This window comes from Haliotis asinina, chromosome 3, assembly GCF_037392515.1.
Source record: "Haliotis asinina isolate JCU_RB_2024 chromosome 3, JCU_Hal_asi_v2, whole genome shotgun sequence".
Classification (NCBI taxonomy): Eukaryota; Metazoa; Mollusca; class Gastropoda; order Lepetellida; family Haliotidae; genus Haliotis; species Haliotis asinina.
The window spans coordinates 86949666-87071561 of NC_090282.1; the positions used below are offsets into that span (position 1 = coordinate 86949666).

General features: G+C 41.4%; 5 protein-coding genes across 8 annotated transcripts in view; 1 reads left to right on the top strand and 4 right to left on the bottom strand.

Annotated features, from left to right (window-relative positions):
* LOC137278684 (uncharacterized) overlaps nucleotides 1–7308 on the bottom strand; it is an 8863-nt gene extending 1555 nt beyond the window's left edge. The window contains exons 1-3 of the mRNA XM_067811192.1: nucleotides 7204–7308; nucleotides 4256–4667; nucleotides 422–526 (exon numbers count right to left, since the gene is read on the bottom strand). Coding sequence (XP_067667293.1) covers nucleotides 422–526; nucleotides 4256–4667; nucleotides 7204–7216 — 530 coding nt within the window. The 5' untranslated portion in view covers nucleotides 7217–7308. The remainder of the gene's footprint in view (nucleotides 1–421; nucleotides 527–4255; nucleotides 4668–7203) is intronic.
* A 4772-nt stretch (nucleotides 7309–12080) lies between these two features.
* Nucleotides 12081–40465, bottom strand: LOC137278683 (arrestin domain-containing protein 2-like). 2 transcript variants are annotated; one of them, XM_067811190.1, is made up of 7 exons: nucleotides 39844–40465; nucleotides 34492–34626; nucleotides 25934–26175; nucleotides 25026–25214; nucleotides 18402–18578; nucleotides 15653–15755; nucleotides 12081–14956 (listed from the first exon to the last, which is right to left on the bottom strand). In XM_067811190.1, exons 1-7 carry the CDS (start codon nucleotides 39965–39967, stop codon nucleotides 14718–14720), a joined length of 1209 nt encoding a protein of 402 aa, XP_067667291.1. In that variant the 5' UTR covers nucleotides 39968–40465; the 3' UTR covers nucleotides 12081–14717. The 2 variants fall into 2 exon arrangements, with proteins under 2 accessions (XP_067667291.1, XP_067667292.1); XM_067811191.1 differs by having other exon boundaries at nucleotides 25934–26169; nucleotides 39844–40220.
* LOC137278682 (protein disulfide-isomerase A3-like) lies at nucleotides 30569–61019 on the bottom strand. 2 transcript variants are annotated; one of them, XM_067811189.1, is made up of 13 exons: nucleotides 60713–60948; nucleotides 59192–59279; nucleotides 58848–58965; nucleotides 58188–58295; nucleotides 57055–57181; nucleotides 56303–56416; nucleotides 55911–56033; nucleotides 55315–55497; nucleotides 54525–54627; nucleotides 53719–53847; nucleotides 51363–51442; nucleotides 50419–50511; nucleotides 30569–30583 (listed from the first exon to the last, which is right to left on the bottom strand). In XM_067811189.1, exons 1-12 carry the CDS (start codon nucleotides 60844–60846, stop codon nucleotides 50433–50435), a joined length of 1386 nt encoding a protein of 461 aa, XP_067667290.1. In that variant the 5' UTR covers nucleotides 60847–60948; the 3' UTR covers nucleotides 30569–30583; nucleotides 50419–50432. The 2 variants fall into 2 exon arrangements, with proteins under 2 accessions (XP_067667290.1, XP_067667289.1); XM_067811188.1 differs by lacking the exon at nucleotides 30569–30583 and adding an exon at nucleotides 48624–49391 and having other exon boundaries at nucleotides 50454–50511; nucleotides 60713–61019.
* Nucleotides 61020–64672: 3653 nt separating this feature from the next.
* On the top strand, nucleotides 64673–70259 carry LOC137277178 (uncharacterized). Its single transcript, XM_067808852.1, has 2 exons — nucleotides 64673–64795; nucleotides 68579–70259. Exon 2 carries the CDS (start codon nucleotides 68615–68617, stop codon nucleotides 69605–69607), a length of 993 nt encoding a protein of 330 aa, XP_067664953.1. The 5' UTR covers nucleotides 64673–64795; nucleotides 68579–68614; the 3' UTR covers nucleotides 69608–70259.
* A 21947-nt stretch (nucleotides 70260–92206) lies between these two features.
* Nucleotides 92207–117568, bottom strand: LOC137277179 (uncharacterized). 2 transcript variants are annotated; one of them, XM_067808854.1, is made up of 12 exons: nucleotides 117068–117568; nucleotides 116908–116977; nucleotides 115665–116451; nucleotides 114279–114376; nucleotides 113318–113533; nucleotides 112847–112934; nucleotides 112032–112153; nucleotides 110782–110887; nucleotides 102344–102525; nucleotides 99440–101869; nucleotides 93005–93104; nucleotides 92404–92629 (listed from the first exon to the last, which is right to left on the bottom strand). In XM_067808854.1, exons 3-12 carry the CDS (start codon nucleotides 116427–116429, stop codon nucleotides 92465–92467), a joined length of 4272 nt encoding a protein of 1423 aa, XP_067664955.1. In that variant the 5' UTR covers nucleotides 116430–116451; nucleotides 116908–116977; nucleotides 117068–117568; the 3' UTR covers nucleotides 92404–92464. The 2 variants fall into 2 exon arrangements, with proteins under 2 accessions (XP_067664956.1, XP_067664955.1); XM_067808855.1 differs by lacking the exon at nucleotides 116908–116977 and having other exon boundaries at nucleotides 92207–92629; nucleotides 117068–117445.
* Between the last annotated feature and the right edge of the window lie 4328 nt (nucleotides 117569–121896).

The window sequence follows — 121896 nt, forward strand, 5'->3', positions numbered from 1 at the left end:
ATGAAACGTCCAGATTTTGATCCAGGGCCAGATCAGGATGGGCGGCTGTGTATGAGCGTGTTGTTGCTATTGCATGAAGTCGCTGCTCCACATTATCAGCGAGTGTAAAGTGTATTGACAGGAGGCGTCTGGGGGGTTTTAAGGTAGACCAGGGAACCAGTGCTGAGCTCCCACTGAGAGCCGACCTCCGACATATGGTTTATCTCGTCTGAATGATCAAACTTTAACTTGCCTGGGCATGTGTTTGTGACAAGTGTCACGGGTAGGGAAGCTGACGTCGTTTCCCCTAGAAACATCACTATTGTACAGTGACGGCATGCTACATGTGTAGTCGATGTCGCACAGCGAATAATCATATGGTGGAGACTTTGTGTGATTAGACGTTTGGATAGTGTGTTTGGACAGATTATACGTGACTGACCGGCATCTCCCGACGGGGATAAACTGGTATTCCTGCTTCAGATGCACCACTGTGTATTTCCGTCCCCCGAACTCTGTGTTGTTGGGGGCCCAATGGCCAAACTCCCTGAAACAACATCAGTATTTACATTACATCCACCATAATACAGGAGTCTACTATGGGCATCCTCGGGGTTGGATTACCGAATACTTATGAATAGTTTTACACTTTGCTCGTTTTTTATTTATATCGCACATAGTGACTACTTTTGGCACACAGTGCTCCAAAATAAGTAAGGAAACACGCCCGAGATAGGATTAACGAATTGTTGTGGATAATCTAACAAAATACCTTGATAATGGTATTGTGTTTCAGTAATGGTGATGCACAACGTTGGGTTTTTTTTTCAGTAATGGTGATTAAGGTAATGGTGATGAATGATTTTGGTTTCAATAATGGTGATACAAAATGCTGATTAAAATGCAGTAAATATGTTGTGCATGAGTCAGGGGTCAGATCATTTTGCTAAAACGCATGAGCACGTGTTTTTACAGTACACACTGTGTGAGGATGGCATGGCAAGGGGCGTAACTCTGACAAGTATACAGACAAGGGCGCAACATTCGTAGCATGTTTTTGACAGCATCAAGGCATCAGACACACATTGTCATGTATGTATAGTTTGTTTGCTGTGAAAACGTGCCGAAGAATTTCACTTTAGAGGAAAATGTAAATCGAATAAAGTGAAAATAACATGGCAAATCATCATATTTTATTTTTTTACCTTACCAATTGAACATTTAAATCTCAGAATTTTATTCAACTTACCATCAAAGTAAGTTCCGCACGTGCATGTGTTTCACAGTTCCAACTACTCGGAATTTTAATTTCACTTTATTTGATTTACTTTATTTAAAGTGAAATTATTATTTATACGTGTTATATTTGGGATAATATGATATGACTCAACCCAAACAAGTATAGCACAAGGCAATGTAACACACGTCACAAAGCTGAAGGCGTTCACCCATGTATAAATGGCTCTTGTATATTTTGTGCACAGTTGAAATGAATCTGAAAGACGAATGCCAGATATGTACATATAACCCCAAACTTAGGACATCATATAGCTTGTGTCTTATTCAGGCGGACATTTTGGGATATGTTACAATTTGTATGGCAATTTTGATCTTATATGTTAGGTAAACTCTGTGATGCACTTATATGTACACGCTTGTTCCCGTCGATTGATTGCTGTAATAACGCCGATGAGACACGGACTGTCTCACTCACTAGGTCATCTTAAGAAATGCAAGGCAAAGATCATACCAGCTGATCTAAGCGAAATATTTACGGTAAAGTTTCGTCTAGTGGATCAATGCGAAACATGTAAACTATATCTAATGTGGATCAATGCGAGACATGTAAACTATATCTAATGTGGATCAATGCGAGACATGTAAACCAACGCTGCCGCTGCTGTGTTTGGGGACGTCCAGATCCGTGGATGTTTCTTCCACTACCCCCAGGCTCTGTGGAGGAAGATACAGCACCTTGGACTCACCACCCGGTACAAGGAAGATGCTGAATTCAGACAGCTTGCCCAGAGAGCGAAAACCCTACCACTGACACCACTGGACCAAGTGGACAACGTCTGGCTGGACTCCATGGCTGCACCCCTCGACGATAACACCACCTCTTCCATGGACTTCGTCACCACCACCTGGTTAGAAGGCTGCTGGAACAAGTTCACTTGGAATCACTTCGCCAATGACGGACACAGAACAAACAACCATCTCGAAGGCTGGCATTTCAAGTTGAACTCTCTGACATCTTGCCACCCCAACATCTTGGGCTTTGATCAATCGCGAGCAATCCAAGACTGAGGTTCGACTTGCACAACAACAAGGTCATCAGCGTGAACCCAAAAGGAAGAAGAAGTATGTGGTTGTAGACAACAAGATCCGAAGGGCGAGGGACAAGCTGATCAGCCAAGAGTTGGGTGTGATGGAATTTGTGGACAATGTGACTCACCTTCTAGGTGTCCTGAAGTGATCGTGTTTCTGAATGTGAAAGACTGATATCTTCTTATGTTGCTGGAAATGTATCTGAACTATTAAACTGTTGACAGATTATTACAGATAATTTATTATCAAAATTGTTGATATATATTTAATTTGCCTTGTGTTATTTATTATTTGACATGTCATACACCCCTCTCATGTCTGAAGTTGGACTCTTCCATCCCCATACTGCCTAAAATCTGTTAATCAAGCAACCGTGGAAATCCCATACCACCTAAGTACTTACCTGTACCTTATCTAAACATTTAGACAGTATGGGAGGACACCTGTGGATCAATGCGAGACATGTAAGGTATGTGTAATGTCAAACAGTGTGAGATATGTAAGGTATATCTAACCAGGATAGGTGTGAGACATATAAGGTATATGTAATGTCAAGCAGTGTGAGATGTGTAAGGTATATCTAATATGGATAGGTGCGAGACATGTAAGGTATATGTAATGTCAGGCAGTGTGAGATATGTAAGGTATATCTAATATGGATAGGTGCGAGACATGTAAGGTATATGTAATGTCAAGCAGTGTGAAATATGTAAGATATATCTAATATGGATCAGTGTGAGATGTGTAAGCTATATCTAAAGTGCATCAGTGACAAATGCAAGTACATATGAATGCATGTTACATCAAAGATATCTAGAGCCATAATGAAGCTAGAGATCAGTATGATAGTAAAGTGTGGGAGATCATGGTGGAACTGTGCTGTATAGTACTGGGTTTAGTCAATATGATTGTAGGGTAAGGATTAGGTGGATCAATGAGACATCAGTAAAGTAAATCTAGTGGATCGGCGCTAAATGATTGGGATGAATCTAGTGCAGATGGACGCCAGGTGATGTAGTGAAACGCATGATGACGACAACGCTATTACACTTGTGCGCCGCCTATGACGACACTTAGATTTCATTGTACACCCGAAGATCCGTTGAACAGCGAAATATTTTGGGCAGGTGTACAGGAGCTTTTTGCGAGAAGAAATATCTGGACTCATCTTAATATATTTATATATTCATTAATGAAATCAACAGTACGATATAGTGTTTCATGTAGTTCAAATTATCTCACTTTACATTTCGTGTTAACACATGTGTTTGAACAGCATGTGAGATTTTTCTTAATATCCAGTCTCTGGGTTATGATAAAGTATTTCACGCATAAAATATAAAAATGTTTGTGAAAATGAAAACATGCCTTTTATAGATCATTTCTCGCATTACACACAGTTACATTCTTGCATATGCACATGCTGAATGTACTCACATAACACCATAAACGCATACTGAATGTACGTTTATAGTGCCATCTACACATACTGAATGTAGGGCACATGACGAAATTACCACATGCTGAATGTACACACATGACGCAATCACCACATGCTGAATGTACACACTTGACGCAACCAACACATACTGAATGTACACACATGACGAAATTACCACATGCTGAATGTACACACATGACGAAATTACCACATGCTGAATGTACACACATGACGCAATCACCAAATGCTGAATGTACACACTTGACGCAACCAACACATACTGAATGTACACACATGACGAAATTACCACATACTGAATGTACACACATGACGAAATTACCACATGCTGAATGTACACACTTGACGAAATTACCACATGCTGAATGTACACACTTGACGCAATCAACACATGCTGAATGTACGCACATGACGCCATCACGACACACTAAATGGTACACACATGACGCCACCAACACATGTTGAATGTGCACAATGACAAATACTTACGTTTCACAGCAACCGTACTGGTGTGAATTTGGGTTTCCGGGATTTCCAGGGTTTCCGGAGTTCCCGGGATTCAGTGGCACTCCGGTGTTACTGGGATTTCCTGGATTTCCTGGATTTCCTGGGTTTCCTTGGTTACCCTGGTTACCGGTAACCTGTGGAAGTCCTGGATTATCTGGATTGCCTGTACTTTTTATTTTGTCCGGATTTACAGGATTTGCTTGAGTCGAGTCATAAAATGCTACAGGCGGTTCCCGACTGAACAACCCGGAGTAATATTCAGATATCCACTTCTCTAACGGTGTTGTCCGTCTAATGCATCGTCTGCATTCAGTACTGCATGTCCACCACTGGTAATGATTTCCATGGCTTACAGGTACGTGTAGGAGGATCAATGCCCAGCTGATGACGTTGGCTGAAAGACACACCAGATCATTTAGGCTAACAATGACATAATGGTATGAATACAGCCACTAACATTAGAACAAAGAAGTTATGTTCATATCAATGTATAACCGTCCGTGCCTTTGGTGCTGATGTTAAAGCGTCGGAAGGCTTTCTTTCCTGTCACTGAACGTCAGCCGTTCACTGTCCTGGCAAAAAGTGTGCGTGGCGAGTACATTTCTCTAGAAAAACCTGGTGTCGTCCCTAATTTTCTTATATTTCGTTCATATGATTTACATCACTATCGTTTGATATCACGTACATTGGGATGAGTTTTGGTGGAAAATGGAGATTGCTACTTTGCCTGGTGTTGACGTTTTGTGCTTAAAGAAAGAGACAGGAAATATGCTCTCAGGACCAGTCAGTTCTTCTACGTCTTGTCAACTGTGACTGTTTATATCATGTAATCATTGTTTCCTTCAAAATGTAAACACAAACAAACACGCACAAACACAAGAGAGACACGAAAGGCATACGCATATAAATTCAAGTACACATATACTCACCCACAAGTACTCACTAACATACACTCTCACATTTACACTAATTGTATCCACCCACATACGCACCCACAAATATACCCCCACATACACATCCACAAATACACCTACATACACACACACGCACGCACGCACGCACACACACACATACACACACGTGCACATCCACATATACACCGACATACACACCCACATATACACCCACATACACACTCAAAAATACACCCACACATACACCCACAAATACACCCATAAATACCTCCAGCATTAACACCCACATATTGACTCACAAATACACCCACATCAAAACCTACATATACAGTCCAAAATACACCCACAAATACACCACAAATGCACTCACACATACACCCACACATACACCCACATATTCACACACATACAACCACATATACACACAAATAAACCCACGAATACATACACATTATATGATGTTACAGTAGACATTATATGATGTTACAGTAGACATTATATGATGTTACAGTAGACATTATATGATGTTACAGTAGACATTATATGATACTGCAGTAGATAATGGTTACAGCAAACATTATATGGTGATTACAGTAGACATTATGTGATGTAAACTATTCTAAATATTCTATGAAAGTAACAGTTGACATTTTATGATAGTGACAGTGGACATTCTATGATGTTAAAGTGGACATTACACGATGGTTACAGTGGACATTATATCATAGTTCAGTTACAGTGGAGCCTCCCACAAGGCCTCCCACCAGACCCATCTCCCTGCTGCTGACGTCAGCTTCCTCTGCAGCTCGGTGTTTATGTCCCGACAGTTGTCATGCACGGGAATGTTTACGTCAATCATCATACGTAAATTACAATTTCATTGGAATAAACTTAACAAACATTCTGTCATGACAAAATGACAAATGTAAGCATATTATTCATATATTTCTTAGGGATTACGGAAAACTGAGCAATAATATTTATAGAAATAAATCCAACTCCCTGTTACTTTTCATATATGGTCGTTATTTTCGATTGAATGAAACTCTTGCCATTGTCTTACAGTGACCAAACTTACATGTGACTGAGCAATGCTAGATATACCCCCCGAGTATTCCAATTCTCATGCCTGACGTCTTATGACATGTGAAGTTCGTCAATGTATTCTTCTTGTGTGAACATAGCTATCTAGCCTGCGATAACAGTTTTAACATAGCTATCTAGCCTGCGTTAACAGTTTTAAATGCTGATGTAAGACGACATAATTTCCTTTACCTTCTAACAGATGACATACATAGGATTAAAAATGACTGTTAATATGATTCAGTTGTTAATTGTTAAATATGACTGTGTATCACAAAGTGATCATTAAGTATACATGTTTGTCGACCTTGTTAAATACAGTAATCAAGTTAAGCTTATGAATAATGTGCATCACCAATGCGTACATGAAACACCCTTCGTTAAAATGTTCATTTTGTATTTTATTCAATCCGTTCTTGTTCAGGTTTGGACAAATTTGGGTTAATATTGGTAGTGCAAGTCTACCTTCACATTTCGTAAGCCCATGTTTATTGAAGGAGGCCACATATATCCAACACCACTTTATGTAATGTACATAATCTATATATTATACTGACAGTCAAACCGTTAATACCTTCACATAAGAATGGTTATAAAATATTGCTTTGCATCTCTTTCGACACTTTTCACAAGTAAAGAATATCAGGTAACATGACTGTACCAACAGAAAGTTAACTGACTAATGGTTTAGTGTAGTTGGTTAAGTTTGCGGTAAGCCTCTGGAAGTCGGGTTGTCTAACTAAATGACCTTGAAAATGAAGGCCGAAATAAATGTGGGTACACATATATGATCGCCGAGTTCTCTTGAAGCTCTACTTCCCTGAAAGGCTAAACACAAAATGGGTTGCAACAGAATCAAACGCATGCATTTAACGTGACAGGCTGTTTTCTCTGTGTTTTGATACATCTGTAGGAAGTGACCCGGGTACTCACCTGCTAGATTCATGGTCCTCCCTGCTATGCTACAGACGGCCGACACTACTGTTTTATCTGCCTCTACACACTAGCATGCATCCCGGAACCATCGCAGAAACCAATCGCTCGTAACTAGGAGACAGATAAAATGAGCAATTACGTAAGTTGGTCAACCAGTTGTAACTCCCACCTTCCGCATGCCAGCTAACCTTGTGAGCCAAGAGCACCAATTCGCCAGCTTTATGACAACCACTAAACGTGTAAAAACTGGGGTGTTCTATGATTAGTTAACAGATAGCTTTCAATCATTTGAAGTTGCGCTGTCATACTTGCCTGTGACAGCCGGTGCGCCCTAGCAAAGAGTGGAAAGAGACAGGGTTCCTCTCTGAGAGCCATCCTCTTAGTTCATTACCATCGCCTGAGGGGTGAGAGGAGACGAGAGTGTCACACTCGGCCCGGGATAACTGGCTTCACCTCCAAACCACACAATGCCATGTAGGAAACGTAAAAGTCAACAGACACAGATAGTTTTTCAACACAAAGCATGACAAGGGACCCAGCATGGTAATCACCGAGGCCCTCTATGTGTGGGTTATTCTCAGGACATCTCTGTAACTGCAATGTATATGGATGTGGTGTATGGACCAGTATACGGCAAGGTGTGATGCTTTTCTTCGTCATTTGTTTACCGTGGTTTTGTTTACTGACATGACGTGGTATTCAACACTATGTTCACGTTGGAGTGAGTTAGCTCACATAGTAAACACTCTGAGTTTTACTTCCATGGTACTTCCAAACAATTCCTATTCCTTCAAGCACCACATGACATAATGTTATATACAACTATAACGTAACATATTCACAAGAAAGGTATGAAGACAGGTCGTCATTGCTATATAATAAATGGATATTGGTAGAACATTAGAGTCAAATCAATAGGTTAACCTCGAGGACGATCTGCTGTATCAGTACGTCATCGAGTAGTCATTGCTGTTGAGTTGGTATATCCGATTTAATATTTATACACGGTGGCGTTCAACCCAGTTTACTTACCCAGGTCACGTGGACAGACACACCAGTGCACAGTGCAGTGACCTGTAGCTTATGTAGTTGTATATCAGCCCACTTAACAACCTTTAACTATCCCAGAACGATATGTAGGACTTAGAAACGTGGGTCGCTCAGGACAGTGACATAGCACCGTGTTCCAATGTCCATCATATCACTCAATATTAGAAGCGCGTGCTCTCCTGCCTTTCATGTGTATTTCACCTGACAAGGGATCATTGTTAAATCAGTGACACTAGTTAACCTGTTAATCGTTACATTGTGTTTGGTGTGTTTCCTTGTTCCGGGACACCCCGTGTCACAAGCCTGAAACATGTTGCTTAGTTCAGCATCTCGCCGGTCCATTTATCACACACAACACTGCGCAATAATGAATGAAAAGGCTGTTAAAAATCCGTCGTATTTTTGTCGGACGGCAATGTCGTATATTTCTACTTCTTTCATTAAAGTGCCACGTGTGACATTAGATTCATCACAATGGAGATACGAAAATAGAGTTACATTGTTCTTCCTTACTTATTACAAATAACTACTACTGCTAACAATAACAATAACAATATTAAAAGGGATTTTTTTCCCGAAGGAAAATATTAAAGCACAGCAATACTGGTGAGAAATGTGGGACTATCTAATGTCAACAGTAGGGTGGAACTGTATTATTTCGTACTTTGTTGCCAACTTCTATAGACGTCCAGTTTGACCTAGAACGCCCAAGATGTTTATTATAAAACGTCAGTGGTCACCCGTGTATCTCCCCACACTACATAAACTATGTAAAGTACAGTGTGTGCGCTCGTGCGTGTGTGTGTGTGTGCTCATACTAAAGCTTTTACTTGTGAGATCATTATCTACTGTAGTAGGCTGTTTACTGGTGACTTTTTGAATTCATTTAAGGATAATGTTATGTCGTTATATTCATGTGTGCATAATGATTCAGATTGACAAAATGTCCACCGTTGTCAGCAGTAGTTCGATCGGATTTCAAACATTCAATCATTCAATACGTAAAGCATTCAAACTATTATAGACACCACGTGGAGAACAATGCCCACATTTCAGTGACACAAGAAATGTGGGACGCCACTGAGGCCTCGGTCTACATTTTCGAAGCTCTCTTACCGCTAAGATACTCGTGCCATACATTAACATTAACTAACAACTATCTTAGCACTAAAAGAGCTAAGCCCAGAACTGTAAATGCCAGTGAACCAGCCACCTGAACGAATGATCAAGAAACATGGTCAAGGATATAGAAACGACGAAACATTTTAAACGTTCGTAAATAGACTCAACAAAACACTTTGAGAAACATCAAGCAGAGTCAAATGTTTGTTTGGCATTTCATTGAGCAGTCTTACAGCTGTAAGACGTTGTCTGTTTTGAATCACACCAAATAGTCATGATATGATGTGTTCACGAAAAGGTAGACATGCTACTAGTCAAACCAGGGGACTGCATCTGACATCATTTTTGTCACTGATCTGTAGAATTGGGAAGATCTGAGTGTCTTAACATTGATCAAACACCCTCTGAGCAAGCGACGCTCTTTGACCTCTCAAAAGTTGTGAAATGAAAACACCGAAGGTGCTGGAATATTGCTGGACAAAAAAGGAAAGTTGATGACACCATACCGTCTTGTCATTACATCCAGTTGGAAATGCGCCGCACGGGATGTTTTATGCACAGATCTAAATTTCACTTGTATCGTAAGTTTCAGCTTCATACTTTCAAATATGTGGAAGAGAATTGGCTTGTTAATGTTACTGAACGTCATCCAATCATCGATATACCTGACGTTTATGTTAAACGTCTTGGCGTAACTACTTAATTTGGATTTTGCCAACTCGAGCAGAAATTCTGAACAATAAAACCGTCTGCAAGGAGGGAAGCTCAACAGGGATGTCTGCTTCTTGTCTGTATGTTTTACCCCAATATTCTACACGGATTATATGAATGAGGAGGTCAGGAATTTCACATATTGTTTCTCAGTATAATTCACACAGTGCCTGGCAAATTGTCCTGAACATCTGAAGGTAGGTATGTAAGTATATCTCTGTTCATATATATGTCCTGTGGATGAAGGAATGACGTTTTACAAGTTTCTCATGTTGGATAGTGTTGTACAAGGTTGAAAAAATACATATTATGACAGAACTGAAATCAGTACGTTTCTGAGGTTGTAAAACTTCAAACAAATCCTTTTAACTTTTGATGAACCAAATGCTTGTCCCAAATGCAATATGTGAATATTGAGAACGACCTTCCTTGGAAGTAGGAAGTATTAAAGTCAATGTTTAATACAGTTACATTTGATGGACCCAGTAATATATCTCATTTGGTACCGATTTGTATGATATTTTGGATAATCCATAAGATACAGGAATGTCTTCAGGCAACGCAATTACTTTCAACTCTTTGTGGGACGAGCACATGGAAAATGTTAGTATTGCAGAGGTTAGATATGTTGTCTTTGCCACAATGGTGGTGAGAAAATTGGCATTACGGTGGCGCTGTTATGTATCTGTTTAACCACATCCCAAATGTATTTTCCGAATGGTCTGGATGTCCCAAATATACAAATACATATGTGAAAACATTACCTTGCACCTCGTGCCTGTCAAACGTCCAAGGTTATATCCCCTGCAGTCCCAAATGAAACTTTTGTACGTCAGCTGATGAAACCATGGCAACCAAGGAGCTGCAAGTGAGCATACGTCTCTATGGTAACATGCATGTAACCCTTTGCCAGGGGTCCCCATGGTGACGCAATACGGTTTAATACTTACATTTTGCTTCCCTCAAAACTGTTTTCTGAAAGGATGAACAAATATCCCTCCACTGAGATAGCATTACACGGCAATACAATGGACAGGAACCAAACCCTCCAATTGCTCACCTGTCCTGTCTATATTTACACGCGTGTTAACGTTGTCAACAGCGCCCAAGGATTCACTATCAGTCTTTGGCATTAAACACTTTGCATCCCAAAACCATGATTACCAGGTATCGTTTAAGGTGCAGAATGTGAAAATACGCAACATCACATTAGACCATGTTGAAATGCAAAACAAAAACGTTGCAAGTGCATAATGCTTATGCAATAAATGTTCAGTGAGGAGAAAATTATGGGGGAACATGCCAAGGAGGCAACACAATAGACTATCTGCCAGTGCTGACCCTGAGACTAGGCCCCGCCCTCCCTGTAGCGTATGTCAGGAATGAAGACTTGGCTGTGTCAGAGACATCCACAATGGATTGCCTTTGTTGGTGCTATTATTTGCCCGTTTCCTGTATGTACGAAACTCACGAATAATTTCAAGGACACCCACATATTTCATGCATTAGATGTTACCCAATCGAGAGAATAATTACTACAATCTGCTGAAACTAAAGCAGATAAGGTGAAACAGGGATAACTTTCAGGTGTGTGGACTTATAAAAGAATATTTGTAAGCACCTCTGGACCTTTAACAAGACCTTAACAAGTCTTTAATATGATGGTACCCAGTGTGTTAAGAATGGACGTAAGATGGTGTTTACAAGCGATAAAGGCCGTCGTAAGTGGCGACTAACGGGATCGAAGGATCAGGTCGATTGCTTCATACACGGGGTTCATGATGTCAATCACTGAAGTGCTTGGCGCAGACTGGTTACTTACAGACCGTCCTAATTCAGTGGGAACGTATTAAAACAGGTAAGTGGTGATAAGTAAAACCACATAACAACCGTAAAAGGCTATTATTTCTCAAAGGATTAAGACGTCATGATCCAGCCGCAGTCATCCTCAATATATCGCCAGTAGTTAAAGAAGCACAGAACGACAACCATCCAGTAGGTAGGTGTGTTTATTCCCCATATCTCCCATACTCTTTACACTGAATCACCTGAGATCTGTGTCATTGAAAACAACAACATAAAAAGTAAGATAATCACGTCTGAAAACTCTAACATTTGTTATAACTTCATATCAGTGATGAGTCTGCTTCCTCTGTAACATGTAGGTATGTGTCTGGCTTCATAATGGTGTATTGTGTAAACGCAAAGCCGTCTTATTCATACGTCTTATGTTGTGACGACACATGAGGATGTAGGCTAGTGATAAACATCAGATGAGGACGTTGGTTAACCAGCAGTCTCAGTAACTTTAGGCTCATCACATTGTTTGTTCTACTGAGTCGAACAACCCAAGTAGAAGGTCGCGTCAGCTAACCTTTCGAAATGACCAAACCGAACACAGTTTACAAAGCAAACTCGTTGTACTTGAATGATTCGCGAATGCTATTTGCATAATGATCGCTTCCGAGTGATGCACATAGGGGACGCCATTATTCACAAGAATGAGGAAACAGTCGCTAAAAAAAGCGTTTGTTTTTGTTAATATTCCAAGATGTCATCTTGCGGAAATATAAGTTTGTGGCAACCATCTCATCAGAACCCCCTCTGTATATACAGTAGGACAAATATCTGTGTTGTGCAGATTTTCGTTATTTGAGAGATCAATGACAGCGGCCTGAGAAGAGAAAAAGTTGTAAGCCCCGCCGAACCCTACACATTTGCCGCTGTCTGACTGGTTAAATCCGTTCGGTCCTCTCGCGTTTGAATGGCCGCTCATAGGCCGCTCAAAGATTAGTTGACACGACCTTCCGCTAGGGTCTGTCAGTGTTGCAGTGTAACCATTAATATTGACCCTAAGTTACTTAAACTGGGTTATTCAGACACCACACACAGTCGCTGAGAATTATAACCAGACTTGAAGCTAGAAGGAATTATACGTCTCTCGGGTTTGCATTTTCTGTATTGCACACAAATCATGAATCGGTGTAGCTATCCTAACCTGTGTGTTTGTATCGGATAACCTGAAAAATAGACACAACACTGGTGTGGATGTTTTTACATTCGGAATGAAGGTAGTCACAAGGCCGTACGTACTAGGTGACCGTATGCAGATAGAGAACAGTGAGACAGAAATAAGTTGTTGCAGATAGTTGCCGGCGTTGGACTGACCTAACGTGACAACAGAAGAAAACGTACATGGGAATGAGACAGTTTACGGTAAATATGAAAATGTTGACCAATCAAACAAAACATATGCCTTGCTTCACAGTTGGCGCAATGAGTCAGAAACTGGGAAGCCTCCATTAAAATTGATTTTAATGAAGTTCTGCTTACATCACACCTGTTAGCGCTATTCACTTCGTTTCCCGTTCTGTGGAGATGTGGCTAACATTACCATGACAACAAATTCTTACAACAATGGTCTTTTGAGCAAAAAGTATCAAATAAAGAGTGTCAAAAAGTTTGTGTCTTTCCTTAAAATCAATAAATTGTATCACCCAATATTTGACAAAACATGCTGTGACAAAGGTAGAGGACTGAGACAGCGGTATGCACCCATATGTTCTTCAATTGTCTTCCAGCCGCTACACGCGGCTGATACGTATTGAGCACGACAGTCGTGAGAAACAGCAAAAAGCCCTCAGGAAATATATGAAATGAAAGTCGCCTGACTCATCACGGCACACAGTCAATCCCTAATCAATTAACAGACAATCAAAGGAACGTGACTTCATATAGAACATCATGACAACGTTTGTAGTTGACGTACATAGAGTGCCATTGTACGAAATAGGCTCAGAGACCCGCCTGTTGTAAGTCTGTGTTGAGATTACGGTCATTTAGGTCGCTTTATACATCGGTACCTAAATAGTCTTTGTGAATCAAAAATGTGTTCAGGAAATACTTATTGGTCTCAAAGATAATAAAACATTGATCAAACAGCTTTTTCAAAATGTCAATCTCCACACAGTAGGTCTCATGCTCAACAGAGTTAAAAACAGAATTCCACCGACAAATATTATGTTTAAATCCAAATGACATAAACAGAGTGTGGACATGTCAGACTGAAGTCCTGTCCCTAGTTGCTCAGCTGTAGATCACAGTGCACTATACAACTAAACAGGCAGAATGACAAGATGAGGAATGTTTTGAATGTCCTAACTGATGTTAACAGGGAGACAACTCTCATTTGCAAATGATGGATATACGGTAATGGTGAATCGGTGGAAGTGGGTATTATTGACGTCGTCACAGGATTGTTCTCGTGCAGATGATATGTTAGTGTTTTTTTATTTTTATCATGCATCTATCCAGGACTCGCATCTCACAAACTTGCCTGTAAAGACATCCTGTGTCTTGTCAGTTGTGGGCGAAAAGATTCTTTTAGAACACGAACAACTTTCGTCTATGAACGAATTCAAAATATGAATCTGACACACTGCCCCCCAACCCTTCACTGACCCCCAACAAGGCCCGAACTTTCATTTGTTAACTTGAACACAAGCTCCAGACGACGCTAGCATTCATCATAGATTGACGTAACACGGCGATCAATCATCTGGCGTGGCGGAATCTGCCGATGACGCCCGGAGTAACATTTTCCAGTTCCACGCGCTGCAGTAAGGTGATCATGCGTGAGACTCGCTGATCAGGTCCACGTTGTCGGGTCTGATACCTGCGCTCAGTTCTGCTTTAGCCACTAACTGGCGTCTCCGAATACCGGGACTCTGCCTCAGTTTTAGCAAGTAATACCGATCCTTCCTTGCATCCCTAATCTCTTCGTAGTACTTATACTTAGGTCGGTAATCCTTAGTGGACTCCATGGCCCCCTCCTCCTCCTGATCCTCACCGCTGGACAGTGGACACTCTGAAATGTCGAAGTAGAGTGAGTGAGGGACCTAGTAACTAGTACCACAGCTGTGTATTGGAAATTAAAGGCACATTATCTTTCCTGGAACACCTGAAGGGTATGCCGTATGTTGTGACATACAATTTATCATATGGGCTTCCCTCGTGTAATACACAGTGAGGAAATGTACTAATTACTGGCCTCCACCAACGTCTACGGAGTCGTCCACGCGGGTTACAGCCAAGTCACACATGAAAATGGTACCTGTTGATGCTCTGTCTGCAGCTCGGTATTCAGAGTATAATACAAAATGAGAGTCTGTGTTAACCTGCCATATCATGCCTCAATATTAGACCTAACCTCCAGTAGTTAGATTTAGCACACACAGCCACACAAAGACCAACGCTTGTGTAGGTGTATGCACATTGTATTCAGGGGTAATAATGCAGTGTTGTATAAACATGGGGTGTGGTACAATGTTGTGGTGCAATCATGTGATGTTATACAGCGATGTGGCGTGGTACAATCATGTGGCACAATCATGTGGTGTGATACAGCGATGTGATGGGGTACAATGATGTGGTACAATCATGTGGCGTGGTAAAATTATGTGGTGGCGTGGTACAATAATGTGGTACAATCAGGTGGTGTGATATAGCGATGGGACGTGGTACAAAGATACACTTGTTGATCAAATACATGTATACACCTTACCTCTATACATCCACTTTATTGGAATAAGTCCTTTTTCTGGAATGGTTACCACGGTAACTGGGACTGCAGCATATAAGACAGAATCGGAAAAGTGTGCTTCGACCTGAAATGATATTTGACAGTTACAGTCATTCGCTGTGACTCCTCTTTTCAACAGTATGACCAGGCTGTTTAATCTACTCAGTGATTCTCAATTAAAATGAACATTTGCAGTCGTCCAGATTGCAAGATGAGATTCATGAATCCAAAAGCATCTTTAAATACATTACTAAAACAAGTAATAAAATGTTAATAAATGTGTTATTTAGAGCATGAAATGACAGTTTAGATAGCAAGCATTCTATGTCTACGAAAGGTACAGGTTAGTGGAACACAGACCAGTAATGTTCGTTTTAAAGATCGATTTTGTAATCATGCACGACGGTGATTTTATTGTAACGTTGCTGCGGAAGCGTTAAGGAGCAACCATCGGTCACTTTGAAAACCATTTTGTTCTATAGTTCAACGTAGAAACTTGGATGGTCACTTCAGCCTTACGTTTAAATAGCAGTTAGAATTATCCATGGCAATAAATAGGAATACAAAGACATAAAAAAACACGTGTTAGTACATGTTTGGACAAAGCGATGCTATGGATTCTAGTGTCGATTACACCACTTTCGGACCTTAATGACTAAAGGTTTTACGTAAATTTCATACGTATATGTCTTACGGAATCATTAATAATCAGGAAAAACCGATATAGTATGTTCATAATTATTTGGGTTTTTTCTATTTAATAAGAACGTAAGATACAACGTAACATATGTCACGCTGTAGAACTGTAAGATGGAAAAGGTGTTTAACAGTTAAAGCCAAATATTCATTCATTCCTATTTGTGTCATTAACTTGCGTTTTCGTGAAAGGGAACGTTTTATTTTCAAGTTTCTTGTTTTAGTGTTTGATACACGATAAATGTGGCTTGAGTGATTCCGTCAATTCTGGGGGTCAGGTCAGGTGACGTCAACAGTTTGAAATATGCTATACTGAGAACAGATATTTTTTCTACTTTCAGATGAATGAATTGTTCCCTTATTCGATGTTTGAATCAAAACAAAAACGAAAGAGTTCATTTTTCTCGCGGTTTATGTTGATACTACTAGTTGTCTATGAACGTAAATTACTTGGACGTTTACGGATAAGTTTAGAACTGTTTGCTTAGTGCTGAACAAGCAAGATCTGTTCATTCAGATGTTGTAGTTTTGGAAAAAAAATACATTATTCATGGACTGACGAGATTTTGTTTTTCTGCACTGTATTGTACAGTTTCGCTGAGAATGGCCGACTGGTGGTACAGTCTGAGATGTAACGGCACAACTTACATATTGCAGTCCAAACATCAGGCATTTTTAAGTAGTATAATAAAATAAACTTCTAAATCGCTGACTTCCGTCAACGGTGCTGTCGCCACCACCGATGCAGGATGCTTCTCCTGGTGGTGTAAATGTCATCCATTGTCATGGTTTCTCGAGTGGGGTGTCCACTACGTCTAACTTTGATATAGTCTCACAGGTACCACATTACACGAGCATAACTACTGATAGTTCCGGCTGTAGGCAGGGAGACCATCCGCACGTAGTCCATCCGTAGGGACCCGTGAAGGTCCCGGGATAGAATAGGTCTTCAGCAGCCCATGCTTGCCATAAAAGGCGACTATGCTTGTCGTAAGAGGCGACTAACGGGATCAGGTGGTCACACTCGCTGACTTAGTTGACACATGTCATCGGTTCCCAATTGCGCAGATCGATACTCATGTTGTTGATCACTGGATTGTCTGGTCCAGATTCGATTATTTACAGACCGCCGCCATATAGCTGGAATATTGCGGAGTGCGACGTAAAACTAAACTCACTCACTCACTCACCATCCGTATGATTCATGTGGACTCGCCGAAAGCCATAATCGTCGTCTTGCCTACTGTTGAAACAGACGGAAGAATGGATGGTAGTGATAAACTCACACGCAGGTTATTGATCGCCAACACGTGTAAATGGAACTGCTTCGAAACGACGTGATCGAGAGGGTAGTGAACATGGAGGATTTCTGGTCACTAGGCTGAAACTATTGTCCTGCCCAACTCTTTCAGCCGAATGGTCTCCATTAGTGTCGGTGATCTACACAACTTAGTTTTTGTTATAGTTTGGGTCCTGAATCTGCTGAAAGTGGTGAATCTAGGCTTTATCCATCGTCCCACATCAGTTGACGAACCTTTCCGGATCAGCTTCACACAGCTTCGTCATCACGTGACACGCTTTGCTTGGCTTTATGTCAATATTTTCTCTATATCAAACTTTATTAGGGTGACGAAATGCGTTTTCTCCCTGGATAATCCACTTGAGCAAACACCATGGATCGCTTGGAGTTAGGCTTCTCTGGTCCTTCCTCATGTTTGTCGATATCCAAAGGTCACAATTCATTGACACAATCCTGTTTACTTTACTCATGTTAATGTACACCTACCCGTTTGACATCATATAATGACTACAGGAGACAGTTCAGTGATAAGCCATTCCTTCTGCGGGAGACTGAAAAACTTATCATTGAAAACATATCAATCAACCCTATACAGTATGATATTCCCCAGGTTCCAAAACTACCATTTGCTAATGCTGTCTCATATACCAAGAGAAACATGAACATTTAAATCTAGAATTATGCCGTTTCCGACTTGCCTCAAATTTGCATCACGTCTGGTAAAGACGTACTCACCGCTACGCAATATCTGACGTCGATCACGCGACATTTGCTAAGCCTTGACGGGCACGTTGGGGGCACGAGCAGTGGGAAGTCCTTCCAGTGCCGACGTTGCCCAGGACGAATGCCGTCGAAGAGACGGGCCTCCGCTAGCACCAGAGACTTGCTGTGGACATCCCCGTAGATGAGCAGCTGGAGCACAAACACAACACTCAGTGAAGGGCACGTGTTGGAAACAATTCTTCCATTTGCATTCTCAGTGCGTCTCTGTGTTAGTGTGACTGACGTCAGGTTGACGTCGGCGGACATGGTGTTTCGGGCACAGTGGTAGAAGGCAGAGTACATGAATACGATCACTTCAAATACGTTGCTGTTAAGTATTGGTTCCAAGATTGAGGATGAGGGTATGTGGAGATTCGAACGACGTGTTGCGTTCTGACTTTGTAGGAGGGAAATATTTCATGGTTAATGTACGTTACCGAGAATATTGAGAGAAAGACATGTTGTATGAGTAACGGCTTTGTCTGGGTTACTACTTGGATACTTTGTACACGCGTTTGCAGTATAGAATATTTGGTGTGTCAGAAGTGGTAAGTGGTATGTACGATCTGAATATGTAAACATTCATGGTGGTCGGGTAAGTTAATGAGTGAGTTGTAACACAGTGTTTACCTCTAATCCTGAGTCTACACCTGCATCCCAAGCACCTATATCACCTACACCTGCTCCTATATCACCTACACCTGCTCCTATATCACCTACACCTGCTCCTATATCACCTACACCTGCTCCTTTACCACCTATACCACCTACATCTGCATCACCTGCGCCTATACCAGCTACACCTGCACCTATACCACCTACACCTGCTCCTATACCACCTACACCTGCTCCTATATCACCTACACATGCTCCTATACCACCTACACCTGCTCCTATACCACCTACACCTGCTCCGATACCACCTACACCTGCTCCTATACCACCTACACCTGCTCCTATATCACCTACACCTGCTCCTATATCACCTACATCTGCTCCTATACCACCTACACCTCCTCCTATATCACCTACACCTGCTCCTATATCACCTACACCTGCTCCTATATCACCTACACCTGCTCCTATATCACCTACACCTGCTCCTATATCACCTATACCACCTACATCTGCATCACCTGCGCCTATACCAGCTACACCTGCACCTCTACCAGCCACACCTGCTCCTATACCAGCTACACCTGCTCCTATACCACCTACACCTGCTTCTATATCACCTACATCTGCTCCTATACCACCTACACCTGCTCCTATATCACCTACACCTGTTCCTATATCACCTACACCTGCTCCTATATCACCTACACCTGCTCCTATATCACCTACACCTGCTCCTTTACCACCTATACCACCTACATCTGCATCACCTGCGCCTATACCAGCTACACCTGCTCCTATATCACCTACACCTGCTCCTATACCACCTACACCTGCTCCTTTACCACCTATACCACCTACATCTGCATCACCTGCACCTATACCAACTACACCTGCACCTATACCAACTACACCTGCACCTATAATATCTACACCTGCATCTATATCACCTACACCTACACCTGCACCCATACCTGCACCCATACCACCTACACCTGCACCTATACAAACTACGCCTGCACCTGGTTTAACTACATCTGCACCTATACCACCTATAACTTCACCTATAGTACCCAAACCTGCATGACCAGCATTTATACCATCTACACCTGCACCTATACCACCAACACTTGTTTCACCTACACCTGTTCCGCTTACACCTGTACTGGTATACATGCAGCACCTTCACCGTTTACAGCTGTACCACGAGCATACCACTCTAGAGCTCTACATCATACATCTGTTTGCCTACTTCTACGACAGCAACACCTGTACAGCAGCACCACCTACATATACTAAGTGGTTACTGATCGGTTTTCTTTACAAACCACTACTCGTCACTCGAGTGTTAGCACAACCCAGTCAACCAGTGTGACAATTTTCCATCATAAATTACTCATCACATCATTACAATTTACCGCCTTACAGAAAATTACTTTCGTCATAAATATCCCATAAAACATGTAACACTTCACCTGATGTACATGGAGAGGACAATAAAACCCAGACAGATAGCACCCATGTCAAGGCACATTGTTCGGTGACGTCAGATGTCATGTACAATGCAGGATTGCTTGCAGACCTTCAGAAGTTAAGCAAAAATCAGCCGAATCTGAGCCATGACTCAAACGGTTTTTCCAGATGACCTTCATGGGGAACATGCCCAACTACATCCTGGGCGTGTTGTAAAAGACGTTTCGGGGCTTCTCCAAGAGAGACTTGTTTTTTAAAAAGAATGAATCAGTGCCAACAGAGACAATTGCAAGTCTTATCTAAATGTATGTTCCCCTCCAGCAAAGTGTCTAATAATACTTTAATTACTGAGACTATGTCAGCTACAAGACTTTCATCTGACGTTGACGCTGTACTGCTACATCACTCGGCAAGCAGCACTTCATGACCCCGTTCTACAACATCTTCCACAACACCATGCTGAAGAACAAATCAGCCCACAGCAGTCTTCGATAATTGATGAATCACCACTCCATAGGTAGGATAGGTCAAAATTAGATGCACCTTCCGTATAGTTTTCGATTGATGATACCTTATGAGGTTTATAAATGTGTTTTGTTAGATTACGTGTCCTCCTACACTCGGACTGCACCCGTCAGCTGGGCCCGATGTAGGAGTGTCCAAATATGGCATTTGTTTCATCTGAAATCTGTAGATAGAGACGTTCGAGTCTTAATGCCACCTGCTTCTTGTTCAAAAAATGATAGAAGCGGTCTTCCATATCTCATGTTGCATACAAGGATGTTGGTAATGTCAGTCAATGGATAATCTGGTCCAGATCAGTTACAGAACGCCGTGACTCGGATAGAACATCTCTGAGTGCTGACGTTGAACAACCAACAAGTGCAGTCGATGCAAACAGAAGGGAAAATATTAGAAGTAGTAGTTGTATGGTGACGCCTGTGCATCAATGATAACATTACAAGCTGTTCACCAGTCACGAGGGAACATGGACTGATGTACCCTCTATATGGTACATGTGCATGTACATGTACTCTCTAAGGTGTATCAACCCATGGGCCCCAAGGGCCCAATGAACAACGTATTTATCTTACCGAACACCTCAAAGTTAATTTTGAAATATTTGAAACACTTTTGTAGCCATCGACTTTGCAGACAAGAAAATATATTTAGAGTTATCTCCGTTTCATCGATTTGCATTCGACAAGTTCCGTTAATCATACATAAGTCGATGTTATTCGAGATAAAGAATTACTATCACGAAGTACCAAATCGGCTTTCACAGCAGGGTACACTGATAAAACTCCTTACACTGTTCTCATTGTGTTAGCAATGCAATGAAGCTTATGAAGAATACGGCGGGCAGGTTCTGGCGTCATGGATACACATACAGTGCTTCTGCAGTGTAAAACACACAACAAAACTAAAACACGTGAAAACATGAAAGCTCTATAACAATGTTCCAGTATAATCTCCAGATAACTCTTCTCGTGACAAGAAGCCGTCCGATATGAACTGCCACAAACAGCCATATAGACTTTCCGTTCATAACTCATGTGTTGCCATGCTGGTGAACCTGGCAAGCTATTCAGACATCTGCTGTCAGGCCTTCATTGCTTAATCAAACAAGATGATATTCAAAGCTCATCAAATATAGTGTGTACAATAAGCAGATGCGACAGTTTCAGAGTGTTCTGTTCTGGTGTCGGTGGCGCGCTATGCTGTCATGAAGGGAGTCTGGAGGTTGTTCCATCTGATTGATGTGGATTGCCCTCCTGGCTCTGTATGTCAGTGTCGGAACATTCCCATTGCCTCATCAAAGAGAAACCTATTGCATGATCGGCCATTCACCTACAGATGTATGTCTGACGAGGCAGGAGTATTTGGAATTACATCGATTTTTTACGTTAGAGTTCCAACATTACGAAGCTGTCTGTCGTTCGTGCACTGTCCCTTGATGCTCTCTGGAACGCCAATACGATGGACGCACTATTTGCAGCTATCATTCCGAACACGACTGAGAAAATAAGAAACGTTAATATCCCCGACGAAAGGTTATATCAGTGGAAGAAAAATACTCATCAAAAGTTTGCACTCACTAGTGTAAATGTAACCACTTACTTGGGACAGCTGTCCTAAACTAGATTTGCAAAATATCCCATCCAGCGCGCGCGTGTGTGTGTGTGTGTGTGTGTGTGTGTCTGTGTGTGCGTGTAGTGAGTGTCTGCTCTAAACTTTTGATGGGTAGTATACATTGATGATGTTATTGGTATCTAGCCGGGTAGAAGGTGAATACATGTAGCATCGACTCAACACGTCAGATACATCTATCCACTACTGTTTTTGTCTTGACAACATTATATCATGTTCAACATAATGAAGTACGACCTTTTTGCTGTGTACTATCCAGGTGTTCAGGTATTATGACACTGACGTTACAGTGGACATATGACGTCCTGCAGATGTCCAGATGCAAGTACTTTGTTACAGTGGACGTATGACGTCCTGCAGATGTCTAGATGCAAGTACTTTGTTACAGTGGACGTATGACGTCCTGTAGATGTCCAGATGCAAGTACTTTGTTACAGTGGACATATGACGTCCTGCAGATGTCCAGATGCAAGTACTTTGTTACAGTGAATATCGTCGTGGTTCGTACTGATTTATCGCGATCTATAACGCGATGCTGTCAACTCCATGACTTGCTGCTTTTATTATAGATAGAGTAGAGTATCGCTTTATATGACCTTTCACCCATGATGTACGTGACTGAGGGGTTTTCGCGCCTGTCAGTGTAAACGTGAGCTGCACTGAACGACATGTACAGCAACGCGGAGCCTATGTATGACGTATGTGCTCTATCAAACACATGTCTTTAAACTTTGTCATTAGATCTCTCCGTCAGCTGTCAACTTTTAACATGGATAAGATCACATTAATTCAATTTCTAATCCAGCCTTAGGCCAGTGACAATCAAGTATCTATACATGGTTGTGACATCTTCATTAGCACGAACTTCGATTTGCCGTACACGCACATAATTAACATGCGTAATCTGAGCACAGTTTCCGGTCTAATGTTTCAGGCATATTGGTCTCGTGTTTCAGTCACATAGGTCTCTTGTTTCAGACATACAGGTCTAGTGTTTCAAAACTTATAGGTCCCTTGTTTCAGATATATAGGGCTTGTGTTTGAGACATATAGGTCTCGTCTTTCTGACATATAGATCTCGTGTTTCCGACACATGTGTCTTGTTTTTCGGTCTCCTCCTTTAGGCAAAAAGGTCTCGTGTTTTCGGGCATACAGGTCTCGACTTTCAGACATATGGGTCTTGCGTTTCAGGAATATAGGTCCCCTCGTTCAGACATATAGGTGTAGTCTTTCAGATATATAGGTCTCGTGTTTCAAGCATATAGGTGTCCTGTTTCTGGAACATTGGTCTCTTCTTTCTGGCATATGGTTCGTCTGTTTCAGACAAATGGGTCTCGTGTTTCAGACATATAGGTGTCGTGTGGTGTTTCAGAGACAGGTCTCGTGTTTCAGACATATAGGTGTCGTGTGGTGTTTCAGAGACAGGTGTCGTGTTTCAGACATGTAGGTGTTGTGTTTCAGGCACATGCATATCAGTCAATCATATAGGCGTGTTTCCGTGACGCATAATTCTGACGTTTCAAGCAAGCCTTCCACAGACATTTAAGGTAGCTTGGTCCCTGTGATGTGAACCAGATTGATCGCATTGTCATACCAAGAGTCGACACGTGGCCTGGGGATGGTTTTACATCAAGAAATCACAGATTTACAATTGTTGTTCCAATAAATGACAACGCACTGAGGTATAGCATGATGCATGAGGAGTGCTGAGGGCACAGGCACTCGCCACGGATGGTGATGAATTGATATAGTTATCAATAATAGCGCTTTCGTGGAGAACGGTATTTATGGAAGGTCTTGAAGCAAATGACAATCAGTCTACTTGCTGATATGATGCGGTATCTAGAGTTTCTGAGTGTCTTTTTTTATATGTATATATGTATGCATGTGTGTGCGTGCCTGCTTGAGTGTTTGCGTGCGTGTGTGATTGCTCCCGTACTTCAGTATGCCGGCAGCAGACAGATCGCCTAGCGTCTGCAGTAGGTTTCAACAGGATACTCCCAACAGGATACCCCTCAACGCACCACCCCACCCCCTCCCCACCCCCACCCCATCCCACTTTCACATGCCACAGTGTGTACAGGGGTAGGTAGTATGTACAGGGGGAGGTAGTCTGTATGTAATTGTATGTAATATCAGATGACATGGACGTTTGAAATAAGGGAACAGTGATTACCTACAGGAGAACTCCTTTCATCCACGTGATTGCAATAAGTGATTATTATTAATTAAAGTGACAAAGTGCGTCAAGACACCTATCAAGCAACACATCAAACTAAACTAAAATCGTCAAGGATTACGAGGGGTTCATTATAACTACGCATGTTTGTCACTTTACAACGTTTCTAAAAAAATCACCTGTTTTAACTGAACTTTACAGATGCCGGACTTGCGCATGGAAAGATTCTGGAGTTGCACGTCCGCACGGATTACCTCCCCTGGGACATACGCCCGTTTGATGACCGAAAGCGAACAGGAGACTCGACCAGGCCGGCAACATACGGTACTGAATGACCGCTCGGCATGATCCTCTAGGGGGTGTCGCGGCTGAAAAGAGAAGAGTACACGCATAACATATAAAACATACAGCAAGCTTAGAGTAGATGTACATCTTAGAGCTGAGCCTGACTACGTTCACGGAACTACCATATTGAGGACAAACAATCCTGAGGTGTTTCGGTGGGGGAGTTAGTGTGTGAGTTTGGTTGGCTGCCACAAGTTGGTGTGGAAGTTGGTTTTGATGCATTGATGGAGTCCCTGGGTTTCTGCCAGTTTCATGAAACCCACGAGCACGACTTGTGCTGACAAAGAATGACGTTGTTTATGTTACGCTATCCCATCGTCTGCTCGCTCCATTTCTTTTCAGGAGTCGAGCGATGTGTACTACTTTCATTTAATGTTGATAACAGAAATATTCTCAATACTTTGAATTTAATATAAATAGAGTAATATTCTCGCAACTCTCCATTCCGGAAAAATAATGTGCCTCGGCCACTCCGAGGGGTCGACTCCAATATATTCAGGAATGAGCGTTACCCTCTCCATATTGTATTTCTCGGGACATCTGTTAGACTTGGGGATAGTACACGCTGACATGACACATGTGTCAGGGTCACAGCCTGATACAGTCATGCATAAGACGTTAACCTCCGTTAACCTTACGGTCATATTCTTCCCGAACTGCAGGGTTACGGTAACCTAGTGGCGACTTCACTGATACTGCTATACCAGGAACTTGGCCCGTCTGGAGCTGGCCACATACTCACCGATGGGGTTCGCTTTTCAGAATCCCGCTTGGAGTCGAGATCTCTGAGGACGGTAAACGTTTTTTGTGTGGTAAGGTTCTCGCCGCTCTGGCGGACAGCGATTCCCTGCACAGTGTAGTTGACCGACGCGTCCGGCCCTTGGAAAGAACAGGGTATCCCTTCTGGAAGTTTATACTGGAACGGAAACAGGTGGCGCCCTCTCTTGAGAACTTCACGACTCTCCCAGTGGCCTTCATCTGGAACTAAAATGTGTGACAATATTGCTCAACACGAGACGAGGCATGCTGTCTGCTGTTTACTGTGCTGAATTACACTTCGTGACATTTTTATGTCATCTCGCAGTTTGGTAGATCAATTGATGTCATATGAGATGAAATCCCAATTGACAGGCGTGTCACACTTTGATGGAATCTACAGCTGTGATGCTGGTGGACAAAGGGTCAATTTTGGATTCCAACCCATGGTATGCATGCTGCACCACTACATGGGGTGTTTGGTGGTGATTGCCCGTGAGTGAGCACTCTACGAGGAAACACATCACTTCTAACAGTTTCAGTGGATGACACACATCGCATGTTCACTTTGTAAACCTGCAGAAATATAAACATTTTACAATCACGCCATGTATAATTGTTCGACTGCAGGGAAAGCACACACTGAAATCGTGAAGAGAAATGGCGTGTAAAGATTCCATACTAGTGGATGGTCTGATGGGTGAACGGATGGTCTGATGGTGAACGGATGGGCTGATGGGTGAACGGATGGGCTGATGGGTGAACGGATGGGCTGATGGGTGTACGGATGGGCTGATGGTGAACGGATGGGCTGATGGGTGAACGGATGGGCTGATGTAACGTGTAATGTAGATATAATCATCTCATCGACATAATATCAAAAGATAGACCTACACATATAGACAGAAAAACACTAAACATGGATAAAAAGCTCATGTACAGATTTGTCGAAAAAAAACATACCCCAAACATACACACTGCATCCACACACACGATTCTTAACACCATCCTCACCCCCTCACTTTACCCCCCTCACTTCACCCTACCTCACTTCACACTATCCCTCATTTCACCCCAACCTCCTTTCAGCCCAACCCTATTTCCACTCCACCCCACACCACACCGTTTCACCCTACCCCTCAGTCTACCCATCTCACTTCACCCCACCCCTCATTCCATCCCACTGCACTTTACCCTTCCTCCACATTCCACCCCACCCCACATTAACCCACCCTCATTCCACCCCACCCCACCCCTCCTCAAACTACCCTCATTCCACCCCTTCTCACTTCTCAACAAGATGTAACGAGGCTTGGTGTGTCCGAATCCAATCTCCTTCTCCGCTTCAGGTATAACGATCAAAAAGAGGTTACTTGTGTAAGCACGCAAACGTTGAGTCTCTGGTTGTTGTCCCGGGGTACTCTGCCTCCGTCTGGCACCGAATATAGGCCGTCATCAGAGTGTCAGAGCTCGATGGCCGTCCTTCTGCTCTGTTAACGATTATTAGCGTCGGAGGCAACGGATGGAAGGCGAAGTAATTTGATTTGTGTGAATCAATAAATCCCGATTTGGCTATCCCTACTTCTCGCAGAGGATGGGGAAGGGGAGAGAGTGTAGAGTGGGGAGGGGGTAAGTGAAAGAGGGTAGGGGTGAGGAGGGACAAGGGAAGGTGGGTGAGGGAAGGTAAGGTAAAACACTTATGATTAAAGGCAATCGAGGAGCAATTTCGGATAAAGACTTAGTCCGTGTAGTATATACACTATAGAGCGGTTGTTCTCCGCTAGCTGCGGGAAATGTGTTCCAGTCGTAGTCCTTATGATAACCTCAGCTAGTGATACGACAGCCAGTCGTAGTCCTTATATTAACCTCAGCTAGTGATACGACAGCCAGTCGTAGTCCTTATGATAACCTCAGCTAGTGATACGACAGACAGTCGTAGTCCTTATGTTAACCTCAGCTAGTGATACGACAGCCAGTTGTAGTCCTTATGATAACCTCAGCTAGTGATACGACAGCCAGTCATAGTCCTTATGTTAACCTCAGCTAGTGGCACTACAGTCATCCGTAGTCCTTATGTTAACCTCAGCTAGTGATACGACAGACAGTCGTAGTCCTTATGTTAACCTCAGCTAGTGGCACTACAGTCATCCGTAGTCCTTATGTTAACCTCAGCTAGTGGAACTACAGTCATCCGTAGTCCTTATGTTAACCTCAGCTAGTGGCACTACAGTCATCCGTAGTCCTTATTTTAACCTCAGCTAGTGGCACTACAGTCATCCGTAGTCCTTATGTTAACCTCAGCTAGTGGCACTACAGTCATCCGTAGTCCTTATGTTAACCTCAGCTAGTGGCACTACAGTCATCCGTAGTCCTTATGTTAACCTCAGCTCAGCTGTGGCTGCTTTGCGCCGGGAAAGACCTACACGTGTGCTCTGTATATGTCGGACATTAAATGACTAGGAATCAGTGACGTCATGCTACAGATGGTTCTCTTACACGGCATGACGGTGCGAGTGTGTGTTATCTCAGCTGGGCAAGGTCACGTCCAGTACATTGACAGGAAGCTGCGTCACATTCTGGAACTATAGTTTTATTAAAGATCGAGAGAATTATGTATATTTCAATAAAGCTCACAGAGCATTCACCGAACTGAGATAGCAGGTATAGGACACAGATGGAACTCCACCGCGTGGTACACGAATACATAGCCAGGATAACGTCAAAGTCGATTTGCCTGCAGACAGGGGCTCTATGCATCAGACGAACACTGGAAAACTTTCCCTTGAAGCAAACGCTGTTTCAGATAATCTTGGAAACATTGTTCCATATTACATCAAACTGGGTTGTAACGTTCCATACAGAATGCCACACTAAGCGAATATAGATCAAGATCATCTTCTTAAACAATGTATCTTAATTATGTTGAGATAAAATAGAATAGAGATTTTCGGTAACTGCAACAGTACAGACATCTATATAAAATGAATGAATATCGGTATCCAGTACACAACAGGAGCTGTTGGTCCTCAAACCTGTTCACTACGGATACTTACACTCATGGAACCGGGTCCTCACTTAGAAATACAACTTAGAAATACAACATAGAAATACAACTCTTATGGATAATGCTGCCTCAAATACTCAAGCAGACGACAAATCGACGAGTTTTCTGGACGGACCATTTGCGGGTGCACACTCAGACCTGTTGCCGTCTCTCCTGCTGAAGGAGAGCATGTTGGATGAAGTACTGGGTGTGCCGGAAATGAATGAGATTCGTTCTGTCTCGTTCGGCATTATGTCACAGACATCATCGTGTAATGGGTTACTATGATCAAAGGATGGAAAGAATCTTCATTACGTGTCCCCTGATGTCTGTTTCCAGACAGTTGCTTGTGTAGTCATAAGTTATAATAGAGTCTGTCATACTCGCGTCAGAAACAGTCACGTTCGGCACCCGCCTTGAAATCACAGTGTCCAGGTATATTCTCGTCCTCGCGCGGTGTGTCTACGGGCAGACAATGTGTCAGACACGACTGAACGGCTGGACTACACATTGGCAAGCAGAGCCAATCATTCTCCCGGCCATACGTGCTATTCCTGCTTGAAGGACACGGGCTGGTGTGGACTTGGGTGCAATGTACGGATTAAAGCACCATCATATATAGTATTTTCAGCGACAGTCATTTATCGACATACCAGTGAACATCTGGTCTTCAGCAACCCATGCTTGCCGTAAACGGCGACTAACGGGATCGGGTGGTCGGCCTCCCAATCTTTGTTAACACTTGTGTAGAAAGATGTTCATGATATCGATCACCGGATTGTCTGTTCCAGATTCGATTATTTACAGAATAGCTGGAATGGTGCTTAGTGCGCCGCGGAACAAAAATCTCAACCCACCAATCATCTACAAACGCACTTGATTCAATAATTATGAGCTACATCATTTTCCGTGTTACTTGCATTCAACAGAGATAATGCTGCTATTGTTTTCTCGTGTTTTTCTGTTGCCAGACAACATTCTCCTACCAGGCTCCAGTGAGATATATGTGGACTTGTTTGTTGACAACATTTGTGTGTGACGCATATTACGTTATGACTGCATGATCAGTACAAAGAGACATCGGACCCATAGGAAAATAGAAGAACGCCACTTCCTGAAGGTATGAAGCCCAAAGTTACTTCGTGCCAGTTACAAGGATAGACTCACTATGCTGAATTCACAGTCATTACCAAAGGCACTAACACGCTAACACGGTCACACTAAAGACAGACACGATCACTCACTAGCGCTCACTTTCATCAACACACTGATGCATAGTAAAACACGTACCCTCACTAACCAGTCACACCTTCTTATCAGTAGCACACTCACCCACACAAACCTGACTACAGTTGGGGTTTACTGAAAGGGACATTATTGTCATCATCTTTCTGCACGCGGTTAATATCACGTGTTGATATAGTACCATGGACATAAATTGATATCAAGTGCAGGGAAACATGGCATAACACACTTCCACGCTAAAGTATACCTGTGGATCATGATATGAACGCTGAAAGTATTCACTATTCCATGCTGTTTACATGCAAGGGCTTTACGTTAAACCCGCGGCGTTATCACCACGACCACCGCCTTCTCAGCTCCCCGGGGAGTACACATTCCGGGCAGCAGTTAATGGTCGTTAATGTACTCCTACCCCGGGCTGCCGGGAGCCATACACGGCCCAGTGACTGGAGGCAATTTGAAAACCCAAGACAGCTTCCTAGGGTATAAAAAGGCCCTTCGAAAACAAATGGAATCGTGGAAACGTGGTCCCTTTTCTCTGCTGCCCTCGTTGCTTCTCGCCAGGTGAAGCTGGCACTGAATCATGTCGACAAGTTACTCAGGACATGAGATATGAAATTAAATGTGTTTGCAACTGCATCTACAACTCTGTTGGTTAAGTTCACCTCCTGACTCTTGTGGGACTTCTAGAAGACGACTAGAAGAATCATTATTGCGTGAAAGTACCGCCATTTTCCAGTTTGATTGCCATCTCACCTCTCTACCATGTCGCTTTTAATGCATGATATTATTTCGAGTGTTTATACTCTCATTAGTAAAACGTCATTATCGTTCCCCCCTGTACCGTCTGACTCCACTATCCCCGCCAGCCTTCAGTCACGTGATGGGCTCGCCATGTTTTCATTTACTCGGAACATCTTTGTCACAGACCTAAGGGAATTAGCGTTAATAAAACCGCATGGTTTCTAATGTATACGAGAGTTGGGTTGGGTGGGGAGAACGGGGCTTTCTCTTCTCAGTCGTGACGTCTGACATGAAAATGGCGATCCAAGGCTGTCTCTAACTCGCGGCTTAATGCAACTGACAGTAAGATAGTCACGTCAAAACTTTTCACCGACTGAGAAGGACGTCTGAGAAGGCTGCTGATGCGATAGGTGGCTAAAGGCCGGTGCTGCCATCTCGTGGGATAGTTCCCAGATTGATGGATGTATTGACGATGGCACGGCGGTTTTCATCATCAAAGCTCTCGGTCCCCTATGTGAAAATATTAATGTAACCTGAGATGGCGGGATGACTGGTGTTTCAGATTGACAGTCACACACTGGGAAATGATTGAATATATACACCATTGCTCAGCAACTGAACTGGCGTCAGTGGATTCTACATGGGAAGGATGTAAACCAAGGCGCTAGGTATACGTGCTTCCCACAAGTTCCACAATGTACAACACTGCACCAAATATTCTTTAAAACATTTGCTCTAAATTAACACGAATGAACGAAATGAGGTGTGTAGTTCACATTTCTTCCGGGTCATCGGCGTATCGTCTGTGCGGGATCAGCGGGTCGCCTGGCCGGATGTTTGTTGTATAACATTCCACTGTGTAAATACTCATACTTTCAATCATCCGTTCATCTGGTCCAGACATGGTTTTTTCTGACCTCCATGCCATCAGTGAGGCTTAAATCATGTATACACAACACCCGAGCCTCCAAACTTGAAGAATAATCGTTATCCTTGGCAGTACTGAATTATCACAGGGCCATCTGACTAGGATAAGACCCTGGAAGAGCGTAGTCGCAGGTGAACTGATCGCCCTCTCTCCGAATTTCCGTCCTATGATCCTGGTATATGCAATGCATGTCCCACTGCGCTGAGCTGTAGCGTGTTGTCTGAAACACGTCGGCAATCACTAACGAGGAGGCAATTATCACCGAGGTCCATTTAGATTGACACAGCCTGTACACTATACCAGATTACAGTGCACGAAGGTACAGTAGACTTGATATAAACTGCTATGACTGTGAGTCTTGCTTAAGGTGTCATATATCTCCAGAAAACCACCCCACTGAATGCTGGTCGTGGGTTCCAGGTCAGGTGGAATATGAGCGTTGGCCGAGCTTCATGTCAGAGGCATGTACTCTATTCATGTCATGAAAATATCATGTGACTTAGCAACTGTTGTGTACACACTGAACACAGTGGACAAAGTGGACAGAGCACACACAAGAAGACCTAGTGCCCAAAGTGGACAGAACAGACACCCCCGATTACAACGGACACACATTACACATGGGCCAGTATCATACTCACAAAAGACACAACAGACACGCATAACACCAGTATCACAGTCACAAAAGACACAACAGAGACACATAACACATAACAATGTTTAAACATTATTCTATATTAGTATTCATATTGCTACGACTTTTTATCAGGCAAACTCAAGTGTCATCGACTGCGTCTCAGTTCATTGCCGCGCTGCAGTGAATGGGTCCCGGAGGCCATTGTGTAACGCCCTCACGGACAACGTCCAAGCGATACATCGATATGTCAGGATGAGCGCTGACAGTCATCACCTGATCCCTCCAAGGTCCAACACCCCCTCAACCCAGGACGGTAAGGACAGCTGATGCCAGGAAGGTAAGGACAACTGATACCAGGAAGGTAAGGACAACTGATACAAGGGAGGTAAGGACAGCTGATACCAGGAATGTCAGAACAACTGATACCAGGAAGGTAAGGACAACTGATATCAGAGAGGTAAGGACAACTGATACAAGGGAGGTAAGGACAGCTGATACGAAGGAGGTAAGGACAGCTGATACCAGGAAGGCAAGGACAGCTAATACCAGGAAGGTAAGGACAACTGATGCAAGGAAAGTAGGACAGCTGATACAAGGGAGGTAAGGACAGCTGATACCAGGAAGGTAAGTACAACTGATACCAGGAAGGTAAGGACAGCTGATACAAGGGAGGTAAGGACAGCTGATACCAGGAAGGTAGGTACAACTGATGCCAGGAAGGTAAGGACAACTGATACAAGGGAGGTAAGGACAGCTGATACGAAGGAGGTAAGGACAGCTGATACCAGGAAGGCAAGGACAGCTAATACCAGGAAGGTAAGGACAACTGATGCAAGGAAAGTAGGACAGCTGATACAAGGGAGGTAAGGACAGCTGATACCAGGAAGGTAAGTACAACTGATACCAGGAAGGTAAGGACAGCTGATACAAGGGAGGTAAGGACAGCTGATACCAGGAAGGTAAGGACAACTGATGCAAGGAAAGTAGGACAGCTGATACCAGGAAGGTAAGTACATCTGATACCAGGAAGGTAAGGACAGCTGATACCAGGGAGGTAAGGACAGCTGATACCAGGAAGGTAAGGACAACTGATGCAAGGAAGGTAAGGACAGCTGATACAAGGGAGATAGGGACAGCTGATAGAAGGGAAGTAAGGACAGCGGTCACCAGGAAAGTAAGGACAGCTGATACGAGGGAGGTAAGAACAACCGATACGATCAAAGTAGGACAACTGATGCCAGGAAGGTAAGGACAACTGATACCAGGAAAGTAAGGACAACTGACACCAGGGAGGTAAGGACAACGGACACCAGGAAAGTAGGACAACGGACACCAGGAAGGTAAGGACAGCTGATACCAGGGAGGTAAGGACAGCTGATACAAGGGATGTAAGGACAGCTGATTCAAGGAAGGTGAGGACAGCTGATACCAGGAAAGTTAGGATAGCTGATGCCAGGGAGGTAAGGACAGCTGATACCAGGAAAGTAAGGACAGCTGATACCAGGGACGCAAGGACAACCGATACGAGGAAAGTAGGACGATTGATACCAGGAAGATAAGGACAACTGATACCAGGAAGGTAAGGACAGCTGATACAAGGGAGATAAGGACAACTGATACAAGGGAGGTAAGGACAACTGACACCAGGGAGGTAAGGACAGCTGATACCAGGAAGGCAAGGACAGCTAATACCAGGAAGGTAAGGACAACTGATACCAGGAAAGTAAGCACAGCTGATACAAGGGAGGTAAGGACAGCTGATACCAGGGAGGTAAGAACAGCGAACACCAGGAAAGTAAGGACAACTGATGCCAGGAAGATAAGAACAACTGGATCCTGTAGATAAATGTAATCTAGCACTGTAGCTAGCGTGTACTGTTCATCGACTGATATAGACCTGGTCTGTGATGACTTCTTGATGCCGTGGCTAAAATGTTGTCCGCCTACCTTTTCCCCAGAGACAGAAACGATCATCAAAGTAAATCTCCTCCTTCTCATGTTCAACTTCAGTTCGCCGAAGGCCTTCGTGAACGTGTTCCCGCCATTTTGCACGTGCAGATCCACGGAATCGAAGTTCAACACCTGGGAGAAAAGTGAATATACTGTGATTATAATGAAAACTGATCGAGAAATATTTTATTACAATGAAAGCGGTAGATTTAAAGACATGTACGAATTTATAGATAAGAACTAACTTTGGTAGTTTCTTTCTTTGTTGCACGCTGTGAAGTTTCGATGTACATGGAGCTATAGTGACTACTACCAGTATTGAAAGGCATACGGAGGACAGTAACACAGTGTTAAGTGTCGAAACGTCGTGAAACGAGATTATTATACAATATTAAGAGCTGCCAGTCCTCTATATAATCAAGCAACTCCTCTAATAATGATTGTGATTATGCTCAAATACCAGACACATTTATAAACCAAATACCTCTAACCATATAGCCAGTCTTCCCACTAGCGCTTCTTATTGATGTCACGGAGCGTCAGTACACATCCCTCCTGTCACACCACTGCTAGTTAGTCGCGTTCAGTGTGATTATAGCGCGACGATTTGGCTCCAAGCTCTACACTCTGACATCAATAGCATCACCTTGCTACAGAGGAACAGTATGTTGTACTAGAGACCGCTGTGGTGATGTGTGGTATCATTGTCATGTCTGTTACCACAAGCTGTAACCACTGAGGACCGTAATGGCAGGAAACTGTACCGTCCGATGTCCGTAATGACGTAAAGTTGTACACCCTGATGGCCGCAATGACGTAAAGTTGTACACCCTGATGGCCGCAATGACATGAAGTTGTACACCCTAATGGCCGTAATGACAAGAAGTTGCACACCTCTGATCGCCGTAATAACATGAAGTTGTACACCTTTGATGGCCGTAATAACAAGAGATTGTACCTTCTTGTGGGCATAATGACAAAATTCTGTAACCTCTGATGGAAGTAATGACAGGACGTTGTACACCCTAATGGCTGTAATGACAAGAGGCTGTACACTCCTGATGGTCGTAATGACAGGACGTTGTACACCCTAATGGCTGTAATGACAAGAGGCTGTACACTCCTGATGGTCGTAATGAAAACAAATGTACCATCTGATATCCGGAATGACAAAAACTGTACACCCTGATGCAAAAAGCTGTTCCTGCTGACGGGGTTGTAATGACAAGAAGCTGTGCGTTCTTGATGACCGTAATGTCAAAACTCTATACACGCCTGATGGCTGTAATGACTAGAAGCTCTACACCCCTGATGTCCTTAATGATAAGAAGCTCAGCAACCTTGACGGCCGTAATGACAAGAATCTGTAAACCCATGATTGAGGTAATGGCAAGAATCTTTACAAACCCTGATTTCCGTAATGAAAAGAAACTGTACACCCCTGATGACCGTAACGTCAAGAATCTGCACACCCCAGCATACCGCTGATGGCCGTAATGTAAAGAATCTGTAACCCCTGATGGCCGTAATGTAAAGAATCTGTAACCCCTGATGGCCGTAATGTAAAGAATCTGTAACCCCTGATGGCCGTAATGTAAAGAATCTGTAACCTCTGGTGGCCGTAATGTAAAGAATCTGTAACCTCTGGTGGCCGTAATGTAAAGAATCTGTAACCCCCGGTGGTTAGACCACATTGACAACATGGGGTACTCTTAGGGCAATAGTGACTTTGTGCCAGTGGTAAGACCACATTGACAACCTGTGGTATTGTTAGGGCAGTAGTGACTTTGTGTCAGTGGTTAGACCACATTGACAACCTGTGGTATTGTTAGGGCAGTAGTGACTTTGTGTCAGTGGTATACCACATTGACAACCTGTGGTATTATTAGGGCAGTAGTGACTTTGTCAAAGTGGTTAGACCACATTGACAACCTGTGGTATTGTTAGGGCAGTAGTGACTTTGTGCCAGTGGTTAGACCACACTGACAACCTGTGGTACTGTTAGGGCAGTAGTGACTTTGTGCCAGTGGTTAGACCACATTGACAACCTGTGGTACTGTTAGGGCAGTAGTGACTTTGTGTCAGTGGTTAGACAACATTGACAACCTGTGGTACTGTTAGGGCAGTAGTGACTTTGTGTCAGTGGTAAGACTTCATTGACAACCTGTGGTACTGTTAGGGCAGTAGTGACTTTGTGTCTGTGGTTAGACCACATTGACAACGTGTGGTATTTTTAGGGCAGTAGTGACTTTGTGTCAGTGGTAAGACTTCATTGACAACCTGTGGTACTGTTAGGGCAGTAGTGACTTTGTGTCAGTGGTTAGACCACATTGACAACCTGTGGTATTGTTAGGGCAGTAGTGACTTTGTGCCAGTGGTTAGACCACATTGACAACCTGTGTTGTACCACAGTGTCAGTCATTGATTTGTCGGCCCAGGAAATATCGGCTTCAGGCGAATACAAACTGCATGCAGGAATGGTACAGTTACTAACATATCGTTTTTAGTGAACAATTTTTGGTTGGAAAAATTGGAAGCCGTGATTTGAGGACTGATGCAGTCTGTTATTGTCACATATGTCAAAATACATTGTTCATAATAGCCGAGAATCCAAAGACTGGTCAGAAATTATCAGATATTAACTTAATCGATAATGCCGATGTTGAATGTAAAGAGCCAAGGTGCCATGGCAACTTCAGGTGCTGCATGTGTATATTTCGACATAGTGCATCTTACTGCCTGTCACAGGCGATGATATGTTTTGAATTGTACACAAGAACAAAACTGATCGGACAGAAAACATAGCGTCATAGCAAGTATTCCATTGTTTTGAGATACGTAGAAATCATTGCACCCCATACATACATTCCCATTATACAGACCCACATACAAAATAGAGATCTCTGGTATTTGAGAAACCAAGCGGTTGAAAGAAGTCCGAAGTACAGGTGAGGAAAGCACTACACCATGGTCACACTATGGTACAGCTTGTCGATATATACCTGATATATACCTGGTCTCTACAGCAGAAAAATTAGTCATGATCAACATAAAACGGGATCTGCTTGCCTGGGGTGGACAGGGGACTCGTGTTTCCTGGCACAGCTTCCTCTGTGCCGGTAGAGTGAGCGTCCGTGTATACCTACAGGCTCGTAACTAGATCTGGGCGCTGCCATCTGACCGTCAAATAATAACTGGACACAGGTATGTGTTGTGCGAGGACGGGCAAGGCGGCAGTGACGGATGCCTAGGATCCAGCCCTGTACAGGCTGGAGCCATGGAGAACCATGTACCGACCTCTGTCGTCAGCTGAGGCAGCGACACAACCAACTACTCCGTTAAAGATAGCTTAGAGGAAGTCCGACAAGTCATTGTTTTCACAAATACCGTTCACCACATTCTGTTGACGTTCCATTTGTGTCGTTCTGCTTGAATCACGAATAAGCTGAAAACTGTTTCCTAAGCAGTTGTTTACCTGTTATTTTGGAGGTTTTGTGCTCACTATAGAGAGACATACGTCAAACACAGTCTTTGATTGATTTGTGTATTCATATCTGTGTACACACGCCTCACGCCCGTAATACAATACTGTAGTCCGTTGATAAGCTGAACGGAAATCCGATACTGACAAACACGACATCAGTTCTGTCGAGTCACGGGCCGTCTTCCCACAATGAAGCATGGTAATTAATCACAAATAAAGATATTTATTCGCTTCTATATGCATATTTGATATTAAGTAAGTGTTCTAGCCCCTGCACATCCGGGAATCCGGTTCAACAGTTACTGAACTCATTGAAGGCACTTTGTGCATGTCACCTGAATGGTTTGTTCTCCATATATTGTATTTACCACGCAGATACTAACTGCGGAAACTAGTCATCGTAATTCAGCCACGCAACAACTGAATGATATCAAGTAATAAATTGGAACAACAATTGGAAATTTATGTTATTTATATTTATCCGTTGTGTGTGCATTATTGTGACTTTGTTATATACTAGCCCTTCCAGCAAAGAGATACTGATGGTCAAGGATCAAAGTCTCATAATGTGTGATGCTAAGTCTCCACGTCTATACTACCATACACAAAAGTCAATCCATTATAGTGAGTGATTTTAAGTGTCAACGTCTATACAACCATAGTAAGAGCCTTAAAATGTGTGGTTTTAAAGTCAACACGCCCATACACAGAAGTCAAAGCCTTACCCATTTTTATTCCACAGATATCAATGATTAGCAAATTGACTTTGTAACCTTTCTTTAGATCTGTAGAATTCTTATCATGCTATTTTATATAATTTGAAGGTTACTTGCAAAAAGGTCAAGTAAGTCTGTGGAAGGGCGGGCACCTGCTGTGGGTACGTTGTCATCCATAGAGGGTACTGCTTCTTTCTTTGAATCTTGTGAATACGGCAAAGGAGACCGATACGTACAATTATACACACCACTCCCTCTCAACACTGTTGTTAAAGTTCACACACACACACACACACACACACACACACACACACACACACAAGCACGCGCCCGCATTCGCGCGCGCACTGACAAACACATTTATAGACACATACACACACACACTGTAAGCAATAAAACACTTCTCCTAATTGATGGTGTCACAGATCCCCTGCCCTTCTGAATCCGGAGAGACTTGATTTTCATTGTATCATGTGCAGAGAAACAAACATCACTGACTGCATCATGTAAAGCGAAAGAAACATGGCTGGCTGCATCATGTGAACAGAAACAAACATGACTGATTTTATCATGTGAAGAGAAATTTAACGGCTGAATGTTTGTCAACATGGTCACGAGCAAGAATGGCACATTTAATTAAATCAATAAAGAGCTAGTTGTCAGCCAGACCGCACGCGTAGGAATCCTGTTGGAAATATCCACAAGTGCTGATAGAAGCAGCACATCCATATCTTGTGTCAGTAAAACGTGTGTGGAGTGAGCCTCCATCACGCCTATATTGATCCATGGAAGGTCGTGTGGCACGCTCTTGCACACCACGACAGCAATATGTCTAAATATTTCACACTGGCTTTATTGTGGTGACAAAACTAACATACTTCCGGTAGTTGACCACGTTTGACCTTCCATTGTACTTAGCACGTCTCTATGGCACAGTACACAACCCTATCGAGCAGATACGACGGTGTGGCGGCCGTGCATGCCGCTACCCCAAGAGCAAGCACAACGCTATGTCCTCTACTGATTGATGATATAGTTACATTCTGCAACACTCTTTGCCTGAGACATGAAGACGTTAGAACACAGAACATTAGCTAGCTAAAGATTATTGTAGTGCGGCCATGTTGGACACGCCCTTTACCGACTGACCTGCAATAGTAAGCGGCGTCGTTAGCTGCATGACCAGAGCCCCTCTCATCCGATCCCCGGAATAAAACACAAGCTCCGAGTGTTCCAGGTTTAGATCCACGGACGCCGAACCAGCCGACGCCATGGCTGTTGCAGCACCACCAGCAGCAGTTCGACCAGCGGTTTGGCTGCCTGTCAGTGGGGCACTTTTCCCGCCATCTTACTTGTGATCATCTCGACTATTCCACGTACATCTCGTGCTACTCGCCTCCACGTGCCGCGATTTGTCACAATCACCATGGAAACGTGCCATGTCATTGTCATCGGATTTCACTGGCACATGTTGATCAATGAGCGAAATCACGTTAATCACAGGGACAGCGACCACATCGTTTGCTGACAGCGGCGGCGCCAGCCACGGAGATGTGGCATCATGATGGAGAAGGAATCGGTGTATCACAGACCACGCGGCCTGCACGGGCGGCTCCTCCAGCCTTTACTCCGATCGATGAGGACTACGGGGGACACTCGCTCGGCAATTACAACCCAGCTTTTGAATAACAAGTTATAACGCCGCAGTTTTAGCACATACCATCAGCAATTAGATGTCTTCTCGATGTTTCTGTTAAGAGATTGTTGTGTTTCATGTCGGGAAGACAACTCCAGGTTAAAACGTCTGTCTGAATATCTCATGAAAAGAGGAGGTAGTTGTGTTTTAGTTCCACGTGTATGTCTAATGAGGCTCCTCACATGCAATAAATGGTAATCGCTGAGGTTCTGAGGCCATGAAAAAACCTTTTATGTGTACTTTGAGATACATTCATTGACCGTGCTAAGTTTATGTAAAACGTATGTAGCATCATACGAGGGTTGACTAATAGGTTCTGAGACGGAGGACGAGTTACGCAACCCTTCAGTGTCGGCATGACATGATCTCAAAGTACGAAATCTTAAGTCATTTAGCCACAGCTTATGTTAAGCTAGGAATGTGACCTTTGGATAGCTGACACACATTAGGAATAAACAGTGATGAGGTGTTTGCAGACCAAGTTGCATGTGAGTTGAAAGCTATCGAGGATGCATCTTCGTCAAAGGTTGGCATTTTGTGTCTTTAGATGGAGTCTTTATACGTGAGTTAGGACCTTATCCTACTTTCAAACACTGTTGAATCAATATTGAACTCAAAATTATGAAACTGTAATTGTGTAGATTTGAAATTCGGACTCAACTTGGAGTTAGGCCCCCGGTAGAGGGTTAACCGGGAACATTCAATTTTAAGTATATTTTTAAATATTATTTACCAAAGATGCCAAAAGACATCACAGAGGTCACAGATAATATGATGAAAGCATGTATCAAATCACATTCTAAAATTAAAAATATTCTTGTTCAACACGATGCGATGTCAATATTGCCACAGCGACATGTATGACATAAAATCTGTAGGTGCTGCATGTGTGACATCTGGTAACCTCCAGGTGGGATCCAATGATCTCTGCTCTGAGTTAATGGCAAATTGTCAGTCCGTTTCCAAAGCAGATAAATGACTTGTATGGCGTTAAGTATATTAAACGTAATAACATGAATGGCGTTAATTGGAACCTGGATAATGAAACGGCAACACCTGTTACGGAATCGTCCACTTGACGTCCAGCCTGGTCAGAGGTCAACAGATCAATGTGTCTCAGATCACATACCCCACTCACACTCACAGACCCAGCTGCCGCTCTCACCCAATAAAGCCTTCATCCCTGGGTCTTGGGTAGTAATTAAATAGCCGTGGAATCTGTTGACCTATTTACAGCAGTAATACTTACTGTGACGGAGTGAATTTCTGTCGGATGAGAACATTAAGTCCACGTTCAGGTCACACATTATAGATCAACGTCTTCCTTGTCATGCATGTATGCATGATTATATGTATATTTCGTACATTTTACAGTGTCCACACTGTGTACATAATACAAGCAGATATACACTCCACTCCTCACACGGGCCTCCCGCCCACACACAGCCTTCACTGAGAGCCTCACACAGCCTTTACTCGAGCCTCACACAGCCTTTGCCCACAGCCTCATACAGCCTTCACTGAAGGCCTCACACAGCCTACACCTAGAGCCTCACACGGTCCTCACACATTTCCACCCCCATGTCCGCCCTCAGCCCTCACTCAGCCTGCAGAAAGCATTCACACAATCCTAACTCAGCCCTCACACAGTCCTCACACAGTCCTCACACTCAGCCCTTACTTATAATCATCACTCAGCACTATCATAGTTCTCACTCAGCCCCCACACAGTTCTCACTCAGTCCTCATACAATCATAACTCAGCCCTCACACAGTCCTCACTCAGCCCCCATACAGTTCTCACTCAGTTGTCACACAGTCCTCACTCAGCCCCCATACAGCTTTCACTCAGTCCTCACACAGTCCTCACTCAGTCCTCACCCAGCCTTCATACAATCCTCACTCAGCCCTCACACAATCATCACTCGGCCCTATCACAGTTCTCACTCAGCCCACACACAGTCCTCACTCGGCCCTATCACAGTTCTCACTCAACCCCACACAGTTCTCACTCAGCCCTCAAACAGTTCTCACTCAGCCCTCACACAATCCTGACTCAGTTCTCAGCCAGCCCTCATACAATCCTCATATATATATATATATGTATGTATGTATGTATGTATGTATGTATGTATGTATGTATGTATGTATGTATGTATGTATGTATGTATGTATGTATGTATGTATGTATGTATGTATGTATGTATGTATGTATGTATGTATTGTCACTGGAGATCAGCCGTTTAGAGATACGTGCAGTTGAACATGCACAGCATTGTGAGACTACTCATGTCTATTATTTATCTCACTTCACTTAATATCAAACGTAAAAGAGACGACCAGCCGGGCGCAACGTGCAACTGAGTCATGAAAACCACAGGAATCGATGACAATTACGATAACCCCAGTGTGTGAAGTGATCCAAGCATCTGTCTGCTGGAATAGTTGCCTAGGCTTCTCTTCTGTGTCAGTGCATATTTCTGAAGGCCTGAGTAAGCACTGTTTAAATTCCTATCGGAATGAATTAGAGAGAACAAATGTAGAGCATTACATTTATGTTGGTGTCTGTTATTAAATTTGTATTAGTGTCAGGTATTATATTTGTACTGATGTGTCTGGTACTACACCAGTACTGGTATCTGGTCTTACATTTGAGTCCACCTTTTGGCGAAGTTGGGGTTTACAAAGAGTGTGGCTGTCCCAGGCTATCTAAGACTATCAAAAGAGTATTGAGAAGGGGCAAAAGATGGGTAGTGTGGGTGCTACACATGAAACGTGACGTGTCAAATCTCATTTGAGTACATGACAATGACGTCATCGTAAGCAACCGCCTGGCATGCTGCCTGTGGGAGGTCGACACACATAACACTGGCAGTCTGTCTGACCATCACATGACCAGAACTGGCCTCAAACGTTGCTGGACACACATTAAATTGACACAGTATCTGACCATCACCATCTTCAGAGTTTCTTTTTACCAGTAGGATACCACTCACGAGACGTTTGGGAACACCCCATGTATCCATATGACTGTAGTCAAGGTGGTTGGTTTGTACTGCAGCTGTTAATGTTTGGTAGTGCATGCCGTGGACAAAGACAACTTGTAGTGATTCCAGTCTCCTACATTTACCATTCTCATACAGTTCCACACACCGACCTTTGCCCAAAGCTGTAATATGCTATTATGGGCTTACCCTAAGATGGGAACAAGGGCCAGCGGGGTACAGCGGATGGTGCTCACCAAACCGAGAACAAAATCTGACTTATGGATTTGAACCAGTGATAATCAGATCCTGGTAGAAGTAAGGGCCGGAACTCCCCCATGCTTCACTCAAGCATTACCAGTGTTAATAAAGTGTTATTTTTGTAGGTCATATGTCTTCATTGAAGTGATCAACATCGTCGTCGTTGTCATCATCATCATCATCATCATCATCATCACCATAATCATCATCATTGTCGTCGTCCTTATCATCATCGTCGCCATCACGTTTGCAGCCGACGTCGACGTCATCAACAATGTGATGACTGTTATTTTTTTCCATGATGTTTAGCGTCATCATCACTATGACTGTAATGTATGAACTTCCTGCTATCCTATCATGGCCGTAGTAACACTCTTACAATGATGAATGATGATGAGTTATTCCTACGGGTGACGCCCTCTCTATGTACACAGATTAGTGTTACGGCAGACCCCAAAGGTTGATAACAGAGCGTAAATTGATTATTTTGACTCATTAAATGTAGATAATGTTGAGATGGTTGTCATGGTAACAGAAATATGTAACTAAAGTGGTGTCGTGCTTAACCTGGAACTGTACACGGCCTCCACAGACAGATGATAGGATGGTATTGATTTGATCTTATATTACGTTATAAGAAGGTGTTCGGTATCAATAACGCCCTAGGGATGTGCGTCAGCTCCAGTACCTGCTATGTTCGTGGGGATGAACAGTCCTTAGATACATGTCTCCAGCGGGGATTACTTGGTGCTATAGGGAAAGGGATGGGAATGATTTCTTGTAAGAGAGAGACTGTGTAGGTGGTGATTGGCGCAGTTGCCGGTGCTTCTTGTGTTGTGTCACGCTGCCTTCAGCCTCTCGCTGAAGTCGTTTCAACATTGATCGTCCAGCAAGAAGTGGGCGGACCTTGTGTGCTCGTGTCCGTTTGTATTTCAAAAGAACAGGCCGGAATCGGCCGAGACATAACACGTTTTGCTTTCTGTTATGACATTTGACATTCTACTTTGCTTAGTTAAATAAATTATACGTGACGACACGCAGCGGAGAGCCGGACTCCTCGCATGTTTAAATTCTGTAAATAACATCTCAAACTGAATTGACGGGACAATTAATTTACGGTTCACGGATTTTCAGAAAGGACGGAATTCCATGTAACGTATCTTTGAAATGCAGTTTCTAATACTGTGTGATTATGTGGACCGAGTTTCACCATGGGAAAGTGGCTGGGAGATGGTGATTATGTGGACGGAGTGCCAGCATGGGTAAGGCGATGGGAGATGGTGATTACGTGGACGGAGTGCCAGCATGGGTAAGGCGATGGGAGATGGTGATTATGTGGACGGAGTGCTTGTTAATGTACACAGAACCTGTCAGCAGCATCATGTCAGGATGTGTCGAGAGTCCAGTGAAGACATCACTCTCCGAGAATGAGATGTATGTGTCTGTAGAGTGTGTGGTTGAATGAATGATAGATTGTGTGAGCGTTTGAGTGAGAGATCGAACGAGAGGAAATCTGTGATAAGAGAAGAGCTGGAGCACTGTCTTGTGGTTCCACTTGATCAAGATCTGCTAAGACAACCTTGCCTGTATCCAAGCTAACTTTCGTTTCGAAGATTCTGGGGTGTTTTTTTTTTCTCTGTCTGACTGAAGGAACACACACTGCGAGTTTGTTCTCTTTGTACATCTGATCTGTTGGAAGGACCTCGGATTAGGTTATCAGATGCCCGGTTGCCTCTGGCTTTTAGGACTAACAGTGGAAACCTAACAACTATTCTCCGCAATATCCAACCGTGTGTCAAACACTGGTTCATAAATGGCCAACTGTTCTCTAAAGTATTCTAGTAATATGTTCATTCCTGGCATTCACTACATCCTCTTATGTTTGTGTTGTCTTGTGTTTGTGTTGTCTTGTGTTGTGTTATTCAGCCGACTTCTGGGACAAGCCATGCTCCAAGGGGTCATGTTTGACGACTATATGAGCCTAGCGGCGTAAGTCAGTTTTGTCTGAAATATCAGTATGATGCGCAACTTTATCAAAAAGAAGAATGCAGTGTCCGCCCATGCACGTGCAGTCTCTTAACTAGACTACCACAAATCTTGTACCGATTGCCTGAATAGCTTATCGCATATCTTCAAAGGGTCCAAAAATGCAGCTGCCATGGTTCTCAGTCGCAGAAAGAAATGTGACCACATCACATGTGTTAAAACTCCACTGGCTGCCCATACAAGTTCAAGATCTAAACCCTGATTCTAAAGGAGACCCGTAAAGACCCGTGTTAGAATTGGTCTTCAGCAACAAATACTTGCCATAAATGGAGACTAACGGGGTCGGGTGGTAAGATCCACTAACTTGGTCGGCCATGCTTGCCATCGTATCCCAGTTACGTATTTCAATGTTCATGATGCCGATCACTGGACTGTCTGGTCCATTATTTACAAACCGCCATCATATAGCTGATATATGCTGAATGTGGCGTTAAACAAGAAACAAAAAAGAAATTAAAGCAAAGCATGGAGTCAGTCTAAGTAAACTTCGTCTCAGTGTATTTCGTTACACTCCACCACTGAGTCTAACAAAACCTAGTAGAAGGTCTCGTCAGGTAACCTTTGAGCAACCAATCAGTCTAATCAAATGCGAGACGGTTAAATAGATTTAACCAATCAGACAACGGCTACTATTTAGAGATCGGAGGGACTTTCAAAATATTCAGGTCACCGACACAGATCTCTCCACAAACAAAAATCTGCATATGACACAGTTATTTGGGGGTTCTGTGGACATGGTTACCATTACCTAATATTTCCGCCAGATAACATCCTTGAATATTGTCAAACACACCAAAGACGTAAATTCACTATTTCCAGCGACTGTTTACTCACCGTTGTCGTTCGGGTACGAACCTTTTCGAGATAAAAAGTTCATAAGGGATGTGCGAATGTGCACTTTCGCGATCTGGTAAGCTGTGTTCTGATTGGTCAATCTCAAAGGTTACCTGACGCGACCTCCCATAAGATTTTGTTAGACTCAGTGGTGGAGTGTAACGAAAAGTACTGAGGATAAGTTTACTTAGACTGAGCATGGAGTGGCGCCATCACACACAGCTGTTTCATGCAGCCGCGTCTCTCATGGACTGGAAAGACACACGTGGGCAAATGAACAAACATCACATATTATCGCGATTTCATTTCTTGTGCCAATGTAAATGCTCTTTCTCGAAGCCTCGTATTTAAGAATTTAGAGCTTTATGGCATGCAAGTATTCTATTCAATAAGTGACTATTTCCCCGGCATGTGAGGCGGTGAATAATGTTAACTGCACTACTGGTGATTTGGTGGATATTTTCGGGCGCTTCATTCGCTCGATTTGGTGCAGTCAGCTGTATTTAGCGGAACTTTGTACAATATACAGGGTTAAACACTGAGCTCCGCAAGATTTTTCGTTGGACAGCATCCACTCTTGACATTGAAAGTTGGCAGATTTATACTTTTCAGGGGAAACCAACCATGACGTGTAGGTTGGTTATTGTTCTATAATTCCCTGGTTTGTGCCGCTCAGCATGGGATGCTGCCTCGGACACGCGTTTCTCGGGAACAAGTACCCTTGGTTACCATAGTTACCAAGTTTCACATGCAACATTTGAATACTGCAGTTCATGGACCCACGGCCAATATTTTTTCACATGTTCACAGAGGAGGCAGTGTCAGGGCAGAGCAGCACGTCCTGAAAAGGGTGATGGTAACAGCTCCGTCAAAAACGTGCATGTTGGAGACGTGCACCAATTTCTGGACAGATGCTTGTCGACTTTCGCAAAATCTGAGATGGTCAGCACTGAACTCTGTGGTGAACATTCTCTCAAGTGCAGATCTTTCATGTGGAGTTCCTCACCCAATACACGTCTTGACTGTCTTTCCGTGCAAACCGATACAGTATTCAAGTACTCTCCATGAAATATCAGAAAACTGACTTTATTCACAGTATTAAGCCACTTAGAACTTAGAAGTTGTGTGGAATTATGACAAAATGTTTTGATACAGATCTGAATTTCTCACTGTATCAGTCAAGTGGCCAGGGGAGGAGCGTGGCCAGAGAGTGTGCGTGCGTGCGTGCGTGCGTGCGTTCGTTGTAGACTATCCCCGCAGAAACCTAGTAGAATTGGAAATTGCATATATAATAATCATATGAATGTGACTTTAGTCAACAAATATGTTGTGTAATAGTAAAAGGGTTGCCTGCAGTCTACTCTGGCATCTAAAAAATCTGGTATCTAAAAACAAATATTAATAGCGAATTCCAACGTCAACCTTTGACATCCCAGGCTCTCAGCCAGCCTTTACTTTCCAGTCACTCAAGGGCAGATAACATCTACCCTGCTGAGTAGTCAATTGAGCGAAAGTTAAAAAATCCGTGAGATTTAAGACTGCACTTCAGGGATTAATCATGGGTATAACAGTAACTACCAACAGCGAAGTCTCGTTACGTCAATCAATGTTTGTTTTGTTCACTTGGCAGCATACGTGGTCGACTGGTCCTCATGTCGTTACCGACAAATAACCTAGGCGATTACCTCGCTAAGGGGACGCAACTCTGCGCTGTCAATTGCAATGCCTCAGTCAAAGTTAAATACGTTTAACATTGTGAACTAGTCCAATACATGAATAATGATTAATTAACATGTCACAAAATAGAATGTGGCACTCCTCATAAAACATTATTCACCTCCTACTTTATATAAGTAGTGAGTGAAATCAACTTGACACCTCTTCTGGTAACATTTTAACTGTATCATCACAGGACATAAATGGGATTAACACATTGTTCTTGAGAGGCATGACATGTAACCACGTTAACTGTGGAGCTCTCATATCATCAAGTGAGTGTGGTTTAATACTATTTTCAGCAATATTCCAGCAATGTCAGGACACATCAGAAATGGGGTTCAAACATGGGTCTTCTACACTTGCCACAAGAAAAAGCAAAACAAACACTATTAAATGTAATATTTATTTCGATATAACTATCATTTATACATCTTTCATGTATGAAAAGTCTGTTAACAAAGAGCCAAACACACGCATTAGCAATGTAATGCACAAGACGTGATGACGATGTACTGACTTCAGAGTACTGTATTCTGATGGCACATAAATAAACATGTCAGCATAAAATTAACTTGTGTACACCTGTATACAGACATACTGCAGATCAGTCTATAAAATTAACCACATTACAAAGAAAATAAATAATTCAAGTAAAGATTCCAACTGAGTAAAAACACTTTGTAGGTACAGAATGAGATGGTACTTATCAATATAGTATGTTTAGTTATCTGGTAGGGAAGACTGGAAGCATCGGATTTAGACACAAACAAGCTCACAATCATGAATTTCATGACAAACCCCAAGCACTCCCTAAACAAATGTGTAGACATCTTCAAAATATACATCACAAACTAAAAGAATGAAAGAATGAAATGTACAAGTTTTGAGCTCATGATTGCAGAGAGACAAGAGCAGTAATTCCACTGGTTGCTGCTGCCAATGAAACGATCACTCCTGCCGACAGCTGGGGGGAGGGGGGGAGGGGGAGATGATGAGGCTAGCTACTGCGGAATATTCTTACATCTGTACAATAATCTCGTCTAAAGCTCTGTCTTCTTAGATTTCTTGACTTTCTTCCCATTTCTGTCATATCCCTTGAGTGGGTTAGTAGATTCTTTTGCCAGATACTTGAGGAAATCGTCAACCTCACGGCCTCCCTGAAACACAAAGTTGGATTAAGTTACATCAGTGACAGAGCTTCTGTGGCAAAACACTAACAGTTGTAATATAAGGCCTGGTATTCAAAATCACTGCAGTGACTTACTATGATCTTGTCTGGGAATCCATGCAAACGTGCCAGGTAATTCTAAGAAAGCCATATCGTGATGTCATCAGGTGGAGATATCATGCTCCCATCAGCACTTCGGATATCAACAGTATTTATCTGCCCCGTCTTGAAACACCATCATGTGGGTGACAGGATATCCCACTTGTGACAAACTCAACTAAAACACCCAGGCAATTTATCTACCGTAATAGGATGTCTATACTGTCCCATCAGTCACATCAAACAATTGTGTGGGAACAGATGCCATGCCTTGACCTTATCGTTAGCTGCATACAGAAAGCCTCCAACTAGTCAAGTGAAGACTCAACGCTCAGCAGGATAATTACAACTGACATGAGATGTAACATTGGATCACTGAAAAGAACTGAGGTACGAAGACGATGTAACAAGAATATACACAGTCCTGTATTCAACACAAGCTGTCATTGGCCAGAACCAGCTAAGCCTGAGACTGCAAACACTGCTGGACAGAAAGATGGAGTAAGCAATATCACAAACACCATTACAGATGCATGAATGCCAATATGGTAATGTTGGGCGAGCACTCAGCAATATTCCAGCATTATTTTGGAGGTCTGTAAATAATGGAGTCTGGACCAGACAATCCAGTGATCAATAGCATGGGCATCAATCTACACAATTGGGATACAGTGACAAGTGTCAACCATGTCAGTGAGCCTGACCACCTCATCCCATTAGTCCCACTCTTATGACAAGCATGGACTACTGAAGGTCATTTCTCACTTGGATGGAACAAAGGTAGAACATGGGTAGAACAAAGTGTCAGAAAAGCAAGAGCCAAGTATTGGCAAGAAGATAACACATCAGCGATTTGACTGTCTGCCCAGTCTTGAAACACAATCATACGTGAGCAGCTGCCACCACTCAGGTCATACTTTGTAAGCTGATGTCAGAAAAACGTCATACTCACATTATATTTTTTTGGAGCACCCTTTGACTTCCTGGGTGCAAAGTATAGTGTTGGAAATCTGAAATCAATACAAACACTATATTCAGTATTCAGCCACTGATTTCACACCTAGCAATGGTAGATGTAATTTCTGTTGTGTCTGTGGATAACTGCATTACACCTTAACACCCTGGGACCTTTCAGCTACCTCCATCACGACATTATTATCATTTGTTGCTTCAAGACGGTTTTCATCTCCAGACATAAGCAACTGCTGTCACAATGTCAATCACTGCACCTTATTCACCTGTCTCATCTATGTCAATCACTGCACCTTATTCACCTATCTCATCTATGTCAATCAGTGCATCTTATTCACCTATGTCAATCAATGCACCTTATTCACCTATCTTATCTATGTCCATCAGTGCATCTTATTCACCTGTCTCATCTATGTCAATGCATCTTATTCACCTGTCTCATCTATGTCAATGCACCTAATTCACCTGTCTCATCTGTGTCAGTCAGTGCATCTTATTCACCTATCTCATCTGTCAATCAATGCACCTTATTCACCTATCTCGTATGTCAAACAATACGATTCATCTATCTCATCTATGTCAATCAATGCACCTTATTCATCTATCTCATCTATGTCAATCAATGCACCTTATTTACCTGTCTCATCTATGTCAATCAATGCACCTTATTCATCTATCTCATCTATGTCAATCAATGCACCTTATTCACCTGTCTCATCTATGTCAATGCACCTAATTCACCTGTCTCATCTATGTCAATCAATGCACCTTATTCAACTATCTCATCTGTCTCAATCAGTGCACCTTATTCACCAATCTCATGATAAGCTAGTTCTACAGTCACTACAGCAACAATTGGGTCACCAACTGCAGATGAACGACAACATACCCAGAGACTTCATAGGGTTTTGATACATCATTTGCTGTAGCATCCATCTTGGCTATTGTGATCTCTGGTTCATCCTTGAGCTGAAACAAAAGCATTCATGTTTTATCGTAACGGATGTTACTATAGCTATAACACAACCATGGTGAAGTACGAGAGTTACTTGTAGAGTTGGAACCGAACACTGTGGTATTATCCTGACACACAAGTTCCTGAGTGAGTGAGCAAGTTTAGTGTTATGCCACTTTTAGCAATATTCCAGCAATATCACAGCGGGGAACACCAGAAAGTGGGCTTCATACATTGTACCCATGTGGGGAATCGAACCCGGGTCTCCGGCGTGACGAGCGAATGCTTTTAACCACTGGGCTACCCCACCGCCCCACAAGAACTTGAGAATTAGATTCTGACATAACCTCACTGTGTCCTCTTTGAAACAAGACAAATCACAACAGATTATCAACAAGTAATATTACATACTTATCCCGACTCATACTAATTGCTTCTCTCCTTTCACTATATATAGTGATAACTTTCTGTATCATTCTGCCCAAGAATGGAAATACACCACCCAAATTCACCCCTCCACTGCACACAGGCACCGACTTGCACAGAACCAAGTCGACAAACCATCATCACATTTTATGAATTATTTTTCCAAATTATATTTGGGTGGGTGGGGTGTGTTGTTATTAGGTTAGATAAATAACAAGCCGTTCCAATCTTTGGTAAACGAAGAGACACAATACAGTCAAAAGGGAAATATGCCCCATTCCACTACACTTCTCTATCGCATCTAACAAATCTAGGATACTGACTGTGTTCATTACATTAAAACATGTTGGCTCTTAAATCACAACATACTGACACAGCACAATCAGAAAGATTATCAGCAAAGCATTTCTGAATTACGTCCCATCTTGTATCATCATGTTAGCTGGTCAGTAAACATGCTTGGCAAAACATCATGCTAGACCCCGGGTCAAAGGGATCACCCACATAAAGGAGACTCAAACAAAAACTGTGATAGTTAAGCTCCAGCATACCAGAGAGACAACCCTATAATAAACCAGTCAGTGTACACCCTATATAAGTACACATGTCCCATCTGTCATTATTAAGGTAACTGGCATAGTTTTATGGACATCCAAGAAATCTCATGACACAAGCAGTACAAAAACCAAATTGTCATTCATGTTGATAGAAACAGTTTTCTTGTCAAGACACAAGGAATGTATGGTTAAAATAGTACAAATTCAGCTTTGAGGGTATTTACGGGAAACTATTCACATTCCAGATTCAGAGACACACTGGGGTGAAACCTGCATTCTATATGCCATGAGACTAGCATCAAGAGCAACAAAATGAAAGTGCAAATGGTATCGTTGACAAAATGTTCTGCCTGATAAAACATTACAAGCTGACAAGCACAATCTGAACTATTATCAGCAAAGCATTTCTGAATTACGTCCCATCTTGTATCATCATGTTACCTGGTCAGTAAACATGCTTGGCAAAACATCATGCTAGACCCCGGGTCAAAGGGATCACCCACATAAAGGAGACTGAAACAAAGGCTGTGATACCATGGTCCTAGCACATACCAGAAAGACAACCCTACACAAGGCCAATCAATGTACATAGAAATAGTTATTACATAAGACTTTACTATGGTACCTGGTGAGGCTCACACTCAAGAAATCTCTCGACACCGACAGAAGCAGTTGAAACTAACTTGACATTTCAGGAAATTCAAGACAAAATATGGAGTCTACAGACTAAATACTTCAGAAATACAAGACTTAAATAGCATCATGTTGAAAGAAACAGAAGTTATATTGCCAGGACACAGAGAAAGAATGTTCACTTAATATATTCCAAATTCAGCTTTTCAGGATACTTGTGGGAAACTGTGAGGGACAGAGAGGTGTGAACCATGCATCCCCTATACCCTACAACCAGCATCAGGGGCAAAATAATGAACCTGTATTTAATAAGGGGTGCAAATTATTTGCATCCACGTCTATGTTTATTTTCTGACCTTGCCATAATTTGGTACAACATAAAATTAATTTTAATTACAGACTCAAATGAAACATACAATTTATCTCCAGCGTCATGCACTGACTATCATATGGAGTGTTTTCAGCTTTGACAATAAACTACGAATGCAAACTGTCAAATCATTCTGCCTAATAACACCTTGTGTACTGACACAGCACAATCAGAAAGATTATCAGCAAAGCATTTCTGAATTACGTCCCATCTTGTATCATCATGTTAGCTGGTCAACAAGCACACCATGCACTGAAAGTGGAATCACATCCAATCACAGGTTCAAGCACCGGGTTCCACTTACCTTTTCTGCTAATTCATCATATTTGGGAGCCAAACTCTTACAATGGCCACACCAAGGAGCATAAAATTCAATGAGAACATCCTTCTCTTCGTTATTGACAATTTCATCAAAGTTTTTGGCCACAACAACCTGGAAAAAACAAAGAAAGCATCATGAGGCATTAGCTGATAAAGGCAGTGACAGGTCAAGAGTGAGCAAGTTTACACCACACTCAGCAATATTCCGGCTACATGGTGGTGGTCAGTAAATAATAGACTAGACAATCCAGTGATCAACAGCATGACCATTGATCTACACAACTGGGAACAGATGACATTTGTCACTCAAGTCAGTGAAGCTGACCATCGGATCCTGTTAGTCGCCTTTAGTTGCCAGCATGGGTTGCTGAAATCCTATTCTAACCTGAATCTTCATGGGTCTGACAGGGCTGGAGTTTCCAAGTGCCTCACATTTTGCTTATCTGTCATGGTCCTCCTATCCAATGAGGTACTGTTCATGTACACTACAGTCATGTGGTGCAGCTCAGGGCAGGGAAGCTCCCAAAATGTAGATGCTACAGCACACTGATTCCTCCAATCAGAAGGTATGTAAGAAAGTGAACATAGTATTTGTTCAGAAACCCAAAATAGCTTCCTGTCAGATGTCAGACAGAAATAAGGTGAATGACAAACTGAACATCTGATTCCACTCATGAGTCAAATGACAAGATTGACTCTTCCTCGAACAAATTAGACACCAGATTGAGAATGTTACTGTTCCAGAGGCTGCCATGAGTCAGCCATACAGAATTATAAAACTGAGTGTACCTTGACTGGCTCATCATTAGGTTCCGGGACAGGTTCGGACTTGAGGTAAGGCTCTACCTTCCCATCCAGGACATCCCTTACAAACTGTTCAAATGACTCCATGCTGAAATATGGACCATACCGCAGGTTGGAACATAGGGCAGAGTTGGATACATAAAATCAACTGTCAAGAGGAATTAAGCAGACATGGTTCAATAATGACGAGAATAAAGGAAATGAAGTCTTTTACCACCACCTGAAAAACTTTAGTCCATATGTGTTCTATTTACTGAATAATAAATATGTTTGACAGGTCATCAAGCAAAGGTCCTTAACTGCACATGTGGACAAACGATAACATAACAGAACATTGTTCATTATATTTGTCTTAATTGAGTGGCATGTTTAGAAGTTGGTGAGTCAGATACGGACAAACATTATGGATGAGCAACTTCTTTCTTCAGGTGAAGTGACGTTTCCATACAGACTCTTGTATCACTGTCTTCTTGTTAATTATTCCCTGTATATACGCCCTATCTTACCTGTCTCATGCTTGCTTAACGATACAAGAATCTGTATCGAAATGTCACTTCACCTGAATAGAGAAGTTGCTCATCCATTGAAGTCTGTCCTTATCGTATATTTGTCTTTTAATAATAATTCAATTATTGACATGTCTTTGAGACTGGAAGTTAGAAACTAACAATCAGCCTCAGCATTAAGAGGAAGCACTGAAAACTTGCAGCATATCTGATATCCATACACACGTTGCTGACTGAACCACGCTGCCAGACTATGCAGCACTACATACCTGAAATCTCCCTCCATCCTGAATTTTCTATCCTTTGTATCTCTGGCACAGACGAATGGCTTGTCACCCGAGATATCATCAATACCATTCTCATTCAACTCAAACTTCATTTCCTCCTTGTTGCTTATAGCAAAGTAAACAGCCTTGCCCTCTCCCTGGAGCTTCTTCCCAACCTTCATGACTCTGTTGGAGATTGGAGATTGTTCACACACATGATACATGATAATGGCATGAGAAAACAGAACAATGAGAAAACACTGATGCCAGACATTGCTTCATCCCATATTTTTCGAGTGAGTGAATTTTACTTCACAGTCACTGTTATTCCACCTACATGGCAGCAGTCATAAATCACCAGACCCATAAAACCCAGAGATCAACAGCATGACGATCCACATACACATTAGAACACAATGACCTGTGCCAAATAAGTCAGCAAACCTGACCACCTAATCCCTTTAGTCTTTTCTTATGACAAGCGTAGGTTACTGAAGATCAATTCTAACCAGGATCTTCCCTAGTGTCTCATCTGAGGGAAACATTCCAATAAATACATGCAGATCTACCAACTCTTCTTGGTACATGTAAATACTCACCTGTTCCTCCAGTAGTTAGTTCCCTTCATGTTCTTTACATAGTCCACATCATAGTACACCACAAACAAAGGATTCTTGAACTTGTTGGCATTATCTTGTCCCCTCTGTGGACACAAGCCTAAGCTGAAATGAGATCTTTGTTACAGATGTCGCCTTGAAGTCAAATAACATATAATCTTTGACATTCACTCGAGTCAACTACCCCAAGTCAACTTAAACAAATCGGCTGGAAACAGTAATTCTTAATGGCTTTAGCTATCATGTATAAACTAGTTCAAGGAAATAGGAATAAAATAGGAATAAGCTATAGTCTTTCTTTAAAGTACATTTACAAGTCTTTAATTCAAAGAAAGTGGATATGATCATTTGTGTCCATGAATGCTCGCTCTTACCATGTCTCCTCAACCCACTTCTTCACTTTGTATTCCTTAACATCTCCATCAAAGGCAACCTCATTCTCTTCAAATTTGCTCTGGAATTTTTTAGGTCTGAAGACTACAATTTCACTGAAAGAGAAACCACTAGTTAATATTAAGACTAAGAGCAAATCTTGATGTGTTCCAACTTTTTCAGCAACTAACAAATAAATGACACAAATTATGATCTGTTTACATGACCGCCATCATGCTGAACATGCTGAAAAGTGAACAGAAACTTGTCAAAGCAGAACAGCGTTTGCCCTGAAGCAGAAAAACATGCATTCGACCCATAAATTATCTCAAATATGCAGTGAATTTAAAAGCTTGCATTGATTTACACAATGCTACCGAGTCGTAAGTTCAGATATTCTAATCTGCTGTTTATAACAACTTAATTTATTGTTTGCCAATTTTCTGGTCTCTGCAGATTAAATATCTGACCTGCTTTTCCTTGCTTTTTATCATTATTAAACAATTACAGTTGATGTCTTGATGAAAGTTCCATACTGAAGCTGACTCCCAAAACATGTCCATGACTCCCTCTCATGACACCAGGGAGTCATGGTGACTCCTAAATATTCATGTCTAGGGCAAACACTGAGAAAATTCCTGGACATATTGGTACTTCTCCCATCACCTATCTAACCTAATAATCAATACAAAGCTTCCTACTACGGTCTTTTTTATAAATTAACTTATTCCATTACTATGAACAGTGAGCTTACTCTGAGCGTTTGTATTTCCTTGCAACATCTTTGCTGTAGGTGTGAGCAAATCGCAGCTCACTGGACATGGCATCAGCTGTCTTCTTGAAGATCTGGGCTAATTCATCATCCTCGGAACCAAAGAAACCTGGATGTAAACAATATGATTTACACTTACAACAGCAGATTTGACAGAAAATAATTATATCAAGTAACATGCCATGACTGATTTATGAACTACACAGTACACTGCTTGTCTTTGGACAATTCATCAATAATAGAAAATGCCTCAGTCCTATCATTCATGATCACAGAACATCAGATGAGTAAGGAAAAGGCTCATCTAATTTCATCATTGGCATCTGTCCAAAACATTCTATGGATGTTTAAAACTGACGGAAGACGACCGTCACGACATGAGCTAAGCTTACATAATATTCAACCATTGCTTAGGCACCCTGCCCACCAACTGGTGGGGGGTGGGGCAAATGTCAACTGGGTCTGACTCGTCCGCTAACATTATGTTTGTTCCCTGGACTAGAATGTATCAGGATACCACAACAACGCATTCATCGCTGCACTTGTGAAACATTGTCAGTGTTGAGATACAGGATCTGAATCAGTGAATGACATTGTTTGTTCTCTTCAGGTGTGGTTAGTGAACCCTTTTACCCTAAGCAGTGTCATGTACTTGACCAAAACAAAAAGGTGAATTTTGATATAAAACAATGCAGACATGACCTGAAAGTTGATTTGTAGTGTGTTCTAACAGTACCATAAACTAGGCTCATAACAACGCTCAGTTGTGAACTCTTTCTGCTAGGATATACCAGTGACTTGTCATAAGATTAATGACATTGACCAGACTGCAAGAACAGATAACCAGCTTCATTCTGCACAGATTTGTTCATATGCTATTTCTAATGCTATTTGCCAGAATTAGTCATCCTTATGTAAGAAAAACAAGTCATGGTGTGTCTGCTGTACACAAACCATATACATAGAAAATGAGTAATATATAAGAAAATGGTACACGGATGCGAGTTAACAGCAGCTGGGGCATCCTTTAAGACAGTACTTTTTGTACATGACTTAATTCAAGATAAACTATGTTATGAAAACTGCCTGTTACAACAGTGATCAAGCTGCCTTACCCACAACGGCATATTCATTCACGCTGAGGAACTTCTGCAGATCCTCTTCTGTTTCACAATTTTTGGAAGAAGGCCCAGCCTTAGACTTCATCAGCTTGACAATACCACCTGAGGAAGATACCATGCATCAGATGTGGGAGTCGAGAATGTGTTACACAAAGTCATCTAAGATCAGTCCTCTCACTATGCACACAAGGTTCACAGCACAGTGAAAACATGAACCATCTCCTTATCAACAGAAACTATACACACTGTCGTACAGCCACCATAATTCATGTAAACAAATTAAATATAATAACACTGTCAGTCACAGCTCAATGAATAATGTTGTCATAGTTAGTCTGCAATAAGGCTTGATTACCCCATGAGGCACATCGGAGGACAATCCCCATCATAGGAACACACCTTGACCACCACACCTGGTGGCATTGAACCAGCTACGATTCACTTGCATGTTCAATGAAAATAACAGTGTCCCTCCAAATGATTTAGTCGATTATTCTTGGTCATTCAAAATGAATATTTACAAATACTTTGTGAAGGAATGTTTTTCGTTTTGTTATTCAACACATAACTCAGCATGTCAGCACTTGCTACATATATTGTACACAGTCTGTTCCTGAACAAGTCACAATGGTCAAAAGATCACTTGAGACCAACCTGCCTCTCGGGGACCATTGTATTCTTCAGCAAATTCCCCATTCCTGAAGATTTTGAGTGTAGGGTAGCCAGAAACTCCATACTTGCCACACACTTCAGTGTTTGCTGTGCAATCAACCTGGAAACACAAGCCAAATCCCCATATTCAAAATCCTAGACAATTACACTGGTATTTTGTTCAACATAAATATTTACAGTGCACCACTGTATAAACAGCATGACATAGGAGTTAAAGATGAGTGTTGTTAATTAGCCTATTACTTCTCCATCACTGACTTTAATGGAGCAGCATAAATATGCCGGACTTATCTGAAAGAATTTATTTATCCAATCAGTATGATTACCTTGGCCAAATGAACAGGAGGGTCACTTGACTTCAGAGTTGTTGCAGCCTTTTCATACTCTGGTGCAAGCTTTTTACAATGACCACACCTGCAAATAGAAATAATGTGAACACCAGCCAACCCTGCCATAGGCCTCGCCCATCTTTAATACACAATATTCTTGACCACTTGAATCCAATATTTATGAATTATGTTCATAAGAACATTTATTCTTAAATTTAGGAGTTATTTATACAAACGTAATATGCAAGATGGATTATAACCAAGCTAGTTAACAAGCTCATATATTTTATTTGACAGTAATGTGGTCACTTGTACATGTGATAAATTAATCATCAAAATGGTGAAAAGATGTGAAATAAGTTATGCTATTGTTTTAATGGACATTTGAAGACACCAACTGGTGACCTATAACCAATAATCAACTTTCGGAAAGATTTCCGCCCGAAACCCCCATTTTATTTTATCACTGTAGAAATAAGAACAAATGCGTATTCATCACAACTCCCTTACCCTAACCCTAAACCATATCCTAACCCGAACTGTACAACCTAGATCCTAACCCCTAAACCTTGAAACTATCCTAACAGATATATATTACATATTTACTACTCGCCCGTTGAAGATACTGCAGTGTAATACCGCTAGACGTATAACGTCATAAGGGTTCAGAGTTATGACGTCACAATGCTAATGTTGATGTCGCGATTTCACTAGACCTTGCTTGACTTGAAAGCTTAGAGTCCTCACACTGGAGGCAATTCCGCTGCAGTTTCTGTCAATTTATGTTGGCAAGTAATAAACAGAATACTAGACTCGCTTCCATGAAATACCATTTTGATTAAACTCGTTAAACATTTAGTATCTAACTCGCTTTCGTTTGTCTGATACCAAATCATTAACTCGTTTAATAAAAATGGTATTACACGGAAGGTCATTTAGTATCCTCTATATAGATATATATGAACATATTACTCGGGGGTCACAGGCGTAAACCCTTACCCAACTTTCATGATGTGTATCACATTCACTTCATGGTGAATGTGTTGCAGCCCAAGTGCAAATATGCATGAACATATGTCAATACAATGAACACTTATGGTTGACGAGGCAATAGCAGTACTTTCAAAAGCAAACCATAGAGACCCAAAGTTTCAGTTGAACTATTTGTTAAGTTAAAATATAGATGAACTCCCTTTGCCAATACTGTGATTATGAAATAATTCAGCCGATATTTTCTTTACAACAGCTCACCATAACCTGAAACTCTGTATGTATATCCTCTCTTTGACTTGATGTTTTCAGGCCTGTTCCAGAGAGGTAGTCAAGCATCCCCACTATCTCATTATAATTCATCCTAATACTGCCACAAGGTGTGCGTTTCTTATCCTTCTGTTGCTACTAGTAAAAGCAATGGATGTGAATGTCAAATTAAAAGACTTTGAAAATAGAACAATAGTTAGACACTTCAAAACTGTTTAAGAGACTCGATCTTTGATACTATCAGACATCAAAACTTACCATGGTGCAAAGAACTCGACCAGAATCAATTCATGTTGTGCAACTTTAGATGCAAAGTCGGAATCTGTATATTCGAGGACGTCGCTGGCACAAGCGACGGCGACAATAGCAAGAGCTGCGACCAGAATCTTCATCTTGTCTTCGATGAGAATCTAGTTTCTAATAAATTTCACACACCTTTACCCTGCAACGTGCCTATGGAAGTGACCTAACGTGGACCCGGCTTGTGCGTTGTCGGATTTTCATTGGTCCACGATGTATGACCTTCGTAGAGTTGTTCCGGGTCAAGACACCTGTTGCGGAAAAAGTAAACTCCTTACATTGTTCGTTGTAGAAAGCGCTTTAGATACAGCCCTCCATTCAAAAGCTCCGAACACCAGTGCTGAGTGATTTAAGCAAACTTTTGGATTGTTATTTAAGTTCTTTGTATAAAATGTTATTTACATTCGTTATGAAGATGTTTCCCGGTAATCAGTAATACATCCAAGTGTGAACTAGCGTCGACGTGTATGTGACAAATGGACCCTTTAATGTGTCGCTCGCTGATTGGAAGATAGCCGACTGAGCAGCTTCACTCGGGAAATCTGACATTCAGTAAATCAGAGAAAAAACTTGGGTCAAAAAGGCAGGACAAGATATGGCGCAGGATACTGTGTTTAGAACTCTTTAAAGTGGGAAAGTCTAACAATTGATATATGATGTGCAATAAACAGCCTTACGTTAATGATGTTTGACAACTGGGCCTACAATTTCGCCTTTCAGTACAGTTTATATACTTTACCCTAATGGTGGCAGGTTCGAGTAGGAAGTTAACGAACCAACATCTGAGGATGAGTATGCAGAATGTAATATTATCTTTCTCCATATCCACAAGTATCGTCTGGGAGATGATATTCAAATAAACTATATGACACTGAGCACCACCTGCATGTTAGCATAATGCATGTACGCCATACGAATACACTGAGTTATAGATCTGAATACTTTCAGCATTATGACATCATTATCGCCATCAGATCTCACGACATATGTGAAACTTTACAGTATCTGTAACAAGTGTCAGAAAATAAATCATTGAAATATATTTGAGGACACAAACAAGACAACGTCTTGCATGGAGGCACATTGCAGTGATCGCTCAAGGCTATTTGTTTTGCCACAATGCACAGGACACAGCTGACCAGAACATGTCGGCTTTTTGTGTACTGATGACATGGCAGATGTAGGTATGTGAAGACATAAATACGCCGTAAAGTGTCGGTAGCGGTTTGAGTGGCAGTCAAAGCTCAAACACGGTGACAGCTCGTCAGTAACAGGTTTCCACCACTCTCAGCTTCCTGGGATTTTCAGAATTGATGCGAAAAGTATTACCACTTTGAGATATTTCGACAGGTCGCCATATTTGAGAATGTATGGAGTTAAATCGGCCGTATAAGCAAAATTCTCAGACGGCTGTTGGTATCTTTCTCCCTAGAGGTAGCGTACGTCATAAGTGATGACGGGTCACATCAATACACGTCGCACATTACATCCGCAGCCAGGGGAAAATCGAACATGAAAAGTACTCCCCTGCTGGCGCCTCACAACAAACATTGATCGCCTATATTTGATTTTGCGTACTAAAACGGCAAGAAACTGTGTCTTGATGATCTGTTGCGTATTTTACAAGTCTGGGTATTTTTGCACGCCAGTACCACAGACTCCTTGAAACACGAGTTACCAACGTCAACACTCATTGGTCTCCTGAACATATGTTATCCACACATAATGTACTGAATCACAGGCACCTGGGAAACGGTTGGGAATATTTTTTTTTCAAACGATATATTATCGTTATCTGTATTTTCTCTTAGCCACCCATGTCTCCCAGTCGGAAGCATAGTTGAGTGAGCATGGTTCCAGTGGGGAACACCAGAATTGGGCTTTACACTTTTTACCCAAGTGTGCAATCGAACCCAGTTCTTCAGCGTGACAAGCCAACACCTTAATCACTACCTAGGCTGCTCCACCGTCCCGGATGCTGGGGCTGTGACGACTCAAGACGAAGTTGTTGTAAAGGACATGTCCATGCATGGTTAGCTTCGGTTTCCTTTTTTAAAGGTAAATACGTAATCTAGTCAGAATATAAATACGAAATGGCCTTTTTTGCATAAATGTGTGAAATGGACCGTAACCCCAGTTTGCAGCGACAGGATTTGTGTTCGAATCCAGGGCTGGCTGTTATGAGTTAGCTCCAGGCTTGTGGTAACCTTGACCTCTCGAAAGAAGAAACCATCACGTTTAGTCCTGTGCCGTCACTCCATGTAACCACTACTGTAATGTGTCACGTACATAGAGGATACTAAACGACCATTTCTATAAAACGAGTTGAAAGCGAGTTTGATACTAAATCTTTAACGAGTTTAATAAAAATGATATTTCACGGAAGCGAGTTTAGTATTCTGTTTATTACTCGCCAGCATAAATTGACAGAAATTCCCAACAGTGTGAGGACTCTCAGCTTTTCGCGAGTCAAGCAAGGTCTAGTAAAATTGCGACATAGGCATTAGCATTGTGACGTCACAACTTCGACCCATTTTGACGTCATACGTCAAGCGGTATTACACTAGTGTAATATTGCCGTAAAAATATTACACTGCAGTATCTTCAACGGGCGAGTAATAAATTGGTATATCATCTGTACAAGTGTATAACGTGTCCTTGTTTACCCACTATTCTCTAGATTCTAGATCGAGGATACCACCTGTTTTCGTTTGAACCACCGCAGTATGCTAAAGGAGAACCACCCATATTTTTCATCAAACACCGAAAGTAATAGTGTTGATGAATTTTCGATCATGGAGATGACGCGTAAAGGATCGATCTGTTCGTGCTGTCACGGAACCAAATGCTGCTGTCCACGCACACGAAGATCGATCTGCATCTGTCCGTGTATAGATAAACATTAGATCTGCGTGAGGATCTATCATAATAAGTGTATTATCACAGGACATTTTTAATCAGCGCACATATCCACGCAACTCGTAATGCTCAAAGCTCCAGTAGTATCAATCTCAACTCATTTGGGGAGCATAGAACTCTTGCAGCCACGTAGCCCCGAATTACTGCGTCTGTCCCTGACGCAGGGTTGCAGGGCTTCTCCCTCCCTCCCCACCCCCCCCTCTCTCTCTCTCTCAACTGATCTCTCTCTCCCAACTGATCTATATCAGTCACTTTGCATGTGGAAACATAATTTCACAGGCATCATTCTGAGTCTTTGTTCGAGAATTCATCAAAATCTGGTGCAGTGAGACAAGTTTCCATAGCAAGCTGCCTCCCTGTTCTGTTTGATTTTATTAAACTGGAATTTTGTTCACTATACTTCAATCCCCCATGGTTACTTCTTAAGGAGGAATTCAGGTTTGGATCTAAGGGAGGTAACTCTACATTATCTAATATTACATGTGTACTGTTTGTGTGCTTGCTTCTTCGAGTAAAAACCCTAATCCAAATGCCCAGTGTTACATTTGTCCCGGGTATCACGTAAATAGAAACTCCCTTCATACTTAGTCTTAGTCTTTGAGCAGAGTGTTTTGGTGCTAAGATTGGAACAGGTCTATCTGGAATCCAAATTTAAGATTTTGGTGTTCAGTTTATTGGGGTCATTTTTAGTTGTATGCAGAAATCTGAAGTGAGGGTGAGACGTATGAATGAACATTTTATTACAATGAGGAGCGATGTTTACGTGTTGTTTCTAACACTTCATTTGCTTGATGATGTTAATAGTTCTGTAACGTTAGTGTTAGGTTCATTTTCATGAGCACCAATCTAAACTGTTAGAAACAAATCAAGCACTCAATAATCGGTACTGTTGGTTTAAACGAGAGAAATCAGACATGGACTTCTCGGACTCGGCTCACGAAAGACTGCAATCGGCCCAAATCCGATTTCACACGGAATGTAGCGAAGATGTCCGAGTTTCTACCGGAAGTGAAACTTGTTTACAGTTTGTTACTTGCAGTTCAGCTGCCTCCATGTGTTGAGGCAATGTGTTAGCTGAAATGTCAGGCGGGTGATACTACAGCTGCTCCGATGGACTAATGTGTAAATATTCCTTTGACTTATCCCTGTGCTAAAGGAAAGCATTTGTGCACATCACATGTTATCACACTTTCTTGTCGAGCGTGGTTGTTTACGCTCACACATGACAGCTCATTACACCTTCACTAGTTACAGCTTCATCATCATGCTCTGTAGATTGTTCTGGCTAACGGTATCACACTCAGCATTCGCATCTGTACTAAAGGTATCGCTGTACGTGTATTTTAAGGATACAATAAAGTAGAACATCGAGTAGTCCGCTATGTATTTTATTTTAACAAATGTTTGTAAAACCGCATTTTCTTGTTTCAAGTGCGTTTCTGTTTGTTCATAAAGCAATACAAGTGGTTCATCGTCCTTAATTAATTTCTTAACAATTATAATGGAACATTGGCTGTATGTTTGTGCAAAAGTATCATGATTACACAACAAGTTGGTCATGTTTGCATTATTTACTATGCACACATTCAACCAAACTGTTAAATATGAGGACATACTGGTAAACACATATGAGATGATCCACGACCTGACAAATGACCCCAATTTGCATACTTGGGAATGCCCCACAGAACGATCCACTTGAAACAAGAGGGAGACAGGTTGTCTGATAAATATCCAGAAGTTCATTTTCCATGTGCGTTTCACGCATGAATTGTTATAGCACACTCGATTTGGGAACAGGTACAATCCCAACGAATTGAATCAACACAATATACTGAGCAAATATGTTTAGGACCACCGATCCATTTCACGAAGCAAGTGACATTTTCCTGTGTTTTTTTTAACAAAATTGTTGAATATCTAAAATGCTTGTCAATGCCCCAATCATCTATTTGTCTTTGTCTTAACTAAAGGTTAGCGTGGAATATCAGTATCTTATGCCTGAAATTGCAGTCTTATCATTCGAAGGAATATGCAGTGTTGATTTCATGTCACGGGTAGTATGTATTGCATGTGCATAATCGTCAAGCTACCTGTAGCAGCCAAGTGTACTCGCACAATTCGTTGTACCACCTCTCTTGTCACAAATGCGTTTAGTGCGCAGGATCATCTAATATGTGTCTAGCAGTAGTAGCCATGTGTACTCTCCCAATTCGTTGTACCACCTCTCTTGTCACAAATGCGTATAGTGCGCAGGATCATCTAATATGTGTCTAGCAGTAGTAGCCAAGTGTACTCGCCCAATTCGTTGTACCGCCTCTCTTGTCACCAATACGTTTAGTGCGCAGGATCATCTAATATGTGTCTAGCAGTAGTAGCCATGTGTACTCTCCCAATTCGTTGTACCGCCTCTCTTGTCACAAATACGTTTAGTGCGCAGGATCATCTAATATGTGTCTAGCAGTAGAATGGTAATTGGGTCATGGGCACTCAATGAGTCAATCTGGACTTGTTCCTGCCCCATTTATTGTAGATTTGTTTGAAATTCTAGCAACATATCACATATGTATTTCTAACAGCAAATGAAACAATACACAACATAAATTACAGACATGGCTTTATCATTTGTGATCCCATATTCATCTAGTGGAGAGAACATCATCCTAACGAGCGGAATGTCATAGTGCAAGTATCTGAGTACCAGTAGATGATAGAAAACTGGTTACTTACCTGACCTGACACTACTGGCATTTGTGAATAACACTTGGATTGGTCAGCTTAGAGACAGGGTTCGGTGTCTGGTATCTTGTAAAACTGTAACCTGGATCTCAGTAGGTTATGGATGTAGTCACATTAGTACAATCTGGAACCACAGAAGTCCAGTTATCTTCAACGTCACATTAGAAACTAGTTACCTCACAATGGCGTTATAAAATGTAAACGTTCAGAGTACATTAAACTACATGAACTTACATGGTTTGATCTAGAAGTAACTTAATCTTGAAACTAACTATCAAATAGTCAATGGTCAATAGTCATCAATAATCATGGAAAATCAAAGATGCTTGAGAATGGGTGTGATTGTAAATGGTAACGTCATTGTGGGGTTCATGCCACACAAACTCCATTATTTTAGCAAGATTGCACAAGACAATCCACTGATCAACAGCATGAACATTATTGTACACAAATGGGCTTCGATGACCGATCAACCAAGTCAGCAAGCCCGACCACCTAATCCCGTTACTTGCCTCTTACGACAAGCAAGGTTGCTGAAGATCAATTCTAACTGGGATCTTCACAAGTAAACTGTGGTTCAGAAAATAGTGTATGGAGGACTGTGATGTCATAATGGTGATGTGTGGTTCAGAAAGTAGTGTTTAGAGGACTTTGATGTCTTGGACGCACAAATATGAGTTTGAACGCACCTGAATAACATATGAGGATCTTGTGGACTCATTGACTCAAGCAATATTAATTTCCTATCACAAATAAAAAATGTACATCTCTGTGCATACACATCCTAGCGTATTGTGTTATTTCATGTCAAACATGACTGCAAAATGTTGATAAACTTTCCCGGTTCATAAAGTCTTCCGTTTCTTAAACCAAACCATTTTTATTTGTCATTCACTTTTTATGTCTAATACCCAAATCGGTTACTTGACTTACGCCCCCTATGAAGAGGCTAGGCAACATTTGTTATTTGGTTAGCTTGGGAATTTGTCGAAAACATCACGGCCTTGTGTCAAACTAAAAATAGCCAGGCACGCCAAGGGTATACGCCAGAACAGGGTAACGGTGCAAACAAATATAATACAGAATAAGTATGAAAACTCGAATATGGGCATTATTTTTCTTTTATAGACTCTAATAATTTTGAGATTCTACAACAGACTTTTTGTTTTGTTTCTTGAAACTGGTCCATGTAAGTGAATATATAATTGTCCATGAAAGTTTCTTAGTTACCTTGTTCTGTGAAATATGGCACATCCTTAAAAGGAAGCACTGCGTTTGCGTAAATTTCAGAGCTCCCACGATGACAAGCCATCATGTTCAGGCAAGTTTAGTCAGTTGGTTTGACAATACTACCTCTCAAAACTATTACCTCCTGTAAAGGATGTTTCTCTTGCACCAGCTATCACAAAATGGAGAAGTGACAACAAGAGAAACCTCTTTTGCTGAAATGACCATTGTTGTTGTAGTTGCAGTTCCAAAGAGAAATTTGATTTCTTACTACCACTGTGCTCTGTTGTTTATGCTATATTACAAACCAAACTATGGACCATTCCAGTTTGTTTTTGGACCCCAAATTTTCAAGTGAAGGGGTCCAAGGGAACCTAAGAAAGTATGAGTCAGAGCAGACACTGGAAAGTAGTGTTTGGAGGACTGTGATGTCCTAATGGTGATGTGTGGTTCAGAAAGTAGTGTATGTAGGACTGTGATGTCTGAATGGCGATGTGGTTCAGAAAGTAGTGTTTGGAGGACTGATGTCCTAATGGTGATGTGTGGTTCAGAAAGTAGTGTTTTGGAGGACTGTGATGTCCTAGTGGAGATGTGTGGTTCAGAAAGTAGTGTATGGAGGACTGTGATGTCCTAATGGTGATGTGTGGTTCAGAAAGTAGTGTATGGAGGACTGTGATGTCCTAATGGTGATGTGTGGTTCAGAAAGTAGCATATGCAGAACTGTTTGTTTTGCATTGGTAATATTTAAGACCCCACCCGTCATTTTTGTTTCTCTTTTTGTTCTGTGCTTGTTGGGTGAATTACCTTGTTGAAGAATATCATTTATATATCGTAGAATTCCTACGCAATGGATACTCATAATATATAATTGCAGCACCAACTCCTTACCATTATATAAAATTCAGCTTCAGCACTTTATGTTCTGTTTTGTCTTTCCAGTGCTATCCCCCAACATGACCATGGTGGTGACAGTGTATGATTCTTGGCACCACTAATATGGATTATGAAAGTGACACAGAAAGAAAACTGTCTCCCACCTTGGCCAGATCTAGAGCTCTGGAGAATGCTATAATCCACAACAGTACCAGTGAATTGCAAGGCTTGCTCAAACACATCAATGTCAACTTACCTCTTAATGACCGCCAGGAAACTGCTTTGATCCTTGCAGTCAAACTCAGTCATATTGATATGGTCCAGATCTTGCTCAAACAGAAAAACTGTGATAAAAATTATGTGAACATTAGCAACTGTTCTCCGCTGGATCTGGCACTGGTGACAACTTTTGACAACCGACTAGAACCTCGCCATGAGATATGTTGGCAGATTGTGTCAGTTTTGTTGGAGAATCATGCAGAACCAGTACGCAAGGATGCCATGATGTATGTGATTCGCACAGCACTTAAAATTGAGGACAATGACTTCATCTTCCGTATTATCGACACATGCATAGCTCATGCAACATCCCTACTGTTCCATGACCTGCTGCTTCAGAAGCTGCACCGCCATCAGCCCATGTGTGCTGGGATCATAGACCCTTTCCTGCAACACTCAGCCAACTTCACTGTTAAACTCTTAAAGATTGTCAATGGTGAAAATCTGTGTGTTGTTTTCAATTCTTTAGAATACTACAAGGAATCTCACTGGGCCTGCAGAGAAACAAAAGCATCAGTATTTCAGAGACTGATCCTGTACGTCAGTGGGGCAGGCTGGCATTACACAAAGGGGGATGTAAGTGTCATCAAGAAGATCTGTCCTGAGACAGCAAGGTGGTGCTGGAGATATGAGAGAAGTCCCCTGTCCTTGAGACATTACTGCCGAGTGGCAATCAGACGAAGTGCCGCATGTTTTGTACCTGATGCCCTGGATCAGATGCAGCTGCCCGACACCATTAAGAACTATATTTTGTTGGGAGAAATAGACTTCTTGTTTAAGACTAAGGCCATGATGTTGGATGATTTTATGTTTTAATGTTCTTCATTCTGTGAACAACCTCAGTGCCATGTTGACCGCTGACAGGAAGTGAGTATGGCAGAGCTGGATACTGTGTCAGGTGTGGTGCTGATGAACAGCCAGGGTACTCACTCTCAGAAATAAGCAGGTATATGCTGACCTCCATTAAGTAGAACTAGTTTCATGAACAGAGGGATGGACGTTCTCAGGCAGCCTAGCAAAATATAACCAATGATGAAATGCATTAAGACAAACATTAAAGGTTTGACCAAACCATCTTTTTCTTCTCAATCCTAAAGTATTTTGTGGATCTGTATAGACAAATAGAACTGTGATGGTTAAAGAAGGTTCACTTGGATACATAGTTGATACAACAGTCAAGGTTGGTTTAGGCTGTTGGTGAACAGTGTTGGTTGTTGATGGATAGGGTTGGCTGTTGATGGACAATGTTTGTTGTTGATGGATAGTAATTGCTTTGATGGAAAATGTTTACTGCTGGTGGACAGCGTTGGCTGTTGATGGACAGCGTTGGTTGTTGATTGACAGCGTTGGCTGTTGATGGTTAATGTTCACTGTTGATTTAGGGCATTGTTGAGTCCCTGGTAAAATACAGAACAACTTCAAAACTTGACGTATCATGTAATGAAAGTTTATTCAAAAAAGAAGTCTATTTTGCAATCTTTTTTTACACAAACACTTACTGACAGGTATTGATTCTATTTGTTCATTATAGTGGGACCACATGCACAGGTCCTTGTGTCACTGCAATGATTAAAGATTTTTTTAAAAAATATAAATATTTTTAGATGACTCAAACGCTTCACAGTAAAAATTATCTAGACAAGGACGGACACTTTTGTGTACCCCACCTGCCTGCTTTGCTGATTGCTACGTTACCATTCCATGCAGTCGAATTCAAATTCATCTAAACCTAATCATGGGTGATCGACCTATCCATCACCACTAATGCGATTTATGCAGGGTATTAAAATGCACTTCGTGCATCTGTGCATCCGTCTGTGCACATTTATCTTTTCCAGAGCAGAATTTTAAAACTGTTCAGTATTTTTTCACCAAACTGCATAGATGGATCTGGTGGAGCACTTAGGTGAATATAATATTTTTGGCATTTTCTATTTTTGGCATGGTTTCTATTACAGTGCATTGGAAACAAGTCTTAAATAACGGGTCACAAATATAATATCAACTCACCAATGCTAAATGTTACAAGCGGTCTTGAATGTAGGTTGAACTTTGACGAAGAGGCAGACAGATGTAAATAAGCCGAATGATGACACAACACCAGCATATATGCAAGTGTAAGTCTGAGTGTGTGTCGTCTACATAACAACCAGCTTATATATACACAGTCAATGATTCTGGAGCATTTCAGAGAATTATGGAACCTTAGAGATTGGCCTTGTGTTTACCAACATTCAAAACACACATCAAAGGGAGGCAACTCTAAAGCGTTTGTGTGAAACTTTCTGTCGAAATCATTGCAAAATAACTTAACATAATGAGATGACATGTAATAATATGAATAACATGAGAAACATAATGCACTACTATGATATAATGCACATAGCAAACATACAGCATCATCAAGTCATCATTCTTTTCTTTTCCTTTAATGTGTCTAATGACAAGCTTGAACCCTTGCAAGGTCAGACTCCACCTCATACGTCTCTGATGCTTGTTCTTCATTTTGTGAAGAAAAGTGAAGGGAGTGTGACCAGTAAACACTTCAGTTGGTAAAGTAGTGGCATCTAGGTACAAATTCAAACTGTTGTAAAGCTAGCAAAAGACCTGATGTCTCTTTCTCAATGGTAGAATAATTTGTTTGATGCTTGTCAAATTTCTTGGAAAAATCACAAACTGGGTGTTCAATTCAAGAATCAACATCTTGAATCAGGACAGCACCCGTACCTACATCACTTTCATCAATTTGCAGCTTAAATGCTTCCTCAAAATTTGGTACCAGCAATACTGGAGAATTCATGAGTATGGCTTTGACTTTTTCAAACGCACTCTGACTACTGTTATCCCACTGGAATTTTGCCTTTACCTTTTTCCCCAAAAGGTTGGTAAGTGGTGATACAACATTTGAGAAATTTTGACAAAACTTTCTATAATAGCCTGCCATACCCAAGAATATCATGACTTCTGTCTTAGACTGAGGCACTGGAAAATGTAAAGTGGGTTCAACCTTATCATGATCTGGCTGCTCCTGGCAGTGCCCTATGACATGCCCTAAAAATTCAACTTGTGGTGTCTTTCCAAATTTACACTTGGCGAGATTCACAGTCAATTTTGCTTCAGACAGTCTTCCGAAGAAAGCATGAGTTCTTTTTCGATGGTCTTCCCACTACATGTCATAACTGATGACATCATCAACGTAAGCTTCGACACCATACAAGACCAGATGTGACATTGTTGAGGAGTCTCTTGAACGTCGCTGGTGCGTTCTTCAGACCAAATGGCCTCACTTTGTATTGATACGGTCCATCTGGTTTAGCGAATGCATATGTTTTCTTTGCACGGTCTGTGAGTAAAATATGCCAGAAGCCGTTCAGTAATTCAGACTTACTTATTTATCTAGCTTGACCGGTACAATCAATGCAGTAGTCCACTATCGGAATTGGATATGAATCAGTTCATGAGAGCATATAGACAGCGTTCATGTCAGCACAGCATCGCCAACCACCTCTACAACTCTTCGGCTCAAGAACACGTGGTGGACTCCATGGACTGTCATTGGATTCAATAATGTCATTGTCCAGCATGTATTTCTTTTCTTTCTGCAGAATTTCACATTTCACAGGATTCATTTGATATGGGTGTTAGGTCTTTGAATGTCATTTAGAAGTGAAAATACATAAGAATGAAGATTTTTATGGATATCAACTTCTTTATGAGAGAACACAACGTTTCGGAGTTAATGCTTACTCCTTCATCAGGTGATTGAGAAAGGGATAAAGAGGTGTATTTATATGTACAGGTAAAACAATAACAAAGTAACAAGTGGAATGAGTTAACGAAAGCTAGTATAAACAAGCACTGATAGGAAGCCGATAGTTAAGATAACAATGATGGAAGCCAATGGTAATGCATTACAGTTGATTGGATATGTTTACATAACATGATTGGGGATAAGGATGGAAGCCAATGGTGATACATTACGCATGATAGGATGATGTACATAACACACGATAGGGGGTGAGCATGTTACATGAGGGTTGGTGATGTACAAACACAAGTATGTACTCGGGTAGATAGGCTATACATGAATTACATAGATAGAATGTACACAGGTAGATGAGATTAATTTATCAATAAGTCCCAGGCACTTGGTAGGTACACTCCTTGGTCGCGGTTGATGGCTGGTTTCTGTCTCCGGATCTCGATGGCCTCTTGCAGTTTCCTTTGGCGCCAGTTGTTGTTGTTGGTAGATAGTATCCTAGTGTCCTCCCATCGAATTGTGTGTTCAGGGTTCTTGAGAATGTGTTCAGAGATGGCCGATTTCTGGTCGAGTTTCCTGACTGAGGTCTGATGTTCCTTCATTCTGGTGTTGATTGGTCTCAGCGGCGACCTGTGGCGACCTATACATTGGAGAAACGCTGAGACCAATCAACACCAGAATGAAGGAACATCAGACCTCAGTCAGGAAACTCGACCAGAAATCGGCCATCTCTGAACACATTCTCAAGAACCCTGAACACACAATTCGATGGGAGGACACTAGGATACTATCTACCAACAACAACAACTGGCGCCAAAGGAAACTGCAAGAGGCCATCGAGATCCGGAGACAGAAACCAGCCATCAACCGCGACCAAGGAGTGTACCTACCAAGTGCCTGGGACTTATTGATAAATTAATCTCATCTACCTGTGTACATTCTATCTATGTAATTCATGTATAGCCTATCTACCCGAGTACATACTTGTGTTTGTACATCACCAACCCTCATGTAACATGCTCACCCCCTATCGTGTGTTATGTACATCATCCTATCATGCGTAATGTATCACCATTGGCTTCCATCCTTATCCCCAATCATGTTATGTAAACATATCCAATCAACTGTAATGCATTACCATTGGCTTCCATCATTGTTATCTTAACTATCGGCTTCCTATCAGTGCTTGTTTATACTAGCTTTCGTTAACTCATTCCACTTGTTACTTTGTTATTGTTTTACCTGTACATATAAATACACCTCTTTATCCCTTTCTCAATCACCTGATGAAGGAGTAAGCATTAACTCCGAAACGTTGTGTTCTCTCATAAAGAAGTTGATATCCATAAAAATCTTCATTCTTAGATATGGGTGTTGTTTCACAGGCACAGCATCACCTGCATCTATATCATGGCTAACATTAGTTCGACCAGGCACATCAGGAAACAAGTGAGAGAACTCTTGAATCTTATCAGACATTTGAACTTTCTGCATTGGGGATAAATGTTATAGTTTCTCATCAAGGTGAGCTAACACATCAGAATTTCTTAACTTTGGTGAAACATCACTAAGGTCATCAATCATCACATTGCTATCACCATCATCAATGTTGTTAACATGTTCAACATTGTCTTAAGTACAATCAGTAACTGGGAAGAGTGTGGCAATACAATTGACCTGTTTGGTTTCTAACCTGTCATGATATTTCCTTGTCATGTTTACAGCCACATGTCAGGACGACATAGTCTGTGTCGCTAACCTGTTTGTCAACAACATATGGGCCTTGATATGTGGCTCTCAGTGGTTGACCAGGAATGGAAAGTAAAGCCTTCTCAGCACAAATGAAATTTCTCTCCTGTGACTTTCTGTCATAGTGGGTTGTTTTTTTTCATTTTTGCTGGTGAAACTTTCAAGTTATGTCTGGCCAACTCACTTGCTTTTGAAAGTCTGTCTCGAAAAGCTGTAGTAGTCTTAAAGCTGGTTCTCAGGATTGTCATTGAACCATTGTTCGTTTAAATGTCTTAGTGGCCCACGCACACTGTGACCAAATACAAGCTCAAAGGAGCTAAACCCTAAACCCTCTTGAACTGACTCCTTGACAGCAAACAACAACAAATGCACACCCGGATCCCTTTATTTCTCTGTCTCAAAACAATGTCTCGATCATATTCTTCAAAGTTTGATGAAACCTCTCTAAAGCTTCCTGTGACTTCAGGTGATAAGCACTAGGCTTAACTTGCTTAATATCCAGCTGGTATGTAGCTCGTTGAAACACCTTAGACATAAAGTTTGAGTCCTGATCAGACTGAACAGACTGGCAAACCAACTGAGGTGAAAAACTTGATCAAAGCCTTGACAATCAAAGGAGTAGCAAGTGGAAATGCTTCTGGTAGAAGCACACATAATAGTGAGTAAATACTGTTTACCAGACTTAGACTTAGGTAGTGGACCAACACAATCAATAATAACACGGCTCAAAGGTTCCTCAGAAGGCAGTATAGGTTTTAAGGGAGCAGAATGAATTTTCTGATTTGGTTTTTCAACAGTCTGCCATGCATGACAGGACTTGAAAAATTCAGCCACATCTTGTCTCATCTTGACTGGGCTACATGAAATGTGCCAAAATTTCTTACAAGTTTTGTTTACACCCTTATTGCCTGCCATGGAACTTTCATGTGTCAAAGAAAGTACATGTTTTCCAAACAATTTCGGTACCACAATTTGATGGTAAAATTTCCTTTCACCCTCTGCAGGAACATCCGGCGACCTATATTTCCTCATCAGAACACCATCCTTGTAGTAATAACAAACTGGAACCTTGCTAACTTCCTCACAAGAAACAGCCTTACTAGCCAACTTCTGCACTTCAACATCCTCACCCTGTGCCCTAATAAGCTGCTCTCTGGAAAGAATGTGATCACCACCTGGCAAAAAATCAGACTTATCAAAAAGGCCTGAAGAGATACTGCTCACTGAGGATAAGTCTGAACCTCACACAAAGAATAATTCATGAAAGTACCTGACAAAACATAAATGGAATCATTCGGCAAAGAAGTCTTTGAAGAAATGCCTTTCTACATTGAAAGAGTCACTGCACAAGAAGTAAAAATACCCACAAATTCATCCTCTAACTTCTCTTTTCTAACGGAACTCTCCGGCAAAAAAGTGACAATTGGATCAGCGCCAACTTTGGTCCCCATAAGATCATTACCAATCAACAGATCGACACCCGGAACTGGGAGAGAGTCATGACACAAACTTTCACCTCACCTGAAATCAGATCAATTCACAAAGTGGAGAGGAGCAGAAGAATTGCCACCTATACCCTGAAGAACATCTGAGTTGAAGACTCATCAGAAAAGGGCAAAATATCCTTCAAAATCAGAGATTGAAGAGCTCCAGTATCCCTCAAGATAATAACAATTTTCAAAAGTCCACACCAAATGGAGGCAGTTCTAAAGCGCTACCTTAAAGGCGTGGCGCTAAAACACTATTACCGTGATAGGAAATGTGACCCATAACTATCACTGAAAACTCTAAACATTGGGACCCAATAATGACTATCACTTAATCAATAATAATACAAATTACAGAAAACACACTCTCGTAACAAACTGTTCTTTGTTTATCGTCCTCCATTTGAGTTAAGAGCGTTTAGTTGAGAGTCAAAAGCAGCTTCAATTAACTTGTAGAAATAACAGTAAAGGATTGGTATGTGTCATGAGTGGTGATCGATAGGCCAATCACCCATGATTATGCTTAGATGAATTCTTTATTTGATTGCATGCAATGCTGGCATAGTGATGAGCAAAGCAGGCAGTTGGGGTACACCGAGGTGTTAGTCTTGTCTAAGTATATTGTACTGTGAAGTGTTTCAAGTTGGGAGTCATCTCAAAATTTTTATATTATTAAAATCAATTTTTAATACTTGCATTGACATGAGGGCCTGTGACCACATGGGACCACATCTGTATCTCATGCCAAAGCATTGATTTCCTTTGAAGTTTCATCAGTGTAAATATGTTTGGTTACTCATCCAGCAAACAAACGACAATGATATTGAATCAGAGTGTGTCTGTTAGAAAGTTCAGCCTATCTGGTGATATTTATCTGAGGACTTCTGCAGTCTCTTGATTACAATCTTTGCACAAAATTATTTATCGCTTATACTTGCTACTGTATATTTCTTGAAGATATTAGCCATGAAATGCATAAAGTGTGCTGCCGTGATATAAAGCCATCCCGTGTCAGTGTTGTACAGAGAATGTCAGATATCACATTTCCAGTGCGATATATTTCTGTGTCGTTTGGCTGAGTACCTTGCGCCCAGAAGCTTCATTTCTAAAATAGCAATACCATTTTCCTTGTTTTGAAGTGCAGAATGTGGTTTTGTAAATGGAATCTGAAGATATTCATGTACATGATTTTCTAGGTTCAAGATTGGAAGTCCTAATACCAACACTGGATTGGAGGGGGCTGATAGTATGTATTCAAGTTTTCCATCCAAGCTTTTCAGTATTTTACAGTTCAAGTCAATGAAAGATAACTTCATTGTTGTATCTCAGAAATGGCCAGCATTATCTACTTTTACCAAGTGGAAGTTAAGAAAAATCCTGCTAACTGAGAATTCTTTGTTACTGTAATGGTTATGTAGTGTCTGTAAATGGCACAATGTTTTGATCAGATTTCTGCTTGATATGTCTGCTATGTTAATGTTTTCCATTTGGAAAACCTTTGAGGACGTCCCTATTTATAACATGTAGGGATTCTAAGGTATGTATGTCTCTGTATGACCTATCTAAGATGTTTGTCCACATTTGACCATCATTACACTGATGGCAGAAACAAGCTGTGATGAAGTGGTGCTTCAACTTGAGGACCAGTGTTACATCAGTCTCAGGACATGGTGCTCCAATGTCTGCTTTAGCGTCTGCTTTAGGAATACAGGACTGAGATCAAAGCCAGTTATCTGCCAATTAATGCACCTTTAATGGTGACTGTTGTCTTGTGACTAGCTTCTCAAAGTGATAGTGACCATTTTTCATTCTTGAAGTTTCCAGATGTATGCCTTCAATGTCAGTATTGTGGTGTTGATTCTGAGATTGAATTTTTTACATTGTTGACTCACATCGATATGATAGATAGTTAAAAGTAGAAAAGATTTTGAAAGATCACATTAGCTCTGGTGCAAGTTCATTAGTGACAGAGACCCTTGTTACCTGTGACACTGACCCTTGTTACCTGTGACACTGGCCCTTGTTACCTGTGACACAGACCCTTGCTACCGGTGACACAGACCCTCGTTACCTGTGACACTGACCCATGTTTCCTTTGTTAACTGTGACCCACACTCCTGTCAAATGGGACACAGACCCTTGTTAACTCTGACTCAGACCTTTATCTGTGACACAGACCCTTCTTCGCTGTGACACATACCTTTATCTGTCTGTTAATACACACAAAAAACATGTTCTTTTTAGTTTTCCTTTTTCAAAAATTGCACAGAATGCATTTGCAAATTATGTATCTTTGCAGGATGGCTAGTATTTTAGGAACCTGAAGTTCCCAGAGTCATTAAGATAAATTCAATCCTGACATGGATTGAGTTTGCAGTGCTTATGAAATTTCACTGACAAAACCAACCTTGTGAATATATTATTAAAGCAATTAAGTGTTCCAAAATTGTTTGTGTTCGGTTAAGAGAAAGCATGATCGATTGCTTGGTAGTTTAGTCTTTTCGACCAATATTCAATTATTTCAACGAATCTTACCACTTCTAACTGTGACCCAACAATATTTCCAGCAGTATTCCAGACCAACAGCGATCTATAACGCCTCTTACTAGTATGGGTTACTTAACATCTATTCAAATGCAAGTCTTCACAGGTTGTTATCTCTGATATAAACATCCACTTAACATACACCTTAATTATCTTTGTTGTAGACCCATATTTCTGTCACTGAAGCCACCATTATCAGATGAAAGCTGTTTATCTATGGCATGGTCTGTGACAGGATACAAGAGTTCATAACTCTGCTGTCTTGTGATGGAAATCACTGTTAAGACACAGAGGTGTGATCACAGGTAACAGTGGTCTTTACCAAAGTCTTTAGCAGACCTTTTAGAGTTAACACATGAAACAATGACATTTTGAAGTTCACATGTTTTCTGGCAATGCAAGCTTTCCATACAAGGCAATTAGTGATTTAGTTGACATGTTCACATGCTCTGTTGTCCAGTGTACAAAAATCTCCATGATGTGATATGTACCCTGAACTCATCAGCTTGTCAAATTATAATCGATGGACACAAGTTCTCTGCTAAGAACGGTGACAAAACCAGACTGAGATGGCATAGTCCATGTCATTTATCAGGGACATATATAAAGCCCTTGACTGTAGAGGATGGCGTTAATGATGTGGAACAGCAAGGAGAAGGCAAATATACACAACACACTGTTACCTTGTTGTCTTTAAAGGGAGGAGGTTTGACCAATCTGTGAAGGGCCTATATCAAGTCTACTATCTGCCAGTGTATATGCTGTGTAATGTTTTCCTGTTAGGGTTTTGTGCTCAGGTGTTCCTCGGTGGACCCTGAATCGGTGAAAGTGCAATACTATCAATTTAACTTCAACATTTTTACCTTGAAAATATTATGATCAATACTACTTTGTTTTCATTACTTTGTCTGTTTAAAGTTGTTTTCAGCTATTGAGATGATGTAAACTTACAGATGATTCTTGCTGGCAACAGTAGTTAGTTGTTAAGTTACTGTTTGTGGAAGTTTTAATGCTTTCATCTATAATGGTCATATACCATTTTGGGGTAGATATTGTTTATGAATAATAACTTCTTTATCTTGCTGTTCAAAAGCAGCATTTTGGGGTAGTGAGCGAGTGAGTGAGTTTAGTTTTATGCAATATTTCAGCTATATGGCGGCAGTCTGTAAATAATCGAGTCCGGACCAGACAATCCAGTGGTCAATAACATGAGCATCGATCTGCGCAATTGGGAACCGATGACATGTGTCAACCAAGTCAGTGAGCCTGACCACCTGATCCTGTTAGTCGCCTCTTGTGGCAAGCATGGGTTGCTAAAGGCCCATTCTACCCCAGAACCTTCACGGGTCTTTGGTGTAGATGTATATATACTTGCAAGACAGAAAAATTATCATTTTTACATTACAACAAGTCGTTATCCATAAATTGTGTTGCACTGTCCATGTTCTATTTCGACATACTACTCATCAAAAGCTAAGCCTCACCTAAAGCACTCACAGTGTGTTATGCATATACAGGGTAAAAATAATGATAAATATAAGGAAATCGGCAGGGACCGAGATGTCAGTTCGACACATCCGAGAATTCGTCTCAACCGAGTTCGAGACAATGGGGTTCGACTGTATATATATATGGGACCCGTGAAGGTCCCGGGGTAGAATAGGCCTTCAGCAACCCATGCTTGCCATAAAAGGCGACTCAGCTTGTCGTAAGAGGCGACTAACGGGATCGGGTGGTCAGGCTTGCTGACTTGGTTGACACATGTCATCAGTTCCCAATTGCGCAGATCGATGCTCATGTTGTTGATCACTGGATTGTCTGGTCCAGACTCGATTATTTACAGACCGCCGCCATATAGCTGGAATATTGCTGAGTGCGGCGTAAAACTAAACTCACTCACTCACTCACTATATATATATATGGTTACATCAAAGCTGACTTTCTCCACTAACTTGGGGAACATTTCAACAGTATGAATTTTGTTTATAATACATCAGTTCATTTGTAAACAGTACCTTTAAACAGTATGGCAAAATCTAGTTCAGAACAGTTGACTTAAGTAACTGGCAACATTTACATCAGTGAGTGTTAACTTTTGATGGGTATTACAGTACAGTTTTACTACTGCAAGTTGATTCATAGTCTTCGTTAACCAACATGACGTACCACTATATTAGATTCCTACAGCAGTTTCATCAACTCTTAGATCACAAGACAACAGTAAACTAATAGCCCAACCTGATGGCTTGTCTTCAAATACTTCCTACCAAAGTTGTTTTTATGTGTGACATATGGCGCTCTATATAAACTGTTGCAGATTTATAACACTAGTGGAAAAGTCAGTATTATGAAGATGATTTGTGTAAGCTATATCAAGACTGTTTATTGTCTTGAATGATATATATTTTCTGTTACCAATTTGTGATGTCAGTTGTTTCGTTTTTCAAATGGTGCAAGTTCTGTGTTTATTTTCATATTTTTTCAATGATTGTAACTCATTATATATTGGCTTTTACTATCAGATTAAAGAAATCCAATCTAAAGTGTTGTTTCAAAGCACTAAAGGAACTAACACTGTACATGGCGTAAACTTGGTGAAGAGCTCACACAGGGATAACACTCAGCTGATATATTCTAAACCTGAAGTTCACCTACACACCTCACACAGGGATAACACTCAGCTGATATATTCCAAAGCTGAAGTTCACCTACACACCTCACACAGGGATAACACTCAGCTGATATATTCTAAAGCTGAAGTTCACCTACACACCTCACACAGGGATAACACTCAGCTGAAAAATTCTAAAGCTGAAGTTCACCTACACAAATCACATAGAGATAACACACATGTTCTTCCATGTCTGGATGTACAAGTCATCCTGCGATTTTAACACATCTAGTGTCAAGTTTATTGAGAAACTTAGATTCAAGCTGCTATAGAAAGAGTAGGGTACATGATGTGTTGGTGACATTTTCTTTGTAATACTTTCAGGGCAAGGTTGGACGCTCATTGTTCAATAAACAGAAAGGAACTAAACTGATCTCCAGTTTGTATATGAATTTGTGGGACAGTGTTTGTTATGTAGACGACACAATGGCACAGGGTTCTACAAAGTGATTGTACAATGATTGTGCTTCAGCTCAGGGCCTAGATTTTCCAAGCTTTCTTAGTGCTGAGAGAGTCATAAGTGTCGTACATTAACATTAACATTGACTAGCTGATCACTATGAGAGCTTCGAAAATCTAGGCCCAGTAGTCCAGGGACTTATAGTTCAGTAGTCCAGAGACTTCTGAGGCTTATGGTTCAGTAGTCCAGAGGCTTGTGGTCCAGCATCCCAGAGGCTTATGGTTCAGTAGTCCAGAGACTTATGAGGCTTATGGTTTAGTGGTCCAGAGGCTTGTGGTTCAGTAGTCCAGAGGCTTATGGTTCAGCATCCCAGAGGCTTATGGTTCAGCATCCCTGAGGCTTGTGGTTCAGCACCCCAGAGGCTTGTGGTTCAGCATCCCAGAGGCTTATAGTTCAGTAGTCCAGAGGCTTGTTCATCTCAGAGGCTTTTGGTTCAGCATCCCAGAGGCTTGTGGCTCAGTAGTCCAGAATTGCAGCTCAGCATTCCAGAGATTTGCAGCTCAGTATTCCAGAGGGTTGTTGTTCAGCATCCCAGAGACTTACCACGCAGTAGTCCACAGGCATGTGGTTCAGTAGTCCAGAGGCTTGTGGTTCAGCATTCCAGAGGTTTGTGGTTCAGCATCCCAGAGGCTTCTGGCTGAGTAGTCCAGAGGCTTGTGGTTCAGCATCCCAGGGCTGCTTAATGACACAAGCTGTCTGTGTTAACACAATCGACTCACTTTACTGAAGATGTGCCTGTTAACAGCTGGGAGGTTAGTTTCTGATGTATTTTGAAACCTTGTTTCATTCATGACATCAGTGACTGGACATAACATCAAAAGCTTCTATATAAAATACTTTATTCATTTGATTATAATATCATATGCAAAGACATTAAAACTACTGTAAATGAAATAAATATGGATGGAATGTTTGACAGTGTTACACAGTCAAGGACTTCAACAAGGCATACAGACAATAACTTCTACATCAGCAAGGCTCACTGAATGCATTGTTGAATAACTCTCCTGGGTTTGATGGCACTCTTCCTGATCTGAATGGTCAACCATTAAGGGCTGAGGTCAGGAGTTCCTCCATATCACGGATAGTTTGTTTGAAAAACCTACTGACATTGTGATAACAAGACTAGACAGAGTCCCTGGTAGAACAGTCACATGGGATAAGATCGCAAGTAGAACAGTCGTGGTGTAGAATCACAGGTAGAATTGTGACACAGGATAAGGTCCCATAGACAGATGTTCACCTGTGACAAAGGTTTGGGACTCTCTTGAAGGAGCAAAACGTGTCAGAAAATAAATGCAGTGCAGTCTTGTCAAAAGTATGTTGCGCTCTATTAAAAGTAGAATTACTGCCTTAGCTCTATATCAAAAACATATTTAACCAAATATAGTAATATTAAAGGTCACATGCTACCAAGAAATCAAATATATTTAAAAGACAGTTATCACTAATTCATGATACTCAAAATGCATAGTTGATTAAGAAAAAAACAAATAAAATTTTAAGTGTATAATCTCAAATCAAAAGTGCAGTATTTTGTACAGGGGTTTACCTCCCTCGAAATGAAGCAGCCGCAATACTGAACCCAGTCAGAGCTAGTGGGTGTGCACTCAGTTTAACAAAGCCTTTTCTTTGGCCACTAGTCCCTTATCCGATACACTTAGCTGGCTCTGAGTTTATGGGTTATAAGCCAGATAGGTGTTAATTTCTAATTGCATGTGGTCAATGATTGAAGCTGTGCATTGTATATTCAAGCAGGCAGATACATGTGTCAATAAACCAGACATTGAGTTTTCTCTTTGACAGAGTCTGCTAAATAAACACGTTTTAAAATCAACATGTATTATGAGCACAACACAGCATAGCAGTTTAAACCACTTTTCCCCCCAGCGCTGGGGGAAAATTAGTGAATCGTATGAACTTTGCTTTTGCTGGCATTTTTTCATTGCGCTTTTCTTCAGCTTTATAGGTTGAATTGCCATTTTGTATGATTTGTTTCGGTAAGAGCAGACCAAAAGGTATCAGAATCTTCAAAGTTGCATGTGACCTTTAATAAATGTGCTGAAATAAATATTTCCATGTTACAGTATCTAAAATAATCCTAACAAAGTGATTTAACATTGACAAAAATTCAATAAGTTAACAACATGGTAAAACGTGATAAAAACCATTCCTGTCACTAAATAGAACAAAACAAAATACACAAGTGGAACCAATGACTGGCACAACTTCAGGAGGGACTGGTAAAAGTGAGATATCACAGTTTACAAGCTGCCATTTGTTACAAAGATCACCAAAGTCTTTTACATACATTCAGTAAATCAGGCCAATACTGACACATCTGTGTGAATATATGCAACACTTGTGGATTTCAGAACACTATGATAACAATATCACAGGGAACAGTAACGGACAAGCATGGTGCAAGCATGGTGGAAACATGGTGGAATAGGGGATCCTGTCTGATGTGCATATGACTTCACGTACCTCAGCTGTGAGGAGTGTTCACAAAACAATGAAATAGAACATACTGTATCGTCACACAAACCTAACTGACAGGCATCTAATGACTGATTGTCTATATCTCCACACAAACCTAACTGACAGGCATCTAATGACTGATTGTCTATATCTCCACAAAAACAGACTTCATGTTTGTTGATTAGTGCAGTCAAGTGAAATAGTCTGTAGTTAATGCCACAAACAAGCAAGTGACTTGCCTTACTCAACTGAGAATGTGAAGATGAGTGTTCATCTGTACCAGTGTAACCCAGGTATTCACAGGGATGCTAGCTGACCCTGTCTTGCTGCCACAGAGAGTCTCACTGCATATGAGCAGACTATACAACATAGAAACACTGCCTACACACAGCTGAGATGGAAGGAATCAAGGTGACAACCACATATATGGACATAACCAAGGTGAACCTGAAAAAAATCATAGAAGTATCAAAACTTGATGTAAACTTACAAAGTAACAACTGACCTGATAACATTCCCTGACATGAACCTGTCACAAGGTGGCAGATATAACACAATATGATAGGATGAAAGCACTTGTAAACAGCATGAGAGTTAACTACAGACCTCAAATACTGGAGGGTGTTAAGAAACTCTGTTGCCATGATTACACTAGTTCACAATGGAGTGGATGTTGGAGATGTGGCATGTACTGGATGTTGTTGGTGTCAAGTATCTGTTACAGAAGGAGAGCCGTAAGTGGAGCAAGTCTGTAAAACCCATACACATACTGACAAGCCAGGAACCAAGAATAGTCGTGAATCTGGGATTCAATCTCATGATTCTATGAATTTGTTACAGTTAGGGATGCCTCAGGTAACAATGTATCAAACTGTTTCATATTTTGTGAGAATCCTCGGTTTCTTTAAAACTAATTGACTTCCTCAACCATGTGCAAATGAGACCAAATCAGACATGATCTGATCTTATACTCTGATACACTATCTCGGAGTAAAGATCCATCATTGATCCTCAGCTCATGTGAATTTCTAATCAGCTAATAGACGTCTTCACAGATTTCTGAATCTGAAAATATATTATTAACGATGTACCATTTCTGTAAACTATAGTGCTGTTTGATCACTGTGAGCAACTAACAATATCCTTAACTATCAACAAAGGTACTTGTTGTTTTTCAAAAGTAGGAAGTAGTATGATGGTTCCCCAGAGTCTGTGAATTTGAAACTACAGACTTGCAAGTTGCAAGTTGCATGAGACAAGGGAGGTTGGAGCAGTACCAGTGTATCCTGACACAGTTTAAGTAAACTTAGTGTCAGTGTATTTCGTTACAGTTTATTTCATCTAACAAAACCTAGTAGAAGGTTGCGTCAGGTAACCTTTGAGCGACCAATGACAGTCCAAACAAATGCGAGACGGTTCAATTCAACCAATCAGACAAAGGCTACTATTTAGGGATCGGAAGGACTTTCAAAATATTCAGGTCACCGACCCAGATCTCTCCACAAACAAAAATCTGCATATAACACAGTTAACTGATCTGCAGTATATACGCTTTGGGGTTTCTGTTGACATGGTTACCATTAGCTAATATTTCCGCAAGATAACATCCTTGAATATTGATAAAAACACTATTTTCAGTGACTGTTTACTCACCGTTGTCATGGTTGTACATACGCCGTGTGCATCACCCGGAAGCGAGTGTACACTAAATAGCATTCGGAATTGTTCTGGTACGAACCTTTTCGAGATAAAAAGTTCAAAAGATATGTGCGAATGTGCACTTTCACGATTTGGTAATCTCAAAGGTTACCTGATCCGACCTCCCATAAGGTTTTGTTAGACTCAGTAGTGGAGTGTAATGAAAACTACTGAGGATAAGTTTATTTAGACTGATCCTGACAGGTCTCAACTACTCGGTGGTATGTGAGCAGCTTAAAGAAATGTGGCAATATAGTGTATATGCCATCTAGTCTGTGACACAGAGATACAACTTTGATCAAGGAAACAGCATGTGAGACTATCGATCTAATTTTGTAACTGTCTGGTTTCACAGTATGTGGAAGAGAAACACAGAAATATTTCTATCTGAGGTTTCTCTGTTGTTGGACTGACCAAAAGAGAATTAACATCAAAACACCTTTTAGCATCTTTTGTATCAGTTTCATGCTCACAAACATTTCCAGATTTGCAGACTACCCTTGAGGATATTAAACATACCCTGTTGTTTCGAAGAACCAGAGATAACATATCACATTGTAAGACTTTGTAATACTAGGTAACACTTGGCTCTGTAGCTGACCCTTCTGCCTGAATGTAATACTAGGTAACACTTGGCTATGTAGCTGACCCTTCTGCCTGAATGTAATACTAGGTAACTCTTGGCTATGTAGCTGACCTTTCTGCCTGAATGTAATACTAGGTAACACTTGGCTATGTAGCTGACCCTTCTGCCAGAATGTAATACTAGGTAACACTTGGCTATGTAGCTGACCTTTCTGCCTGAATGTAATACTAGGTAACTCTTGGCTATGTAGCTGACCCTTCTGCCTGAATGTAATACTAGGTAACACTTGGCTATGTAGCTGACCCTTCTGCCAGAATGTAATACTAGGTAACACTTGGCAATGTAGCTGACCCTTCTGCCTGAATGTACTACTAGGTAACACTTGGCTCTGTAGCTGACCCTTCTGCCAGAATGTAATACTAGGTAACACTTGGCTCTGTAGCTGACCCTTCTGCCAGAATGTAATACTAGGTAACACTTGGCTCTGTAGCTGACCCTTCTGCCAGAATGTAATACTAGGTAACACTTGGCTATGTAGCTGACCCTTCTGCCTGAATGTAATACTAGGTAACACTTGGCAATGTAGCTGACCCTTCTGCCTGAATGTACTACTAGGTAACACTTGGCAATGTAGTTGACCCTTCTGCCTGAATGCAATACTAGGTAACACTTGGCTGTGTAGCTGACCCTTCTGCCAGAATGTAATACTAGGTAACACTTGGCAATGTAGCTGACCCTTCTGCCAGAATGTAATACTAGGTAACACTTGGCTATGTAGCTGACCCTTCTGCCAGAATGTAATACTAGGTAACACTTGGCTATGTAGCTGACCCTTCTGCCAGAATGTAATACTAGGTAACACTTGGCTATGTAGCTGACCCTTCTGCCTGAATGTAATACTAGGTAACACTTGGCAATGTAGCTGACCCTTCTGCCTGAATGTACTACTAGGTAACACTTGGCAATGTAGTTGACCCTTCTGCCTGAATGTAATACTAGGTAACACTTGGCTATGTAGTTGACCCTTCTGCCAGAATGTAATACTAGGTAACACTTGGCTATGTAGCTGACCCTTCTGCCTGAATGTAATACTAAGTAACACTTGGCTCTGTAGCTGACCCTTCTGCCAGAATGTAATACTAGGTAACACTTGGCTATGTAGCTGACCCTTCTGCCTGAATGTACTACTAGGTAACACTTGGCTCTGTAGCTGACCTTCTGCCTGAATGTAATACTAGGTAACACTTGGCTATGTAGCTGACCCTTCTGCCTGAATGTAATACTAGGTAACACTTGGCTATGTAGCTGACCCTGCTGCCTGAATGTAATACTAGGTAACACTTGGCTATGTAGTTGACCCTTCTGCCTGAATGTAATACTAGGAAACTCTTGGCTATGTAGCTGACCCTTCTGCCAGAATGTAATACTAGGTAACACTTGGCAATGTAGCTGACCCTTCTGCCAGAATGTAATACTAGGTAACACTTGGCTATGTAGCTGACCCTTCTGCCAGAATGTAATACTAGGTAACACTTGGCTCTGTAGCTGACCCTTCTGCCAGAATGTTATACTAGGTAACACTTGGCTATGTAGCTGACCCTTCTGCCAGAATGTAATACTAGGTAACACTTGGCTATGTAGCTGACCCTTCTGCCAGAATGTAATACTAGGTAACACTTGGCAATGTAGCTGACCCTTCTGCCAGAATGTAATACTAGGTAACACTTGGCTCTGTAGCTGACCCTTCTGCCAGAATGTAATACTAGGTAACACTTGGCTATGTAGCTGACCCTTCTGCCTGAATGTAATACTAGGTAACACTTGGCAATGTAGCTGACCCTTCTGCCTGAATGTAATACTAGGTAACACTTGGCAATGTAGTTGACCCTTCTGCCTGAATGTAATACTAGGTAACACTTGGCTATGTAGCTGACCCTTCTGCCAGAATGTAATACTAGGTAACACTTGGCTATGTAGCTGACCCTTCTGCCTGAATGTAATACTAAGTAACACTTGGCAATGTAGCTGACCCTTCTGCCAGAATGTAATACTAGGTAACACTTGGCTCTGTAGCTGACCCTTCTGCCTGAATGTAATACTAGGTAACACTTGGCTCTGTAGCTGACCCTTCTGCCAGAATGTAATACTAGGTAACACTTGGCTCTGTAGCTGACCCTTCTGCCAGAATGTAATACTAGGTAACACTTGGCTATGTAGCTGACCCTTCTGCCTGAATGTAATACTAGGTAACACTTGGCAATGTAGCTGACCCTTCTGCCTGAATGTACTACTAGGTAACACTTGGCAATGTAGTTGACCCTTCTGCCTGAATGCAATACTAGGTAACACTTGGCTGTGTAGCTGACCCTTCTGCCAGAATGTAATACTAGGTAACAATTGGCAATGTAGCTGACCCTTCTGCCAGAATGTAATACTAGGTAACACTTGGCTATGTAGCTGACCCTTCTGCCAGAATGTAATACTAGGTAACACTTGGCTATGTAGCTGACCCTTCTGCCAGAATGTAATACTAGGTAACACTTGGCTATGTAGCTGACCCTTCTGCCTGAATGTAATACTAGGTAACACTTGGCAATGTAGCTGACCCTTCTGCCTGAATGTACTACTAGGTAACACTTGGCAATGTAGTTGACCCTTCTGCCTGAATGTAATACTAGGTAACACTTGGCTATGTAGTTGACCCTTCTGCCAGAATGTAATACTAGGTAACACTTGGCTATGTAGCTGACCCTTCTGCCTGAATGTAATACTAAGTAACACTTGGCTCTGTAGCTGACCCTTCTGCCAGAATGTAATACTAGGTAACACTTGGCTATGTAGCTGACCCTTCTGCCTGAATGTACTACTAGGTAACACTTGGCTCTGTAGCTGACCTTCTGCCTGAATGTAATACTAGGTAACACTTGGCTATGTAGCTGACCCTTCTGCCTGAATGTAATACTAGGTAACACTTGGCTATGTAGCTGACCCTGCTGCCTGAATGTAATACTAGGTAACACTTGGCTATGTAGTTGACCCTTCTGCCTGAATGTAATACTAGGAAACTCTTGGCTATGTAGCTGACCCTTCTGCCAGAATGTAATACTAGGTAACACTTGGCAATGTAGCTGACCCTTCTGCCAGAATGTAATACTAGGTAACACTTGGCTATGTAGCTGACCCTTCTGCCAGAATGTAATACTAGGTAACACTTGGCTCTGTAGCTGACCCTTCTGCCAGAATGTTATACTAGGTAACACTTGGCTATGTAGCTGACCCTTCTGCCAGAATGTAATACTAGGTAACACTTGGCTATGTAGCTGACCCTTCTGCCAGAATGTAATACTAGGTAACACTTGGCAATGTAGCTGACCCTTCTGCCAGAATGTAATACTAGGTAACACTTGGCTCTGTAGCTGACCCTTCTGCCAGAATGTAATACTAGGTAACACTTGGCTATGTAGCTGACCCTTCTGCCTGAATGTAATACTAGGTAACACTTGGCAATGTAGCTGACCCTTCTGCCTGAATGTAATACTAGGTAACACTTGGCAATGTAGTTGACCCTTCTGCCTGAATGTAATACTAGGTAACACTTGGCTATGTAGCTGACCCTTCTGCCAGAATGTAATACTAGGTAACACTTGGCTATGTAGCTGACCCTTCTGCCTGAATGTAATACTAAGTAACACTTGGCAATGTAGCTGACCCTTCTGCCAGAATGTAATACTAGGTAACACTTGGCTCTGTAGCTGACCCTTCTGCCTGAATGTAATACTAGGTAACACTTGGCTCTGTAGCTGACCTTCTGCCTGAATGTAATACTAGGTAACACTTGGCTATGTAGCTGACCCTTCTGCCTGAATGTAATACTAGGTAACACTTGGCTATGTAGCTGACCCTTCTGCCTGAATGTAATACTAGGTAACACTTGGCTATGTAGTTGACCCTTCTGCCTGAATGTAATACTAGGAAACTCTTGGCTATGTAGCTGACCCTTCTGCCAGAATGTAATACTAGGTAACACTTGGCTCTTTAGCTGACCCTTCTGCCAGAATGTAATACTAGGTAACACTTGGCTATGTAGCTGACCCTTCTGCCAGAATGTAATACTAGGTAACACTTGGCTCTGTAGCTGACCCTTCTGCCAGAATGTAATACTAGGTAACACTTCGCTATGTAGCTGACCCTTCTGCCTGAATGTAATACTAGGTAACACTTGGCTATGTAGCTGACCCTTCTGCCTGAATGTACTACTAGGTAACACTTGGCAATGTAGTTGACCCTTCTGCCTGAATGCAATACTAGGTAACACTTGGCTATGTAGCTGACCTTTCTGCCAGAATGTAATACTAGGTAACACTTGGCTCTTTAGCTGACCCTTCTGCCAGAATGTAATACTAGGTAACACTTGGCTATGTAGCTGACCCTTCTGCCAGAATGTAATACTAGGTAACACTTGGCTCTGTAGCTGACCCTTCTGCCAGAATGTTATACTAGGTAACACTTGGCTATGTAGCTGACCCTTCTGCCAGAATGTAATACTAGGTAACACTTGGCTATGTAGCTGACCCTTCTGCCAGAATGTAATACTAGGTAACACTTGGCAATGTAGCTGACCCTTCTGCCAGAATGTAATACTAGGTAACACTTGGCTCTGTAGCTGACCCTTCTGCCAGAATGTAATACTAGGTAACACTTGGCTATGTAGCTGACCCTTCTGCCTGAATGTAATACTAGGTAACACTTGGCAATGTAGCTGACCCTTCTGCCAGAATGTAATACTAGGTAACACTTGGCTCTGTAGCTGACCCTTCTGCCTGAATGTAATACTAGGTAACACTTGGCTATGTAGCTGACCCTTCTGCCTGAATGTAATACTAGGTAACACTTGGCAATGTAGCTGACCCTTCTGCCTGAATGTACTACTAGGTAACACTTGGCAATGTAGTTGACCCTTCTGCCTGAATGCAATACTAGGTAACACTTGGCTATGTAGCTGACCCTTCTGCCTGAATGTAATACTAGGTAACACTTGGCAATGTAGCTGAACCTTCTGCCAGAATGTAATACTAGGTAACACTTGGCTATGTAGCTGACCCTTCTGCCAGAATGTAATACTAGGTAACACTTGGCTATGTAGCTGACCCTTCTGCCAGAATGTAATACTAGGTAACACTTGGCTATGTAGCTGACCCTTCTGCCAGAATGTTATACTAGGTAACACTTGGCTATGTAGCTGACCCTTCTGCCTGAATGTACTACTAGGTAACACTTGGCAATGTAACTGACCCTTCTGCCAGAATGTACTACTAGGTAACACTTGGCAATGTAGTTGACCCTTCTGCCTGAATGCAATACTAGGTAACACTTGGCTATGTAGCTGACCCTTCTGCCTGAATGTAATACTAGGTAACACTTGGCAATGTAGCTGACCCTTCTGCCAGAATGTAATACTAGGTAACACTTGGCTATGTAGTTGACCCTTCTGCCAGAATGTAATACTAGGTAACACTTGGCTATGTAGCTGACCCTTCTGCCAGAATGTAATACTAGGTAACACTTGGCTATGTAGCTGACCCTTCTGCCTGAATGTAATACTAGGTAACACTTGGCAATGTAGCTGACCCTTCTGCCTGAATGTACTACTAGGTAACACTTGGCAATGTAGTTGACCCTTCTGCCTGAATGTAATACTAGGTAACACTTGGCTATGTAGCTGACCCTTCTGCCTGAATGTAATACTAGGTAACACTTGGCAATGTAGCTGACCCTTCTGCCAGAATGTAATACTAGGTAACACTTGGCTATGTAGCTGACCCTTCTGCCTGAATGTTATACTCCACACAAGGCCAGGTCACCAGGAAGGGTTGTAAGTTATCATCAGAAGGTCAAAACTGGTGTGAGGAAAGGACCGTCACTGACCTGGGAGTGATGGCATGGATTGTGAAGGAGAATACTGCTGAGATGATGGTGTCCAGCACTAGGGAGTATATATCACTGACTTTGTACAGGGGAATCATCACAGATTTCAACTACCTGTCATAACGGCAACTTTTATCTGTCCACCAGTGTTGATACAAGGATAAGACTGATCAGTCACTGAGGTGATGGTCCTGATAGTGGAAATTCCTATTCTTTAACTGAAACATGACCACGTCAAGTCTAGAGGCTACTTGCACAATATCAGCTCCTCCATGTAAGCTGTAGTACTACAGGGATGTAGCAAGCAGCTGACTACAGCTGGTGTGACCTAATGGTGGATGTGGAGGACTGACTGACAGATCTCTGCTGGATGCCGTGTGCTCTGCAGTAGTCCGAGATCTGGGTCTGTAGCTGCTGCATCACCGACATCTTGTGACTAAGAATATCTCCCAGCTTCCTCAGATAGTCCTCGAAACTCTGAAACAATATTTGGTGTGACAGTGAACCTGGCCTCATCTGGAGTAACCCTGGCATCAGCGGACATCCTGACACAGATACTTCAATGACAAGACCGTCTCTGTGTAGTCCAATGGAGAAACAGTGCCAGTAAAACATGTACAGTGACTGATTTCTTGTCTGTAATGGTGACCATAAACAGTGCATCATGGCAGAAGGTAGCACATCAACACTTGAACACCTAATTTTGAGACTGATGTTAGTACATTCATTCAGACATTTTAACATCCCTCAATTATCTGCTCTTTGACACCTGGCAAGCTCTCCACATGGCCAATCAGTCATGCAGACATGGTGTAAAGGTGATTATACATGTTCATTGTTACTGGTATTTACCCGATGTCCAGACTTCGCACTCAGAAGTAGTTTCATCTCCTGCTTACAAAGGGAGGTAACTGAAGCCAGCTGGTCTTCATGGGACATGACGAGGCAGCTCCTGCAAACAAGGTATCAGTATTACTGATAAATAGCATGAATTACACATAACAGACATATCAGGTTACAGGTAAATGACAACTAGACTTACAAACGAACTAGTCATTGGAATAGGAAGTGTGGGGAAACAGTACACTGACAGGCTGCTGCCTAAAGAAGAGCATAGACAAATATATAATTTTCTGATTAAGATTGAGATTTTATACCTATCCTGACTCTGACTTATTATGCTTGTCTCCTTCTATCCGAACATAGTGGAACACTTGAATGCCTTGAAAATACCTTCATTCCTTGAGCCCATGCATTTTGACATGCAAACAGTCACATGACATGCCCTGCGCTTCACTCTGTCTGAATGCTTGCCCAGCTCCTGGATTTGCAGGGAAATTCAGAGTGTCATGAGAGGGGAGGATGAGAATCAGGATAAGTATATAATATCAATTTTAATCAGAAAATAACATATTTTTCCTTATTCTGACTCATGCTTATTAAATATTATGCTTGACAGAATCCGACTGAATCGGTGGTGGGTCATGCCACATCCTGGATTCTCTGATTGTAATGTATTTCACGTCCTGTAAACCCCTTGGGAACTTGCAATGCCACTGTTGATTTGCACACTTTCAGCTTTCATTCTTATATCTTAGGAGGACCACAATTGTCAAAAACCTTTTCCAGAAGTTTACTTATGACATCGTTCTGTGGTTTTTAGATATACTAGTGTCCTACTAGTTATCTTATACCAACTTCATTGATTGACACATGTGTCAAGTGAAGATGCAATCCCTTCTTCAAGCACAAGCACTGCATTCAAGTACAGGGATGTAATCACTCATGCTTGCCTGTTCTGATATGTGCGCATGGACTCTCAACCATTTTACTCCATGGAGTGCATTGCCATCGACTAGTCATGTGACAAAAAAGGATGAGATTTTCTCAGTGCCTTTTAGGAGCTGTTAGTTGTTGTGCTACAACTAGTGGACTGTACTGGTGGATGACAGAAACATCTGCGGTGGCAATATCTCTGAGGTAGTGGTTGGCAAACACCGATTCGGATTTCCCAAAGCAGCTCTCCATTATAGTTGTTATCGAGCAATTCCCATGTAAAGCAAGTGTAGAGACTATGGCTCATACTTCGAGTGGGATGGAGGCTTGTGGTGACACAATGCCTGATATTTCATATGCTTGTAAAATAACGGTTGTCATCCATACCAATATAGTATTCCTTGACATTTCTGTCGGTGTTTCAGTTGATATCAGGATAAATAGGCGCTTGAATTTTTGTCTCCTTGTTTCTCTCCGTTGCAGGTAGATTTTCAATACACCGATGGGACACAAGGATAAATCTTGCATGTCGTTTGGACTGAGTACTGTAGACAGAGCTGGGATTTGAAATTGTCTGTCAGGTTGTCCTGGCAATTGATTACTAGCAATAAAATCCCATCTCAGCCCAAGGTGCACGCTATCTCGATGTACTGTTTTGTCAAAGCATGTTCACGCATAATCCAGCGCATGTATTTCTGACATGCGGGTGGCTGTTGCTAGGGCAACCAAAAACAGTGTTTTCTGTGTTAGCATGTCCAAGGATGTCCGATCTAGAGGCTCGTAAGCGTCGCTTGTAAGATGTTGTAGTACAGTGTTGAGATCCTTGAATCTCTTTTGTTTTTGTCTTCCAACTATAAAGAATGTGGTTATGCCAGTAGTTCTGGTACTTTAGTTAACTTTATGCCAGTCTTCATAGTGATGACTGTACTGAGTGCTGCTAGGTACGTTGGTAACGTTGAGCCTTTTTGGTGTCTTGTGTGTCTAAATGACACAAATAGTCAGCCACTTGAGGATGAGATGCTTTACTTGCAGTAAATTCTTTCTGCCTTGCATATGTGTCAGATCTCTTCCACTTCTCATAGTAAAGTGTCTGAGTAGATGTGCATAGGGCAAAATTGACATCCTTTGTCGTTCTGGCAGAATATCCTCATTTCTTTAGACAAGTCTTAATACGTTCCATGTGTGTAGTTGGAATATTGATGGGTTTCCATGCGCTTGGTTGGTGTGTGGATGAATAAGCAGATTTGTTCATTCTGGTAGTTATAAGGCAGGATTTTGAAATCTTGTAGGAGGTTCGGGAAACTACACCCTTACTGGCCAGTAGGGTGCTACCAAAATCATTTGTGGGCACCTTGTCTGCTAGATTTTCTGTAATACTTGAGATATTAGTACTGGAGGTGGAAACGCGTATGTGTTCAGTCCCTCCCATGATATGCTGAGAGCATCTGTTGCCCAGGCTTGTGGATCTGATACTGGTAACATAAATGTCTGTATCTGTTTGGTGAACTTGGTCGCAAACAGATCTATTATTGTGCATCCTAATTATTGTATTATAAGCCGAAATGTCTCTGGAAGTAGCAGCCATTCTGTTGGCTGCAGTGGTGGAAATAAAGCGTCTGGTGTGACATTCTTTGCCCCTGGAATGTGGCATGCTTTCATAAACATGTTCAGCTTGTCGATGATGTTGTACAGGTGAAATGTTGAGTTGTAACATACTTGGTGACCTTGCTGACCCTTGTTTGATTACATAGAATGCTACTGTGGAGTTGTCTGTGTGACCTCTGAGTTTCACGTTCCCAAGACGACTTGCCCAGTGTTGTATTGCATTGATCACTGCTTTCATCGCTAGGAGACTGATGTGTAAAGCTTCCCCAAGGCTACTTCATTGTCAAGGATGAGATCCCATCCTTGGACTAAGTTGGAACAGCTCTATTCAGTCTGGCTCTATTAGGTAAGTTCCCCTGCAGACATTGTCTCTGTGTGTCCACCAAAGGAGATATGTCTTGAGATAATCTGGTATAACAAACAGGTCAGTGTTGTTCAGGTGATTGTTGACAACTGTAATCTCCCCCTGCAAGTCATGTCTTGGGCTGACATCAGTAGATCAAGTAAACACTGCCAACTGTGCAGTGTCAGCAGAGAGTATTGCTTGCACTATCATGTCTTGCATTTTGTTCCAACATCTTCCTGGACAAATATCTGATGTTGAGCTGTGCTGAATCATATCCCTAAGAATTAGAGATCATGCGATAGTTCTAGTTCCTACATGGATAACTTCCTATTTACAAGCCATCCTAACTGGTGAAATCTAGTTGTAGTCTCAGTCTCTTGATGTATTTGAATCCCATCATCTAGGTAGAAAGCATGACAGGTTTGGTCACTGGAGTAAACAACCAGGGGACCAACGATATTCCAAACGGTAGGACGCTCCACTGAAAGTGACGCCTCTTGAACAGGAATCGTAGATATGTTCATGATTCTTGTTGTACCGGTATGTGCAGATATGCATCTTGAAGGTCTATGCTTGTGAGGTAATTTGCTAGATGTACCAGTTTTACATTTTTCTTGGGAACTAGGAAAATTGGGGAATAAAATCTTGGTGTGAGGTGAGTTTGGTCCAGCTCCTCAACAGCTTTTTTTGCATGAAGAGTTGTGATGGCGTTGCACAGGTTTTCCATCTGGTCAGCTGCATAGTTGAACACCATCAGCTCTGGTCAGTGGTGGAGTGGCTCTCAACACTATCTAGTATCCTCTGCGCAGAACTTGAGACACATAGTTCTCCTGGAGTACCCCTCAATTTTCCCGGTACTGCTGGAGACATCAACCCACTGTCGACGGTTCTACGAGAATGGCTGGGGGTGGAAGGTGCCAGTCACTCCAAACCTGACCTTCAGCATTTGGAACCCTTGGCACCCCTAGGGGAATAGTCTCATCCTGTGGTGGTCCTCTTATACCCTGTAGAGCGACGTAAAGAACCTCTTCCGCCTTTGAAGGTAGAAAATTTCTTTTCCTGGCCTTCTGTACCCGGAAAACTTGGATTTAGCTGAGTAACATTGAGACGTTTGACATATCACGTTGGCATATGTGTCAATAGATTTTATCATCATTACAACTCTGAACATTCCATGCAACTTTGTCAAATAAAGTTGAGGCCACCCAGGGAGTTCTGAGTAAAGGCTTGGTGTAGTTTTCGCTCCAAGTACAGGCCTAAAGTAAACCTTGCCTCCTCAAAAGGCTTAGTCCATCAGAAGTCAACACCAAGTGCTCCAAGATAAACATCTGATCGTTCTTTTGAGTCATCAATGCAGACAAGATCATCCAATCTTCCTCGAAGGTTGGGTCCTTGAATCGTGAGATCAGGGTTCGTTGATGGCTCTAGATCGCGCAAGTCCATAAAACGAACGTCAGGTAGTTGTATCCAATGTAGACCTGATGTCAGACTCTGATATAAGCTTCGTCTTCATCAGGAGCCTTGGTAAACTGTTCCATGCGGTGCAGGGAAAACTTCTTTGGTTGAACATCGGTATATGCTGACCCTGATATTTAGTTGCTTTATCGAACGTGCGTAGATTCTTCGGAACTCTAGATATAAGTTCAATCAGCAGTCCTTGTCAAAATCCTTGTCAATCATCTTATAAGTATGTGCATCATTAGATTCCTTGGAGGGTGATTCTAATTTCAAATCATCAGTAGGTGAGCAATTCTGATAACCAGTGAGTAGTGAGTAGTCCTGCCAATGATTCCTGTGCACAGAGTTATGATGATCCTCAAAGTCCGACACCGATGAAGGTCCATGTCTACGATGACTTGTACCACGTCTACATGGGGAGTCTCTACGACTGCGCCATCTGGAGGTGGTCTATTCTTACTCACAGGTAGACTGTAAACTTCTGCTGTCCTACGACACAGGCATGGACTGGATACTGGTATGTTGGTTACTGTGCAGGTCTTCATCATCTTGATGATGAGGTTCTGATCGGCTGTCCCCCCGTAGCATCTTTGTGCCAGGTCCCATGACTACTGCAATCTTGGTCCAGTTGTGCCGACGTAATTGTGGACATCGGACTGGAGAGAACTGATGGCTGCATTATGTTCTCTGTAAATTGCAGCATAGACATGCCCAGGTCGAAGCTCTGTGCAGAACTTTGTGGTTGATATGAATGGAATGACAAACCTCGTGTTTGTGACAGCTGTAGGGGTTGACCCAAGTCCTGCGTCGGAGTAGAAACTGTTGCTGTTGCACTAGCCATCGTAACAGGTCAACTGTGACTGGAACCTCTGGAAGGAGGATAGTGGGTTAGTCAAAAACGTCTGCTTCATGTGGCGGGAGAATCTTCAAAGAGAAGGACCTCAACTTCTGTGAAGAACTTAACAAACTCTTCAAAGATGACAATTTCTTCTTCCCAAGTGCCGATGCAGACTTGTGCTTCTTAGTCTTAGATGATGGTAACTCTTCTGACTGGAGACTGTAGACGCCACTGCATCAGATGACTGCCCCCGAGAGCCATACACGCTAAAGGTCAGCAAATATATAACTACTGAACTGCTGAATAGTTACATTTTTACCAAGGATACAACATGAGCTGATAGAGCAAACGTCAGTGCAAGAAAGACAATACAAATGTGGGTAAACCGCAAACAACCAATATTTGCTATGCAAATAAGTTTTCATCAAATGTTATGAAACATGCAACAATGAATACAAGTTAAACAGGCAAATAAATTATGTACACTTTGGTAGTAATTTTGCCAAATAATATAAATATATGGATCAAAAACCAAATACAGCTGTAATTTAGTTGATTATAAGGCAGAAATTAGTAAACAATATGTGCCATATTTGGATCCTGGTGCCCTCACGTCCGTCCTCTAGGACGAGAAAGGAGAGAGTGAAGAACATGGCATGTAATGTGACTGTTTGTGCCAAAATGCACTGACTCAAGGGAGGGTACTTGTGGGTGAGTAATGATTTCATGTCCGCTTTAATGAAGGGAACTTCAAAGGATTCAAGTGTTCCACTATGTTCGGATGGAAGGAGACAAGAATAATAAACATGAGTCAGGATAAGGAAAAATAAGAAAATTGAGCATAATCTTGACGATGCATTGTTTGTAAGGACACTTTCAAAGATTGCAGTCATGAACACTAGCCGGAGTCTAATGCTAAAATAAGAAGAGTGGACTAGAGGAGTCTCAGACTACAAGGGCTGTTCTTGTATGTGTGGAGCCAGTAAATGATTAAGTCTGCACTGCACCCTAGGACTGGCATTATTTCTAAATCAAATATTTACACCAACTTGCATACCGGTATGAAAAAACAGTACTTTCATTAGTAATGAATGAAAGAGCTGTCTTTCTGAAAGACAATAAAATAGGATATTCATTGAGGAGAGGAAATGAAGGAAATAATTCAATTGCCATGCTTGTCACTTATTTTAGAAAGCTACTTATGTGAGATCACTGTGGAACAATTGGAATACCAGACAATTTCATGATGAAGTTTATTTCTTACCTTGGGTCATTTTTGTCATCCAGTGGTATTCCTTGAGACGTGATGCTCTGTCTCTCCAAGGCAACAGAGCCCGTCACAGACCCTGCTACTGAAGCTGCAACTGGTGGTGGCAACATGGGTGTGACAGGTTTGGGCTGAACCACCTCTGCCACAGGGCTGGTCGGGCAAATGGTTTTGATAACTGCATGACTGGTGATAGGCTGAGGGTGGATCGGGGAGAAGACTGCTCCCACTGTTAACTTCTCCGTTACAATAACAGAACTGGATGATTTGGCTCCGGTTGGAGAATCACTGTTCCGCAGAGCAAAGTTCCCTGTTGTAGTCTGAATGTTCTTGCCAAGGAGCTCTGAGTTGAAGGAACTTTGATGGGATGAGTCACTCTTGGAGGACATAGAGACGCTGTCCTGTCTGAAGTGAGGTTGTCGATTATCAGTGTATGAGTTATTGTCATTCTGTACAGCATATGATGACCTCTGTTTCTGGTTACCTGAACTCACCCCATGTGATTGTGTTGAATCTTTTGGTGACTTTGCTCTTTCTCCTCTACTGGTTGTCTTTAACACATCAGCCACAGACATCCTACTCTTTGACTTAACACTTGATTTACCATCACCAGCAGCATGTTTGTCAAAGGTGACTGGTGATCTACGCAGATCCTGACTACCTCGTCCTGATTTTACCTCTGTGTGCTCAGACTCAGTAAGGATGTTCATCACTGGCTGCCTTGGACCTGCTTCAGGAGAGGAGAGTTTTGAAAGTGGAACTGACATCGGACTAGAAGCCGTCTGCCCAGCCTTGGGGGTGTTTCCCCTGGAGAGATACTTGTGGAAGTCATCAGGGTTGGGGAGCGTTTGTTTCTTTGTCTGCATGTGAAGAGCTATCATTGGGTCACTCTTTTCTTTTCTCAGATCAGTTATTTTACTTTTGCTCCTTGACCTGACCTTGTAAGGACCTTGAGCAGAGTCAGACTGGGATGTCCTTACTCCTTCCATGGATGAGTCGTCACTGGACTGTGAGGAATGGGAGGCATGTCTTGTCCGTCGCTCTCTGGCAGGAGAGGAACGAAGTGGAAGATCGGATCTGGGTGAATCATCTTTTGGACTTCCATCTCTGTGATGAGGAATGCTATGAGGTGGAGGGACAGGATTAGGTTCAGGAATTTCACTGACATCTAACACAGGGAGGTGTGGTTCATGTGGCTGCTGACTTGGGACAGTGTCAACAGTCCGTGGCGTGAGTAGGATGCCCTGCATGTCGGCTGGAGGCTGCACAGGGGCCCTCTGGGTGAAGCTGAGGTCACTGCTGGATGCTGGCAACACTGCAGGAATCACGCTCAGCTGATTGCCACCATTCAACCTGCTTAAGCCATTCTTTGTCTGAGGACTTGCTATAGACACAGAGTCAGATCTAACAATAGGCTGTCTTACCCGTTCAGCAGGGTTGTCAAACAATTGGTCATCTTCAATACTCTCCACCAAAGGTGTTATTGTTGGAACAGCAGCGTATGGCACTGGTGTAGACACTGATGGAGTAGGGAGTGGCAGCATTGCTCCCCCTGCTGCCTCTGCCCCCGTCACAGCAGCAGCAGAGTGAGGTCGTCTGGTCGCAGGTGAGTTACTTCTGGGGATTTGTCTCATCAAATGCTGACCTTGGTCTGGAAACCTGTCTTGCTGCTGTGCTAAGTCAGTGCTCTGCGATCTCTGTATTTTACTTACCATGGGAGTCTCCGGAAGCATTCGACCTGCTGATTTGGGAAGTCCCTGTGACACTCCTTGAGTCTTGTTCATCCCATGACCAGTATCTCCCACACTTTTGGGGGGATCATGTTTTTTCTCTACAGTTTTATTGAGATCATTTAGTTCTTCTGGCACATTAAAATCAGATGTTGGGAAGTCAAACTCTGTGTCTGTTGACTGGGCCACTGGAATGTTTGGCTGGGGGAGATTGTTGTTCCGTGGCAGTGTTATGTTACAAGATTCCGAGTCTGTTTTGTCTGACCCACTCGGAGAAGAAGTTTGCTGAGGGGGCACCAATTGGCGAGGTGGGATGTTCTGTCTTAAGACATGATCCCGCGCTGGTGAAGGTTCTTGGTGGGGTCTCGAGATTCTCCTCCTCGATGGAGATACATCATGTGTTCCAGAAACTGATTCTTTTGGCGCAGAGGAACTTTGGGCAATGTTGTGTGTTTTTGATTTGGTATTTTTCTTCTGCGGAAAGTGTCCACGGACAGGGGAATCTGTTGGGTCCAATATATTGTCATCCTGAGGCCGCTGAGCTGTGTGCCGTGTGACTGGTCGCATTGGGGTAGAGCAGGAGAGGATATTGGATGGATGAAAGACTGATGGTGCTGATATTGGAATGTTCATGAGCAAGTTCTCTGCCTGACTGCTGGTTGTGCCTCGAGAACCATCCCGCTTCAGTTCCTTTACTCTGAAAATTACCATAAGAATGAAGACAGATTTCCTTTACCATAAGGATGAAGACAGATTTCCTTTCTACAGCTGGACAATCTACTGCAGATGGAACACCAGTCAGTTGTTGTTACTCTTGTGGGATTTAATACTGGTTTTGTGATATGTTCAGTATTTTTGTCATACCTTGAGTTAACTTGACTATATTCTCAAAAACAGCAACTGACATAGTTGTGAGGAGTGTCTACACTCATAGTACCATGAAACCTGTGTCCCTGTTACTCAGTTTCAGTTGGTCTGTTTACTTACTGCTGGAATTTGTTAATGTACAAAGAAGATTCCTCACAAAATGATATTCATACAAAATGCCATTATGAATATTCATAGCTAATACCCCTCTGTAACAGATATACCATCATATGACTCTATGAATGGTGAGATATTTCTGACACTAGGTAAGTGACAATGCTTACTGCACCAAGGCCATGGTTACCTGTCTGCATATCTCAGTGTGTTCAGTGTATTCTCACAAGCAGACATTGTGGGCGAGATATTGGCTATCATACAGGTCCGAGAGTTCCCAACAAATGAGTCCTTCAGAATGTGGGTGAGCTTGCTCTGACGGAATGGTTTGTGACGACTTGACTGGTCAATCGACCGTATGCATTCTTTCAACTGGAAGAAAATTGGTGTACATGTGATTTTCTGAATAAAATTGATATTTTACACTTTATACTGACTCATGCTTATTATGCTTTTCTCCTCACTCTCCTCCCCACCTCTATGCGAATGATTGTGGCACAATTGAAATCACTTAAAGTTCCTTTTTTCAGGAGGGTGTAAAATCACACTCGCCCATGAGCAGCCTCCCCTTATAGTCTGACACTCTTATCAGTTACCTGACCAGTCTTGCTCGTCATTCTCTATGAATATTGCCTGACACATGAATTTTCATGGAAATCCAGCATGCAATAAATGGGGAGGTTTCGAGGGCTTGACATCATCAGTCAGGATAAGTATAAAATATCAATTTTATTCTGAAAATTACATATTTTTCCTTATCCTGACTCATGCTTATTAATTCATGAAGTCCGAGAACCACTTCGCTGATTGCCCGACTTGCTGGGCCAAGACTAATTAGCATTAATCATGCCTGATTTCCCTGATAGGCTTTGGGGATGACAGGAAACTGTCTAGTTGTACAGACAACTCCTGATTGTTTAATTGAGTCATAAAGATATATGTTGAAAGAAAACAGGTGTCAATACATATTATGTCTTTCTGCATTCATGTAATTTTATTGCAAGTTTCTCTTGTAGACCCTTGGTGGCTTGAACATTTATATTTTATCAATATATGCATGCATTCTTGGTATGTAAGAGATGAGGCATAGCTAAACAAATTCTCTCTCATATCATTGTGTGAGGATTTAATTTTTCAAAAGATCTATGACAATGACTTATTGTAAAGAAGAATTTACTAACATACAATATAACCTTCTACAAAATTAGCGTTTTTCCCTATAGATTCCTAGTGTATGTATTATTTTGATGAAAATACTATTACACCTATCTGTGATTAACATAGAGCACATTCATAGCTTGGCAGTTCGATACAGATTTCATGCATAAAACATACATCAACATACAAACAAACATATACAAAATGTATACTACATATTCCTTGCACAGACATAAAACAAACAGTCATGTGACAATGTGTCACCAAATTTCCCGAAAAGAAGGTTCGGTATCTCAACTGTTCATTGTAGTGGCTGGTCACTTGTTATCTATGACCAATCATATCATGAGATACCTGTCACAGAGGAAAGGACAGGTGATGGAGCATGGACGAAATTTCTGGAGAGCATGTTTCTTCACCCAAAAGCTTAGATACAGATTGATTATTGGTTATGTTGTTGACCAGTCGGGTTATTGTGTTTTGGCTTTCTCAACCCTAGCTATCATGTTATAGTTATGTATTGTAAACATACATACCGGTAATGATGTGTGAATTATACACGTAAGACAAATAGGAATAGGTAGACACTTTGGCAACACTTTGATACGAATGAATGCCTAAACTCAAGTACAGGCATTACAGAACTCACCAAGTTACACAATACTGAATTATTATATTGAATAACCTTGCAGTTGAATCCCACCAAATATTTATGAACATGGGCATGCCTGTATACTGAATGCAAATGAGGTTCATGTGATTAGAAACGTGCATGTATACATAAACATTGCACAAAGCAAGTTGTCCAATGATATAACAGCGCATCTGTTTATTTTACACGTCATGGACAAACCACTGAACAAGGATGTAACTACATATGCATTCTGCCGGAGGCTGTTATTTTAAGGTTGAAAAATTTGTTCAATTATCTCATTACTGTAATCTGACTGAATGATTATACGTGCATGTATCGATAATATGACTGATATACTGTCCAGCTTTTACTGACAGTGGATCAATAGAGACTGAGTAATTACACCAGATTTGATGATTACAGAGATCAAATACGAATGCTTCACACAATGCCCCTGCAAACTGCATAGAAAAGTGGCAATTCAAATCAACATGAAACTGTCAACAGCTTGAACAAAAATGCTTGAAATACCCTTGTATGGTTTACATGATGTTACCTCTGTATACCTCTAAGAAGTTTTTGAATTACCAACTTACTGTGTTTTGTGACAAGAATAGTAAAAGTTTTCATTGTTGCAACAACACTGACATGTATATTTATATATTCGATGCAAAGGCCCAACTCATCACATTATATTCAATTAGGTAACATTATCAACTACTGATTATGGAAAATAACTAGTTACACTTCAGTAAGCTTTAAGTTAGTAAGTTAATTCATGTCTAATCTATTCGAGCTTGGCTGTATAATTATTTGTGTTTATACATTATGTTTCATTATTTCAGTTCAAACTATTTTATTGTATATATGTCCGTGTATGTATACTTTGTATGTCCTTGAAACTTTGTATATAGTTTCCTATTTATTAGGATGTTGAAGAAAATATAATCTTCAGCAACCTCTAATCCATCACATTTAATTCAATCAATGTGCATAAGAAGTATTTTAGTATCCATTACCCATGATGAGTACCAGACGCTTACCTCTGCATAAACATCATAATCCCCTTTTTCAGGGACATTTGTCACACACTGTATAGACCTACGATAATGGTTATCAATTGCTTTCAAAACCCTTCAAGTACTTCATCTTAGTGACTCAAAAGGTAACATCTCTCGTGAAAAAAAAGCTAATATTAGTGCATTACTACATTAATTGACATAATAGGTACAAGGTGATTTTAAAAAGTGAAACACGCATATGTGTCTCTCACTGAATAAGAGGTGCTTTCTGTTGACGGATATGTGTGGCACTCGCCGTGAGAGACTGCCAATTACCTGCCCCACAAACACGTCACTTGCTGTGAGGAGGTGGTTAATTTGCCCCATATATGCGTCTCTCGGCCTTAATGAGTTAAGCTAACAGAATCTGATGGAATCGGTGGTGGATCAGGTCACTTCCTGGATTCTCTGGCAGTCTTTAATATGTCCTCTATTCCCCCCTATTAGGAACTATTGGGGCACTACTTCGATTCTGTTCTTCCAACCTTCCTCTGGCAAATAAGTCCTACGATATCACGCTGTCCTGTGTCAAATCAGGTTCGTCCAAAATCCAATGCATGTATTTCCAACATCTGAGCTGTTGTTGCTGAGAAACAGAAACAGCATGTTCTGTGTTAATAATTTGAAGGATGTCTGTTCTAAAGGCTGACAGGCATCACTGGCGAGAGGTTGCAAAACAATGTTAAGATCCCATGCCAACGCCTCAAGTTTCTTTTGTTGGTCTTCTAACTTGAAACAGCAAACTAGAGTTAGTAGTTCTGGCATTGTTGTCAGCTTTATGCCTGTTTTTATGGCAATAATTTTGTGCTGAAAGCGGACAAGTCGGTTGATAGTGTTGAACCTTTGAATTATCTAGTTTGTCTAAGATGACATAAGTTTTCCTCTGCTTGAGGATGTGAGGCCTTTGATGCAGTGAAGTCCACCATGCATATATCTCAGATCTCTTCCACTTGTCGCATACAAAAGTGCGAGTTGATCTGCATAAAGCAAAGGTTACTGCCTTTGCTGCTCTGGCAGAGTATCCACTTTTCTTTAGGCAAGTTTTGATAGGGTCCATACATGACACTGGAACGATGAAGGATTTTCGTGAGCTTGATTGGTATGCATATGGACGAGTAAGTCCGACCACTCTGGTAGTTTCAGGGATGGGCTTCCTATTTCTTGCATGAGGACAGGTAACCATTCTCTCAGTGGCCAGTATGAGTTGCAGCAATGTTGGTCGCTTGAATTTGCTGATTGCTTATGGCAGTAGAACTGGAGGTGGAAATGCGTAAGCGTCTAGTCCATCCCATGACATGCTGAGAGACTGTGTTGCACATGCTAGCGAATGCAGCACTGGAGAGACGAATCTTGGTGTCTGTTTACTGAATCTTGTTGCAAACAGCTCTAAGTGTGGTCTAATATCTGCATGACAAGCTGAAACACCTCTGGGTGTTACATCCATTTCGTCGGAGATGGTTTTAGTGGATGAGATACAGCGTCTACCATGACATTCTGTGCTCAAAGAATGTGACATGCCTTCATGTAGATGTTCAGGTTGTCAATGATGTTGAACAACTGGAAGGTGAGCTTTAGTAGACTTATCGATCTTGTTGATCCTTGTCTCTTTATGTAGAATGCTACTGTAGAGTTGTCTGTGTATACCATCCACATTTCATTTCTCAGTACACTCGACCAATGTTGACTACAGCGTTGATTACAACTTTCATTGCCAACTGATTGATGTGAACAAGCTGGTGCGACTGTAGACTTTCTGGCAGGAATAACAGCTCGGTACTGTTCAGGTGAGTATTCAGTGAGTGAGAGAGTTTTCTTTTACACCACCCACCGATATATTCCAGCTTTATGGTGGCGGTCTGTATATAATCAGATTTGGACTGGACAGCCCCGTGATCAACAGCATGAGCATCGATCTACACAAATGGGAACTGATGAAATGTGGCAGCCAAGTAAGCAAGACTGACCACGCCATCCCATTAGTCGCCTCTTACGACAAGCATAGTCGCATTTGATGGCAGGCATGGGTTCCTGAAAGCCTGTCCTACCCTGGACCTTCATGGGTTGGTGAGTACTCAGGAACCGCTGTAGTAGGCACAACTGTAGTCTTCCTCTGGTGGTCATATCCTGCACTGAAGGGAGTAGACCAAGGAGATACTGCCATGTTCGTAGTGGTAATGGAGAGATGACTGATTCTGGAAACACGGCTTGGATCTTGACCCAGCAGTCTTCATTGACCACAATATGATTCTGTGTTGTGATGAACCTTATTCCCAGAAATGCAGAACTTTCTTCAGTTCCAACTCTGACTTCATCGATAATCTTCCAGCAATATGATACCATTCTGTTTACACCACACTTACTGCTGCCAAGATGCACCAATCAGCTGAATATTCATGTAGACAGTCGTATAGGTGAGGTAATACCAAACAGGTACATGCTTCATCTGTAATGAAGATGTTACCAGAATCTCGACGATATGCAGTGAAGATGCATCATTCTTCATCATCAAATTGACAATTGTTGAGAACGAGCTGTAATCAGTATGAAGTCTATTTATAGCTGGCTGGCTGTCACAGGAGTAACTGTCATCTGTTGCTGCAAGTCTGCAGATAAACAACATTCAATCTGCTGTCTGGAGAAGACCTCTATGACCTGTGAAGAGGTCTTTCCATGTTGGAAGGGTTGTGTACATCTGTAGACGACTTCCTGGCACAAGAACTGTGACCGCATTCTTCTCAGGGCTTTGTCTCTCGTGGACAAATGAGATTCCACATGTTACGTCAATGGTGTTGCAGCCAAATGATCATTGTGAAATCTTGTGCTGTCACTGATTTCTTCATCAACACTTGGTCTTGTCTGTAACCTCACTATTCAACTTGTTCCGGAGTTACACGAGTGAACATGTGTATAGACGACTGAATAGAAGCACACAAAAACCTTCAAATTCTTCCTGCGGGAGTGCAGTAGGTGCGTGAATTCTCCTTCATGGACTGCTACAGCTGAGCAGACAGTCGTAGAATCCGCCAGGTTTCTTAGTCCAGACCATGAGCATTCGTGCATGCCATCCACTCCATCCAAGGGTACTTGTGTGTATTCTCAGCAGCTCTCTCTTCCAAGCAGTGTTCCATAAAAAACATCTGTTCCGTGAATTGCTTCATAAACAGGTTTTGGCGGAGTATGCTGAAACTGCTGCGGGGTTGATGATGCATCTGCGGGGTTGATGATGCATCTGTGGGGTTGATGATGCATCTGTGGGGTTGATGATGCATCTGCGGGGTTGATGATGTAGATCTCTTCACATTTTCGCAGTGTCTCCAAAGAGTTGTTGTTGCTACCATCTCTGGTTCCAGATTTCTGCATTGATAGAAGGTTCTCTGTAGAGTGATGCACTGATCCCGTTGTCGCAGCTGCTGATCTCAAACGCTGGAAGAACAAGTATATAGCACTTTTTGTTAAGACGATATCTTACTTCAAAATGACGGATTTGGCTAATGATACTAATTAATAACAACATCAATCATTTCAGTTTATTATTCGGGAATCACTATTACGCTGAACATTCGTCATTGTTCATGTTTCGAACCTCAAATATCACTATTGTGAGAAAGTGAGTGTCAAAAATTAATATCGAGTATGTCCACCTCCTGCTACGACACAAGCATCGCACCGACGTCGCATACCACATACCAACAGACCAATTTGTCTCTGCGGAATGTTCTGCGACTCCTGTAGCAATGCATTCTGAAACTGGTCAAGGTTAGCAGGGGAAGGAACTCTGTTGTAAGCACGACGCCCAAGGATGTCCCACAATGCTCTATGGGGTTCAGGTCGGGTGATAATGCTGGTCATTCCATACGATTAACACCATGGTAACCAAGCTGTCACAATGCAAGCTCTGTGAGGCCTAGCATTATCATCCTGAAAAATGACATTGCCTGGCATGGTCCTCAGGAATGGAATAACAATAGGAATGAGTATCTCGTCACGATATCTCTGTCCGGTCAAATTCCCATTCACTACCACTAAGTCTGTTCTGCCATTCATGGTGATACCACCCCACATCATTACCGAGCCCCCTCCAAAATGATCATGCTCAAAAACGTTGTCCCTGATGTCTGTAAACAGGAATGCGACCGTCGTTGAAGTGCAGATTAAATCTCAATTCATCAGTAAAAGCACACATGACCATCAGTATCACGTGACCTTCAGTATCACGTGACCTTCAGTAAGCACCCCATCTCAAATGTCCATTTGTCCAGTTCAATCGAGCATGACGGTGACGTGCTGTGCAGTGCGCACAGTCCATAGTGACGTAATCGGCGACGTATTGTTGAGACAGATACACGACGTCCTGTGGCATGACTAAATGCATTCTTTACCATAGTGGCAGTGACATGTCTGTTCCTGAGAACGATCAATCTGATGTAACAGTCATCTTGTTGTGATATCACTTTTGGCCTTCCAGATCGGGGGTGGTCCTCCACCGAATTAGTCTGTTGGAACCATATAGAGAGGTTAGAAATAGCCTAGAAATAGCAACATTTCGTTGTGATCATCCATCTTGCAAAAGTGCCAGGCCCTGATTTCGTTCTTCTATACGTAAACTTCTTCCTCTACCCATAGTTGCATCGGAGTGAAATGTAACCACAAAGTTCCCTCCAAAACTTTTATACAGACCAAATGCACGAGGATCATGCTTGTAATCAACCAAATGCATAGGTTTGTACCATGCTTTTGAAACATGCGTTTTGGTGTAAAGTTTCAATAGAAAATTACAATTTTTCCAAACGTTTGTTATTGTATAGAACTCATTATAGTGATTATTTTAATTATTCAAGTTTCTTTTACGGGACATTGATTCGTATGTAAACAAAATGTCAAAAAAATCCTTTAAGATTTTATGGAATTAGGATATGAAAAGTTGATTGGAGAAAGATACTGTATTGACTGGGGTGAGTCTAAACTTTTGATGGGTAGTATATATAAAGAACAAAAGCCATATACAACAGAAATTTGGATAAAGGATGAAAAATACCAAGGATATGTGTTGTTGCCTCCATGACTATTCACTAGGGCTATAGAGGAGAGAGTGACGAACATGGTCGGTCATGTGACCGTTAATGGTACAAAACTTATATGGGGAGGCTACTCGTGGGTATGTGTGATTTTATGTCCCCTTCAAAGAAAAGGGAACTTCATGGGATTTCAAGTATTGTTCATTCGCACAGAGGGAGGAAACAAGTGTAATAAGCATGAGTCAGGATAAGGAAAAATTCTGATATTCAGGCTTTTTTCTTCTACTTCATCTTTTGTTGTAATATCTTACTGATGTTGGTGAGACATAGTCTGTCATGTTATTTAGTGAAATATGTGCATTTAGATTGGAACATAAACACCACATTGTCACTCTGAGCAAAAGCAATTCAACATAATTCAAACTATATCATATCAGATCACAGCTGCCCTGAATCTGGAGTGAGATGTTGGAGGACAGTCACCACAATGGGCTTCACTTCCATTGTACTGAGCATGGAGACAAAGGGGCTGTTCCCCCTCACTGTATCTTGTTATTTCAACAATTTATAATTCCATACACTGCTGAAAATTGTTTTAAGCCGTTCCCTTTGTCACAAGATGTGCCTTTGAGGTTCTATACAGATATAAAATATCTACACAAAACAAAACTATGTGGCCACGGATGTCACCAACTGGTTACATGATACAACACTTTCAGGCCAGGTAGGTTTCTGTCACCACAGACATCAGTTCACTTACAGCCAGCAGACTCTGGTTAATCTCGGCTCCCTCCAAACGCGTCTGTCTGTCTGTGTCTGTCACATCAGCAGCACGCTCACTCCCAGCCAGATCAATGAAAGATATCCTTTAGCAGACAAAGTAAAAGTTTCTCTAAAGTAAAATTAACACAATAGATTTAAAGATTAGAGCCCAATAACTAGAACAAATTGAAGAGAAAATGAAACGGACAAATTTCTACCTGCCTCCATGATCATGAGCAGTCATAATACATGAGACTTTTCTATTACAGATCTGTGAAGACCGGTGGTAGATTAGGCCTTCAACAACACATGCTTGACATAAAAGGCAATTATGCTTGTCGTAAGAGGCGACTAATAGGATCAGGTGGTCAAGTTCGCTGACTTGGTTGACACATCACTGGTTCCCAATTGTGCAGATCGATGCTCATGTTGTTGATCACTGGATTGTCTGCTTATTTACAGAGCGCCACCATTTAGCTGGAATACTGCTGAGTGGGGCGTAACACTAAACTCACTCACTCACTCTTCTATTACATATGTATCTTGGTATAACCTACATGTTGAAAACACGGGTATCAAAAAAAAACATGCACCATGACACACACAAGGCTTGGATATTGTGGATATACCATGATGTCTGAGACTAGGTACATGGGTCACAATATTTTAAAGTATATACTTTAAAGTATATACTGTCTAGGAAATACTTATTAAATTATTTTTATTAAAATTATTTCAGTACATTGTAATATCCTACTGAGAGACTGTTTGCTACATGAAATTCTAGTGGACCAAGACCACGCATTCTATATGCATGCAACATGAAATCCTTGTGTAAATATGGCAACATCTTGTACATACTTGAAAAATGAAATTCTTGTGTAACTATGGCAACATCTTGTACATACTTGAAAAATGAAATTCTTGTGTAAATATGGCAACATCTTGTACATACTTGAAAAATGAAATTCTTGTGTAACTATGACAACATCTACTACATGCTTGTAAAATGAAATTCTGGTGTAACTATGGCAGCATTTTTTACATGCTTGCATCATGAGATTCTAGTGCAACTATGCCAACATCTTCTACATGCTTGCAACATGAGATTCTGGTGTAACTATGGCAACATCTACATGCATGCAGCATTACATTCTTGTATAACTATGGCAACATGAAGTACAAGATTACAACATGAGATTCTGGTGTAACTATGGCAACACATTCTACCAGGTGTGTATGTCTGACCTGCCAACCCTGTGGTCGGTGGTGTCTCTGACCTCCATCTGCAGGATGGCATGAGAGCGGGATGAGTCGGGGTTCACCCCTGTAGCACCTTTACTTCGTACAGAGTTTCCGTAGTCAAGGACCTGTAGAAAAACAGACATACATCAGGGATAACTGTGATAACAGAAACAACAGCCTCTGACAGTTGAATGGAGCTTACATCAGCTGCCAGTGCCAGCAAGTGATATTGAAATTCTTCATCCACATCTTAACCAAACACATAGGCATGCGTGTGCGTGCGTGCGTGCGTGCGTGCGTGCGTGCGTGCGTGCGTGCGTGCGTGCGTGCGTGCGTGCGTGCGGATGGATGGATGGATGTGTGTTTGTATGTAAGTGTGGATGGATGAATGGATTGATGTCACCAGTTGAGAGTTACATGGTCTAAAGCTGGGTGGAGTCACAGTCGTGTGTTACATGTGTGACAGTTGGGAATCACATTGTCAACAGTTGCGTGTTACTTGGGTGACAGTTGGGAGTCACATTGTCAACAGTTGCGTGTTACTTGGGTGACAGATGGGAGTCACATTGTCAACAGTTGCGTGTTACATAGGTGACAGTCGGGAATCACATGGGCAACTTGTAATATGCCAACAGTAATCTGCACAATGCTTTGTCTGTGAATATACATAATTTTGATAGTAACATAAATAAACCTAATACAAACTGAACTGGAGCGCAAGTGAGATGGAAATCAAGGCTTGATTCATTTATGGCTTTAGAACTGTAGGATAATTGAGGCAGTAGGGTGAATAATGTGGTTCAGGGACTACAAACTACCTTGACAAGCCCTGCTACATCACTGACTTCAGTCTCCATTAGACCTGCGATGCACACGTGATTGGAGCCATCTTCACGTGCATGGAGTCTAGAAACAAACATTGACCAGACTTCAAACATGTTCATGAGTAACAACTAAAGGAGGTCAAATATTCACTCACAATTTTTAAGACCTATTAGTACATGATAGTGTGAATCAAACTGATGTTTCAAACATGTACATTTAATATCACATCTAGTGATGCGTATGTTTTTCTATGCCCCATTTTGCAATATTCCAGCAGTATCAAGGTGGGGACACCAGAAAACTGCTTCACACACTGAACCCGTGTGGGTAATAGGGTGTTTGGGGTTACAAGCAAACAGTTTAACCACAAGGCTGCCCCAAGTAGGCTGCAACAAGTAGTGATAACAAAGGTAAAACACCAGTTCTTCCCTCCCACATCTGCTAACAATGCCACAAACTGTTACCTGTTCCTCCTGTTGAGAAGGTCAAAGAGCTGGCCACAGTAGATCTCAAAGAAGCTGACCCACACATGGAGGCCATCCCCGTACTGCTTGGATTCAATGATGGAGAAAATGTCTCTGGAAGCCAGCAGGTATAACCCAGGCACATTCTCATTCCCCATCATGGTGTGAGTCTTACCTGCCCCAGTCTGGCCATAGGCAAAACAGGTGGCACTACCACTGTTGGGAGAATAAGTTCGGAATAATCTTTAATACTGAAATCCACACAATCTTAAGAATCTTTTCCTGACCACAATGTTTTTGATAAAGTGATCATGTTTTTTCAGGTCTTCTTGACTTTTCTCCGGCCTTATGGAACATTCTAAATAGTGAAAGATGAGGTTTTGAAAGTGATTACTCAATCAAACAAATAACAAATGACCTATGAAATTATTAACAATAAATTCTGTTCATCGATGCAAGTCTCTGCTTGCTGGTAAAAATACTGCATGGTGTCTCAACAAATCTGTAAAGGTTTTATTATGTGTGAATGCAATCAAACATTGTTGCAAGATATTTGACTCAATATATGTATTGTGTATTGTTCAAGTCAAAGACTCCACATTTCTGAAAGATAATATTTACAATACGGACAATAATTTCTGTAGTTCTGTCACGTTTGATTAGCATGCTTAATTTGATAACAAAGAAGAGCATCATTAATTGTATCTCAACTTGTCAAATAGATTCCAAAACACTCTTTAGTTTGTGTTATAGATGTGAACCCTGAAAAATCATGCTTGTGTTTGACACCATTTTGATGAACACATTTTCAGAAATACTTTGAAAGAGACAGTAATGACAGCATCAACATGGCTGATGAGAAATGAGTGAAGAACAGTTATTTACCCACAATTAGTCCAACAAGGTTTATGTGTATCTGTTCGCTTTGAAAAGTAATTAAAGAAAACAAGGTTCATCTTACTTATTAAATACACTGTTGATTAAAGGTCTTGCAGCTCGAACATATACATCTTCATTGGAACAGTTTTCATCAAATACTTCATCAAAGAAAAATTCATGCTGGAACAGAAACAAAAGCAGAAATATTTTACAAAACTCATCAAGAGAACATGAGTTTGGTTTAATGCCAAGGGTTGGATTGTCAGACACTTACCTCTCTGGGCACGGCTACAAGAATTGGTGTCATGTTGACAAATCATGGCAAACCATGATTCAAAACAATGAAGTTTGTGGCTTGCTCAAAGAATTTAACTCAACATACCAAAATATAGCATGTCAGATGGATGGCCATTTGTACCCTAACCAATGAAATACATAGAATGAAATATCAGCGCTGTGTGGTTTGAAAGAATTCTGTATAGTTGCAAACTTTCATCTCTTCAGTTTAAATGGTTTCTTAAAATTAGAATGTATTAACACCAAGGAATACAGTTTTGGGGGAATTCCCATTTGTGCACTGTATCTTATAGGTGTTTGAAGTCTTTGCATAACAAATTCCCTGAACACTGATTACTAAGAAAGGCTACAGCATGCTTGTACATACTTACACTGTTTTTAACATATGGGTTTGGTGCTATCTGGTTGTTCCAGGCTGTTAGTAATGATTTCATCACACAGTTTTACATGCAAGTTAATGATATCAGTATCTAGTCATGCAAGACTGAAATGAGGTAAATTAGGAGGTATAATCCTTAGCGGGACATTTTGTCACAATTGATATAAATTTGTTGACCTGAATGAAATTTGGAGTGAAATTATTCAACTAGGTCACAAACCAAATTTCAGTAATACACTGGAAATTATTTGTTATGAGATAGTGCAAAAACAGGACTAACTACAGTAATTCAATAGATTTTCACTGATATTCTACTACCAAGGACTGATCATTGATTGCTGGTCTGGTTTACAGGAGGCAGTTAGGATGTATGAGATCAGCTTATCTGCAGTCACATGATATGTTTTAACAGAAATGGCATCCATATATCTATAAACATTCAGAATATGATGCTCATCCTCACTCCAAGTCACTGGTTGCACAAGAATCATATTTATCTAACTTCAGGAATTCTTCTTGTATCAATATTCATTTTAACTTTGGCCTGAATGACTTCAAAACTGACACAGGAATGTTTTCATCTACTCGGAAATTCCCTTGTTAATAAGGTCATGAAAATGATGTGACAACATTTGATTACTCTCTCTATATTTTCAAAACCTCTGAATTATGAACATGCCTGGTTTTTAAATCACTGTATTAACAGTCCACTTTATCTGCTGCACAATAAAGAGTAAATAACTTTCTGAATAAATTGTTTTTTGATACTCCTCATAAAAAAAATTCATTTACCTGTAAAGTGAAGGCTGTTAGATCAACTGCCTGCTTCGGTTCATTTACAACAACAGAATTTGTCCCCTCAGCATGCACTATGTCATCATCTCCATGTCGCTCCTCTCTGTGTGATACAGGTCTTTTCCTCACACAAACACGAATCCTATCCTCCACACCTCTTGATGGTGTTGATGATGCTTGTTTAGACTTAGTCCTTAGTGTTCCTTTAGGAACACCATAGTTATACCCTGCATGCTTGATTCTCTCTACCTGTCCCCGAGTTTGCTTTGAAATTGTGCTAGGTCTTGCTACATGACGTGGAATATTCTGTTCATCTGATTGAACTGCATCATCACTAGATTCATCAGAACTTGATTCTGTCAGTAACTGTAACATATCAACATAGGATGCAGCAGAAAAGTTTGGTGTTCTGTCCATCACTCTGACATCTCTTGTTGCCTCCAGGCCTCTGGATACACCACTTTGTCCTGATGTGGGATTGGGACTTCTACTCACCCTCCTGGTTTGTGACATTTTCCGGGACATATTACTTGCAGGTTGTGCATCAGATATTTGTGTTCTACTTGCATTATGAACAGATTTTATTATGTTTATTAGCTCTGTCATGCGACGTCTATCATCTACTGAAGTTATTCCCATTACTGTGCAATCATGTAGACTCAATCTTGACAAAGTCTCTGAACGTGTTATTCCATTAGCACGAAAAGTTGGATAATATTTCTCCAATCTTGCTTCTCGAAGACACTCATATAAAGTTCCCATTTTGATCTTGAAAGTTTGGTTTCTGAAAATGATAGTAATGTATTTCAAATACTATCCAGAGGAATTGTAAGCTGCATTATACTATCAACACTCAACATATTATGTTAAACTTTGTGCCTTCAAACATACAGTTGTCTTTATGTAAATGTTTGGCCAATGTATATTCTTCCTGTTGTCATCATTTTGTGCTTGTGCCAAACTGCAGATAGTGTGAAGCATTTGTGCAGATTTCTTTAATTTTGACACAACAGTATTTGACAGAAGTTCAAACATTAAATAATTCCAAAACATCATGTTATTTTTTAATTCATCTTACCAATAGTATAACAAAAAGAGTTGGAAACTACAAGAAATAAGTGTATGTACTAACAACAGCATATATTAGTCACTTATGGGACAAAAAACAATAAGATACAATACACTATAGTTCTCATGGTAAAAAAAAAAACAGAACAGGGAAATAATCAATGTGACCTGCCTTCAGTGTCAGTTGTTATTAATACGGATGACATACACATCATTCGAGGCAACTTCCTGTAGATATGGACCTGGAAGGATGCCAAAGTTTTTATATTCATTAAAACTTAAAATAACTGACTGCAATGACATCCAGAAGTTGGAACTGCTAGAACAATCACCTTTGGTTATGTTTTAGGTGTATCACCGTTGGTAGTCATGTTACAGAAGTCATGTGTTGTACATGTCTCCGGCCATCTTCTACGGGAAGTTAACAATACACAATGAATGATCGAACAGTGTGTAGTGATATTCATGTTCAGGCTTGCCATTTTAGCCTGCAGCCATTGGACCAAAACCCTATATGTTTTCCCTTACGATTCAAGAAGCACGCCTTAGAATGTCTCGGCGATTTATTATAAAGCGACAATGGGCACACTTTATAATGTCTGAAACGTATCCTCCTACTGCAAAAAATGATAAAATATGAAGTTTAATATCGGAACTGTAAGTTTGTTTACAAATCAAGCCGCCATTTTGAATTCCGCGCCGATGGTGATAACGTCTAAACGAGATGTTTGTAAAAACTACAAACATGTTTACACGTTGACAGCCATTCGAGGAATTATCAACTTATACACGATATACTATATCTTATTTAAAAATACAGACTTATTGAACTGGTCTTACATACTATTACCGTAACGACTGTTGACACTAATGTTATTTTAAATAATGATAAACAGGTGACTTCAATATAAATGTTACATGTATGTTGTCTTTAACATTGTATAAAAATTAGTTTTATTGAAAAGTAAGATATATGTCAATAATAAGAAATACACACTTCTGACATTGTTATATTTCTCTACGAATATGTCAGGTTAGTGTCTGAAAGCTCCATGCAATGACGAAAGTGTTTACTTAATATGTTGCAAATAAACCGCAGTGTTGGAAGTTGCACGTAATTGTTTTACTTCATCAGCGCGTTCAGCACGATGCTTCAGGAGTATGATCACAACATGACGTTTAATGTAGTGCGTGCAGCTGGTTTTATCATATTTAGACGTTTTGAAAATCAGATTCAATATTTACTTTTGCGAGCATCTGATGGTAGTAGACACTGGTCTCCCCCAAAAGGTACATTGTCTTATGATTGTGTATCATCGTGCCTTCATGGTAAAGATGATTAGTGATATGAAGTTTGGGGTTCTTTTAAATGAATTACAAATCAGACTTTAATAATGCTCACGTACATCTCATGTATTTTGTTGGACCTGAGAAAGTGCAATGTAAAATATGGAGGTAACTACGTATATATTAATTCGTAAGAACCCCCTTGTGAAAATAGTGTAGAGCCCTTCAATAGGATGTAGGGGAACACTACTAGTCTGTTCCTCAAAATGCTGCTGGCTAGCGACCAGTTATCGCTGTGTACCAGTTATCTCCAACACCTGGCTGTAGTGCTTGTGCAGACAGCTTTACTTGTACTTCCATAGTATTTCACACATTGACACACTCAAAAAACGATAGGTTACAAAGAGTTAAAATTACTATGAGTATTTTACATTGTAGATGTTACAAATATGAAACCCTCAGAGGAAGAGACCCAGACAAATCGGGGTATGTGACGTGACCGTTAGTGTGTTCACATGGAATTTCAAAAACAATGAGAATTGAATGAAAATCATCCAGGCTGTGTTGTGAATCTATGACTTGACAATTCAGTCCATAAAAAGTGCAGACTTGAATTTGTCTGAACATACCCATGATGCCAACTTCCAATCACTTAACTTTGAATTGACCCAAATTTCCATCTCCGTTTCATGGACTGGACAGATACCATGCAGACGATACTGCTAAAAGATAACTGTCAATTTTAATGTTTATCTTTTCGTTTTTCCCTGAGAAAACAAACATTGCCAAAATTGCAAACAACTACTTTAAATGTTAAGTTTGATAAGTTCAAACCTGCGGAGACATCTCCGTTTTCACAATGAGAACAAGTTTTGGTCTTTTAATTCTTTTTTAAAACAACTTCCAATTATGAAATTTCTTCAGTATGTCAAGGTTTGAAACACTAGTTTTATTACCAAGTTTATGTCGAATTAGATTAATAACATAAAAAAAACCAGAAGTAACTGGTCTTGTTACTTGTTGGGAAAGGACAATCTACACTACAGCGCTTCCTGTTGAGCATGTTTCCTAGAAACACGATCGGCAAACGTAAACAAGCAGAAAACATTGGTGAATAGATGATCAATCATCAAGACAAATTTTATTTCATTATGTTAAGAAATAATGGAGCAAATCATTAAAAAACGCTTTAAAATGGCAGTAACTGGACAGTAGTCTTTGTATGAGCGTGATTGCAACTCTGGACTAGAAGCTGGTGGCCAGAATGATTCCGGGTCAATGGTATGTGTAAAAGTTTCCCAATTATAATTGCAGGTCACGTCAAAAAAGGGGAGGGAGAATTTGAAACTGCCTTACGTGAAACAGCAGAGGAAGCAGGTTTGAAAAAGGAACAACTGAACATTTATGAAGACTATCAGAAAACACTGAAGTATGATGTTCGAGGGAAGCTGAAAAAGGTTGTGTACTGGCTTGCTGAGTTAGAGAAACCACATGATCCTGTTATCTTGTCAGAAGAACACACAGAGTATAAATGGTTGCAGATCAATGAAGCTTGTGACACAGCCAGATTCAAAGAGCTGGAAAGTGCCCTCTCTGATGTTGACAGTTACTTGAAGTCTAAACCAGATAGGCAAACAAATAGGCAGACAGGGGAAAAGATCACACCAAAATATATATAGTTATGTTTGGTGCCTGTTCAAGAACCATTTTTCATATTGTCAGAGTGTCAGCCTGTCTAAAAACAATGATTTTAGTTTTGTTCCAACTGATGTTCATCCCACTGACATCACAAAATGTTAAGTTTCTCTTTTTGTTTCACCTGCATTGATGAATCTGAAGCCATTGCCACTATTTCAGCATGGGTCCTAGTTAAAATGGCCACAAGCCCATACTAGTCAAAATGGTCATACCAAAAAGTCAAAATGACTATACATTATTATTTTAGTACTCGTAACAATTGTAGTATTTGATATCAAGGTGTGAAAATGACAGAAGAAGTTATATCAGACAAAACTAGATGTTTATTACACATAACAAATCATATTTTCTACAAATATCATATATATATGGACAGTGCTCTCTGTCCAACTCAGACTCTTTCTTTCTTGGATTGCTGTATGCGCCAGACTGAACTTCCGGTCCCAATGTAATATTTCTTTGTTGTCAAAATGAAAAAGCTGAGTATCTCGGACTCTCATTATTTTGGATTTCAGACCAAAGTGTCAGCCAGAATAGGTAGTTACACATGAAAACATTGCTTTATAATCCAGACTGATCAGGAAGTCTGCTTGGCCAATAAACCTTGAATAAACAACCCGTTGATTGGTTTGTGTATCTTGTCTAGCGGTAAATGCTTATTTGCCTCCGAGGCGATTAACGCTAATTTGTCATTCGGTATTTGCGAAAGGCTCAATTCTCGTTGAATACAGGAACAAGGTTGGAAATGTATCGCATTATTGATATTTGTCACATCTACTCTTAGATGTATAGTTTTCTATTCTGATTTCTGCTTTGAACTTGACACATAGATCTTGAGACAACATTTCTCACGTTTTGCACACACAATAATGGACGTAAGTGTATTTAAACTGTAAAAATAATGGCCTAAATTCATATTTAATACATCAGCAATGTTACAGTAAAATATCTTCCTGCCAACACAACTTCATTTGTCCAATCTCTTGACAAGGGAATTACTCCAGCCTTCAGACATTGATATTGGAAATTTCTGTGTAACACAGACTACTGTCTAATTCGGATGTTTTAGTTAGTCCCAAGCAGGTCCGAATTAGACAGAGTACACTGTATGTTCTTTATCCATGTACATGCACCTATTATTGTTCTCTTTTGCATGTCATCCATGTACATCAGTCAAAAACTTACTCATTAAAATGGTCCAATCAGATGGGCATACAAACGGCTAAGTTCTGCAGGGCTCAACTCAGTAAAGTTCTTTCCAGCATTATATAGTAAAGTATCATGACACTGACTTGAGTCACTTGACATAGCTTGTAAGTAAGTTAATTATTTATTGTTACGTTATCAAAACATTGCCCACTGATCAAAGGGTCTGGAAATAACAGCTATTAAATTAGTATTAAATTAGAAAACACTGTGAGAGTAATCAAACAGCTCAAAGTATTACATAGAAAATACCTCAAAGAAAAGGCTAAAAACCACCATCTTAAAATGTCAAATAATTAACGATTTCAAAGTATCAGTTAGAAAAGTATTTCAACAATAAACATCTTGTTTTGACCTGTTCCCTTCAGCATACATTAATGTCTGTATTCCCATTCCTCTTGTTCATGAATTAGCTGTTGGAACAGACTTCTTTCTGTTCTATTGGTATCGGTGTCATGCATTAAATCTTTGTTAGCTGTAAGTGTTCTATGAAGACCAACTGTTTAAGACATAGTTGCTCATCATCCAGTCATGATGTGGACAGTTATACATTTCTTATGCATTTTCCTACATTGTGCTGCATTGTGATAAATCTACAATAGCATTCATTAACAGTATTGTTTCTTCATCTATAGTATGCATTGTTGATGTTGTTCATTGCTCTTCATAAACCAACACTAAAAACGTATCAAAATATCTCTTTCACACACGCATGCATACACAGCAGTGCTGGTAACAGCATCAATGGAGCCTGGGTAAGGTGCAGTGCAATGTGAAACATGAGAGCTGTCTTCATTCTCGTCATTCTCACAGTGGATGAAACACTTGAGATGTATTGCAGAAGCAAGTGGAGCATGGTCATACCCCTTAACCAGGAACACTGAAACCTCAGATTCAGACTCAGTAATTGTCCTACTCAACCTTCCACACACATGTATGTTTGCCTTAGGTCAGTCTATGTCAACTTGGT

Coding starts and splice junctions, on each gene's coding strand:
- LOC137278683 (XM_067811190.1), bottom strand. CDS start 39,967: ATGGCGTCGGCTGGTTCGGCGTCCGTGGATCTAAACCTGGAACACTCG. Junction 34,627..39,843: donor GACGCCGCTTACTATTGCAG/GTCAGTCGGTAA, acceptor CTTTTCTCCCAG/GTGTTGAACTTCGATTCCGT. Junction 25,215..25,933: donor CTGAAAAGCGAACCCCATCG/GTGAGTATGTGG, acceptor TTCTCTTTTCAG/CCGCGACACCCCCTAGAGGA.
- LOC137278682 (XM_067811188.1), bottom strand. CDS start 60,846: ATGAAGATTCTGGTCGCAGCTCTTGCTATTGTCGCCGTCGCTTGTGCC. Junction 58,966..59,191: donor CTCCTGTTCATTTGGCCAAG/GTAATCATACTG, acceptor TTGTGTTTCCAG/GTTGATTGCACAGCAAACAC. Junction 58,296..58,847: donor CAATGGTCCCCGAGAGGCAG/GTTGGTCTCAAG, acceptor TATCTTCCTCAG/GTGGTATTGTCAAGCTGATG.
- LOC137277178 (XM_067808852.1), top strand. CDS start 68,615: ATGATTCTTGGCACCACTAATATGGATTATGAAAGTGACACAGAAAGA.
- LOC137277179 (XM_067808855.1), bottom strand. CDS start 116,429: ATGGGAACTTTATATGAGTGTCTTCGAGAAGCAAGATTGGAGAAATAT. Junction 112,154..112,846: donor ATGTAGCAGGGCTTGTCAAG/GTAGTTTGTAGT, acceptor GTTTTTCTACAG/GTCCTTGACTACGGAAACTC. Junction 92,630..93,004: donor GTGCGAAGTCTGGACATCGG/GTAAATACCAGT, acceptor ATATTGTTTCAG/AGTTTCGAGGACTATCTGAG.